This window comes from Natator depressus, chromosome 2 (genome assembly GCF_965152275.1).
Source record: "Natator depressus isolate rNatDep1 chromosome 2, rNatDep2.hap1, whole genome shotgun sequence".
Classification (NCBI taxonomy): domain Eukaryota; kingdom Metazoa; phylum Chordata; order Testudines; family Cheloniidae; genus Natator; species Natator depressus.
The window spans coordinates 174,765,570-174,887,465 of NC_134235.1; the positions used below are offsets into that span (position 1 = coordinate 174,765,570).

The following is a 121,896-nucleotide window of genomic DNA, read 5'->3' on the forward strand; positions in this document are numbered from 1 at the left end:
AACCGGTCTCCTTGCAATACATTTAAGACAGTGTATATGTCCATGGACTTTCAATGTAAGGAGCTCATTAGAGCCAGTTTTCACTGGGCCTATTGTTCTACTCGACACTGGGGACTGGGGGAGGCAATTGCTTATGCCTGTCAGCATCAAGGCTGCCATGTGTGGGCACGGCCTGTCTCCAGGCTAGCTTGGGCCGCTCTCAGCTCATCTGGATTGCCCTTTGAGCATCACATTCTAAGACGCCTAACTCCCCCCATGCATTGTGTAGGGAACCTAGGTGCCTAATTCAGGCATCGTGCATCACAGCCACAGTTCAAGCCACAGTGACAACCAGAATCTTTCCTGCCGCCATTTTTTAGCACCATGGCTCCGTCAGCCTCATTCTTCCCTTTACTGTAGAGCAAGCCTACTCTGCACCATGCCAAGTCCATCTACCAAGGAGGACACTAAGATGTCCATTACTTGCTTCCTGGGTACTGCCTTTCACCCAAGCCCAGAGTAACAAATGGAAGAGATCCAGGAGAGACCAACAGCTGATTACAGACAGAGAAAATGAAGAGATACAGTCTTAATCTTGTCTCCTCTAAACTAAATCTACATCAAATGAATGGTAGAGAAAGCAAGTCAGATCCCCATCTACTTTCTCAGAATACAAAAGAGCCCAGAGACATCCAATAACACAGAAAAGATATAAAATAACCTAAATGGGTCCCATGATTCCACAGCTCTGTTATAGCAAAAGAAATTCTTCATTATCTCAGGTTTATGCCTAACTTTCAGATACAGCTGCCCAGTCACTGAGGTAAACCGGTTTAATTGTGTCTTTTGTTCACTCTGTGTGAACAGGACACATTGCAAGTTTTTGACTGATTAACTGTGTTCCATGCCTGCTTTGCACTATCCTAAACTCTGGCCAAACCCTTGTTCGGCATGTGACAAGTGAGAGACCTGGGAAATGTAAGGTGTTCAAACGGCTACACTGAAATGTACCAGACAACATGGACTTTTGTGACAGTAAGTGGGTTCCCTGGGGAATCCCTGGAGGGTGGCTAATGCAAATTCCACAACACCAGTTATGCAAACGCAACCTTTTGCAGCTTCGCCCTGAGGAGAAGGTAATTGACTGGTGATCTCCTGTTACAGGAGGTCAGAGATTAACGGCTCAAACTGTATAAAGGAACAGCTGAACTGTCCCAAGGTTATTCTCATTCTTGATCTGAAACCTAACACAAACTGGTAATCAGAAGAGCAAACCCAGTTGAGGGGTTTGACAGACTGACACCTATCAAAGCCTTGCCTGGGAGTTGAGGGAGGTTGACCTCTGGTAAGCTTTCAGCATGCATGTAGGTCTCTTTTTGTTTTCTCTGTAATACTTTTGCCCCAAGAATAACTGTACCTTGCTGTGTGAAGGCTGGTAACTGGTGTACACTGCTGTAGTGCCTGGCGAAAGGTTAACCACAGATGCTGGACACAGATCAGACCTGCTGGGGAAAATTACAGTGAGGTGCAGAGAGACTGCAAGACTAATCCCCTGATCTGGAGGGAGAGTGACACAGGTCTCCTCCTGAGAGAGATGACAGCTAGGAAACCTAAAACCTTAAGTGAGTGTCTTCTAGAAAGAGCGGGATTGGAAGGTGTTGAAGAGGCAGTTACTCCAACTGTGAGAGCACATACAGCTACTGCCACCAGCTGTGGGACTGGAGCAGAATTCAGCCAGAATTCAGCTGGAGGGAACAATCTACCAAAGCAGAACATGGTTCCCCTCAAGAACCATATTTATGAGTGAACTTAAGCATGTGGCTATGAACTGGGACATGGAAGCCACCAGAGCCAATCAGCCAATGTTACTGAAAGATGAAAACCATCAAAAAATTACAAGTTAGTATTTGCCTTTAGAGCCACAGGAAATTTGTGGTGTAGCATGAACAGAAAAGCCAGCACAGATGTGTCCGATTTTGACAAGCTCAGAAAAATGTAGTTTTTAAACCAACTCTAATATTCAGGATGTGGTGCTCTAAAGCAGAGGATAGTGAAAGCCTAGTGATAAAATTAAGCAATAAGGGTGGGGGACCCATACGTAGTCTTGAAGCCAAATTGTTAACTTTCAGGCCATGCTCCAAAATACACCAGGATTTCTAAGGAAGAGTAGATTGAGACATCTAGGCTGATGGATTCATTGAGGCTTTTGGTGTCTTTCCTGTTAGACAGGCTATCTGATATTAGATTGTGCTATATTGTGAAGTATTCTGGGTAGTAGAGTTCTTGTTTGTGTTAATATTCATACCTGTTTTCTTTCACAATCCTAGGAGGTGGGTGCTTTTAATAAAACATCAGAGGCTGAGGGTATATTGCCTATTGCTTCCTCAGAAACTAAAACATCCTGAAAGGTCTAATTGCTTTGAAAAATTTGAGAAAGGGAGTCCCAAAATAGAAGGGAAAACAGACAGATTTCCTCTCTACTGTGTGCCTGTGGGGTACTGCCCCTAAAAAGAGCTGGTCTGGCAAGCCTCTCCCAATCCATTTTGATACCATAATTCAGGAATCAAACTGGTCTACTTAGCAGATCATCAGATTTAGATGAGTGGGCTTCTCTATTATCTTGTCTGGTCGGCCCCTTACATTTTCCTTGCAGGTAGGCTGACTTGCTTGTCTTACTCTACAAGGACAGTCCTCAGGGACTGCTCTTGTTATCACCTCCTTACCTGAAGGGATGAATTTTTAGGCTGATTCTTGAGTTGTTTTGTTTTGCTTGATACTACAGGAGTGAGGTAACCCATTGTTACTGTGACCAGACACCCTAGGGACTATCCTGAATGGCAGCCACACCAGGGAGGATTTGTTTTCCTTAGCATGCCTGCAAGAGCCCGGAAGGCAGGCTCAAATCCACCAGTTTACAACTGGCTAAAAGCTACAAGCTTCTTCTACTAGTTCAAAATATATACGTGACCAAGATACAAAATTTGGGGCCCTCCGCCCTACTTTACTGACTGTTCACTTGCCCTTCACAGAGTTGCAACATCCACTGTTTCCTACAGTGGGAGGAGCAAGAGAGATACGAGTAGTGAACCAAGGAGAATAGTTACAGGAGAGATTAAATACCTAAATTAAAGGTTCCTTGGTCAGCTGAGGGCAGATCTCACTCCAGAGTTAGTTTTTGTTCATGTCAAATACTGGACAGAGGCATTTTTGTTAGTATGAAATTAATGGGGAGGATGGTCAATTCATGAAGTTTGCCAGAAAATTGATTATTTTCAGCTACTTTCTAGAAAGCATGGGTCCATGTAAATACATAGCCTTATGTATGTCAGCTGAAGGTTCATGTAACTTGTTTACCTTTTTCAGTCATAAGTGCTGTAGACATCACCTGTGCCGTGATCCTGACAGCTTGCAATCAGGGCAGAGTTGGCCAGATCATTAGTTGGATAGGAGACCTTCCAGGAGGACCTACATGCTGCAGGAAGTGAAACTCTTCCTTCTTAGTTAGTACTTGATCATCAAAGAGAATGTGATCCTCATTTCTCATCTCACCTGAAAGCATGGGCTGTACAGGGAGGTAAATTTTTAAAGGTATTTAGTTGCTGCCCTGCTCAAACTCAAGCCAGCTGCTGCCTAGCAGAGTTTTCAGAACCAGAATGGGAGGCAAGTAGTTGCCTATCTCCCCATGCAAGGGGCCAAGTAAGCACCTCTGTATGGAAGTTTCAGAATGCCAGGATGTGAGCCCTGCCCCACCTGTGTAGACATAAATTCCCGAGCAAAGCAACCTTGAAGTGTGAAGATACTCATTAGCCCCTATTACTGGTCTAGCCCCTAGTACTGGTGTGTGCTTGAAACAATTGCTCTACAGTCCCTCACCATCTTTGACTGCTGCAGCTCCTACATTTATAAAGCCATTTCCACTATCTAGCACAATGCTACATAACGGGGGGAAAAGTTTTACTCACCTTCCTCTGGAGTTCCCTTAACACTCTCAGGGCCCCACACCACTAGATTCACTCCACTCCCTTTCTTCTGGATGCTGGAGAAACAGGTGGACATAGAAGTGAGTCAAATTTCTCACGTTGTGTCATCCGTACATCAATTTGGGAGTTCTGAGGGATGAGCAAGGGGAGGGTCCCTCCACACCCAGCAGACCCTAATCCTAGCCCCTCCGTTCCCAGGCTCAAAGCCTTCCCAGCCCAGCAAAGGCAACCTCTGGAGTCAGTCAGTCTCAACAATCTCCTCGAGCACAAAGAACAGCTTATGCCATCTAGTGCACCTAGTGGAGCCCAGGCTGCTACAGGAATGGAAAGACACAGTAGCCTGTGAACGTGGGGGAGGAACAGGCAAATCCTCCCACATGGTTTAGTCCTCTCAAATGAGGAAGAGGTGGAAAAAAAATACAGGAGAGTCCTTCCAGTAGACTGGAGGAAAATGAGAACCACAATCAACAAGTTTCTCCCCACTTCGCCCCCTCACTGCCAGCGCACAGTCAGCTCCCGAGAGGCATGCCATGCAGCGGGCACTGCCATATGCTCACCCTCCTTGTTAGGTTCTGGGATAGAGCTGCACATCCAAGTGTTGTACACCTGCACTGGTCTCCTGGTGCCCTGGTCATCAAGGGGCATCCCCTGGTCCGGCCAAATGATGGACTGGGGTAGTTCTCCACCACAGAGTGGTGTGCAGCAATAGATTTCTCCATGTTCACACCCTGTTCTCTGTCCCCCATTGCCTACAACCGTCTCAAACTTTAGCATTCAAGTTGGGGGTTTTCTTGCACTTTTTCTTGGTGAAAGACCAGCTGCAAATCGGGACCTGCAGCCACTTTTATTTTTGAACGGAAGCAACAGGAAAAGGCTCTCTTCTCTCACCGCTCCTGTGAGGGGAGGCAGAAGGGGGGATAAGCACCGAACTACACAATATAGGGTACGTTGAGGAACTTTGATTACTCACCCCCCATCAGCATTTTCAAAAGCTTCACATCCATAGCCACCAACCGGTGCATACCCTATTTTCAGGCAGGTACTGGGCAACAATGTCATGTGTTGATGATCATGGCAGCTCATTAAAACCGAAGTCTACGAATGCTGTTTTAAGCCTGTCATGACAGCAGTGCCCCTAGCATCCCAGCACGATGGTTTCCTCTGAGTCAGAACATGACAGGTCAGCCACGGGGCGCTGGAGAAGGCAGAGGCAAGCAAGGAAGCAGTCCAACGTTTCTAACTATATCAATGAGATCGACCAGTTTATGGGTGTGCAAGCCCCAATCCTAACTAGCATCCAATACGTCCGAAATATTTGCAGCTGGCCAGGACAGGATGAATATTGGGCAGCCACTGGAGGGGACTGAAAGACATTTTTAGAAGTGGCAGCTGTGCCAGGACCAGGCAAAGACGGCCATCCATGAGATCACTAACACGGGGGCGTAGAATGTGGAGGGGATGGGGGGGAAATTGGATCTCCTGCTTCTCCAAACACTTGCAGCTTGCAGCCTCTGCTAGTCCTTCAGCTGCTGTAATGAGAGTGCGGAGGTACAGACACCCCGCAAAGGCAGAGGAGCCCAACCTGTAAGTTTACCCAGTAGATGACCTAGAACAGAGTAAAGTGCCTGTTTTCTTTCACTACATTTATTGGTAAGGTGTCAGGCTATAGAGTCAACACAGTACAATCATACAGGGGTTTAGAAATACATATACCACAGCATCATTGTACGGTCTGCATTTTCTCAGAACCTCACAAATGCCCCAACCTCCCACCCCCCCAAACCACATACTCAACCCCCCACCTCCCTATCCCAGAAGACCAGGTTGGAAGTAGCCCCTGGTGTCTGCATGGCTACATGTCACTGCTTTCAGCACCACAGGCTCCGTACCAGTGGAATGGAGACTGCTCAGCCACATTCATGTATTCCTTCTCCACGGTGCCGGCGTGTCTTAACTGGAATCCTCCTGCATCCTCAGCCCCCACGAGGGAAAGATCCTCAACCCAGACACACATCCCTGAGGAGCCAGTAGTGATCACACCACTCTGACAGAACTCACCACAATACAGATTGCCTTTCCCACAGTCACAGGTGGGGACACTGACGCCACCCTGCAGCGTTGCCTAGAAAGACTCAGAGCCTATCCCCACACCACAGACGTAGGAAGGTGGGCATGTCCCGCACCCCCGCCTCAAGTCAGAGGGTACCATTTAATGGTGGCTGTGCTCAGCCAGAATGATGCCACAGTGCAGGACATTTTGGGGAGAAGGGAGCAGGCACAAGGGCTCAGGAGTGTGCTGGAACATCAGGATTGCTCTTGTTGTGTAAGCTGCATGAGCTGTGTGGCGTTAAGATAAGCCATTACTGCAATGACTGCCAGGCAGGACCATGGCTCTGAATACAATTGCAGACACAGTCACATAAATGGCCACCCTCTACTGGTCCTGGCATGATCTTCTCAAAGGGGTACCCATCCATGCAGAGTTTTGCAGATTTTCACATTCCCAACTGTACTCGGAGTTGTGGCTGGAACGTGTGTCAACATCCAGAAGCCCAAGCATAGATGCACATGCTTACATCAATATACATAGGATGTACGCTCTAACCACAATGGCCATCTGCAGCATCCAACATCTGTTCAAGGAAGTCATGGCCAAGTTTCCCCAATCCTGCTATGAATTGTCTGGGCAATGTCAGGCCTCTCAACGTGTTTCATCCTAGAGTTTTCAGTGGGCTGGCTACTAGATAGATTTCCCACCTCCACCCACCCCATCCTTACAACCCAAGACCCAGCATTTCTACTATCCTTTATCTGCCCCATAGGAATGCTGTAAGATTTAATTAAGTTCGTAATATAGAACACACTCAAACACATGAATTTAAGGACATATTTGACATCAGAATGTTGATTTCACTCAGCCTGAAACAGTTCACTTCTCCTTTTAATTATACTTATATAGATTGTAATATCTACAGGGCAGGGACTGTATCTTTGTATGTGTTTGTATGACAGAACAAAAATCATTTTGTGCTTCTTGGTGCTATGTAAATTTCAAATGAGAATTCACTTTCTTTATTGGCAGGAAGAAAACTAGAAATACCCAATCCATAAACAATCAAAAATACTCCAGACTTGGGGATCTGACGCACTTCAAATGTGCATATATCTTATGATTCAATAACACCTGATCCATCAAACAGACTATCACTTCTAAGCTCACCAAGTGAAAGAGGAAGACATACATAGCCAAAACAATGACTTGTTTTAAAAAAAAAAAACACTCATGAAACAAAAAACATTAAAAGTTCATCAACTAAACACCATCAACTAAACTGAGTGCAGCACAATACAAAGGGTCTTAGTAAGAGTAACAGCAACACCAGCGTCCTGTGCTACAAACTGGAGTTTCATTAAACATTTCATTGTTTGCAAAAAAGTTTTTTAATCTATTCTCTGTTTTTGCTAAATATTGAACAGCATGGGAAAGTACAGGGAATCCAAGGATGCTTAATGTAATGTTAGTTGATTCAACAAAGAGAAAGGTTCCTGGGATATTGGGCAGTTGCCGTATTTCCTAGGTGTATTTGAAGGGAGATACACTAAAGTTGTGACATAATGCACAGCAAATGGGGCAATATCCCACAAGAGCTGAAAAATCCATTACTGTGCTTAGCATAGACAGTGTTACCGATTATTTTCAAACTATGAACTTCAGACACTGGTTAAAATTAGATGATTCATGTTGATTCATGACAGGTTTAAAAAAACCCTCTGACCAAGTTCTATAGTGGGCAGGAGAGTCTTCTTTGTAAAATACCACGTTAAAAAGTTACTGTTTTCTCCTGGAAAATGTGGTTTCTCTAATTGATGGTTGTAAAAAAGAAAGCCTTTTCAAACATCCCACTTGATTCGTCATTTCAGGGTGGGTCAGCCTTATCATGTCATGTAATGTGATGCAATATAACAGATGCACCCCAAATTGTGTGATGCCGAGTGAGCTGCAAAATTCTACAAGTGAAGCCTCAGTCCAAAAGTCACACCTTTTCTTGAATTTCAGAAACATTAATTACATCCCTCCCTCCTTAATCTCTGTATTTCTCAGGACATCCCAGATCAGAAACAAAAGGCTAGGAGGCTGTTTTCACAATTTGTTCATTTGGAACCAGCATTACCAGAAGTCTTACAAAGTTTGATCAAGACTTTCAACCCAAAATGTTCTGGATAAGCATGTTAGGGAATGCAATAAAACACCTGCGGCTGACCCATGTCAGTCCACCTGGGCTCACAGGGCTTGGGCTAAAGGCTACAAAATTGAATATAAAGTACCTAGATAGGTCTTGAAGGATAAGAATACACATCCACAGTGCTTTTATTATTGGGAGATGGGAGGTTACTGGACTACTCTAGTTGTATTCTATTTTTGAATGTGTCAAAGAGGTGCCTAGAGCAAAGAAGAAGTGTTCCTTTTTATGGAATGTATATAAATCAAAAACAGAAGTAAAGGACAAGGACAAAGCAAACTGCACCATCTCTCCTACTTTCCAACTGTTGAAAAGTTGTAACTTCTGTGGTCAGGAGTCCTTTCCCCCCATTTTCTCCAAATGAGCTGACTGTATTTTGAGATAAGGCATTGGAGAAGGAAGCAGATGCTTGTGTCTCCTAACCCATCCTGCTCTGCCTCAGTCTACTTATGAATTGCCCCTCTCCTTCCTCAGACATGTCAGCAAGGATAAATTCATGGAGGTTAAATCCATTAACGGCTATTAGCCAGGATGGGTAAGGAATGGTGTCCCTAGCCTCTCTTTGTCAGAGGGTGGAGATGGATGGCAGGAGAGAGATCACTAGATAATTACCTGTTAGGTTTACTCCCTCTGGGGCACCTGGACAGGATACTGGGCTGGATGGACCTTTGGTCTGACCTAGTATGGCCATTCTTATGTAAGGAAGAAGGTCCATTGACTGGGAAGGCTAGCAAGGTGAGACAGATATAACCTAGCTGTCCCATATATCCCTCATCACTTACACCTCAAAAGGAGCATCTTAGAACCTGGCTAATTTTGATAAGATAAACTCCCTCTCAATTAGCTTCTTCAGTATTATTTTTGGGATCCAGCTCCCCAGCTGAGGCAAATTCACATAGCTCCAATGAAGAGAGGATCTGGCCTTGAATGTTTATGTTCTTTAAACAAAAGCTACTGATGTTCACCCATCAGTAATCAGGGTACAAGTAAATAAAATCATTTCAAGGAGACAACAGACAATTTCTTTTAATATTTGACATCCTGAGATGTAGAAAGTGTACTCCTCACTCCTCTTTTATGCAGAGGTGAAAGTAAGCCAGTACTGTCCAGTACGGCATACCAGCAAGAGCCAGTATGCCATGCCGGATCAGACCGGCTTCCCCAGGCTGGCACTTTAAAGGGCCCCAGGCTCCCCGCAGTGGCCGCAGCCCTGGGCCTTTTAAATCACCGCCGGAGCCCTGCCGCCGCTACCCGAGAGGCTCCGGCAGCGGGGCTCAGGTGGTGCTTTAAAGGGCCCGGGGCTCTGGCTACTGAGGGGAGCCCCGGGCCCTTTAAAGCGTCACCTGAGCCCCGCTGCTGGAGCCCTGGGGTAGCGGCGGCAGGGCTCCGGCGCTGATTTAAAGGGCCTGGAGCTCCGCTGTGGCTGGAGCCCGGGGCCCTTTAAATCGCCCCTGAGCCCTGGGGCTCCCAGCCACCTCTGCAGCTGGTAGCTCCAGGGGTGATTTAAAGGCCCCGGGGCTCCCAGCCACAGCCGGAGTCCTGGGGCCTTTAAATCTTGATTTAAAGGGCCCGGGTATTTAGAGGCCCCACCTCTTCCAGTTGAGGCCACGCTTCGTCCAGTTGAGGCCACGCCCCCCTGCTCAGGACTCCAGAGTACCGGTAAATTCTTTAAGTTACTTTCACCCCTGCTTTTATGGCTCTCAACTGGCTGTTTAAAGTTCAGAAATCTTTTTGGTGACTTACCTTAATGCAATAGGGATATACTACATTGGCTTGGCAGATTGGAGGGAAATGGTATTCGAAACACTTTGCTTGTAAGATAGAAAACCTGCTCCATACTTTGCAGACCATGTATCTCAAGAAAGGGGATTTTAAAAATGCAGAAGATAATGTTGCTGTGGATTTGTTGTCGGCAGTTTCAGAATAAAGAAAGTTTCCATCATAAATAACCCTGATGGCTTTCTTTTATAGCAGAAATACTGCCACTTTTTTGAGTAAACCCAGATTTGATAAAATCTCATCACTTATTCATAAACCCTGATTTACACAGGCAGTTGGTTTGGGATTTGTCAGTCTGATTAGTGCCTCATGTTTTTCCACACACCACCTCTCTCTTTTGCTATGTGGCAACAAAATAATGGTGTATAACATTCTTATTTGACACATTCATTTATTGAGGGATCCTTGGGGTCAGAAGAGTTTTGTGCTAGTAGCCAGGAGGTACTGTATGTCAGAGAGTATTGTTTGTTTGTTTTTTTTAAATATTTTAAAAAATATAGTAACTTAACTTTGACAGCCAAATGCATTATGGAACACCCTTTTCTTCTTCCGAGATGTGCAGATCCAGCCAGCTGACAAACATACATAATAGGAGCTAAATTAAATAGCATTTTATAGTCACCCATCTTTCCCTCACCAAATTCCTCAGTTATAGACTTCTAAGAATCACACAATATCCTGGAGGGACTGAGACCTCCGTGCACTATGGTAGCTTTGTAACACCTCATCTTTGTCATAGATTGCTGCACAGAGCTGAATATGGAGATGTCTTCCCCATCCTCTTTATCCAAGAGGTTGGAATGTCTTCTTGTGTAAGAGCAGAGAATTCAACTCCGCAAGGTTGCTATACAGTAAGGCTAAGTACTTGTGGAGCTCATGAGAAAAACTTCCACATCTTTTTCTCCTCATCCCAACATCTGGAAAGGGAGACACTGCCTTCTAGCTAGAGAGACTCCACTAGGTAGAGGGTCACCTGTACTCTGATTTACAGTATACTGGGAGTCTGACAAAAAAGTTCTCTGCCACCTCTACATTAATTTCACTTTTTTCTCTCCTAAACTGGGAAATAAACCTTTACAACAAAGGTCCTCACCTCCTCCATGATATCTATAGGAACTTTTAGGTTTAAAGATCTAGATTAAGAATATGTGGATTCTCTGTAACTTGAAGTCTTTAAATCATGATTGAGGACTTCAGTAACTCAGCCAGATGTTATGGGTCTATTATGGGAGTTGGTGGGTGAGTTATGTGGCCTGCAATGTGCAGGAGGTCAGGCTAGATGATCACGATGGTCCCTTCTACCTTAAAGTCTACGAGTCTATGTGGTGTTTAGGGATTACTGCAGTGACTTACAACCTTACCCATTACACTAAAAATATTAGGTAATGAAGTCCAGCAGACAGCACAACCACTGAAAGAAATACATTCAAAACTTGGTTAGATCCCTGCACAGCCACAAATGGAGGAATTCAAGGCCCGAAGGGGAACAGAAAAGAAATACACCTCCTCACTCTTATTGAACTCCCATAGCTCATACTGATCAATTTTCATGATGCTAGACTGTGTAATTTTATGGTCCCCTCTGCAGCAAAGCTATCAGAGGTATTGAACTGTGGGGATTTTATAGCACTTAAATGAGGAACGTGTGTGTGAAGGGGTAAATTTGCTATCCCCCTGAGAAAAGTTTGTCCAGCTTCTTTTCTGTGAAAAGTTTCAGCAGAAACCAAACACAAAAATTATTCACTTATGGTCACTGTAGTGTGTATTTAGAAAGACCAAGATGAAAATCAACCATTTAAAAAGAACTCTTGTATGAAAGTGAGCTGACAAGACTTCTGATCCTCTCCCTGGAGCTAAAATTTAGCCTGGAAAGCCTCAACAAATAAGCTCACCACATGTTCACTGCAGGGAACACTTCTCCTGATCTCTATGGCAGCTAAGTCAGAGTGAGGCAAGCCTCTTCATTCCATTGCCCCACTGGCCTGGGTTAGTTTGCGGGGTCAGAGGGCTCAGAAAGAACGGATCATGCGAGGAACAAGAGCAGGTGGGAGTTAGGTGAAAAACCCATGCAGGGCGGGGGGAGCGGGGAGAGCTGTCTGTATTGTGCTGTGAGGAAGCTGGGAATAGGCACAGGGGAGCTGCTGCTATTGCAAGCACCTGCCAGGTACTGGCTCATGAGCTGCCAGGGTATCCAGAGTGTGGGGAGAATTAAGGAGCTGGGGGGGCAGACCAGAGAGGCAGCCACATTGCTGCAGCTAAAGGGCCCACCTTACCACCATACAATCCTTAAAGGGGCAGTAGCACAAGTGGACAGCCATTGGAGCACCCCCATTCTAGGGACACTGTTTAGAGAAGGTTTGAGGCGATGGGACATTCAGTAGAACCTGAATGGGATGAAGCCACACCCAGCCTTGAGTACATAGGGCATTAAAGGGGCCAGGACCTGTTTAAAGCTGCCTGGACAAATGTCGCTCATGCAAAGCATCAGGCAAAACATCCCAGATCATGAGAAAGAGAGACTGGGACTGAAATGCATCTAATCCCCTTCCAGAGAAGTCTGGAACCAACCAAGAGTTCACTGTCAGCTGCAATTCAAAAGGTATTACTCTTTAGCCGTTAAGGTCTATATATAATTTGAGACCTGTTTGTATGGTGTTAAGAGTGTGTTCCAGAATTGAAGGTCCTTTGGCTGAGAACACACTGGTCCATAAAAGGTAAATTTAGAGACTAAGCAAGAATGCCCCACCTAACTCTATTGTTGTGGTGGAATTTGGGGACATTGTGTTTCATACGCAACCAGGATCCAAACTGCCACTGGAGCTGACTTTCAGGACATAGTGAAATTTATATTTACTGTACTCCGTACTGTGTGTGTAATAGTGGATTTGTACATGGTATCCTGAAGTTGAGAATCTGGTTACATTTGTAGTTATGCTATACGTCATCTCCATTCATATTTCTAGAGTCTATACATGTGCTACACAAATCTAAAAACAAGTTTGTGCTAGAGACCACCCTTATAATTAGTAGTGAGGTGTCTTAAGTATCCACAGCGGTATCTTTTCCTCACTTAATACAACTAACTTGGTTGTAGAGATCACAAGCACTTCTAAAAACAGATCCTTCAAATTACTTGCTGTTGGCCAAAACTGACTACTGAAAGCAGGGGAAAGACTGAAACAGAAGAATCAGCAGGTATCTCAGAATACAATTCTATGAAATGATGCAATGTTCAATACTTACAGAATTTATTTTGCAGCTGCAGACTATATACATCCTAGAAATCAACCAAACTAAACACACCTCGAAGACAGAGCTGCAAGGGTATCAAAGACTATATAGTATTGTATTGCTTTGGAGCTTAATGCATTTCAGTAATGTTAGGTTATGTATCCATTAGACAATGAGCTGAGCTTTTACAGATGACCTGTTACATGGCTGTCAGCCCCTTGAGCACTTAATGGAGTAAGCAAGCATGTGACTAGTGGGGTTTGATCTGGGGTAGCAAGAGGTGTTGAGTCTCTCCATATTGGCCAAAGTGAGGGCTTGAGAGATGGCTGGAATAGTAGGTTGGCCAGGAGAGTCCTGTGGTAGAATGGGGACTTTCTGAAGTAGTTGGGACTGGAGCAACATGGAAGTTGTTTGCTCTGGTTAAGTGGAAACTGGGAAGGAACCAAGGCAGGTTTTTGGCAGGGGACTGGTTGAGAAAGCCTGACTAGGAACAGGCATGGTAGAAGTAGCCCCTGGGTGAGGAGCCTGGGGGCTGAATCCCATCATAAGAAGTGGTACAATTTTGCTCCATCTTTACTAAAAGGCCACCTTCTCTAAAAAGTTGTTTACAGCATTTGTAAACAGTACAGCCTCTAGTATTCAAAAATCATGATATCTTAATCTCATGACTTTTAAGCCCCAAAAAACTGTGGGTTATTTATCTTTTGGAGTTTTTTTGAACCTCTAGGGGGCACTTAGGTCACATTTTGAGGCTTTTCTCCATAACCACGAGGACTAAACCTACTAATGAAGGCTGAGATTCTCACCTAATCACATGCTTCCAGGAGCTTGAAGTTTTAAGGGGAAAAAACCCCAAATAGCATAAGACTTGTGACAAAATCATGAGTTCGCAACACTGTTTGAGTGATCAGAAGACGTATTTTGTCATGTCTTTGGGAGGACAGAGGGGGAAAATGACAAAGTAGGTAATATCTTGTACACCACAGAATTTTAATTGGAAAGGGGCACAGTCTGTTTTCAAGAAACTTATACCAGTTCGCTATTCTCCTTCCAAGTGGAATTTCTTGACTAAATGGCTTTTCTAGGATGACTTGTGCATAGCGCTTCTCTGGCCAAACTGAACTTTCAGCAGCACTGAAATATCCATAATCATCAAACTAAAGCAATCCAATGGTCCATGTCTTCCTTGAATCAGGAAGCTGTTCTTGCACAGTAGCCTGTCAACAGCACACAGGTACAATTGTAGCTATATGAATTAAGACATCAGCAATGAAGTAAGTGCCAACAATTTTTTTTTTTTTGCATTGAAGCAAGAGTTAAAGTTGTTTAAACATTTAACTCCCAGAATATGGTATAGCCAGCAACCGCCTGGTCACTGTAGTCTGTAAACCTGAGCACTGTACTTCATAGCTGTGCCTTCCAAGATGGAGGGCGGCCTTTGGTGTCTGCAACCACTTCCTTCCAAAGAGGACAGCTGCTCCATACGCACTGTACTCCAATGTTATTCTATGCTCTAGGATACAAGCCAGGGCAATCAAGAGGAAACATACAAAGCACATTTGAAGCTGGAACTCATGTAACATAAGTAGCCTTTACGTCTGAGAACAGAACTACAGGACCTGAGATTCAGGTAAAGAAGTCTGAGGCAGAATGGGGAAAAAAAAAAGGCTATTCCTCTCTAAAAAGGGGAACTTTGCAGCAAGTACATAACCCTTGAATTGATGAACGTGTTATGAGGTATAAACAAACAAACAGTCTTGTAGAATCAGAAGTTAAGAGCCAAAATGAAAAATTTCTGGTTCCAGGTGAGAAGGGAGCTTATAATGAAAGGTCCCAAATTGCATGTTTCAGAGGCTTTTCCATAAATACAGAAGAAATGCAACGGTGTTTTACAGGGTTAGGGGACACTAGTTCTGAACCCTGTTTTAATATATCTCTGTGTGTGTGTGTGTGTGTGTGTGTGTGTGTGTATTTATTTCTATATATTTGTTGAGATTAAATGGTGCAGCCTTAAATATGTATGTTTCCTGTAGCATTATTGACAAAAATGTGTGGAATAACCTTTGACAGGTAAAGATCTTATTCTAGTTACTAGATACTAGTTCTAGAGACTTATTCTGGTTACTGTCTTATTCTAGATACTAACTTGAGCTTGTCATAATAGGAGAGAGAGAGAGAAAGAGAGACTGCCTGGCCACAACACTTGAGCAGTTTTATATATGTACCTTTTTACAAATGAAATACATTGCAGCTGACTAGTCAATTCTTTATGTAGACAATGGCCACTAAGTGTGCTGCATATCAAGCTTCAGCAATATGAGTTCAAGAATCTGAATGCACAAGATATAACAAAAAGGATCAATTGATATTCATTTATTCTTTAAGTACCACTCCACCAGATCAGAACAATGAAACTGAGGTCCACAACCAGACTTCTAGAATCTTAGCAGAGAAACACTCATGTTTAATTTGTTGATCTATGCAACTATCTAACGTTTTTTGATTACGTCTGCAGCATTCAAGTGCAAAAAAATTGTTTGAGTTATCTGGAGTCACTCAAATATTCCTTTCAGTACTTGGCAGCATACAACAGTAATAATGAAAGGGAAAGTTGCTTTTCCCATCTTAAATTATTCACTGGTGATGGTTTTCTATGTTGTATACATCTGTCATTTGGGTAATTAGTTGTAAAATTGAGTATTACACACTTGCATTCGATGTTCCATTTCCTAATACTATGAAGCCAGTGCCAAGCATATGGAGACTAATTCCAAAGATTCACTGATGTTGAGTCAAAGTGAAGTCAATCATTTCCCAATAAATGGCTGTCCACAAGCAACTCTGCCAAAGTCTCGGTGGGAGGCTCTGAAGGCATATTTTATTTAACAGGTACCCAGAGTGCAGAGCGAACCCCATTCTTCACAATTCTGCAGCATGGTTAAATTAAGCTTTCTAAGGTCTGGTATCTGCCTTGAAACTACTGCAAGCAGTTACAAAAATCATGCCTCTCTCTGCTTTATCTTTATTGTTAATGTTGGGTTACCTACCAATTTTCATGTCAAAATTCTCATTTAGCAGGGTTTGTCATTTGCTAATGGGTGGCAATTTCTGCATATGGGAAGTGCTAACCAGCTAGCCATGAATTAGACTACTTTTTGATGACTCCCACTGATAAACTCACGTCCAGTCAATCATGCTAGCCTGATCTCATTACTGTTTGTCAGGGGAGTGAACCAGCTTCCATATTTTTCACTACACTATTTGCAGGCAAGACTCTGGAAAAATGTATCATCTTGGACATTACATAAAACTTCCAGTCTCTGACATTATCAGCTATTGAATAAACTAGAATGATGGGGACTCCTGCTAAACAGGGTGTGTTCCTGCCAGCAATTTTCTTTTCACACTCAACACCAAGGGAAGGTTCTGGGTTCAGCCTATGAAATCTCAGCTGAATGGCTGGGTTGTGGTAGATCTCGTGCCATACTTAAAGTCTCCTATGTGCTCTAAGCCCTGGTCTACACTACAGGGTTAGGTTGAATTTAGACACGTTAGGTTGATTTTATAATGAATGCGTCTACACAAGCAACCCTGTTCCGTCGACCTAAAGGGCTCTTAAAATCAACTTCTGTACTCGTACCCAGCAAGGGGAGTAGCGCTAAAATCGACCTTGCTGGGTCGAATTTGGGGTAGTGCTGACGCAAATCAATGTTATTGGCCTCCGGGAGCTACCCCAGAGTGCGCCAATGTGACCGCTCTGGACAGCGCTTTCAACTCCGATGCACAAGCCAGGTACACAGGAAAAGCCCCAGGAACTTTTGAATTTCATTTCCTGTTTGGTCAGCGTGGCGAGCTCAGCAACACAGGTGACCCAGAATCGCAAAGAAGCTCCAGCATGGAGCGAACGGGAGACACTGGATCTGATTGCTGTATGGGGAGAAGAATCTGTGCAGGCAAAACTCTGATCAAAAAGAAGCTATAGGGGGAGGGATAGCTCAGTGGTTTGAGCATTGGCCTGCTAAAGGTTAGTTTAAGACAGCTATACATTTTTAGCAGTGCAAAACCAGTTCATAAATAGGTCATGCACTGGGGACACAGTAAAAACAGTGCCCTCACATGCATGAGGAAGACTGGTGCTGGTCGGGAAGATAATACCCAAAGCCCTGAAGGCTCAGTCAAACATTCAGCAGTGTTTGTTGACTTTAAAAGCATATCCAGAAGTCAGTCGTTTTATGGTTTTCCCCCCACTTGTGGAAAGTGGAGCACTAAGAACTGCACCCTCTTGCCTAATTAGGCATTAATTGTGAAAAGACATTTCAAGAGAACACCTGAAAAAAAAAGTTTTCTATAACCAATGCTGCCTATATTAGATACAATCAATTCTGACTGACAGATTTTATCCTTCGTCTTACCTCACTGGTTATTTCAAACTCCTCTTGATTTTTAAATTTATTATAAAGTCTTAAATTTCATTTGACCTGTTGATCATACCACAGCTGCCACTGGCATGCAGCACACACCTGCTATTTAATTTTAGCTCATGCATTTTAATGTTACGTTCCATTTCGCTACACTTGTCACCATTCCTATCACCTTTAGGCCTAGCTCCACCAGTATATGAAGCTGAACCAGTATAAAAGCTCTCCTCTTTTCAGCATGAACTGTGCGTGACTGTATGACTTGCTTTCTCCCTCAGTGTTCTCCCATGAATGACTCTCTGGCCTTCCACTGATAGAAATCAGTCTGCTTCATAATTAAAGCAAATTTGTATGAGTGGGACTTAACTCTGCTTATTGGCAGGGTAGAGGCATCTGACTTCCCATTTAAAATGCCAGTGAAAGCAGTCCTCCCACTGGTGTCCCAGAGTGCACTGCTCACCGTAGCCATGACCCCATCCATTTACTTTTCTGCATTCCAGTACTCTGGACTAGAAGTTAACTACCGGCTCCAGTAGCACTGAAACACAGAGGAGTCTAATTTGCAAGCCACTTTTATACAGTAAATGCACAACACTTCAGAGAATCCAAAGCTTCATTACTGTGCCTTATGTCTGCCTGGAGTTAAACAACAGCTTCACTTGGGAGAGTTGGGGACAAGGGGAAGCGGGGAGTGCTTTCCCAGATGGAAAGCAGTTGCAGAGTGCATCTGACCAGATGGCAGCAGTGGGTAGTTAGACTAGACCAGATAGTGGCATGCTATCTGTTTTCACTAAATGATAGAGCAGACTGGCTGCAAAGTAGCAAGGAAAAGGCACTTGCACAAAAGCAACAGGACACCTTGCCATCTAGTTAGTGTTCTGCAGGGATAGATGATTGAGGTTTTTTACTGTCCCCACTACCTGGTGAGCCAGGATGGAACCATCCCGGGGTTGAGTAGCTTTGAAGGTGTAATAACATCACAGGAATTCAAGTAAAGATATTATTGAGCAGCAGCTGGCATAAAAAAGTCTGGATATAATCGGAGTATAACAAATTTTAAATCTTTGGAATGTTCTTATTGCAGCCAGGTGGGACACAAGGCAAGGGAGTGACAACTGGGGGGAAAAAGTTAGAAAAGGAACCTGTGTTCTCCACAAGAGGAATCCAGTACCAGCCATCTAGACATTAATTTCCTTCTATTTATGCATACTTAAGAGGCCTCCTAGGAGAGCTTGAGTAGTCCTTTATCCACAGCAAGTAAATGCTATTTAACATGCTAAAGCATTTTATGCTATAAAAACCCTCTTGCATCTCAAATTAAGATAGGAAGATAGTCTCCTGTTAATCTGGGTAAGAGTTCTTGTATCAACCAGGCAGTTTTTAGATTTTATTATTGTAATTTCACATTGTTTAATAATGCTTAACATGGTAAAATGTGTAAATTTATTTTCTACATGGCTGTTTGAAGACTTAACTTTAACACCCCCTCACACAGAGCCAGGCATCTCCCACTGCACCTTATTGACATGATTCCTTGTTCTTTCCACCTTCCTTGGGAGCACTGAGCAGAGAACAGTTTCCATAGTAGTGGTTGTGTGGTCTTAGGCTAGTTTGTTAATTGTTTTTAAAAAGCATTCTCTTTGGTTTAATATATTATACAAACCTCTGATCAGTTACCGCAGTAGAGAGATCAGAAGCTTGGTCTGGTGGGTAAAGTTTTGGTTCTAAATTGGCTACTTAATTAAGGAGAAGTATCTTTTCATCTGTGACCCTGCATAGTGTTTTTCTTCTAAAGCTATGAAAGCAGATAATCTGGAGCCATTGTATAAAACCATTTCATTCCCCCACCTCCCTATCCTAGCCATTTCTTTAGGTCACAGTGTCTTTTTCACATGAATCAGTGACAAATATGAACCATCTCAAAGACAAAACACACAGTCTTAGTTTACTGAGCTATAAAATAAATAAGTGAAACCCTTAATTCAAGTCCAAATGTTAGTTAGCACCAAAGTTTGCTCTTTTGAACTGGAGCAGTCTCTAGGTTACTTCATTGATGTGAGGTGGTCAGGTATTGGCACAAGGGGGATGAACAACCTCAAAGTCTATAGCACACTGCTATAGATTAGTAAAGTTTAGAATGCATCCTATCAGCACTTGTAACTTCCAAAGCCTTGGAAATATTAAGTGACTGCCACAGTATTTAGTCTCCAAAGAGATTGTTACAAGGCAAATTGATTCCATCAAGTCTTAAATTCTGAAGTATGAAGAGTGTATGCCAGGCCTCCACAGAACACTACAAAGAATGGAAGTTCCAGAATGACAAGTGTTAGTCTGAGAAATACATTTGGCACAGGTCTATCTGAAGTCATATTTTGCACTTACCATTGTGCAATTCTTTATCCAAAGAGCATCTCATAACACTGCACAAAAGATAACCACTATTTTAGAGATAGGAAACCAAAGCAGAGATTATTTGCTTAAACTCTGTCAGTGGCAGAATTGGGAACACAACCCAACCTAGTCACTTGCTCCTTCCTTGATCTAAACTCCAGTTTTTAAGAGAGCTATAGCTAGTGTCTGCAAGTAATTCTAAAATTTAGTCTTATGCACATTTGTGTGAAAAACCCTACCGTTTAACAAGCAGTATATTATTAATTTGCTTTGCAGTAGCATTTAGGAGCTCTGGTCACAGATCAAGACCCAGAATAAAATTGGAAGAATGATTCATCAGATGTCTGCAATCGTTCCTTGTTCCTAGTTAAGTCTGACACCACTAACACCTATGAGTCAGCAGAGACTTGTTGGGAGTATGGTTTGCCTGCCCTGTTTTCAGTCTGCTACAGCAGGATCTTTACCCAGTGCTGGAAACCGGCTTTCAACACTCCTGTCACTTTTTCCTATCCATTATCAAATATCACCAGCTTTGACTATGAGGAAAGGTCTATTACTGTACTCCAAGATGTCTGCAATATGGCTATAATATTTAGGCACATATCTTTCCATGCAACTCAGTAGGAGTTTATACCCTCCAAGGAGCGACTGCCTTTTAAAGCTATGACTAAAGATTTTAAGTAAACCTTTAATTATATTCAAGTCTACAGTCACCATCTGATTGGATCGTGGTTTGTTGGCACGAGCCACGAAGGTATCTTATGTATTTCTTATCTCCAGATTTAGACTACAATACTTTTTCTACAAAAGGTTACATCCTAAATTTCAAGTTATAGACGGTGTAGAATTTGGTAACCTCTTTGTTTGTTACAGGGTATATCTTTTCCATGATACCTGACACCACTGGTTTCGGATCTGCACTGCTATTTACTTGCTACTGGGCAGAATTTAAAGGTGTTGGATTTGACCTACAAGCCCTAAATGACTTAGGACCTATTTGTGAAACCCCACCTCTTCCTGAGGGACACTGCCACAGTCATGGTCAGCAGAGCTGGACCATACCCATGTGAGGGGACAGTTGGAGGGTATTCTTTGTGACGACCCCTAAGCTTCGGAACTACCAAACTCCACTGATATGAAATAGTCCTGCTTTAATGAACCCTCAGCCCATGCTACAAGACACATTTTCCTGAACTGAGAGGACTCTGGGGATATCATAAAAATAAGTGGTTTTAGCTGCTGGTTTGTTATTTACTAAAGATTGGGCAAAAGGGAAGTGCTTGGATTAATCTATTTAGATAAATATTTTTTTAAATAAATCAAAGAGCATCTAGAGCAAAGGACGGGTGCATTTGTTAATGGAATGTGTCCATAACTTTATATGTATTTTACTCCATATAATCCACTTCAAAATTTACATCTTCTAATTCAGGGCTGTACTACTTTGCCTGAGCCTGTATTTCCCAATAGGGAGGTGGTAGGTGAACAAAAGTTCACCTGAGGGTTGACGATCACTATCTGGTTTAGAGGCCATCATAATTTGTAGTCTAAAATATTTCTCATCTCATCCATAGATTGTCTAGGCCAGAGGGATTTAAAAAGGAAAAGCTCCCTATACAGATTCAGTGGAAAGATTACGAATTTCCCCATTCTCAGGACTGAGCAGAGTATGGAAATCTCCCCAAAGAACAAAGTTGCTGTATGGGTACTTTTCTATAAAAGAATCAATGAGAGATTCAAGCTGTCCCCAGAAAGACTCATTGTAGAAGGAGGTTAAATATTCATGGCTAATAAAAACAAATGTATCTGAAAAGAAAACTGAAGGCCAGGAAATAGGGGTTATTTGTTTTAATGGAAACAAAAGGCTAGAGGGCATGTATACCCGCCTTAGCATGCTTAATACTCCCTTATAAAAGAGATTCAAAGCCTGGAAGACAAAAAGTCTCGCCCTTAGATAGCCAAATTTCTTGAAGGGAAAGTAATCAGATTGGGATAAAATGATTTCTGTGTTCCATATCCTGAGATTTGCTTTTGAGACCACCAGTATTCCAGGAGGTAATCATCATGCGATATTTTAATGTAGTCTTGCTCAGGCCCATCTCCTAGTCATTCTACCTCCTTCTCCAGAGTCTTGGTTAGAAGACTGCGTTGGTAAACAGCTCCATTGGCTTTATAATTAGGGCTGTTTCTCTCAGAATTATAGTCTTTAACCCTATGATTAACTCATGGGATTGAGCAATAGTGCCTAAATTTGGACCATTTGATTTTACCTGAGTAGTAGGGCTTTGGCAGAGTTTACTTGAATAATCTGACCATTCATTTTGTTATCTGGAGCTGAAATTCTCTTCAACTGAACACTTTTAGACTATTTCCCTTTAACCTTTTCTATCAGGTAGCCTCTGTAGCTAAGGAGTGCTCTCATACTCCAGATTTTCTTAACAGTTCAGCAGTCCTTAAAATTCCATCTCCATGCTTGTGGTTCTACATGAGAAAGAACCTTCTGACTTTGGTATCTGGGTAGAGAACACACTACTTGCTCCAAAATGTGCATACTCTGTGCTGCAGTTGGACCTCTGACTCATCCTTTCCCCCAGAAATATAAACACCAGGGACACGGCCTAATTATGCTTTTATTTCTTAATCTTGATTCTGAAATACTTTCAATTAAACAAAGATGAGAGGTTGGAATAATTCCTGGGTAAATATGAGGCTGCTCTCTAACCTCAGAAATATGAGAGGGAATAACAGGAGTGCTTTGGAGTATTGACATTGCCCTTCTGGAACATACCAAGTTATTATTAGGCTTTGAATCCCATTGTTAAGATTGAAAATGAGAGAAACTTGCATCTAATAACTTAATTTAAAAAAAAAAACTACCCAGTATGAAGAGTGCTTTACAGGTCCATATGGTATTTACTGATAGTTAAAATGACTGGATAATTTGGCTATGAACAGGGGATATTTTCATCCCACGAAAGAAAATCTTGTATGATTTGGATTATTTTGGTTATATACACACACAACAGCTTCAGATTATGGCTAGGGCTGTTAGAAATAGGGGCTGTAGCAATGTTAAAAAAACGTGCTAAGAAGTTTGATCAAAGGGCCCTGTGGAAGCAATTTGAATTTACTACCATCAAGACAAATTTATTTATATAGGTGGCAATTGTAAGGTTAACGTAAATACTAAAGCTCTTATTCTTATACATTGTAAGAGATTTTTTCCCTCCTGTTCTTTAGTAATACCCTATCCGCTAAACCTCTGGGATTGTCTGTCCTGATGGACTTTACCTATTGTGCTCTTCTGGAACAGCCACATTTTCCATTAGGGAAGTTTAAATTTAAATCAGTCATCATCACAATAAAGCTCTCAGTGAAGGTATTATTCCAGCAGAAATGTAAGGATAGTATCAATTGGAGGGCTCCTCTTTTAGCAAATTTACCAATAAAATAACAGGGACATTCCCTGCCAGTGCATCTACTGGTATTATTTTTCCTCTATTACAAAGGAAATAAAAGTTACTCTGAGAATTATTGTCCAGTAAGCCTTACAGATCTCTTCCATATACCTCCTGGGGAGGTTAGAAGACTGGTCTGAGAGCTGAAACTTTATGCAGAGGAACAAGCTGACTTTAGGAAAGTCCCCTCAACTATAGATAATGTTTGCGCTCATATTGGACCTATACAATTCTCTCCCCTTTGGAGAAGCAATGTGACCTCAGATTTGAAATCTACCTATGATGTTGTTGATACAGGCAGTCTTTGGGGGGAAAACCGAATACTTAATCCACAAGGGCTGGGATATCTTTAGAGAAAACCTTTTCTGGCCAAATGGCATCTAGAGTTAGGATAGGGAAGAAGGGTGAGCTAACATCTTATTTCCATTAGGAGGGGTAGGAGTCAGGGTTGTTTACCGGTCCCCTAGAATTCTGAACAGACCAAGGTCAGTCCTCCTGTGTGCAGGTATGGTTTTGTTGTCCCAAACTCCTTTGGTCTGAAGCATCTGTTTAAAAGATTTCAATTTTTTTTTTTTTTTTTGCGTCAAAAGGAGTGTATGATTCACTTATCAGAAAACTAAAGTAGTTACCTTCAGCCATAGACCAAAATTGCATAAGGGGATAATTGCCCACTGTACAGAACAGGTTGAGACCTTTTCTTGTCTGGGTATTTGTTTTTTTATACAGGGGTGTCCAAGACAAACATATACAGGAGTCTTAAGGGCCATGCAAGCAGCTCTTAGTTTCTTATGTGCATGGGGTAATTTAATTGCACGCACTGGCTCTCAGTGTTTAGTGCTAACATTTATGCTCAGATATTATATGGTGTGGAAATTTGGGACAGGAAAGAACTTATGTCATTAGAAATGGTGCAAAATCAGTTTTAACAGAATGCTTGGTCTCCCTACTTACACCCCTACTGCTTTACTTAGGGTAGAGGTGGAAGAGTGCTCCATTTCAACCAAAGCACAATGCCTCTCTAATTGCTTATGCATTCATCATAAGAATTTATATCTGATGACAATGTTATATTTGGAGAAACAGCTTAATATGTCTCAAACTTTAAATTTCCCTGGCTTTTGCAAGCACATCTATATCTGCATTATGTATGGTTTTCAGCAACAGGCTTGGTCAGCACTTTAAATGTAAAAAGAATTAAGCTTAGAGTTTAAAATATTTGTAAACAATTATATATAGCAGATGTTAAACAAAACAAAGGTCTTCCTTGAAGGCTATCTATACATGTGAGAAATTTAGAGTAAAATAAGCTAAGGCAGGCCTTCAGAGCACTGCTTTCAAAACAATGCAGTCAGCTTATTTAAAAAGCACTGAAAGATACCCCTGCTGACCATGCAGGCTAGCCAGGAGAAGATTTGTTACAACTTTTTTTCAAATCAGCAGCCATTTTCCCCTCACACAACAGTTTTCAGTCTTAGCCCAGAAGCCTTTTGGCTCATTGGTTTAAATTAAAATATTTGTTATGGAGAGATAGTTCAGTCATATGGTCAGTTGTTCTATTTACCTAGGTAGCAGCAAAAGCAAGAATTATGTGAAGCTTCTCTTTATGGTCTAAAATAGATCTACTTTAACTTTTGAAATGTTGTTTTATGGGCTGTTTGAAAAGTGTAATTTGAATTTAGAAGGGCTAAATCTTTATTTGTATTGTGACAATTTTAAAATTTCTTCTTATTCTGTCAAGCATTGTGACTACGAGCACTGTACTAATAAAATATTTTACTCCTTATAAGAGATTCCTAACATGACTTAGCGACACAGCTGAGAACTTTGCCTGTTTTTGCCCTTCGTTCACTGATTGGCTAAAGTAGGCTTGTTTCACTTCACTGGACAGACCTTTCATTGCCACCCAAATGGTATTTGACAATGAAGTCTGAAGGTTTGAAAGTGTTCATTAAATGACAGACTACAACTTGTCAAAGCTTAAATAAATTAAAATTGATGCGATGAACAAGAAAGTCCTCAATTCTGCCCCTTTCCAGATTTGAGAAGCTGTATTTTTACAGAAGCCATTTGCCATCTTCTCCATTTTTCTCACTAACTGCTTTTAATATTCAGCACAAAGAGACCTCTGCACTGAATCAGACTAGGACACAATGCAGGCCAAGCGAGAACTCTATCTCTGAGGGTACAGTTACTCTGAACCCCTGCATTGTGAATTAGGCTGGGGGCAGGGTAAGCTGAGGAGCAACACATTTCAAGAAGCTTAGTAACTTAAGTGCACACCGGTTAACACTAAGCCAGGTTAAAACAGGTGAGCTAGATCAGTGTGACTTGTGTAACCTTTGGGTGGGCAAGAGCAGGGGTTCTCAACCTTTTTCTTTCTGAGCCCCCCCATGCTATACAAACTCCACGGCCCACTTGCGCCACAGCAACTGGTTTTCTACATATAAAAGCCAGGGCTGGCTTTAGGGGTTAGCAAGCAGGGCAATTGCCTGGGGCCCCCCGCAAAGCTAAGTTGCTCGGGCTTTGGCTTCCACCCCAGGTGGCAGGGCTCAGGGCCCCAGGCGGTGGGGCTTCAGCTTTGTACCCTGGGCCCCAGAAAGTCTAATGCTGGCCGTGCTTGGAGGACCCCCTGAAACCTGCTTACGGCCCCCCAGAGGGCCCTAGCCCCCTGTTTGAGAACCACTGGGCTAGAGCAGTGTTTCTCAACAACCAATCCATGGACCAGTGCTAGTCCCTAAGATCTCCCGGGCACAGTTTAGGAAGGCTGCAAGCTGGTCCCTGGTATCAAAAAGGCTAAAATACCGGGCTAGAGTTTACTTCACCGTGCTTCTCCACTTCCTAAAAAAACCCAATTCCCATAGAAAAGCAGCTGGAGACCCAGAATTCAGTCACTGAGGCTTTTCAGCAAGGATCACACAGGGTCAACCTGCCCACAATCAAGTCCAAAAAGAACAAAAGGAATTAAATTTAATTCTTAAGTAACAATTTTATAGAGATAAAGAAACAACAGTAATGACTTAATTTCTACAACATAAACATAGCTACGTTATAATTCACATATATTATCTTCAGTTCTATATAAACAAAGAAAACAAATTAACTCTAAACAGGTCAGTCCCCACAGAAACACGGTGAGAAGAAACTCAGAGTTCCCAAAAGCTTAGGTTGAGTTCATCTGAGTCTCAGTTACAGATTTTGATTGCCAAAAACTATACAGTCTGCGGCATCGAAAGCACTGCAACAACAGCTTACCACCACTCGCTTGTTGAAATCTTCAGCTGGAATCCATGCAAACTCCTCCTCCTCCGCTGAAATCACGGTTAGCTAGTCAGCTAACTGATTAGCCAACCACTAGATTAAGTATATAGTTTTTTAAAAACCCTGTTATAAGAAAAATACAGAACTGAGAAGAGCAAAATAAATGACTTTCCCCATCATCACATTCAAAAAAGAGAAAAGTGAATCATACTAGTTGAGACAATTTAACTAAAACAGTGTGGCTAAAATCAAATGGCATTCCAAATATAAAATTAAACTAAATCAGTTTTCTCCTTTCTATAATTAACTCTGCCGAGGATTCCCTGTGGCAGGGTTAACAATATCACTAATCTGCTGCAAAATGCTTCAGAGTTAGGGAAAACAGGCTGGTTTCAGCTCCTGTGGCTCAACTTCTTCAAATCTACACATGGCCACTTACCCTCACGGAGTTCAAGTCCAGCTACAGGGATCCTATTGAGCATACCCAAAACTACCACACCCAATTCCAGAAACTTCTGAGTATGCAGTGTTAATTGGGTATCTGTCTAGCAACAATGAAGCAGACAACTCATTCATACCTGCCCTCCCCCATACATCTCTTAAAGAGATATCTCCCTGTTAGGCACATGGGTCACACTCACCTGCTGCTTCTGTGCACAAACTTTCTTCATGAGCAACTTGCCCCCAAGGAGAGGACTACAAATCCCAGCATCCTTTGACTATTTGTAGTTCTTAGTCCCCAAGGGGATACCAGAGTGCTTCAGATTTAGGCAGCCCAAGTCCTTACATCAACAGACCTTCATTGCTTTGTGAGGGCCACATCTTAACAGAGTACTTCACTGAGCACTTCTCTCCTTCCATTCATCATGGTCTAATATCCCTAACCACAGCGATTTCTTTCTGGAGAAGGTGATAGCTGAAAATACACTAAATATTTTGCTGTCTTAACAGCTTAGAATGAGAGCCACCCCCAAAGGCCTAGCTAGCTCTCAGTAGGCCAGTTTGACAGCCCCTATTCTGCAGTTTGTCCTCTCTTCCCTTTTGACAGGCTCTTCTTTCCTGACCTATTTCCTGTTGCCACACGAATTGCATCTATTGCTCACACCCTCTAGGGGGTCAGACTTCTACATCTTACACTGAGTTACCAAGGCCTTAAGATGACACCAATTTGAAGCCATGTTCTGTCACAAAAGCAGTTTCTCTAAATAATCCTCATCCTGGAAATATGGTAAGAATAAGTGTTCATTCTGTATTTGATTGAAAAACTGCATCACAGTCCTTTAGGATGTTAGGTTTCCCTGAAGCACTTCTGTCATGAGTGCATTTTCCCCACATGCAATAAGAAATCAGCACTTCCTGCTGCAGATGACTAAGGAGTATCAGGTTTGGCACTATTCATCTTAAAAAGAAATGTATGCTGATGAGGGTCTCATAGGGCTTAAAGCATGACAGCATTGCTAATTCATTCTTGCTCTTTGTATGGCATCTTTGGGGTTTGTTTCTGTTTAATTGCCTTACTGGAAAGTAACCAGTGATTCTCTCTTGCTTCAGGCATTTATGATGTGGAGGTTTTCTTCTAGTTTTCATTTAAATATTTGCTAGACACTCAATGTAGCTATAATAGAAGTTTTAATATGGGTGTAGTTTGCTAAAATCCTGAACAATGTGTTATTTCCCTCGCTCACACACAAACATAGCCAAATTCTCTGTATTTTTGATTTTTTACCAAAATGTACTTCATAGTGCCCTTAAATTTCCATCCATGGAAAAATAGTGGAATGTGATAGGAAGAGAGAAAGCTATGCGTAGGTTAGCTGATGCTCTTTACAGAATTTAAAATACCTTGTAAAAAAAGGTTTCTCAGTTTTTCCTTAAGTGAATTTCCCCAAATGCATTAATCATTCTGCAGTCTTCATGTCAGTATACAAGAAGAGCTGGAAAACAGTCTAGCTCACCTAAAGAACAGTATCTAATATTCTAGCACCCAGCCTGACTTGGAACTAGTACTTTCTAAACATGTTTCTGTTTTAAGTTCCTAAATGAAATATTACAATAGCTTGGTATGAACTCCTATCACCCTAAGCAACTAACCTTTGCTACCTCTAGTTATTCCTTCTTTTCTAAAAATAGATTTATGCCACTCTAAGTCTTTTATCAACATCAGCTGCGGAATTCACCCACATTATTAGCCAATCAGATATGAATTATCATCTAAATTAAAAGGTCTGCCTACAGAAGGAAACCAAGCTGAAAACAATTACTGATTATATGCCAAAAAAGCCACCTTGTAAAAGTAACAATCAGAGTAACAATATATATATTTTTCATACATACAGTTTTTAAATTCCTTAGAACCAGCAGTTAAAACCTTTTAAATGTTAAATTAAAAATTAACTTCTCAAACAAATTCAAGGAGACAGACAGTAGATTATGCAAATCACAGTTTCTATCTTCCCATTGAATGATCCAAGGCCAATTGAATGCAGTGGGAGTCTTTCCAGTAAAATAAAGATTTTATCTTTTTAAATTCCTCTCCTCAGACAGTACAAGCTAAGAGTAGAAAGAATCTGATGAGGGAAGAAAAAAGAAAAGGAGTACTTGTGGCACCTTAGAGACTAACCAGTTTATTTGAGCATGAGCTTTCGTGAGCTACAGCTCACTTCATCGGATGTGAGCTGTAGCTCACGAAAGCTCATGCTCAAATAAACTGGTTAGTCTCTAAGGTGCCACAAGTACTCCTTTTCTTTTTTCTTTTTACGAATACAGACTAACACGGCTGTTACTCTGAAACCTGTCATGATGAGGGAAGGTTGATTGGCAAACTTCTGAAGTATCTCTTTGATATGCAATATGTGGAATGTGTTAAGAATCCCATTTAAATTGTTATAATTTAAATATTTCACACATACTGATACAAACATTTTGTCTATAATCTGTATGCTTTATATGGGAGGCAATGTGGCGTAGTGGTTAGAACATGGAACTGAGAACTGATCTGTGTTCTAAACATTGGTTTGTACTATGATCTTGAGCAAGTCATTTGGGCCCAAATACTGTACTCATGAGTATTTAGGCACCTAACTAGCCTCTTTGTCCTTCAGTACCCCTATCTGTAAAATGTGGATAATACCCACTTTTGCAGAGAGCTTTGATATCTTTGCAAGCAAAGTGCTGTAGCAAATTCAAAGTATTCTTTTTATTGTTATATACATTTTCTATACAGACACTGATTTTTATTATATGAGAATATAATATAGTTTTGTAATAATTTTAATAAGTGAATTATAAACCTGCATTAATACAATGTTAATTTTGCATAGCTAAAGTCCTAAAGAAGCTAAAGAAGTTAGCAATTGCAAACAATAAATTGCAATAATAGCAACAATAACTCAGCCAACCACACTGTATATGCTGTGTTTTAAGCCATAAATATAGGTCCTCATTTTGTAAGTACTTGTGCTGTACCCCACAGGTGGCATGAACTATTGTATTCTAGTGAAAGCACAAATAGAGGCTATATTTGTGGGTGGGGAGGCATAGTTCTCTATGCAGTAGTAGTAAGTCTCAAGCCTCCTGTACATCGAGATCCTGATCCAATACTCAAGTGAAGTCAGTGGAAGGTGTCCGGGCGGATATGTCAACACTGCAGCTGCGAGTGAACCTCCCAGTCTGGGTAGATGGACGCGTGCTAGCTCTGCTTGAGCTACGATCCCCCCACTCCCCTTTATCCTTATTCCTGCTACTGGGCAGAAGTATATTGGCAGCCACATAGCAGTTTTGGCAATGCAGGACCAGCTTCTCCTGCATTTCTTCTTCTGCTCATCTCTAATTTTTTTTTTTTTTACTGTCCATACACATATGCAGCATTCCGCATCTGCACTGAACAGGATCAAGCCCAAGGTGTCTACTTCAATGCATTGAGCATCATGTAAAACTAGTTACTTGGGAATTTACAAGCTGTGCTGTCAAAGCTCTTGCATCTGGTAATCTCTGCAAATCCAAATCTGCATCCCTAGGTTGATTTAAGAAAAGGAGTACTTGTGGCACCTTAGAGACTAACCAATTTATTTGAGCATAAGCTTTCGTGAGCTACAGCTCACTTCGCTGTAGCTCACGAAAGCTCAAATAAATTGGTTAGTGTCTAAGGTGCCACAAGTACTCCTTTTCTTTTTGCGAATACAGACTAACACGGCTGTTACTCTGAAACCTAGGTTGATTTAGCTTTTCTTGGAAAATCTATATCCTATAACCCTGTCCAAAATGTATTTTTAAAACTTTGCTCCTGTTTATGTATCTCTTACTAATAATGAGTATGATAATGTTTCTAAACAGATTACTGGAGATTTAGATCAAGTTCTGAATCTTGGATGTAGATGTCCTTGTGTGGCTGAATAACTGGTATAAATATCTGCTGTGAAGAGATTAACTATGCAACAACACACAGTCACTAATCTTGTACATTTATTAGGCACAGTTTAAGTCTAAATCCTCATTGCTATATGATACTGAGCTAATTGTAGTTTGTCTTGCATGACAACCTTTTCCCCCATTCTTAATGCAAAACTGTTGACTTGGCTCATCTTCTCCTTTTGGCTCTCAAGCCTTAACCGTGGACTGAGTGCAATCAAATCAAGGTCCCCAGTGTGCCTATACGTACACACACAAAGTTACAGACTAGGTTTGATACAGAAGATCTGATCTGCATGTAAGATCTCTAAATATAACTGTAAGTCCCAGACTAGCTCATTCTGAGGTTTTGCATTCTTTACCATAAGTAAAAAGAAAAGGAGTACTTGTGGCACTTACCACCATAAGTAAGATATCCAAGGGAAGCCTAGGTCTAGTTGCTCAGTTGCAACGTGGTTGAAGTTTGTAGTAAACTTTCCTCTTTTCCCCCACCCTATCGAAAAAAGAAAAAAAATCCAGACCATTACAGATTTTTTGTCTGTGGGCAGATCAGCATGAAAAATGCGTCTGTAATTACATAATTTCACAGTGTGAAAATATCATTTTGATTAATACCAATATATTTAAAACAATATAGTTTGTTTAATGAATTACTGAAAGGGGGAATTTATTTTTTTTTTTTTTTTACAGGCTAGCTTTGCTGAGTGTCAATGTTATGGGGAAGGACAGAGATGAGTTTTGTGTGCAAAATTTTGGAGTCAAAACTTCATTAGTTTTGACCAGCTGGAAATAACCAAGACATTAAGCAGGTAGTGCTGGTGGACAAACACTCCTAAGTCTGGCTGCCCCAGCAACAGATATTACTTTGCTGTCTCTAGATCTGGTGGAAATATTTTGCACTTTTTTTTTTTAAGAAAATGGCCCCTTTTGCAACAATAAAACTTTTTGTAAAAAAAAAAATTATCAACATTATAGAATGTTTCCACTTTTCTGTGACTTTTTTTTTTGAAAATTTAAATCCTTTCTGATATTTTTTACTATAGGAAACTTGGTTTCAATAAGAAAACACTGGTTTTAGCAAATAAAATATGTCTATCAGAATATTGGTAAACTTTCTATAACAATTTTGGCAAAAACATCACTAAAAGTTTCAAAAAGGTGAAAAAACATTTTGAAATTTGCCATGCACGTTTCTTCCTGTTTTTTGACCAGCTCTGTCTCTCTGTGGAGAGGGAAAGTAGAGCTCTGCTGCAGACTTCTGTCTGCCTGAGGCCACCTTATTTGCCTCCTTCCACCCATTGCCAAGTACAAAGAGCTCGTCCTCTGGCAGCTCCTACTCTGGGGGCTGGCCAAACACACTCTATTTCTGGCCTATCCCTGCTACCCATCACAATATTATCTCTGCCACTGACTTTCCAGGAAGACTTAAAGGACTTCAAGCATCTATGACAATGTAAATTAACCATTGTTGGACATATTACTGCTATTTGGGGGAAACAAAACCCAGCAATCAGCCATTATGCCTTTGTGAAGCATTCCTCACCAGTCCCATGATAGCAGTCAAAGAAGTCTAGAGCCAAATTAGCTTATCCATGAAGTAGATGGAAAATTCCACACAGTGATAAATGCTTGAAGCTATGAACGAGTGAAAAGAATCTGGATTCACCCTCCAGAACACTTCAGACATTAGTCATGAAGGAAGGGGGGAAAAAATCTTAACCGCAGTCATGGGAAAAGGATATACAAACTCTGTGGTGCAATCAGTTGGCTTTGGAAGGAGGTTTCTGCCACTAACTTGCTTGTCTCTGTCTGCCTCTTACTTGTCTTGGGTGATCTCAGTATAGTAAGGGTGATCTAGGAGAACAAAGTGAAGCACAACACATTTAAGGGTTATGGTATCAATGCCCAAGAAGAAAAGGTGATCACAGTATCCTAAAGGGACAGGAAAGAGTGGTCCAGTGGTTGAAGAGCATTTTCATTCAGAGTTCTTAAACTTCAAACCTAAGAGAACAGGGAAAGGAGCATAAACAACAGTCGATGACAAAGCTGCTGAAATAAAATGGGTAACCAAAGAGGCACACTGGCAGACACTGTCTGTGAAAGAGTCCCACAGCAAGGGACTCTGATTGAGAAAGTCTTAGCTCCACTCTGGTCTAGTCTAAATTTAAGGACTAAGAGCAGATCTAGCCCACTTGATCATAACTGTCTTGTCTCCCCAGATCCATCACAACAGGAACTAAAGAGTCCACATACCCATAACCAGTCCCACCCTCAGCCTGCCAAATCCCCACCTCCCAACGGTGTTAACCTTCTTTCAGGACTGCTATGTATGTGGTCATAGGACAGACCTGGCTCCTAGGGCTGAGAGTGCAAACAGAGACCGTCAGAGCAGGAGGTAAAGGACATCTTACAATAAACTCCATCATCACCTCCCCCTGCCATCCCAGGCCAGGCGCCTTGGGGGAAGCAAACTTTCTTTAGGACACATTGCTTCCGTTGTAGAGAACAGGAGCAGTGGAGAGGTCTGGCCATGCTCTTAGCTCTTGGTAGAACGCTGGTGGTTGCCTTGGAGCTACCAAGTTCTCACATTGTATTTGATTATTTTTTAAGCCAACTTCATGATGTTTGGGGAGCCTGAGTCATGGTTTTGATTGCTTGGGGTTGGCAGTACAGAATTAATGATCATATTTGGCACTTAGACAGTACTTTCCATGTAAGGTGGGCAAATGAGCCTGAGACAGCTGGAGCTGGTCAACTCCTCACCCCCCTGGCACTGACACATTAGGTACAAGGGAGAAGGAGGGGGGAGCTTCGAGAAGGGGAGAGGGAGTAGTCGTAAGCCTTGACTGCCTGTTTACCTGTCCAACTGCAAAAGAAACCCTGATCACCACCTGCAGCCCTGCGTACAAGTGCATTTTAGCTCTGACGAGTGATAGAGAGATACTCTGGGCAGATGTGTGGCTGTCCTCCAGCTGGTGACAGTCAGTAAATATGCCACAGTCTCTGCTGGTCCCTGCTAGCTCCACCACTGGTAGTGAGGGTCCCCGTCACTGGCAATATTTATATGGAAGAGGACAGCAATTGCGACTGATGATTTTTGTCTTCCCCAGCTGCCTATGGTCCACAGCACAGGAAAGGGGAGCACGGGCATCTGGCGGCAGCAGTGGACAGTGGTTGATACCAATGTCCTTGTCTCCCCCTGCTGTATGTGGTGGAGGGCGCTGCTTGTGGAGGAGTTGTCTTGCAAAGGCACATCTGACAGTGTCATGCCTTCCGGAAGTGGTTGGAAGTTTCTGTCAATGTTTTTTGGCTGCTCTCGCTGTCCATTGTTCAGGGCCCCGCAGAGAATTCTTTCCTCTGACAAAAAAAAAATTTTAATTGGACCTACATTTAAAAATCAGTTTGGAAAATATGTTGCTTTAAATGAACTCAGTTTTAACAATCAGTTCAAGATGTGTCATTCCCTGAGCCAGCAGGGGCTGGGAGCACTGTACACGCAGCCCACTCAGCCCCTCAGCTTCCCTGGGGCAGAGGGAAGGTTACTGCAATGCAGGCGAGAGGTACTGCAGCTGTAAAGGAAAGGAGGGCCTACAACATCTAACAGAAAAACAAGGTGTGGATAGTAAAATACGTATTGATGCTTTAAATCTGTGTAATACGTCCTTTAATCAGGGCTATATCCTGCACTTGCATGGAGAATTGGCTGCAGTGTTTTAATAGGTCTTTTCCAGTTCTAACCTCTAAAACCCTACCTGTTCTTGTCTAATTACCGGCTGTAGCATGTACCAATAAAAGATACAGATTGCGAAGAGTTGAGCAAAGGTGGTAACAACAGAAGCAAGCAGAACCAGGCTAGTGTAGCCTGCCAACTTCCCACCCCGAAGTTACTGGGACTCAAAGCCAATCATTGCTGCAACTCCAGAGATTAAAATTCTTCAGAACACAGTCACACATTCTCTAAGGGCAAAGTAGTGTTCCAAAAGCATTCTGGACACAGCTCTGCAGTTGAGGCTCTTGTCGATGTCTAAAGGCGTGGGTGATAACTGATAAGGAATAACTGGGAATTTGGCTGAGAAAATGAAGAACACAGTGCCATGAATAAATCAAACTGTAGGACTGTCAGAAATGGATGTCGGAGGAACATTAATACGATGTAATGTGAGGGGATAATGAATCAAGACAGACTTAGGGTATGTCTACACTACGAAATTAGGTCGAATTTATAGAAGTCGGTTTTTTAGAAATCGTTTTTATATATTCGAGTGTGTATGTCCCCACAGAAAATGCTCTAAGTGCATTAAGTGCATTAACTCGGCGGAGTGCTTCCACAGTACCGAGGCAAGCTTCAACTTCCAGAGTGTTGCACTGTGAGTAGCTATCCCACAGTTCCCGCAGTCTCCGGAAATGAGATTCAAAAGTTTGCGGTTCTTTTCCTGTCTACCTGGCCAGTGCATCTGAGTTGAGAGTGCTGTCCAGAGCGGTCACAATGGAGCACTCTGGGATAGCTCCCGGAGGCCAATACCGTCGAATTGTGTCCACAGTACCCCAAATTCGACCCGGCAAGGCCGATTTAAGCGCTAATCCACTTGTCAGGGGTGGAGTAAGGAAATCGATTTTAAGAGCCCTTTAAGTCGAAAAAAGGGCTTCATCGTGTGGACGGGTGCAGGTTTACTTTGATTTAACGCTGCTAAATTCGACCTAAAGTCCTAGTGTAGACCAGGGCTTAGAAGGAATGAACTCTTCTAAGTAAGCAGTAATACATGACTGGGTATGTATTTGCCAGTCAATATTACTCTGGCAGGGCTTGCAATTTTCCTGGTATGGTGCACTCCTTTTATAAGAATCACCTCTGTCCTGGATGATTTGTTTCTTATAAACAGTTGATTCTTAAAAGTGGAGTATTTTAGTACTTTAGGAATGATTTTGTCCCAGTAGTTTTGATCACTATATGTGGTTGATTCTTATATCAGTGATTCTTATAAATGGAGTGCACTGTCCCACAGAATATATGTTCTTTGAATGTAACCATGGACATGATTTTTTAATTCAGGGCTTGATCCCATTGACTTCAGTGGTTTGGACTCTTTCCATTGACTTCAGTTGGCTTTGGATCAGGGTCTTTTTTCAGTAGATTGAGTTGGCAATATTAGGTACGTGCAGAGACGCATATGTTAGATAACAGGTTTCAGTGCAGGGGAGACATACTTTCCATTGAAGAGTTGCTATATTGCTTAATAATGATCTGGCAACATTTTGAGATCTGCCCTATAAGAAGAATTTCTCGAAATAAAGAACGTTCTGAGCGCAGGAGAAATTTAAACTAGTGACCATAATCTGTAGTCAGTCCCAGCCATCTGTTCTTTCTCTTCCATTTTTCTCTTCTCTTTCCCACCCTTTAATTCCTTCTTGCACCTTAATCTGTACCGTACATAGTGTGCAAATCATGGATTCCAATATGCTCATTTGACTTTTGTGTTTTTAATTGTGTTGCTGCTTTTGGTGTTTGTGCATGTTTGTGATCTACAGCTATCTTTTTTCCAATGTAAATTATACATATAATATAAAATATACAACGATGTGGTGTGAAATAAAGGTTTTGTTTGCATAAGCGGGTCCTCCTAAATGAGCACCAATATCACTTTTCTACGTCACCTCTCTTGCAGACAAAACCATCTTTAAAATATTTTAGGGAATTTTACAATTTTTATGACAGTTTTTCCCCCCAATTTTCCATCTGAAGATACAGACTCTCTTATTTATTTACCCTGAGTTCAACTGCTCTACTCACTGCTCAATGATGCCTCCTCCTGGCTGTTCTGGGGATTAGCTCTGCCCAGCCGACACCCCTTTCCAGGGGTTGCACTCCATCACTCTCCGTTTCTCTCTCACTCCAGGAGCTGCTGCTTTCTGTTCATGACTCAGTCCTCTGGCCAGGTCACTAAGTGGTTTCCCCTTCTGAAGTATGATATTTTCCAAGTCTCTCAGGAAAAAACAGCGTTCAACAGTCCTCACGCCCACTGCCCTGACCCTGTCACTCCTGCCGTGACTCAGACAGTCTGCTAGTTCACTGCTCCTGGCAGTACCACTCAGCAATGGTAGATTTTTTTTTTGAAATAGTGTCTAAAGTTAGGTTTCTTTAGTGTCCATATTTAGGCATTTTAAATAGTGTCCATAAATAGTGTCCATATTTAGGCATTTTAAATAATAATAATTTATAAGGTTTGCTTTTTTTCAGAAAAGCTAAGTACCCACAACTCCTACTGAAGTCACTGGCCTGTTTGAAAATCAGCCCACTTATTTCGGTGCCTAAATATGAGCTTAACTTTTGACACTCAGGGTGAAATCCTGGCCCCACTGAAGTCAATGGCAAAACTACCGTTGTCTGCAGTGGGACCAGGATTTCACCCCCCATTATTTAAATGTTTGGCCTTCATACCAAATTGTTCAGTGTCACAAGATGTAGAGCTATAAATTGATCACTGAGCAGGGTTAATATATATATATTTCCCCCTTTGCATTTTGATGTAATATATATTTACTAATATTTATAGGATAACACTTGTGTTCTCTCTCTTTATATTGATATTATAGGGCCCAGTCATGCTCCCACTGAAGTCAATGCTCAGTGGGAGCAGAAGTAATTACCTTTTCTTATTTTTAAATAAAGAACAAGTTGACTACACACTAAAAAGTAGAGATCTTTGTTCAGACGGTAAAGAGGTTATGGATGAGATTTTAACTTTTAAGTCTGTTTGCACATCATAAAACGGAAGGAAAGTAAGAGCAAGAGACTTGAATAGAAAATGAAATCTATATGAACCATAAAATATAACCACTGTGCAGTAATGTGTATCATTATCCATAGGGGAAAAAACCATGGCAACTCTTGTTGAAATATACAGCATACGGCTACAGTAATCAGATGAAATATAAGAAAGGCTTGCAATAATATTGTACACATTTTCAAACATTGGTGCCTAAGATTAAGTGCCTAGGGATTAGCATTAATGGGAATGAGGCATTCAGATCCCATATGCAGCTTTGAAGATCTCAGCCCTAAATCCTTACTTGGAACCCAAATAATTGGCCTTATTTTCAGATGTACTAAATTCGAACAACTCCCACGGACCTGCAACTTTTGGCTCAATGTTGTTATTGATTAATTGAAGCAGTCTGTACAAGTCATTGAGTTAAATGCTGATATGCTTGGATATGCACTTTTCCACAGAAATGTGTAACTATTGTGCTTTAACCACTCTTGTTGAGTGAATGCTACCACCCAAACTTTACATGTAGGCAGAACTTCAAAATCAGTTCACCTCCCTCCAAACTGAGGGCTGACCGTTTTCTATTCAGTACATGCATCTAACATGCAGTGCATTTTGTTTTTGCCAACCCAGTAAAAATGTAAATACTGTATATTCTAGGTTTCTCCTTACCCCTTAATCCAAAATATAGAGAGAGGGAAAGGATGAGAGAAGGAAGGAAAAATGCTGAAGAAGCTAGACTTTGTAAATACATTTTCTCTTTTTTTATGTTTTCCCCTACCTTGGTGGAACAGCTTTGTTGAAAAGAATAGTAATAACAAATTGAATAGGTTCACCAAACTGTATTGGGTGGCTAGCTGATTAGATAAGGATCACCCCAATATACATACATATGTGAATATACACTAACTCACAAAAACAAACAGGTTAGATTGTCAGCTGTTTGGAGGAAGGGACTGTCTTTTATTAATATATGTGTGCACAGAGCCTAGAACAATGGTGCGTGACTGGGACTTCAAGACACTACCACGATACTAATGACTAGTAATGATAATTAACAGGAAAAGCCAAGCACAACTGTCAAGGTTCCTTCCCCACTCTGAACTCTAGGGTACAGATGTGGGGACCTGCATGAAAACCCCCTAAGCTTATTTTTACCAGCTTAGGTTAAAACTTCCCCAAGGTACAAACTATTTTACCTTTTGCCCTTGGACCTTATTGCTGCCACCACCAAGAGTCTAACAGATATATAATTGGGAAAGAGCCTGCTTGGAAATGTCTTTCCCCCCAAAATCCTCCCCAAACCCTACACCCCCTTTCCTGGGGAAGGCTTGATAAAAATCCTCACCAATTTGCATAGGTGAACACAGACCCAAACCCTTGGATCTTAAGAACAATGAAAATGCAATCAGATTCTTAAAAGAAGAATTTTAATTGCAGAAAAAAAATAAAAGAATCACCTCTGTAAAATCAGGATGGTAAATACCTTACAGGGTAATCAGATTCAAAGAGAATCCCTCTAGGCAAAACCTTAAGTTACAAAAAGATGAAAAAACAGGAATATACATTCCATTCAGCACAGCTTATTTTATCAGCCATTTAAACAAAACAGAATCTAATGCATATCTAGCTAGATTGCTTATTAACCCTTTACAGGAGTTCTGACCTGCATTCCTGCTCTGGTCCCAGCAAAGGCAACACACAGACAGAGAGAGCCTTTGTTTCTCCCCCCTCCAGCTTTGAAAGTATCTTGTCTCCTCATTGGTCATTTTGGTCAGGTGCCAGCGAGGTTATCCTAGCTTCTTAACCCTTTACAGGTGAAAGGGTTTTTCCTCTGGCCAGGAGGGATTTTAAAGGTGTTTACCCTTCCCTTTATATTTATGACAACAACTAAAAGAAAGTTAAATTTTAAGCAAAATGGAAACATAGAAAATATTGTTACTCAGCCTTCTAGAATGCTGTGACTGCACTACGGAAATGTTGCTATTTGCTTGCATTTCGCATTTCACTAGAGCTGTCACTTGAAAAAGTGACACTATTCATTGGTAAAAGTAAAACATGTCACCATTAGTTGGTACTGCCTGCAAGCTTTATATAATACTGAATTCACAACATCCCCATGCTAAGAGTTAATTAATTACAAGAATAGAAGTGCTGCCTCTGTAGTACGCCAGTATGTTTGCCTCCAACTCTTCAGTGGCGTATGCTTATACAGCCTTGGAGAACTCTGATACCTGCTGTGCCCTGCAAGGTGAAAAAGAAATGACAGTAAATTCAAGAACACTCTCATCCACGAGTTATCCTAAAATGTTCAGCTTCCATGACACCAGAGAGCTGTTATTAGAAATTATGAGGTATCTTCCTGCATCTTCCTCTGTAGAGTCACTGGCACTTTGGGGGGTAGTTACACTGACAGAACAGTGAGACCTATTAGACTGTGGTATTGTCTCAAAAGGGGAGTGACTGAGGCATCATTGTGTGGGTCAGTTAAAATTAGACTGGCTGGAACACCTTAGCTTACACTGCATGGGAGGATCCTGGTTGACCTACCAGTTCTTTTAGATCTTTTGCTCCCATTAATGGTAGGGATGGATTTTTACAAACGGCAAATTATAGATGAGGGATCAGATCCTTACCCTGTGTAAATCGGTGTCGTTCTCCTGGATTTAGGGGAGCTACACCAATTCACACCATCTGGCCCAAGTTCTGTTAGGTTTCCTGATTGTTGTGATTCATCCAGACCCTTACTGAAAAAATAAACCCATTCTTGGTTACCTTAAAAATTGAAATTAGCTGAACTAATTAGTGCTTAATTTCCTACTAGCACCAAATGCAGCCAAGGCAGCTATTTATAATTTCAGAATGTCTCTGGAAGATTTATAGCTATCACAAAAATCTTCCTTTTCAACTTCCCAAAGGTTTTAGCATGACACTTACTTCTTAACATCAGTTCATCTTTAGATCCTGTGGAAACAACACCAAACCCAAACATGGAATGGGAATGAGCTCACACCATCTGCAGAGACTTCTCTTTGGGACATGAAGTGTTTAACTAAGGAAGACCCCTACGTGAGCAGCAGCAGTTCAAATAAAAAGCCTTCTATAACAAGTGCATTTTAAATGGTGTTTATGGTGATACAAAATGTTACACTAGCTGATATTCATTCCAGGATTCATTACAAGGAAACACTAAAATAGAAATTAGCTTCATGAGCAGATGTCAGACTTTCTAAAATGCTAGGTTAAAACAAAGCATCCTATTGAAATGGAAACTACAGAATGAGGCTAGGAGAGGTTTATTATAGCCAGCAAAAGTATAGTGGTTGCAACATTTTCAAATGTGGCATTACTTTCATTATATATAAGATGATCATGCTTTTTGATAACAGTCATACATATAGAAGCATAATAATTACAATGATTAATACCTTCATACTTAGCACTTATATGCATATTGAATCTTCAAAGCATTTAAATAACCTAAGCTAATGAGTTTTCACAGTATGCTTGTGAAGTAAGATGTAAGTCTTATTATCCCCATGCTAAATGGAAAAACAGAAGCAGTGAAATTAGGAGACTTGCCCAAGGCACCAAAAAGAATCAATATGAGGACTGGGATTGGAAGCAGACATGCCAAACCCATGAAAAAAACGCAGAAATTGGGCCTGTTTTTGGCTTAATTGGCTTGTGAGTTGCTTGTTCGTCAGTTTTTGGCTTGTAGGTTGTTGCTTGTTTGGCTTGTGGCTTGTTGCTTGTTGTAGATTGTTGCTTCTTTTTTTTTTGATCGGCTCCCAGCAAGCAGGGGCAAGTGGGGACAAGGGGGGAATAGAGTCAGGGGTGCACAGCAGGCCCACCACAATCCCAGACTGCACGCCAGGGGGATCTAGTCACATACAGTGTTGGGGTTCTTAGGGACTAGCGTGTTTTGGCCTTGTTTTGAAATGGGATTAGCTTGATTTTTGGTTTATTGTGAAAGTCGGGGTGCTAATTTAACGTGTGAAAGTTGGCAACTGTGATTGGAAGTCAGAAGTAGGATGTATGCAGAATGAAGAACTTTGTACAAGAGGATGATAAACTGATATGGCTGGCAGATGGACTGTGATGGCACTGAGATAACCTGGATTGTTTGAGAGCTAACAAAAAGTCCAAATTTTAAAAATTGTGAAGCCAATGGGCCCCTTACCTTCTGAGAATTCCAGTGGTCCTTGTTGTTGGAGTCTTCAAGCCCTCCAGAGATATTTGTTGAATTTTCAGGGAATAGTCATAATCTGAACTGATCAATGAGCCAGTATCAATATACCAGTCTCAGTGATCTCAGGTCTGGGTGGAGACCTGCTCTTGCTGTAATGGATCTGGCAGAATTGAAAGTATTGCTGGAGGTTCCAATTCTGAGGAAAGGAGATTTGAGAATCAAAACTGAAGTGCCCGAAAATGGAGCTATTTTACATCACCTGAACTTTGTCCTGTTGGTCCTCGTGATGACCCTAAAAGAAGCGTTGTAGGGAAGGCAAAATTCTTGACTCTGGTTCAGAAGGAAGCTATGCATTAGGGAGAACAGATCTCTGCCATATCAGGAGCAGAACTGAAGGTACCTTATATTCTCTTTCATGGTCCTATTTCATACCCTCTTTCATGCCCATATTTGGAGCAGGAAGTCCTTGAAGGCCCCTCAAGCTGGGTATTATATTTCCAGAATGAATTGTCTGCCAGCATGTCATCCTTGTTGTGAAAATGAAGAGCCAGAGAAATGATTTGAAGCTGACTACATTATTCCTGGTACCTGATATCCCCCTACAGAATGGTTGAGACTGACTTTCTCCTGTTGGTTAACATAATACAATAGATTTCACCATGGATTTGTCTGCAAAGACCTCTCTTGATATGAGGGAAGAGAGTGTTGAAAGTCAATGAAATTGTCCTCAGCCCCCAAGACATTTATGTGAAGCATTAGTTCTTTGGGTTTGTAGAGACCCTGGGTCATACAATTGCTGAGGTGCACTCCCCAGAAAGCTATGTTGGAAGTATCTATTCCTATCACAGCTGATGGTGAAGAAAAGATGAATAGTACTCCCTTGCAGGCATTCTTGAGCTTTATGCACACAACTAAGGTCCTGAATCTTCTGAGGTACGATCACAGAGACTCCATGCTGTCATGCAGAGGACTGTACACAATCCTTAATCAAGCTTGAAAAGATTTACTTTGAAGTATGGCAAACAATGCCATGTAGGTGAAGAAAGCCATGACTTCCATACCCCTGAGGAAGAACCTTATCCTCTTTTGACATTGAGATTGCACAGAGAATAACGATCTATGAATCTCTTAAATTCTGTCATTTGACCAGTAAGTAACTGCAGAGTTGGTGTCCAAAACAGCTCTTGTGAAACCCAGCTGTGCTCTACAGTTACAGACAGATTAGCCTGTAAGGATTTCTCCAACAACAGGAGATATATTTTGGTGGGTGGCCTTCACCCAAGCACTGCAGAGACTGAGCCTACCAGTCTGTAAACAGTATCTTTCCAATATATAATGTACTTTATTTCAACTACAGTTCCTTACTGCATTCTGCCATATGTAACAGCCTAAATAGGACTGGCTGGAGCCAAAAGAATGGCTGCTAGCTGAACTCAGCCTGCTTTGAACCAGATAGGGGAACCCGTTCAACCCACAGACTAGGCAATGATACCAATACATAACCAATATTAAGACGACAAATCCTAACAACCACTAAAATAGGAACAAACTAGCTAATAGCTGACCAATGCATAAAAGAAGGTTCTTCCTTGAGTTAGTCAAAAGTTTCACAAATTTGTTGTTTATTTTCCTAAAAAGAGTTTTCATTCAAGTTTAAAAAATAATTCCAAGATTTGTTCCCCTACACTGTTTTAATCAGCTCTAGCTCTTTTAGCTTTTGCTGATAAGAAGGCACCAAGGGTTCGCTGAGTGTTAACACTGCATTCTTGAACTCCGACTTGAAACCAATGGTGCATGCTCGCCAGAAGAGTAGGATCAATATGGACAATGCTCAGAAGAAAACCTGGAGATGGAGTATGCCATGTTATATTTTCAAAGCTATTATATGTGAATGTGGCAATAATACTTTTTTGTTTGAAAAAGTGTAAAATCACAGCTCATCCAACTGCTAACCTAGTACAAGATCAGAACCTTACATATGTTTGCATTATGGCATATAGAAATCCTGGATTTTACTGTGCTAAAATAGTGCAACAAGTGTCATGTAATTTCTATGTTTATTTGTGCACACACACTCCTCCCCTCAGCCCTTGGGGGATTTTCACACAGACAAACCCTGAAGAGAGGGAGCTATGCCAGAATTCTTGCTCCCCACTACCTCAAACCTAGGAGATTAAGTCATAGACTGAGGGTATGTCGACACTTACCATTTAAAGCATAAAAAGTCCCTTTTTTGCGCTAAAACTGCAGGAGCGTCTACACTTGTTAAAAAGAAAACCACCTTCATGAGAGGCGTACAGCTCTTACTGCTGTTCTTTTCGCACTGCTGTGAAAGTGAAGACACTTTGCACCAGCATAAACACTCTTTGGCCTCTGAAAGATATCCCACCGTTCCAAAAGCGACCACTCTGACCCGCATCTCTGCTGCTCTGATGCTCGGACGTCCGCCCCTCCCCCTGTAAACCCCGGGAAGTTTGATGCTCCCTTTCCCTTTGTTTGGAGATGTGGCGGGGAAAGCAGCCAGACAGCAGGAGGTTTTAAAAAAAATGCCAAGGAAGAAACCAGGAAGTAATGGGGCTGCTGAAACATGAAGCAGGGCAGCACGGGGCACTGAGCAGGGACCCAGAATGCCTTCCGCTCACCCCCCGCCCAAGATCTATCGAGAAAGCTGCACTGTGGGATAGCTGCCCTACAGCGCTGCTCTCATCAGCAATGGACGTGCTAGTAGCCTAAACACTCTCTGGCGCCTGAGGAATTGAGTGAGTACACAAACCAGCGCTTTACTTTTACCGGTTCCCTATCACCAGTGAAACTTACAGCACAAAAGCTCTAAGTGTAGACATACCCTCAGAGACTTTAAGGCCAGAAGGGCCATCATGACCATCTAATCTTATCTCCTGCACATCCCCAGCCACAGAACTTTGCCCAACCACTCCAGTAATGGACCCCTAACCTCTGGCTGAGTTACTGAAGTCTGCAAATCATGATTTAAAGATTTCAGGTTACTGTGAATCCACCATTTAATTTAAACCTGCAAGTGACCCGTGCCCCATCCTGCAGAGGAAGGCGAAAACCCCCCAGGTCTCTGCCAATCCCGGGGGTAAATTCCTTCACGACCCCAAATGTGGCGATCACTTAGACCCTGAGCATGTGGGCAAGGCCTGCCAGGCAGGTACCTGGAAAATAATTATTTGTAGTAACTCAAACTAGTAACCCAACTAGTGTCCTGTCTCCAAAAGTTTGGGTTTTTGTCCCCAAATCAAGGGGGGAAATTCCTTCCCAACCCCAAAGATACAGTTGGACCCTAAGCACATCAGCATGACCCACCAGCCAGACACCTGGGAAAGACTTCTCTGTAGTAGCTCAGAGCCCTCCCCATCTAGTGTCCTATCACCGGCCATTGATGATATTTGCTACTAGCAGTTGCAGATTGGCTACATGCCATTGTAGGCAGTTTCATCATACCGTCCCCTCTATAAACTTATCAAGCTCAATCTTGAATCCAGTTAGGTTTTTTGCCCTCACCACTGCCCTTGGAAGGCTGTTCTAGAACTTCACTACGATGGTTAGAAACAGTATTCTAATTTCAAGTGTAATATTCTTGCTGGCCAGTTCATATCCACTGTCTCTATCTTCATCTTCCTCCCTCTCTCAGATCAGGCTGAGAGACGGAGGGTTCTGCCCTACCACGTTTGAAGTTTTATGCAGAGGGGGAGCTGTCACGCTGATCTGAGCTTCCTTGGCACCTCTTTGGTCTGAGACTGCAGCAGAGACTTCAGATCAGTGTTCTTGCTCTGCGGATACACAGGCTCTGCTGAGTCGCACTTGCTGAGGACAGCACTGGGCCAGCAGGCAAGACTGTGTGGCCACACAGGCAAACACCTCAGGTAGAGCCCAGATCATGGGGGTAGAGTCAGCAAGGTCAGTAACACCTGGCTCACGGAAGCCATTCACAGAGAAATGTATAGAGCTCAGTACAGTGGGGTGCTGTTCGCTCCAGAGGACTTTAGTGTATTTGAGCAGGAATGACCAAGAGGTAGCATCTTTTTGACCTGAGATAGGAAGCTATATTCAAATGGAGTTAATGTAAGGTAATCATTAACATGGTTGCTGTACTTTGCTCATTCAGGTTGGGATGGCCAGTGCTAGCAGACTGTATGTAGAATTAGTATCTGGTTTTTTTAAAATGTGAATGGAACTGAGAGCCCTGTGGTTGAGACTCTGGCAATTTTGAAACCTCGAACAATTGAATTAATGCCCATGATTTTGGTGTGGTAAACTGCAACTGTTCCAAACTGTAAAAATAGCCCATTTCTTCTATAGGCGTTAGATCACCTTTTCCAACTGCACAAATCCTTTATTAAACAGGCATGATGCGTGTTTGTATGAGATAGAAAATGTATCCCCAACCATGTGTAACTTTCATTTGTGACTTTGCCCTTGGAGAGTTATTTCTCTACCTCACTTTGTGGGAAGAAGTTCAGAACCTATATAAACCCACAGCACATCTTTCTTTTCCGAATGATTTAGAACTTCTCGCTGCAAATAACCTAAATAGGCAACTGGAAGTGGTAGGTGAGGTACCCGTCTTGTCTCATCATTCTTGTATGCCAAAATTCATATGCATACTCACATTTTGTAAATAAATATGTTTATAACATATATGTATGTATGTGTGTGTATGTGTGTGTGTGTAGATTTTTTATGCTGTGGCTGTGTGAGAAGCAAGGAAGAGGTTTCATTTTCCTCTACCACCGTTTCCACAAAAATTCAGAGAGTAGATTGGCTCCAGATCATACATAGTCTGGTTAATTCAGATTGCCTTTGCTCAGCAAGTATCGTGAGGCCCTCCTACTGTGCAGAAATGTTGTGTTATTTTGTTAATAACATTGATTGGGTGAGGGGCAAACTATCTGCTTCTGTGTAAAAAGAGTAAGGTTATGGGATGTAAGTGAAAACTTTGTTAGAGAAGGGCTGGCCCTAGGTGGAAAATGTTTTTTGCCGAGCAAAAAACCAAACCAAAACAGCTGAGTGAGGTGATGTTTTCCCACATGCTGATTTGGCGGCCCCAGAAGTTAACATCCAGGTCAACTGCCATGATTGCCCAGCCCTGCAGCCGCCCTGTGTTAGAGCTTCAGTTGGTATCCCTCACTGAGATGCTGGAGGTGTTGAGAGAACTCCGGGTCACAACATGTGAAGGCCAGGAAGTCCATTTCTGGTGCTCACCTGGAACATCTCTCTTAGAGAGGACAGACAGCCCCTTCTTTAACTTGCGATCATATCTAAAAATGACAATTCACTGTAGTCTGGGTTAAAAAAAAAGAGATTAAAAATGCCATTCATAAACTTGAGCTGTATGTTATACTAGATGTGATCCTATGATTTACATATGAAGACTGGAATACAAGGGACTGGTAATGAGATATGGAGGCTTTCACCCATATATTACCAGTTCGCATCTAGCTCAAGTTAATAGCAGCAAACAGTTGTGAGTATCTGATGACTGTGTGATAGGCTATGTAAAATGAGTTAGTGTTGTCAGTCTAGCTACTTAAAGACATATGTCCACATCACAGAAAAATATAATCACAGCTGGTGGTAACTGGGCCTCCATTTTGGCGCTTGAGTTAAAGGGCCAAAGGACTAAATGGGCATGGATAATGAAGTAGTTGTCAGGGTTGAGACACATTGGTGGGGTAGCTTGGAGGAGTTTGCACTAATGCTGCCTGTGCTGTACTGTCCTGTGAATAAGTAATAATAGTACTAGTGAGCTCTTCTCCAGAGCTTTTCATCAGTAAATCCTGAAGCACTTGACAGAGGATGTCAGTAGAGGATTTCGGTATCCAGGGCTCTGAACATATATTACTTTTCATAAACACTTCAGTTGTTTAATGAAGAAAAGGTGGTTGATGATGATGATAACAATAAAAATACATTATCTAGCACCTTTCGTCTACACGATCTTTCGGTTGGTCTGTCTACCCCGCAGTGAAAGGCAACCAATGTTTAAAAATATATAGCAACACTAAATAATAGTCTGGTTCAAGAATTGCAGCATAAATCATAATTACCCCGTTCTTTCTTTGTCCAGTTGAAACCGCAGGGGGAATTTAGGTAGGTATGATGTAATTACCTGTGCTAGAATTTGGCCAGGATATCTGGATCAAGTGTCTTGATACTGTGACTCTTAATTTATTTCAGTTAATAAATTTGCAAATAAAACCATCTCTTACTGGATGCCTAAAAATTAAAACAATAGTTAAACAGTGATTTGGAAAATTGGTGCAATGCTAGCAGAAGACCACCAAACTCTGTCCACATAAATAAAAGAAACGCAACCCGTCCTATATCCCATCAGTTAAGAAGCCTGAGTAAACATGGGCCAAGCAATGTGCCATGAAGTCAAGAAATCTGGCTCTGATACGTCAGCCGGGTGAGTAAAGCCAGAGTCAAATTCCCTCCCTAAAAATGTCCTGCCACCAGGTTGCTGTTAGTTCAAGTACTCAAGCTAATTACAACTGTGATGGTATCACCAAGGAACAACACAGCCTTTTAGGTGGTGAGGAAATAAGCTATACAGTTTTATAGGCCAAAACTTACGTTTGAGTTATACTGGTAGCCATTGCAGATTATAGAAACCAAGTACAATTTACTCTTAGTGAAGAGCTCCACAAAGCAAATGGGCTGCTGAACTAGCACATTCTCAACTAGGTACAATTTCTAAATTGTCTTCAGACTCGTACTGTCTGTAGCGTACATCATAGTAAGCTAGTCTGGAAGGGAAAAGTGCTACATAACTGCAATGAAGTCCACATCCAAATGGAAAGGTCTTATCTAATAGCCAATGTAGATGGAAAATGTTTGGGGAACACAGGTGCTACTCGATTTTCTTCTAAATAAAAATGTCAAAAGATCATTAATGGCCAGGTCTAACCATAAAGCTAAGGGTAGCCTAGAATTCCTCCTTACCTGTAAGGGGTTAAGAAGCTCAAACAACCTGGTTGGCACCTGACCAAAAGGACCAATGAGGAAAGAAGATACTTTCAAACCTTGGGGGGGGTGGGACACGGAAGGCTTTGTTGTGTGTGTTCTCTTGGGAAGCAGAGAAGCATCAGGTCAGAAAACTCCTCCTATAAACCATCCTAAAAGTCTTCATATTACAAAAATTGTAAGTAAAAGCCAGGCAAGGCGTGTTAGATTATCTTTTGTTCTGCTTGTGAATTTTTCCTTTGCTGGGGGGAGGGTTATTCCTGTTTTTTGTAACTTTGAAACTAAGCCTAGAGGAAGTTCTGCTGTGTTTTTGAATCTTTTGTTACCCTGTAAGTTATTTGCCATCCCGATTTTACAGAGGTGATTTTTACCTTTTTTTAAAAAAAAATAAAATCCTCCTTTTAAGAACCTGACTGGTTTCTCTATTGTCCTAAGACCCAGGGGGTTGGGTCTGTGATCACTTTGTAACCAATTGGTTAGGATATTATTCTCTAGCCTCCCCAGGAAAGGGAGTGTAAGGGCTTGGGGGGATATTTTGGGGGAATAGGAACTCCAAGTGGTCCTTTCCCTGATTCTTTGTTAAATCACTTGGTGGTGGCAGCGTACCATCCAAGGGCAAAGAATTTGTGCCTTGAGGAAGTTTTAACCTAAATTGGTAGAAATAAGCTTAGGGGATCTTTCATGTGAGTTCCCACATCTGTACCCTAGAGTTCAGAGTGGGGAGGGAACCCTGACAGCTACATAACTGCAATGAAGTCCACATCCAAACGGAAGAGTCTTATCTAATAGCCAATGTAGATGGAAAACTTTTGGGGGACACAGGTGCTCCTCGATTTTCTTCTAAATAAAAATGTCAAAAGTTCATTAATGGTCTTGGGTTTACAACTTGTCCCCCAAATTTTTGTGTGAACTAATATTAGTCAATGGAACATTTTAGTGTGACATTTTTCAGTATAAAATAAGTGCTGTTTACCAATGAGCACAGGACTTCTACAAAGATATTGTGAAACAGGTGGACCTAAGTTCTTTACATGGTTTGAAACACCTGACCAAACACTTGGTACCTATTATATGCATCTCAAAGCCCTTTAAGAGCCAATGCTTCCAGCAGCTGCCATGGAAATAAAGAAGAATATTTGCAGGAAGCTTTACGAAATGTATTGTCTTTGGCCAACCTTGTGTGGTGTTTTTGGCTGGATGAGATGCAACTTGCTGTTAAGATATTATTCACATTTACTACTGCTCTTAAAGAGAACCTCCAGAGAGGGTAATTTCATTTCTGAGCAACACTTTTGATGTCATGCAAGTACTGTATAATTTATACAATATTACCAGCAATCTCTGAAGTATCATACTTCTTTGCTTTCTGTGGCTTAATTTTCTCATTTGCCTGTTTTGCAATTCCAGCTCAAGTGGTTCACGTGGTAGGAAAGGCAGCAGGTACATGCGAACGTATCATCATGCCTTGTTTCTTTTTAGACTACTCCCTGTGATTATTTCTCAGAACATTTCCCGTTAGGCCCATTTGTCCTTTTCATTCACATCTGTAAGAGTAAAATCACTGGAAAAAAAATAATCCTAAGGGCAATATAGTTTTGGCAGTGTGCTAGAAAAGAAAGAGCACAAGATGGAAATTACATGGAAAGAAGTAAAGAGCATTTAATTTCCAACTTCAGCAGCTCAGTTAAGAAAGCTTTTCTTGAAAAGAAAAAGACAGGGTCATACATGATGACTGTTAATTTCCACTAACTGGGTAGGATTTTGCTTTCCAATAATATCTACCTATCACCTACCTACCTATTTCATTGGGAGTGCAAGTAGTTGGCACGTCTCAGAATCAAGCCCAAAAGGTCAAATTCACCCTATAGCAGAGCCCACACAAAGTCCCATGCACCACTTGAACCATACTAAAGCCCTGGGTTAAAGGTTTAACACCAATCTCCACAGGCCCGGGGTCTATCAGGTTATGTCTACACTGCAATTAAAAGCCTGTGGCTGACCGTGCCAGCTGACTCAGACTAAAGAGCTCGGACTAAGGGGCTGTTTAACTGAAGTGTAGACATCTGAGTTTGGGCTGGAGCCCAGACTTTAGGACCCTGGGTCCCAGAGCCTGGGCTGCAACCAGAGCCCAAATATATACACCATAATTAAACAGCTCCTTAGCAGTGTTGACATACCCTTAGTGAGCGGCAGGAAGTGTTTTGTACGTAGAGATGAGCACACCTTGTGGTGTTTGATATTTTGTGAATCTGCAATATCCTTTGGGGGTTTGTGGTGTTCTCAAGACACTCTTACTTTAAATCCAGATGTGTGCTTTTCCAAGAAAGAGTCGATTTTTTTTTAAAGTTAAAGGGCAGCCTACGCTCTGTTTAGCAACTGCACAGGCACGGGCGAGCTGCCTGTGTACAGTGTATCGTAGACTCTGGACTAGATCGTCATTTGCACCGGAGCTCCACTTGCCACAGCTGAGGAGAGCAGGGCAAAGTTGGCTTTAAGCACCTTTGGCATCCACCAATCCCCACAGCTTTCGGGGCCAGTTTGACCCTCAGTGTCACTTAGATCAATCCCAGAAACCGCCCCTCCATCTCACAAAGCAATCAAAGAAGGGGCCAAGGAGCCAGTCCTCTGGGGTGTATTAGGTATCTCTTCCTTCATTCGAATTTTATCTCTCATATTGCTCCCTTTTTCAATCTCCTTACAGGGCACTCTCATTCTGTCCACTCTCTGCTCCACTTTTCACCCTGTTCTTTCTCGGTGCTCTGTTTCCTCTCTCTGCTCCTTTCAAAGGTCCTCTCCTAAACAGAGCATGGCCCACTTAATGTCCAAGGCTGAGATGAAAATTACAACTCAGAATGTCTGAGTAGGTTGGGAATTAGGCAAAATGAGTTTGCTCCTCCCGAATTGTGAGTGTCTCTGAAGTGAGCGTGGGATGTTACTTTATTACCCATACCCTTTAAATACAAAATTGACAAAAATTCTGGGAAGTGTTTCATTAGAAAACCAAAAACCCCCCAAACTGAATTTTTTTTGGTCAGAAAGCAAAATCTTTTTTAGGTTTTTGGCAGGTTTTGGCTGATTTTATTTAATTTATTTATTTATTCTTTGGGTGCAGATTTTGGTTTTGTTTTGTTTTTAATTGAAAAATCAAAATTTTCTGCTATTACAATGAAAACCAAAAATATTTTCATTCACATTTTCTGGGGGGAAACCCCCATTTTTCCAGCCAGCTGTACTTGTGGGATCACAGACTGAGATGCATGGCTGCAATGGTATGAACAGGCTTCTATACTGATAACATTAGTGAGCATTTTACTAGCGCACAGATGATATACAACAGAACCTTGCTTATCTCTCCTTCCATATGGTATTAGAAGAGTTTTGGGGGTTTTTTTTTAATCACTACCCTCATATTTATGGGTAGAAACCCCAAGTCGTGGCTGTTCATAAGTTGACTGTATAGTTTTAAAAGAAAAAAAACGTTTAAAAATGTTTGTCGACATAAGGTTTTTGTCAGCATATATTTCCTACCAGTCAGGAGTATATTGTCCCTTGGTTGTGTCAGCATAAATCCAATTAGCTTTCATGGGAACAGAATGGTTTATTCATCTGCCCCTGGGCAATGCATAACTCCTATTCAACCCTTCATAGCTATGCTTCTGGTCCAGCTTCTGAGTTGCCACTACTTCTGTTCCTGTTCTGCCATTCCACAGGAATCACAATGGAACTTCATGATGTGCCTGGAACAATGACGGTGTGTTTTGCCTGACAGCAGCAAAATGAGGTACATAGACATGCGTGTGGATAGAGAGCAGACGTCACTGAAAGACAATGCCCTTCTGTTGAGAGAACCATCTTTATGTGCTAAGGAACACGTGTGAAACATAAATAATCCTTTGTGAAAAGGGTTGATTTAGTTTTAAGAAATGTATGTCCTTTTGTAAAACTGTAATTTTTCCCTTTAAAGTAACCTACCGTATCTTGGTATTTATGCCATACTTGTCATCACTAATATCTGAGCACCCAGAGCCACAGTTAAATGTACTTAGTTAATTGAATGCATGTAGAAGGTGCCCACTGTGTGAATATGCACACAGTGACAGTACAGTAAATTAACAATATTACAATATTAAATAAATAAGAACCACAGGAAAAGACCACCAGCCAGCCGAAAAGGAAATGGCAAAAGAGCAAGCCCTGTATCAAGGCAAACCACCCACCAAACAAAAGACAGCAACTCTCTATTAAAATGAAAACCTGGAAAGACAAGGAGTTAAGATACCAAAAAGGAAATCAAAACAAAGGAGAGGGTCCAAAAAGAGTCAGGGGTAACCCTGATTCAATAACCAGGCCCGAGAAGCAACCCATGAAGTATCACATGTGGGAGAGAGTTCTCCAACACAGGTCCCTGGCCCAAGAAAGACAACCGAAAGCTGACTCATGATGCTGGCCAGAAGTACACAACAGGCCAAGAAATTATTATTGAGGCATCTAGGGCTTGGATGATTTATGTATTACACTATCTCTTACCACTTTCAATTTCTATTTCGATTTATGACTAGACGATGGCTCCCTGGAATGCAGCTGTGCAGGCAGGAGCCTCTCTACACTTGCATAACCCACATAAAGGTCCCCCAGAATTGGTGTCCCTGTGCTTGGAGGCGTGCAGGAGCTGCTACTCAGTTGCTCACCCGAGCAGCAAGTCACTGGAAAGGGGGAGGGAACTAGCTGTAGCAAGTTGATTGGCTCTGTGTGTTGGGATGAGCTGGGGGAAAAAATTGTCCTGTACCCTTAAAGGGGGATCACAGATTGCCTCCCAGCAATCCCTGGTTGCACAGAGGGTAGCACAATCTGCCTCTAGCTACATGCCCCCATATCGTCCAATACAAGAACAGAAACCAGCACTGAAATGAACTTGTCTGCCTACTGAGAGAACACTTCTTTCACTGAAAATAATACTGAGTTTGTAACTCTGAGTGAAGGATTGTTTTATTGGCGAGGACAAAATTCAAACTTCTCTTAGTGACGTGGATTGCAATGTAAAAAATGACAACTGAACTGGTGCCGTTTCGAGAACATCAAAACTGTTTGTTTGCTAGAGCGGTCAAGCTTGTGAAAAACCTATGGCATATGAATCCAGTGAGCTTTTCTTTTCTTTTTCCAGCTTAGCCACGTTTGCCTGGCTTGACTCGAGCCTGAGGTGAGCTCAGTTAACACTAACTGGCCTTTGGAGAGGTCATGATTCACAATCAGTGTACTCAGCTAGCACATATGGGTGTAGTAGAAATACATGTATAAAGTTGGGGCTGGCCCACAGCATTTTGGCACCTGAGGCGGGGAGCTGAAATGACGCCCCCATTCCCCCTTGCTTGGGCCAAAACTTTGAAACTCTGGGTCCTAGTGGCACCTCCCCCTGCCCCCCCCCACGGTCTGGCACCTGAGGTGGCTGCCTCAGTTCACCTCTTGGTAAGGCCAGCCCTGTATAAAGCATACATTTTTTGTGTGTGTGCATCAGGAGGAAGACCCTGACAGTCCCTACTCCATAGAGTTTATAAGCTACATAAATAAAACAGACAAAAAAGTGAGGTGAAAAGAAATGCTATTATCCCCATGTTACAAGATGGAGTAGCAAAGCACAGACAGACCTGTACTTTGCTACTCCATCTTGTAACATGGGGATAATAGCATTTCTTTTCACCCCACTTTTTTGTATGTTCACCCTTTTTACAAGACTATGATAAATTCTGTACATGTACAAAGCATGCCTTGTGAAGTATCATTTGAAAACTCATAATCTGCTGAACATTATTGTCCTGGTAAAATATGTGTATCAACATTGTATGTAAAGTTATAAATTTCTACTGTATAACATTGCCATAACATGTTCCAGAGTTAGAAAGGCAGGCCTAAACCAGTTCTTCGGAGACAAAGACATGCTCACACCCCAAAATAGGTATTAAGAAAGTCAAGTGGGCTATCACTTAGTTAAGCAGCCATTTTCTGGCAGGGGAAAGGCATGAACAAGAAATTTACATTTCATCACAAGGACAGTTCAAACCTCACGTCCACAAGAGACTGTTTGGTCACCATGACTCAGCAAAGATATTTCTAGCTCAAGAAATTGAATTAGAAAGAGAGGAGAAAAACACTTGACCTCACTCATCTCCGTCTTCATCTCTGCTCATGACATCAGTGACATGTAAAGAACTGAATGGGGGGGAGCGGGAGACTTTTCAGTTAGCACAGACTGCTCTAAGTTTATGGTGAGGAAAAACCTTTTGCTTTTAAGTTCACTTAGTTTGTTAAGTTAAGCAGTTAGTGTGTGTTTTATCTTATTTCTTTTGCAACCAATCCTAACTTTTATGCCTCATTACCTGTAGCCACTTAAAAACTTTCTTTTCTTTCTGTAGTTAATAAACCTATCTTATTGTTTTATCTTAACCAGTGTGGATTAAAGTGTATAGGAAACTCAATTTGGGATAACAAGGCTGGTGCATATCATTTTCCATTAATGAAATGACAGACTTTATATGAGCTTGCATTGTTCAGCAGTGTTGGACAGCACAAGATACACATTTCTGGGAGAAAATCTGGCACGAGAGAGCTTGCTGGTATTGCTCTGCAGTTTAATTCATGAGTGGCTAGCTAGTCCCATTTACAATGGAGTTCCAATGGGACCAATCCGGGAGGAGAATCACAACCCAATGTCAAGGTTAATTTTAGTGAAACAATCTTTTTGTAGTACTGCATTCCAGTCCACTAGTACAAATTGTCTTTTCCCCCTTTAAAGTTCAACGCATTCTGATGGCTACACCTACGCAAAACAAGGGTACAAATATTTTTCCACCAAGCGGAGAAACAAAAATGCCACACAGTGAACGCAAGTTAATCACCAAGCGCTAGAATTTTGCTGCCAGTTTTAGATCAATCTCAAGTTCGGTAGCAGTGCCAGTTTCCATCCAAACCTCGCAAGAGAAACTACAATTTCATATAAACAACAATTGTGTAAGCATTACGTCAAATGGAATTGGGGATGTTCAGGAACTCTGCAAATGAGACTAGTGAGGTGCCTAAATGTGGACTTTGGGTCAAGTTTCTCAGAAATTGGAGCCTAAATTTAGGCATCTGAGGTAAAAAATTTTAATAACACCTAAGTGACTTACGAGCCTAAGTCCCACTGACAATTAGTTTGTTACTACTTAATTTCAGTGGGTAAAATTTTCAAAAGTGCCTAACTGAATGACAATTGGACTTAGGCTTTTTAGCCACTTAGGCTCTTAATTCACTTAGGCTCTTCTACAAATTTTACCTTCACATCTATATTAAGGCACCTAAATAAATGGCCTGATTTTCACAAAAGCTCCCTACCATGAAGCCCTCATTGTTTTTAATGGGAAAAGAAAATGTTTGATTACTGTATTACACCCAGGATAGTTGTTGTGAAGAAATTACTGTCCCACAGTCTCATTTACACGAAAGCCCCTTTACATCAGTCAGGCAGTGGGAATGGACCTTAAAGTGGGCATAAATGTAATTTACTCCCACTATAAAGTACTTAACACTGCCAGAGTGGTGTAAAAGAGCCAATAAGCAATGTTAAGGGCCTCTGTTGAAGACTATGATAACAAACTAAGCAAACTTTTTGGTTAATGACACACTCGTTTAGAACAATGAGAAAACAAACCCAAGGCTCTTTGTTCTTTCTTTAACAAGTCCCTTTATTGAATCTATAGAGCAGAACTCAAAAATTCAAAAACAGCATTGTTTTAAACCGTATATATTTTGCCATTGAAAATTAACTTGGATGTCACTGCAAAATTTTTAAAAGCACTTTGTGTTACAGATTTCTGCAAATGAATATTAAAAGACCATCTAATATTATTGTTAGAACCAATATAATTATAGACATGGTATTACACCCGCACGCAGAGAGATTACATAGTTATCTGTCAAACCACAACAAAGCCTAATGATGTGGAATCACAGTTCCATGTTTGCTAGCCAAGTTTATTATATTTTCCAGCTTTCAACAAGAAGCCCTAATGAAAACAATATGCAATTAGTATTTAAGTTGTCAGAAAATTACAGAGGAATCACATAGACTAAATGCATACTAAATTGATAGGAAATCCAATTCTATTTCCACTAGCACATCTCCATAAACTTTAATGTTTGGGAAAATATCATTAATTAGTTATATTTCAGCTAGTTCACCCATGTATACTTGCAGAAAGAGCTCCACTAAAGAAAATTCCTTCATGACTCCAGCTCTGAAAGGAAAATACATAATGTGCTACAATGTCTAAGTGATAAAAGCTAGTACTGCTAAAAATGTACATTACCTGGGGCTTTTTGGTTTTTCTTTCTTTCTTTCTTTATAACTAAGCTCTCATTCCTTCCACCAGCAAATAGCTATATGTGGATGATAATGTTTTGGAATGCTGATTTAACAATGAACATGTTCAGGGATCAAAGGAATGTGTGCAAACAAAAGCAGGATTGTCATTCGTGTTTCGCTCATAGTGCATTGTAATCATATCACGCAAAAGGCCTTTAAAATACCATTTTCCCTTTTGTCACACATTTAGGTTTTTCATTTGAATTGCAATGTGAGGAGCTGTATGTGCATTAATATGGCTTTGACTAGTTAGGTGACAGGAGCAGGTGCTTTTTGCTTCTACCTGAAATTGTAAAGGCCTTTCATACTCTCTGAAAAAAAGAAAGACTTCTGAAAATAGGAGTTACAGACAATTATAGCAATTCAGCATGCAGTATCTGTTAATTTCCTTGCATAGGTTAAAAGCAAAAATGCGTTGACAAAGCATGAATTAGAAATGAATAAAACAGAAAAATGTCTAATCAGAAAGGCTTCACTGAAGGATTAGTAAATGTAAGAAAACTTTGGCTTAATTTTTTATTTTCCACCCATTAAAGTATTACATCAGTCACATCGTATTATATGAATAGTTACTCTGGTTTCTTTGCAAAAAAACCAACAACCTCAAACCCCTGTACACTTGACTGACAGCTTTTTGAAGAGCAAGGATAAAAAACCCAAGAGAATGCATTTAATCACTCTGATGTAGTCTTCTTAAGCTATGCCATTTTATGGTTACAGTTAAGCTCTTACACAGAATATATTTTACCAACTCCATAAAACCCTCCAAACAACTTTTCTTTTATGTTAATAGGAGCACAATATACTTTTGTGTTGGCATTTTAAAATATTAAATAATGAAACTTTCAAAAAATATTCACAGCTAAAATAGTGCCTATAAACATTACTTTTTCAGTAACAAACACACCAAGTGCATCGTTGAACAGAGTTTGATTTAGTGAAACACTGACATAAAGATATCCTTTCTGTTACACATCTTACCCTCCTGTTCAATTAAATATTGTGTTCTCTTTCAAATGAAAACTCACAATTCCATAAAGAGCAAAACTTAGGTTACGTGTCAGTTGCTGATTATTAATAATTATCCTCCATGTTATTGTTTGCATGTGGCAACCCGTTGTTCATAATCAGCATTCATCTTTCATCTTTATTGGCTGGGCGTCCTGGCAGGTACTGGGTGGGGTAAACACAGAGGGGTCAGTAATACCCAGCTGTAGATCAAAAAAGCGGGTGGAGGTTGTCACACTGTAGTTCTTGGTGTAGGTTTCCTGCACTGGGTAACAGTCCTTGACTGTGTAAACGCCAACCCAGGACTCAACTATAATGAAGCACAAAATGTGACTATTTTATGTGACAAGCATGAATTATTTTAAAGTTGTTATTAAAGAGACAAAAGAACATTTGTATATTTTCCTGACTTCAGTGACAACTTTCCGGGAATTTTGGACACCTAGAACTTTGAAAATCCCAGCCTTAATGGAGAAATGAAAAGAAAAATATTTGTCATGCTGTTTCAAGATAAAATGTTTAGTCATGAGCTGAATATTAATTTCTGGAGCAGTTTTTGAAAACTCTGTATACTGTATACATATCTTAAGCAAGTCATGAGCTGGACTGATATCTGCTACTCTAATGGACAGCATCAATCAATTTAGGATTGGGTTAATCCAATAGGAGTTAATCCCTAATTACCAGGAAATTGTTCTGATGAGAGAATCATGTCTGCAGACTTCCCTCTTTCGATCTAATATTGCCCTAATTCGTGCCAATACTGCCTCCCTAACCCCCCACTCTCTTCCATTTCTTTTCCTTCCTCAACTCACTCTCTCAGTTCTTTGGACCTTTCTGACATAATGCTTCCTTTGCCTTTATAGTCACCTAAAACAAGTGTTGACCTATAAGTAGGGCTGTAAGTTTGTCAGGGTGGTAAAAATGTCATGGATGCTCTGACTTTTCTGTTTGTCTGAGATTTTTCTTTGTGCCCATCATTTTAATAAAGCAGTTATATTCCAGACCCTGGGTCATGACCCATCAGTGGGTTGTGGGAAGCACCTAGGTGGTCGCCAACCTGGTAGAGAGGCGAGGCCCCAGTGGAAGGGGTTGGAGAGCAAGCCCACCCCATACTCATCCCATGGTGGCACCTCCTGTCCTGCAAGACTGGCCCTGGCTCCCTCACATCATGATGGATTGGTGGCCAGGCCAAATTTGAGTGAGTTGCACTGTGACCTGCATGCCAGGTTCCAACACCCAGTGTGGGGAGCCAGGCCCAGTCCTGTGGGACAGGAGCTGCTGCTGTGAAGTGAGTGTGGGATGGGCTTGCTCTCCAGCCCTCCCACTCCAGGGCCTTCCCTGTGTGGGATTAGGGCTGCTGTGCCGAGGCAGAGGGAACTGCTGCAAGGTCAATGCCTCCTCCCGCCCCCCATTGTGGTGAGGGCAGTGAAGAAGGAGGCATTTATGTATATTGTATTTAAAGAGGTATAGTTGAATTTTCATATCCATGACTTTACAAACCGGTTTCCCCTAAACCTGTGACTTTTACTAAATTTACAAATGAGTTTTGATCAAAAAGTGCGTTGGCAAATCTGCGGCACCACCTATAAGTATCCATTTCTCATCCACGTAATCAAGAAAGTAGGTTTCTCTCACCTCTCCATCTGACTCTCTCATAGCTCCCACATGCCCCTCACTTGGAGGGACATCACTTATTTTAATCCTAAATTTACGTACTTTCCACACAAATTTACATCGTCTCCTTTTTATTCTCAAAAATTATTTACCTCACAAATAAAGAACCATGAAATTGAAGTTCTAGAAGGAGTTATTTACACTAAAGGGAGTAACTCCACAGCATTTTGTGTTTCCTGCATGAAAAATGTTTTGGGTCCCACATTTCGAGTAAACATCAAACACTGCATCCCACATGTATTCCGAGGTAGTTGAAGAGGTCTGAGTATCCTTGATGGTCACCATAACTTGAAAACATCTCTCTTTCCCATAGTTAACACATTGCCAAATGTATTTCTTCCTTCTGCTACTGAAGGCTCTTTCTCCAGTCTCATACTACTGGGCCTCAGAGCCACTTTTGACACTATGCAATACTCAGTTTCCATAGCTATGTAGGATATCTGATTTCCTCTTACCTATGAAGTCGCTCATTCTCTGTTTTGGTGGGAATTCCTTCTCTACACCAAGACTCCTCCTCCTCCTGTGGAGACCCACAACCTTCTACCTTCATTCCTTTTAGTTATCTTAATTCCTAACTGTGAATTTTACACTGATGAACTTCAGCTGTACATATTTTGCCTTTTGTCACATCTTTAATGAAAATATACATGGCTTCTTTTCATCTTCTTCTAGTTAATTATCTCAAACACAGAAGTGTTCATCCTGGAAAAGAAGGAGCATTCCCAAACACAACTCGAACTCCTCTACCTCTTTCCTTGACTCATTCCTCCCATCTCCCTGTAAACCCTTGGCACCATCCTAATCCCCAAAATTTTACTTCTCCCACAACTCTTTGTCTGCAAATCTGCCCATCATCTTCTCCACAGCATTGCCCATATAAGCCTTCACCTTGCCTGCCCCCATTGTGGAAATCTTTACCCATACCTTCATTAGTGCAACTTCCACCTCCCTAAGCATCTCCCCTAGCTCACCATTCATTTGAAATCCTGTTCAAATCCTGCACTCTTTGGACCCTATTCTCCACTGCAAGGTACAAGTCAAGAGCACAAAATTTGTATCCTGAGACGGAGAATACGTCATGGACTTAGTCCAGCCTAAGTCTCAGACCTCCTCTCTCTCTCTGGTCCTCCACCACTAGTTTTCCCTTTGTCAATTCATATAATCTTGCCACTGTTGATGCAAGAATTTCTCTCTCTGCAGCTTCCGCCATCTGTATAGTTTTAGGGATGTGCTCAAACACCTAGCTGACCTAGAGCCTACTTTTGCACATTATTTGGGACATAGTTTGTATGAAAGAGGCGATTCAAAGCTGAATTTTATTGTATTTTATTATACAGATTTTAAAAGGTGCCATAATTAAACACTGGCAGAGCAGATATTTTTCCTTTGGTGTAATAATTAAGGGATTTCTTCTGTGGAAGGTTCTTTTGGGATTATAAAGATTGATAAAAAATTGGTTACTGTCTCACAAATAATTTGAAAAAAAATGTGTTTCTAACAGTAAGACTAAAGGTCAAGAATTTAGGGCATTTTAAAGCTGTTGATTCTATCTTGGCTTTTTAAAAAATGTTATACTTCTTGAATTTGGATGTGTATATTATTTCAGCATTGTATCCTTGCATAAGCTAGAATCTGCACTGAAATTTCAAAATTGACCAGTGCACCAATTCCCATGTGTCTCCTTGCTCAATCACAGGGAGGTTAACATACACTACAAATTAAATTATAAGACATGGAGAGGGAGAATACATCTGAACATAACCACTTGATACTTTTTAAGTTTTAAACCCTAGATGCTACCAAGTCCAGAGATCCTTCCAGTAAACCCTAGTGCATTTGATTAGTATTTCTTATTACAGAAACCCTGATTCCAGCCCCTAATGGATGGAAAATATACACCATCATGCTAGATGCAGTGACATCCGCATTTCAGTAATCCCTATTAGTGACAATTTTTTTCTTTCTTCCAGCCCTTTAGTGGCCTCTACCTTCTCTTATCCAAATGGTCATGCACATTTATTCTATCATTTTAAAATTCAGTCCACATTAACAAAACAATTTGAGTGGTGATATACACACAGAACATCTAAATAAAGGCTGATAAAATGAGCAATAATTTAACACACTTCTCAGAAAATCGTAATACATTCGTGAACATATATAAATAAATGAACAGTCTACAGGATCCTTTTCAGACCTGCTCATTCTGGTTTTTGTGAATTTCATATAAAAATGAATGCAAAATAAAATGCTATTGAAGTACAATATATTTCCATTGAAACCAGAATAACCTTACCATAATAACAACCTCCAGAATCCAAACCAAATTAGTTCTGAGGGAGGGAGGGATGTATGGATAGATAGACATGAACAGGACATTGTTTTCTTTCAATATTATCATATGAAAGACACGAAAATAACTGTTGGTGTACAATATAGCAGGGCATATTCAAATGACTTCAAGAGTGCAAATTGATACTATCTGGATATCAAGTACCATAAATCTGCCAGTGATACTGGATCTGAATAACAAGTTTCCTGGTGTGGGTGGTGACATGTCTCTAGTGGAATGTGTGAGGATGCATCCAGTCTAGTTAGAGTTCTAACAATCTTTTCCTTTGTTTTATTTTTAATTTTTTTTATTAAGGAAATATTTTCCTGTAGGATTCATAAAGGTTTATGCGCTTGGCAACATTCAGGGCACACCCGGAGTGTTGTGTAGGAGTAGTGCACACACAGCTCCTTTCAAGGGCATCAACCTTGGAATCTCGCCAAGATGATATGAACCATGGGAAGCCTCCCAGGACTGGGCTCAAGGCCCGAGAGCAAGGAATGCGGTAGATAGAAATTGGTAAATAAGAATGTTAAACAAAGCCAATGTATTCCTTTTATCTGTTGGAGAATGTAATGCGCGGGGGGAGAGAGAGAGAATAAAGGGGAAGGTGGAAAGCTGACAGGCAGAAGCCCGTTAGAGACCAGCCTGCTTGCTTGCTAAAAGCTGTGTTCTGTCTTGTCATTGAACCGCCACAACTGGCGCCCAAACGTGGGGCCCTCAGCACTCACCTCGCCCGGCAAGGGTTTCAGACGCGTCACTCATCCACTTCGTGGATCCCGGTGAGTATTTTTCATTGTGGTAAGTATGGGAAGCTCCCTCTCTGCTTTGCAAGTGCAGCACCGCAGTGAGCTACAGTATTTGCTGCATAAGGCTCATCATGACTGCCCCACTCGAGAACTCACTCTCCTGCTACAGGAGGTGAGTGCCCAATGCCCGTGGTACCCTGAAGCCGGAACCCTTAAGCTAGCGGACTGGGAGCGGTTGGGCCAGACATTGCACAAAGAGCCTCGGGCGTCCGTGCAGGCTTTACATGCCTGGCACCTCTGCCGCAACGCAATACAGTGTGTCGCCTCGGACAGGCCCTCCCTCGCGAGGCTGGTGATCTCGCCACGCCCGTCCGCTCCTGCAGCCATCCCCCCTCCTGACAATGCGAAACAGTGTGTCGCCTCAGAAAGACCCTCTCCTGCGCCAATAGAGGGACTGCCAATCCCACCACCCCCGTCCGCTCCTGCAACCATCCCTCCCCCTGCTTCGCCCCCAGTGCCTCTATTACCACCGCCTCCCTGGCCTTCCCCACCAGAGCCGGTGTGTGATCACCCTCCGCCCGTGGGGCCCCATGCTCCGGGGCCCCCCGGGGGGTCGTCTGCGTCTGCTCAGAGGCTTTCGCTGGTGCAACAAATGGTTCACGCAGCGAAGACTCGCTCAGATCTTACAGCAGAGGAGCTGGCTGATCTGGTCTCAGTTTGTCCTGTGACCTGGCAGGATGATGGCCAGGGCAACCAGGTTGCAGATTGGGTCAGTTTGCCTTACTCGGTGATCAGAGAGGTAAAGAAAGCTGTCATAAATATAAAGGGAAGGGTAAACCCCTTTAAAATCCCTCCTGGCCAGAGGAAATCTCCTCTCACCTGTAAAGGGTTAAGAAGCTAAAGGTAACCTCGCTGGCACCTGACCAAAATGACCAATGAGGAGACAAGATACTTTCAAAAGCTGGGAGGAGGGAGAGAAACAAAGGGTTTGTGGGTCTGTCTACATTTTGTCTTTGCCGGAGATAGACCAGGAATGAAGCCTTAGAACTTTTAGTAAGTAATCTAGCTAGGTATGTGTTAGATTATGATTTCTTTAAATGGCTGAGAAAAGAATTGTGCTGAATAGAATAACTATTTCTGTCTGTGTATCTTTTTTGTAACTTAAGGTTTTTGCCTAGAGGGGTTCTCTATGTTTTGAATCTAATTACCCTGTAAGGTATTTACCATCCTGATTTTACAGGGGGGATTTCTTATTTCTAATTACTTCTATTTTTATTAAAAGTCTTCTTGTAAGAAAACTGAATGCTTTTTCATTGTTCTCAGATCCAGGGGTTTGGGTCTGTGGTCACCTATGCAAATTGGTGAGGCTTTTTATACAACATTTCCCAGGAAAGGGAGGGTGCAAGTGTTGGGAGGATTGTTCATTGTTCTTACGATCCAAGGGTCTGGGTCTGTAGTCACCTAGGCAAATTGGTGAGGCTTTTTACCAAACCTTGTCCAGGAAGTGGGGTGCAAGGTTTTGGGAAGTATTTTGGGGGGAAAGACGTGTCCAAACAGCTCTTCCCCAGTAACCAGTATTTGTTTGGTGGTGGTAGCGGCCAATCCAAGGACAAAAGGGTGGAATATTTTGTACCTTGGGGAAGTTTTGACCTAAGCTGGTAAAGATAAGCTTAGGAGGTTTTTCATGCAGGTCCCCACATCTGTACCCTAGAGTTCAGAGTGGGGGAGGAACCTTGACAAAAGCGATTGGCGAGTTCGGCCTGACTAGCACGTATGTGCGTGGTCTCATTGAAGGGCTAGGTTCTGGGTACTCCCTGGTCCCTGAAGACTGGAAGGCGCTGTTGCGCATGATGCTGACACCCAGTCAGTATGTTATTTGGCTTAGTGAGTATCGGCAGATGACGGAACGCCAAGCCCAGGTATATAGAGAGCAAGGTATCATTTATGAGCAGTTGGCAGGGGAGGGCCAGTTTGCTACCGTTCAGCTGCAGTCTCAACTCCCTCAGGCCGTCTTCCCCATTATTTCCGCCTGCGCCCAGCATGCTTTCCGGAAGGTCCCGGATTCGGGCAGGCCTACTAAAAGCTTTGCCAGTATCCGTCAGGGTGCATCAGAGTCCTTTATGGATTTTACCAACAGATTGCAGGAGGCTATCCTCCGACAGGTGGATAACCCTGCGGCAGCTCAGGAGATCCTGTTAAAAATGGCGGTTGAAAATGCGAACGAGGATTGCCGCCGTGCTCTCCAGGCTGCACAAGCCTCTGGAATTCTAGAGCTGTCGGACATGCTGCGGGCGTGCCAAAACATCGGAACCCAAGCACATAAGGCTGGAGTTCTGGCTGCCGCCCTGCGAAAAACCGGGAAGGAGGGGAAGCGTTGTTACCGCTGTGGTAAGGAGGGTCACTTTCAGCGGGAGTGCTGCTCATCGACGGCGCCCGCCCGCCCCTCAAAGAAGTGCCCCAAGTGTCGGAAGGGCTATCACTGGGCTAATCAGTGTCGTAGCGGGTCGGGAAACCACACGACGGGTCCCCCCCGAACCCAGGGCCAAACGGGGGTGTTTCCCACTCAGACAACTGTTCCTCTGCCTTACAATCCATAGATTCCATGAGGGCGGCGACTGCCGGAAGTGCAGGGCTTGATTTGATTATGCAGGAGGACGCTGATTTTCAGTTGCCAGGGGAGGTTTGCGCCATACCTACACAGGTGACGGGACCTCTCCCTGTCGGATTTGTGGGTCTGGTTCTCCCTCGCTCACATGCTGGGAAACAGGGTTTTTTTGTCATCCCAGGAGTCATCGATGCTGATTACACCGGTGTTATTAAGGTTCAGGTGTGGACCCATCTTCCTCAATCGCTCCCGCGTGGATGGTCAATTGCACAATTGATTTTAGTCCCCTATCAGGTGCCAGCCGCAGAGGATCGAACCCGGGGCGGGAACGGCTTTGGATCGACGCTGTCTCAGTCGCCGTCTCACAATACGTCCTCTCCACTTGTTGCTCTGACAATGTCGGTCTGCCCCTCAAAACCTCAGTTAACACTTCTCTTAAATAATGTTCCTTTTACAGGGTTGGTGGACACTGGAGCTGACGTTACGGTGATTCGTGATCCGGAGTGGCCAGTCGGTTGGCCAACAGTTCCTTCTAAAGAGTTGTGGGGGATCGGGGGTAGCAAACCCGGGCGCCAAAGTTTGTCTTGGGTCACGGTCTCTAAACCAGGAGGCTGTGCCCTTGCTACAATCCGCCCTTTTGTACTCCCTGTCCACCTCAATATTTGGGGCCGTGATTTACTTACAAAGCTGGACACCACCCTCGATATTAATATATAATGGCCCAAAATCCTCCCTCACCCACCTTGCCATCCGCATTACCATTGGTATGGCAATCCTTAGAGCCCATATGGATTGACCAGTGGCCCCTCCCTCTAGAAAAGCTGAAAGCGCTTCATTCACTTGTACAACAATATTTGCATGCACAGCGCTTGGAGAGCTTTACTAGTCCTTGGAATTAGCTGCTGTTATTTTGGCCTTTCAATTTTTTGCTGATTGTCCCTTTAATTTGATTGTGGACACGCATTATGTTTATCAGGTAATTGATCATTTACCCCTTGCCCTCATTACCCCTCAGGTCGATGCGGACCTCCTTCGCCTGTTTTTGTCTTTACAGTATCTCCTCACCACTCGTAATTTCCCTTATTTTGTTGCTCATATTCGCAGTCATACCCCTCTGCTTGGGCTACTCATTGAAGGCAATGCGCGCGCCGATCGCGCGTTACGTGGTCAGGTAAATTCCCTTTTTTCTGACCCCACTGAAAGCCATTCCTTTTTTCATCAGTCTGCCTCTGTTTTGGCCCGACAGTTTCATATTCCTGCTGATCATGCACGTTCTATTGTTCATTCCTGCCCCCACTGTGCCGCTGCTGCACCTACCTTTTCTTATGCCGTTAACCCCAGAGGTACCGCAGCGAATCAGCTGTGGCAAATGGATGTCACTCACGTGCCACAATTCTGCCCCTATTCGTTTTTACATGTTTTCATTGATACCTATTTGGGATTCCTTTGGGCGACCCCACAGCATGGGGAAGCCACTCCCAAAGTTATTCACCATTTGCTAGCCTGTTTTGCTGTTATGGGTCACCCGAGCCAGATAAAAATGGATAATGCCCCAGCCTATTGCTCCACAGCACTTTTCATCTTTTGTGCCCAATGGGACGTCCGTCTCAAACACGGGATCCCTTATAATTCCACAGGCCAAGCCATTGTTGAACGTGCAAATCGCACGCTAAAAACCTTGCTTGACAAACAATTAAAACAAGGGGAGCTGCGTCTCCGAATTTTAGGAGACATTCAGCAACAACTGCATATCCTTTTGTTTACTTTAAATAATTTAACGCTGAACGCAGATCAGCAGACCCCCGCGGATCGGCATTTTCACAAATGGAAAGACCGCGTGTCTATTACCGTCAGCTGCCTGATCTGCAATGGTTGGGCCCAGTGCCTTTAATCACTTGGGGTCGGGGATATGCTGCTGTGTTTCTTCCTGCAGGACCGTTGTGGGTTCCAGCCCGGTGTGTGCGACCGGCACTGAAACAGCATGGCGTGGCACCAGGGGCTGTCGAACCCCATACCGGAGTTTCAGCTGACCTTGGAGGAGAACGCGGTGCCTCCCGGGTCGACAACGGCAAGACGGAGACGGAGGAGACGTAGCATCCCAAGCTAGGCCGTGACAAGCCAGCCCGTGACATGGGGAGCAGTAAAAGCATTGGTCGCCGCAGCTCAACGAAGACTGGCAGCAAACCAACAGCCAGAGACTCCTGAGACTTTGTTTGTGGCGATTCTCGCCCAAATTATTGCTAATTCTGTATTGATTGTATGCCTTTTGTGCCTGCTATTTTCTGGAGGGGTTGACTCAGGAGCGCCTCCTCCGTTATGGGCCCGAATGACATATAACCTATGGGAAAGATTGGCTTCAATAGCAAATGTTACCCACTTTTGTTTATTTGATTTTGTAGCAGCTGAAGAATTGTTAGGTACGTGCCTTATTTCAGTATGTCATCACCCTGAGGAAACTGGGAATGAGATGATGCTCGCTGCTTACTCGAACCTCTCTTCCCAGTACTCTAGCATGGCTAATCGGGGCCAGGCCAATCACACTTTACCTTCTTAAGCTTATTTTTTGTTGCTGCTGTGTACAATGTATTCCTTTTTGTTAAGGCTTTGTCGAGACCCGCCCTGGCAGGCTCCACGAGTTATGACCTTGTCTGTCTGGGAGTTAATTGGCTTGCAAATGCAAATTGATGGCTACCATGAGATGGCCGAGCACAAATAAACAAAAAAGGAGGGGATGTAGGATTCATAAAGGTTTATGCGCTTGGCAACATTCAGGGCACACCCGGAGTGTTGTGTAGGAGTAGTGCACACACAGCTCCTTTCAAGGGCATCAACCTTGGAATCTCGCCAAGATGATATGAACCATGGGAAGCCTCCCAGGACTGGGCTCAAGGCCCGAGAGCAAGGAATGCGGTAGATAGAAATTGGTAAATAAGAATGTTAAACAAAGCCAATGTATTCCTTTTATCTGTTGGAGAATGTAATGCGCGGGGGGAGAGAGAGAGAATAAAGGGGAAGGTGGAAAGCTGACAGGCAGAAGCCCGTTAGAGACCAGCCTGCTTGCTTGCTAAAAGCTGTGTTCTGTCTTGTCATTGAACCGCCACATTTTCCCTTGGCTGAGTATTAAGGTTCATAACCAGTCATATATTTTGTTGGTCATAACCATAAGTATTGCATTAACTGGATAAATCTGTAAATTCAATTTAAATTCAGGGGGGTTTAAGAACTATTTTTTATAGTTAAGGTCTGGGTGTGATGCTTCCCAGAGGTACCCAGGGTTGTGAGGTATCTTGCTACTACCTACTCTTAGCACGAAGAAGCTTTGTCTATGCCTGCCATGGGACAGCTACCCAGTTCTTTCAGTCAGAGGCAACACAAGCACCCCCCTCTAGATCTACGTAGGCCCTCCTGTCTCTCTACAGGTTAGCAAGAGGCACACTCTAACCAACGACATCTTCAAGCCTCTCCCTGGAGTGTCCAGTCCCTGATACACTGGACTCTGGTAGTATTCACAGATTTGCCGTTTCCAAAGAAACAGTACATCCCAGATTACCATTTACACCTAAGATCACGGCTCTGCTTAAAGCACAGCACTTAGATATTGTGACAGGGTCTGGCCAGATGGCTACAAGAAAGTGATCCTATTGGGATCCGGTAAGTGGGTGGGTGAAGCCCACCCACTGCTAAAGGTTCCCCCCGCCCAGCCTAAGAGGGGGATCCACAGGACCTGGGCACCAAATAAATGCGGGGGACAACTAATGAAATAACAGGGACAGGAGTGTGGTCAAAGGGTCAAACGAAGGAACCAGACGGGGACACCTTGCAGAGAACCCTGGACAGCACCCACTGCTCCTCAAAGGTGTCAAGGGAGTCAGTGGACGCCGCCCAGAGGAACTCTGCCTGGAGGCGTGAACGGACGGAGGATCAGAAATAGGCCCCCCAGTCACAGGAGACTCCATCGGCCAACCTCCTCACTCCGGTTTTATAGATGGCCATTTTAGCTAGGGCCAGGAGGAGGTTCACCAGGAGGTCCCGTGACTTAGTGGGGCCACAGACAGGGAGTGCATAGATAAGGAGGTGAGGGGAAAAGTGCAACCAAAATCTTAACAAAACATTCATGAGGAGCCAGAATAGGGGCTGCAGCTTGACGCACTCCAGGTAGACATGCACCAGGGTTTCCCTCACGCCGCAAAAAGGGCAGGTGTCCGGGATTGGGGTGAACCGCGCCAAGTACACGCCCGTGCTCACGGCCCCGTGAAGGAGCCGCCAACTGATGTCCCCGGCGGGCCTCGGGACTAAGGTGGAATAGAGGCTGGCCCACCGGGGCTCCTCACCCTCTAGAGGTGGCAGGAGATCCCGCCACTTTGTGTCAGGGCGGGACGCGAGGGTGAGGACATGAAGGGTGTGGAGCACGAGCGTGTAGAGATGTTGTTTTGGCGCGGTCTGGAACCGGACCGGCTGCAGATCGTGCAGCTGGCTCACGGTGAAGGGGCGGGGGGGTCGGTCGGGTCCACGGGGCAGGGGCCCGATGAAAAGGTCTGGAGGGCCTGGGGTGGAGGGTGGGCGGGGCGTGCCCTCTCGCAGGACCCGGTTGAGGTAAACCCGAGGAGCGGGCGGCAAAGCGGCCCTCACCTCCTGAAGTACGCGCAGGGCAGTACGAGGTCTGGAGAGCCCCATGCGCTGAACGAGCGTCAGGGGATCCAGCCAGTCTCCCCGGTCGTAGTCCAGGAGGTCTCCGACTTTGGTGACTTCTGCCAGGACCAACCTCTGGCGCACCGAGGGGGACTCCGCCGCCTGCACACGCAGGTAGGGGTTGTGTAACAGGGGCTCCGCGAGGAGGTCTTCCCCCACGGAGGCCGCCACGGACCTGGTCGCTGCAAAGAGTTTCCAGGTCCGGAGGAGGTCCTGGTAGAAGACCGGCAGCCCGGAGAGGTCTCGCGGAAGACCTCTCAGATGGAGATAAAGGAGCTGCCGGTCATATCGGAGCACCCGGAAGCGATGCAGGAAGGCGTGCGCCAGTACGCTCCACGCCGGACTACCTGCACCATAAAGGAGCCTCTGCAGGGCCTGGAGGCGGAAGACATGGACCTGAGTGCGGAGACACTTCAGGCCCTGCCCTCCCTCCTCTAGGGGTAGATGGAGAACCCCTGCAGAGACCCAGTGCAGTCCTGACCAGAAGAACTCCAGAATCAACGTCCGGAGGTTGGCCAGGAAATCCGGGGCCAGGACCAGGGTGTTGAGCCGGTGCCAGAGCATGGACAGGACTAGTTGATTAAGCACCAGTGCCCTCCCTCGAAGGGAAAGACACCGGAGTAGTTCTGTCCATTTCTGGAGCCACTCTATCACCCTGCCCTCTAAATCGTGCCAGTTCTCCGGCGGAGAGGGATGCGTGGCAGAAAGGTAAACGCCGAGATAGAGCAGCGGACCCACGCTCCACTGGATGGCCTGAAGCACGGGTGGGAGGGAGCTCGCCTGCTAGCCATCCCCGACCACCAAGCCAGAGCTCTTGACCCAGCTGACCCAGGTCTACAAGAGAGTGATAGAAGGCAGATATATTAGCCCCAGTAGGTCCCTTTTCCCTAGGTAAGGTAACAGGGAAGGTTCCAGAACAATCAGGAACTTTCTGGAAACAATTAAGGCAGACAGGCTGATTAGAACACCTGCAGCCAATCAAGAAGCTGCTAGAATCAATTAAGGCAGGCTAATCAGGGCACCTGGGTTTAAAAAGGAGCTCACTTCAGTTTGTGGTGCATGTGTCAGGAACTGGGAGCAAGAGTCATTAGGAGCTGAGAGTGAGAAGGCGTACTACTGGAAGACTGAGTAGTACAAGCATTATCGGACACCAGGAGGAAGGTCCTATGGTGAGGATAAAGAAGGTGTTGGGAGGAGACCATGGGGAAGTAGCCCAGGGAGTTGTAGCTGTCGCACAGCTGTTCCAGGAGGCACTCTAGATAGCTGCATTCCACAGGGCCCTGAGCTGGAACCCGGAGTAGAGGGCGGGCCCGGGTTCCCCCCAAACCTCCCAACTCCTGATCAGACACAGGAGGAGTTGACCTGGATTGTGGGTTCATGAAAACAGCCAAACTGAGGGCTGCTGTGAATCTCTGAGGCGAGCAAATCCGCCAATAAGCACAAGACCCACCAAGGTAGAGGAGGAACTTTGTCACAATATGTTTATAGTGAAACCAAGTATAAGTTTATTTAGTATAACAAAGCACAGTGATTCAAGTAATAGCAAGTAGAAGTATTGGAAGCAAATGGTCACGTATCAAATAAAATCATAACATGTTTTAGAACCCGGACTTAATTAACTAGATACTTTCATGTCTTGTAGAGCAATGCTCACCCAAGGTCCTTCCAGTGTTTTTCAGCCAGGTTGGCTGTGACCCAATTTTCATGAGGCAAAACATGGTGTCAATTTGCCTTCTCAGCAAAGGATCCAGGGTGTTTGCACCCATAGAAATATCAGAACAATCCACTGTCCTTATTCATAAACAGGATGCCTATATACTCCTTTCTTGTAGACTTTGCAATCTCTTAATCAACAACTGGCTCGGTATGCAAATAGGTCTACATTGTGAGGCACACAATACACAATACCCAAATGGCCATACAGGGAGATAGGCATCTGCTACCCCGTGCCCGAAAGGAACCCGCCCAAGGTATGTCACCTCCTGGTAATCTGCCTTAACACCAGGGCCTTAAGAACACAATTTCCAGTTCAGATACGTAACTCCTCAAATATTATCCATGGACACATTTTTAAATGATTAGGATTACCATTGGGCTACTGGCTCTCAGCAGAGACCTCACATGCTACCCTTCAGTGATTATTGTGCATATATCTGACCCAAGGGAGCCCTATAAAACCCTATGGAGCCCCAATGCCCTCTGTCAGTTGGCTCCAAGAAGTCCTTGGGTCACACTGGGTAATCTCCAAGCCACACAGGTCACGTGCAGTTACTCCTTAAACTGTGAAAGAGTCTCTCTATATTATAGATTTTCTTATGAATAATTCTGGGCTCAGATTACTGGACTCTAATGGGAAAATGGTGTGATTTCATCCCAAACTTTGTCTGAGATATGCAAACAACTCCATTATATGCTCCTGTAGATATTTAACCCTTCTTAGATAATGGGGACATTTTCTTTAATACAATACAATGAATATGATATACAGTATGTGCTGGATATTTATTACATGTTATTTCTTCCTGCAAATTTTGTGGTAATATGAAAGCCAATACTAACAGTCAGCTGGAAAATTATATCTTGGGTAAAGGAGATGCAGACATTTTTTAACAAAACCAAACCAAACACTTACATTTCCTGGCTGGTTTTCTATCAGACCATTCCTGTACCATAATTTCATCTCCAGGCCCCCCGATGTAGTACTGATCTTCATAAGTGGAGTTGTCAGGAATATCATAAGGATCCCATGGCTCAGTCAAAGCAATCTTTGAGCACAGCTTTGTGACTTGTTCAATCTGAAACATCACTGCATCTTTATAGAGAAATATATATTCAAAGAATCTGAAACATTTAAAAAAAGAAAACAGTTAACGTTCATGATGTTTTTACAGCTGGTAGCACTCCCTGTAGTTAACATTGCCTGAGACTTTTCTTTATAACACCCTGTTTTTAGTCGCTTATAACTTTGTCAAATTTTAACCATTTTGGCTGAAATTTTCTATACTGGGTATCTGCCTCAGTATGAGGGTTTTATTTTTTTTAAAAAAAGTTTCAGCTGAAGTCCTTCAGCCATTTCTGAGAATGAGATGAGGGGAAAATATGTTTTGCCCTGGTTACATTTTTTAAACAATATTTTAGTTTAGAAGCCCTAGCACCTGCCAGTTTTGTGGAGCAAGGGCTTGACATTTGGCAGGAGGATGGCCTTTGTGTCAGGGTTATATCATTTGCGTCCCTGTGAAAGTCTGTCCAAATTTGGGCAAGGTATAAGCCTTTGAAAAATTTCAGTTTTCATACGCTCAACTTGTTTGAGTTTAGTGATTAAATTCTCTGAAGATTCTGTCCTCAGTGAGCATGCTTAGTCCCTTCACAGGTCTTACCATGTGAGCTGAGGCACAGGGAATTGAGGCTCAGGGCAATTAAAGCCAAAATTTTCAAAACGTCCTCTAATTTTGGGTGCCCAATTTGAGACACATAGTGAACAATTTTCCAGAGTATTTAGCATGTGTACAGCATATTATATGTTCAAAGCACAGCTCCAGTCAGATTTTTCAGTCCAGTTGCAGTTGTAAGCGCTCAGCACTTCTGCAAATCTGGTGTCAAGTGTAGAAACTAAGCACAAAGTTAATGGCCATCTGTGAACGTTTTAATGTAAGTATTTGGCTTAAATGATTAAGCCAGATCACAACTCTGAAGTATAAGAAAAGACAGAATCCAATTCTTCAGGGTGGCATTCAACTTCCTTAACCAGAAAACCATTTCTTCTTTTCCTGGAATCACCTGCCTCATTCACAACCCTTGCAACGAGTGAGGCACGGCTCCTACAAACAACAGCCTTACTCACTATACAACCTTGATTCATTCTCAGAGTACCATCTATCCCCTGCACTGACGTAGGGGTCCTGTGGAATGATGTAGGGGTCCTGTGGAAAAAATAGGTGTGATTATGTAATTAAAGACTCTGTCATAATGCATATGGGGAACCTTAATTGTGGCATTTCCTAATTTTTGAGTGCTTGACTTTTCAACCCTGAACATTCTTTTAATGTAATTTTTTAATGTAATATTACATAAGACCAGGTGGAAGTCAATGCAATTCAAAATGTTATTAATTCACCATATAAAATATATATAGGTAGGAATCACTTCACCCACTGCTCAGGTGAAGTTATTTAAAGGTTAAAACATGGAAAACATTTAACAGTGGTTAAAAGCCATTTAGCAACACTCACAGCAGCTCAAGAGAGAAAGTGAAGAATAGTGTATCCAAAAACAGGGGGAAATGTAGGTAAGTGAACTGTAATTAGACAAACTGGAAGTTGATTAAGACATCCTGATTCTTGCGAAAATTGCCACAGAATCATTACTGGCCTAAAGTAAATTTACATTCTCTTTGTTGAAAGAAAAGTTCACACCATTGTGATAGGGGTCAGGAGAACTACCTGGTATCTGGTCAGTAAAATGCTGAATTTGTGAACACTTAAGCATGTGCATAACTTCTGTTTCACTGAATACAGTAGAGCTACTCATGTAAGTACAATTATGCATATGCTTTAGTGTTTTCAGGATCAGATTTTAAGGGTTTAAATCCAGCTCAGCTTCCCCTTCTGCTTGCATAAGTTCAGCAGTGGCTTCTTGAGATTCAGAGAGAAAGAGAATGCCTTTGGGAAAGTGAGCTGCACACATGCAGCTGAGTCTCATGGCATAGCAATAACTTTTGACCTTGAATTATCATCTGGAAAATTTGCAAATTAACCAAAGATAAAAATGCTGATTTATCTTTTAAAATGATGTGACATACACATTACATCCTTTCTGGTTTTAAAGGATTTCACTTCTCTTTCTTCCTTCAAATCCCTCCTCAAAACCTATTTTCTGTGGAAATTCTTCCTACTTTATTTCCCCTAACAATCATCTCTTCACACCTTCCTTTCCCTGAACTGTTATCCAGTGTCTTGCCTTCTCTGTCTTGTCTCTCATATATTATAAGGTATTTGGGGGAAAGGAATATGTTTTACCCTGTATTTTGTAAATCAAATTATATATTATTTATATTGCATAAGAGATATATTCTGCCACCCTTACTCAAGTGGAGAGTACCTTAGGCTTCAATCCTCCATATGCTTATGCATGTACTCAACCTTAAGCACGTGAGTAGTCAGTCTAATTTCAGTGGGACGACCTGCATGTTTAAAGTTAGGCGTGTGTATAGCTATGTGCAGAATTGGAGCCAAACCCTGTAGATACATTTAGTTGACTTTGCTTTCTCAAACATAAATACCTAGCAATGTGTATATTAATAAAACAAAATAAAAAACCCTAACAACACAAGATACTTCACTGTACACACTTCTCACCCTGGGGAGAGGATGAGAAAAACTCATTACAGAGGTTAGTAATGTCGCTTAATGCACAACTGGAGGGCACTCTGATACTAAAGTGATGAGCACAGAATAAGACTCTAAATAGAACAAAATAGACTACTATGCCCACAATGAAATCATTGGTGTGCAGAGGTGTGCGTGATAATCTTAGATAATAAAGCAAGTAAACAAGTTTATACCGTAAATAAATATACTCTCCCTAGGTCTTACAAAAAATTCAGACATACCTATTATCCTAATTTTTACAGTGAGGATTGCTTCTGTGTATGTCTATATGCCTCCACATGGTGAACATAAGGTACTCTGCAGTTTTGCCAGACTTGTATTTCATTACACATTATTGAAGGTGAACTGCTAAATTGTTATTTTACAAAAAGAACTGTTTACCAGTCAAAATTAATAACAAAATGTGCATAGACTTAAAAAGGACAACCTGGCATATTTTAAAACAAAAAAATTGAAAACCATTTCCTCTTTTACTTTCCTGCCAAGTCCTAAATGTACTCCCTGTAGTTGTTTTAGGTGCTTGAGATGTCACCGGCTTCCTAAGGGGAAGCATGGATTCCTGAAAGTAGGTCTTTGCAGGAGAACGGATTTTTCAAATATTTTGTTTTTTAAAAAGTAAATGTAGTTGGAATCTTTATCTACAATTACTATTATTCTGTTAATAATTTCATTTCTTAAACAGTTTCTTAAAACAACCCCCAAAATTCTTTATACCTCGCCTTCAAATATAATTTATAAGGAGCTACTTGGTCCAGTTTCTATCTTTATGGTTTAGATTATTTCCCTTCCTCTCCCCTACTTTATGCTGTGTACTTAAAGGGACTCTGTTAAAAGCCTTTACAGTCCCTTTTTATATGACTTAAAATTAATAAAATCCTGTACATTAGGGCATGTATATAGTGTTTACTTCTCCTTTTGTGAACATAATACTCCCTCTCACTTCAGTCAGGCCTTATATTATCTAATAATGTTTACAAAGCATTTGGAAGGTGAAAGGCAGAATGTTATATATTAGTATTATTATTATTGCTGATGTGTTGTTCAGATGTGAACGACGTCATTTTAAATTGTTGCAAATGAACTTCAAAGTTAATTTTTTTCACCTCCACTAAAATAACTGGAAGTGTGGATAATCTACCTCTGTCTTGATGGTATTGTTTAGATTTGTCTAGCTGCATTTTCAAAAAGATCATTGGTGCAATTGGTTTAAAAACATTGTGAAAGCCTTCTTCACAACTAGAAGTGATAGAAATTTCACTTTTTAAAAAACAAGTGTTTCTATTCTGATAAATATAACAAAACCTACAGGTAGCTCTACATCCTTAATTCTTTGGCTTTCTTATGCCCTGTTTGATAATGTATACCACAACTTTCATAGAAATATTGCTTCTTTTTACAAATCAGTTTTCTAAACAAAATATTGATCAGTGTATTTCACAAGCCTAGTTCATTAAATGATGATAGCAACAGCTAATCTCTTCATTTTAATTTTAAATAAGAACATTGTAGAGGAGACAAAAAGCTGCTGAGTAGACATTCAGACAGATGATAAATACTTTCTTCAGGTCAGGAAGACTTCATCTGCTTTTGGAAATCTCTGGCCAACTCATTTCCTAACTGTGAAGCATTCATTTTTTTTTTTTTGGTATACTTCTGGGAACTCCATTCCTCTTTCCCATGATGTTTCAGTAATTTCAGACTTGTGTTTTTCTTCTGGTGTATCTGACTTCAACAACAGTAATTACCATATTTGATCTCACATGTTTGGCAAAGATGCAGAATTATAATATATTGTACAAATACGGTATTGTACATATACATGTGGCAGTACATGTAATCAAATGTTGTGTCAATGCAGTACTTTTTAGACTGACCAAAAATGTTCTCAGATTTTACAGGATTTTCTTTTCCAAGGAGCCTGAGCCTTCAGTGTCAGGTATCTAATTAACAAGTTATAAACAGAACTTTGACAATACAAGTTTTGAACGGAAAGACATAGGCAGCTTAATCCAGTTAGTTATGAAGTTCAGGTAAAAAGAAAATTTTAAATATAAGAAAAGAATCAAAACCTGAAAAGTCAAAGCTAAATCAACTAAGAGGATTACATATTTCTGTGATTTTACTGAAAAAAACTCATTAAAAAGTTATACAACCTTTTATTCTTTTGATTTTTGTAACATAAATTAGATTAATTACTTTGCCAAAAATGACAGGAAACTACGTTTTTCAGTAAGAAAAGATTTACATCGTTTTCTTTGCTGTTTCTTGTGGGCCAACTGATGTTCCATAATATAGAGCCTAATCTAGCAAGCTTTAATAATCCATTCTAATTTAAGATGTGATTCAGGAAAACACTTGAAACATGTTTAAATTCATTCCTATTTAGCATAGCACTTAAAGCACATGCTTAACTTTAAACACAAGGTTAGAGCCCACTGTCTTGTGTTTCAGTGGGATTTAAGCATGTGCTTATGTTCTGTCCTAAATGGGGATGCATCTGAGCAAATCTTTAAGTACTTCCCTGAATTGGGGCCTTTAGTAGTCCCCTTAAAGACAACGGGGTTACTCATAAGAAATGAGATGGAAAATAGTAACAAAAATATTATAATACCTTCATATAAATCAATAGTGTGGCCTCATCTGCAACACTGTGTGTAGTACTGGCCACCCAATCTTTGAGTTTGTACAGCACCTCGCACAACTGGGGCTCCTAGGGCATATAGTGTACAAATAGAAATAATAAAAGGATATTGCAGAACTAGAGAGGGTTCAAAAAGTTGGGGAAAAGTCTTCTGTTGAGAGGCTGAAAAGACTGGGTGTGAAGGAGCAGAGACCTCAGCCGGGCACAGCAGGGTTAAAGAACACCTGTGGGTTCAGCTAGCCCCACCCCGTTATACCTGCAGCCAATGCCAAGCCTGGAGCGGGGAGAAAAGAAGGGAGCCTGGCTCAGCCAGGGGCTGACTGGCAAAGAAGCAGGAGCTCTCTGTATGCCTGCCTGAAGGCACAGACCAGCAACCTGCCTGCCAACGCAGCCACTGGAGGCAAATAAGTCTTCCCCGGCCAAGGGGAACCTGCAGACAAGCCCCAATTGTGGGAAAACTGGACTAGAGGGGCCACGCCCCAAACTAAAAGGACTTAAATAGGGAGCAGCCCAGGAAAACAGGCCATGAAGCCCTCCTCACGGCTGGGAGAAAGGTCCATCTCCCCTGCTTAGGGGTGAGCGACACGGGACCCTGGGTCAGGACCTGAGGGAGGAGAGCTCAGGTGCCCCTTCAGCCCTCCCTAACCAACGATCTAGCCAGTAGGCTTCATGGCCACTGAAGCCCCTATCACAAACGGTGGAGAGTGTGGGCATCACCCTAGTCCCTGCTGAAGGAAATTTAAAAAAAAAGAGAGAGAGAGACAGTCCCGGGGACAAACACTTGAATGGAGATGGAGCAGCTGCTGAAATGGATGGCAGAGGAAAACACCCAGCATCAACAGCAACAACAACTACTGCAGCAGATGGCCACATAGCAGCAGCAGCAGCTAAATCGCAAATTGGCAGCCCAACACAGCAGCAGCAACAGCTGGTCCAACAGGTGTTATCCATTTTGCAATCTGCTGCTCCAGCAGAGCTGCCTAACCCCGCCCCTATCAGGCTTGCCAAAATGGGGCCTGATGATGATCCTGAGGCTTTCTTCGAGACTTTTGAGCAAGTGGCCACAGTAGCCCGGTGGCCCAGAGACCAATGGGCTGCCGTGCTGGCCCCGTACTTAACCAGGGTAGCACAGACTGCATCACGTGCTTTAGATCCTACCGCCGTCCAGGACTCTGCCCAAGTTAAAGCAGCGATCCTTGACGCCCTAGATATCTCGGAGGAAACCTTTTGGCAATGCTTCCAGGGGGATTGGTACCCACTGGGGGCCCGACCCCGCCTAGTCACCCAGAAGCTGCACGACTCATACTGGAGATGGCTCAAACCAGAAGCCAAGACAGGGACACAGGTTGCTGAGTGGGTCCTGCTCGAGCTGTTTGTCCAAATCCTGCCCCCTGGGGGAAGAGAGTGGGTGTTGCGGCATCACCCTGACACCACAACGGATGCCATCCAACTCATGGAGAACTACCTAGCTGGCCAGTCTCCCATAACGGCACCCCCTTTGCATTCGGCTGCAAATAAGAGCCCCATGTCCCTAAAAGACGGACCCACTCATGGACCCCAGGATCGTGAAGAACGCCAGCATCCTTCCTCCCTCTCAGAGCTCTGGAGGGCTCAAGGATCTAGAGGTGCCAGAGCTCTCCAATCCAGAGGTCCAGAGTCATTTACCCGCACCCCAGCTTGGGAGACCACAGGTCCACCAGTGGCCTTGCCAGGGCCCTTGCTTGGCCCAGAACTCGGGGAGACCCATCATGACCCGACCACCTAGGTACCCAAGTAGGAAACCCCATGTGCCACCCAAGTGTTTCACATGTGGCTGTTCTGGGCACTGGTCCAAAGAATGTCCGTACATGAAATGTAGCTTTGGGAAGATCTGGACTCCGTGAGCACGAGCACATGCTGGGGACCCAGCAAAACTGACCATCACACTGTGGGTAAATGGGAGAGAAGTGATGGGACTAGTAGATTCAGGGTGTGCCCAGACCCTGGTACAAAGTACAGAGGTGCCTAATCCCAGCCCAACTCAGGGCACATTATGCTACAGTGCGTGCATGGGGATGTGAGGGCCTACCACTGCACAGAAGTGACTTTAACAATGGGGAGACGCGAAGAGCTCCTGATGGTCGGGCTGGCCCCAACACTGGCCTACCCAATTATTTTGGGCAGGGACTCGAACTATTTTGGGGAATTGTTAGTGGAACTGCTGGGACCCCGTTCAACGGTCAAGGGCCCCTACCTCAGGCCACTGGCCGGCCTGAAGCTGCGACCCTTGCAGGGTAGGGGAGATTGCTGACCCTGCTGAAGGGATGTCCCAGTCCTCAGCGTCAACCCAGGCCAACCAGGCCCCCTCCCAGCCAGGAGGGGAGCTCTCCCTATTATCCAAATCAGAGATCCTGACTTGCCTCTCTGACTTTGTGGAGGAGCAACGGGCTGACGATACCCTGAGTTGGGCATACACCCAGGTGGCGGCAGTGAACAGGGAGACTGTCGAACCCCACCAAGTGGGATGGTTCCCACGCTTTGAGTTTCAAGGTGACCGTCTGTACCACATACATAAATATCAACCAACTGAAGAGATTCAACATAGCTCTTGGTGCCCCGACCTTACTGTAAGGAAATTATGCAACTCTCCCATGCCCTACCCGTGGCTGGGCATCTTGGAAGGGAAAAAAAGTTAGCCCAGATTTTAGCCCAGTTCCTTTGGCCAGGGGTCTACAGAGACGTGGCAGATTTCTGTGCCTCATGCCCACAGCACCAGCTCCCTGCACCTCGGCCAGCTGAGAGAGCCCCTTTCATCCTCCTTCCACTTATAAGTGTACCCTTTGAGCAAATTGGAGTCGATATAGTCAGCCCGCTGGAGAAGAGCGCTGCCAGATACCAGTTCATTCTTGTTGTGGTGGACTATGTGAGCTGGTACACCGAAGCAGTGCTGCTACGCTCCATGAATGTCAAGGGGATGGCTATGGAACTTATGAACATCTTCGCCCAAGTCAGGGTGCCCCGGGAAATCCTGACAGATCAAAGGACAAACTTTATGTCTCAGACGATCAAGTAGCTTTGCCGGTTACTTAAAACCAAGACCCTACGAAATGGATGGCCTGGTGGAGTGCTTTAACCAAACCCTAAAAACAATGCTCTGAAGGTTCATCCTGACGGATGTCCAACATTGGAACCAGCTGCTCCTGCCTCTCTTGTTCGCGGTCTGGGAAATGCCTCAGTCTTCCACTGGCTTCTCACCGTTCGAGCTTTTGTATGGGATGCAACACCGGGGATTTTAGACCTTGTTTGAGAAATGTGGGAGGAGCAACAGTCATGGTGCAGTATGTTTTAAACCTGCGGGAGAGACTTCAGGCTCTAGGCTCGTCTGCCAGGCAGAACCTCCTACATGCCGAAGATACCCAAGAGGCAGCCTACAATAAACAGGCGCGTCTCCGAGAGTTTCAGCCCGGTGACTGGGTGCTGCTATTGTTGCCCAGTTCGGAGTCGAAGCTCCTGGCCCACTGGCAAGGACCGTATGAGGTGATCCGGCGTGTGGGGCAGGTGAACCAGACAAACATAAGGTACGACAAATCTACCATGTGAACCTGTTAAAACCATGGAAAGCCCCAGAAAGCTTGCTAATAACACTGTACCCACCAGAACCTGAACTAGGCCCCACAGGCAATGAAGGCTTCAACTCCAGGGATCGTTAACATTGGGGACAATCCTACCCCAGAGCAGAAGGGTCAGGCGCAGAAACTGATCACCGCTTTCTCTTCCATTTTCTCCCTCAGGAACCCGTCTTGTACAGCCCTGACTTCGCCAAGGAGTTCTTGTTACAAACAGATGCCTCAGACATGGGCCTAGGAGCAGTTCTATCGCAGGTGGTAGGGGGTGTCCAACACCCCATTCTATATATTAGCAGGAAGCTATTCCCGCAAGAGAAGACCTATTCGGTAATCCAGAAAGAAGTCCTCGCGGTAAGGTAGGCCATGGACTCGCTCCGTTATTATCTTCCAGGTGCGCACTTCACCCTCATTTCCAACCTTGCCCCCCATGTCCATGCCATGAAGGACACAAATCCCCGAATCATGAAGTGGTACCTTTCCCGCCAGCCCTTCTCCTTCCGCATCCAGCACCAGGCCGGGAGAGACAGAGCCCATCTGAATTCAAACTTCTTTCCACTGGATGGTGGAGAGCAGTTGGAGGGGGGGCAGATCCCAGAGGAGGTCATGGGTGGGGGGGATGTGTGAAGGTTCATGGAGAGTGCAGCTGGGCACAGCAGGGGTTAAAGAACACCTGTGGGTTAATCTAGCTCCACCCCGTTATACCTGCAGCCAATGCCAAGCCTGGAGGGGGGAGAAAAGAAGGGAGCCTGTCTTAGTCAGGGGCTGACTGGCAAAGACGCAGGAGCTCTCTGTATGCCTGCCTGAAGGCACAGACCAGCAACCTTCCTGCCAACGCAAGTAACTGGAGGCAAGAGTGATTTTATTAAACATAAAAAGTAGGATTTAAGTGGTTCCAAGTAATAACAGACAGAACGAAGTAAGTTATCAAGCAAAATAAAATAAAACATGCAAGTCTAAGCCTAATACAGTAGGAAACTAAATGCAGGTAAATCTCACCCTCAGAGATGTTCCAATAAGCTTCTTTGATAGACTAGACTCCTTCCTAGTTTGGGTCCAGCAATCACTCACACCCCTGTAGTTACTGTCTTTTGTTCCAGTTTATTTCAGGCATCTCTTTGGGGTGTAGAGGCTATCTTTTAAGCCAGCTGAAGAAGAAATGGTGGGGTTTACAGGGCCTTATATAGTCTCCTTTGTGGGTGGAAACCCTTTTGTTCTCCTTTGTAAAATCCCCTTAACAAGATGGAGTTTGCAGTCACCTGGGCAAGTCACATATCTATGAATGATTCAGCTTTTGACAGGCTGATGCTATTGTTTACATGTTAGTTTGAATGTTCCCAGGAAAGCTCAGATGTGGATTGGTGTCTCCCGAAGTCCATGTCAGTTAAGTGTTTCTTGATTGGGCACTTACTGAGAATAGTCCTTTCTCAAGAAGCTGACCAAATGCTTCACTGAGGATACGTAGAATCAAACAAATACATAGCCAATATTCAGAACTTCAAATACAAAAATGATACACACATACAGACAGTATAATCATAACCAGCAAACTACGATCTTCCCATAGAAACCCCACTTGGCCTCCTCTGTATAAGAATTGGTGCAACCATAGGACCCTGTTTGCAACAATGATCTATACGGTCACAGTTTATGTCAATAACGTCACAATTAGATGTGCAAAACAAAGAGTATCATGGGAGATAAGAGGCGGCATGTGAGAGAGAGACAGGCAGCAACACAGGGAGAAAGAATTAAGCATTCATAGTTATGTTCATAAGGGAAATGGCACTTCGGACAACCACTGCAGTAAGCAAGTGTGGTACAATATATAACAAGTGTTTAAAAAAACATAGGTTCGTAATTATGGATCAGTTTGTGACACTTAAATTGAGCAATTCCAAATCCATCGCAACCCTATACTACTTTAAAGGTAGTGAAGAGACAATAGGTTCATCAGATCACCCAAGTGGTGTCAGTCTCACTCAAGAAACCATTTTTAGACACAACTAACCCTGCCAGTTGTTGTACTGTCTCAATTCTCCTAATTTTAAGGAAGGCTATTGAGAAAGTAGTTTTGGGCCAACTCCAGCTGCCCCTGGATTCCGTCAGTGTCTTAGATCCCTCTCAAGTCTTGGTTCAAATGGTACGAAAATGAGACTGCGTTGATATCAGTGGTTAATAATCTCCTTCTGGAAATGGACAAGGTTTAGATGTCAGTGTTATTGTTATCAGCTCTATCTGCAGCTTTTGATACCAAGGTACTGCCATCTGCAGAATCTTGCCAGAGTGGACCAAATGGCTTTTCTGAGAGCTCCCAGAGAGTAGCGCGGGGCAACTGCTCATTCTCTTTGAGGGTCCTCACATGGCAGTTCAATAAGAGCCATTTTGTTACTCTTATTCCATGGACATATGAAGCCACTGAGGGAGATTGTGAAATATGGGGGATTGCAGTGTCTCCTGTACACTGAGGATACTCAGCTGTATGTGTCTTTTTCAATTAACCCAAATTACACCATCTCATTATTCCCCAGTGCCTGAACAAGTTAAAGGCCTGGACAAAAGCAGCCTGGCTAGAGCTCTGTACAGATAAAATGGAGGTGATGCTTCTTGGCACTGGGAGACATGTGGCTGCTTTTCACCAAAATGGTTCCAAGTCCTTGGTTTCTATTGAATCCATTGTACCTTTCATTAACTACAACTGGTCAGAAACCTGCAACTATTCCTCTGATTGGGAGGTCTTTCCACTGTCACCGACACATTTGTCACCTCCATCACTGTTACTTTATGCACTGGCTCTATCCTTGCTGCTGTACTGGAGATAAATATAAGGACAGATCCTGATCCCTAATCTTACCATTTAAAAGATACACACAGATAAAATAAGATGCACTGGGAGAGCCAAATTAGAGTGCAGGATTAGAGAGCTTATTTTATTTTGTTTCCTTGATCTCACTCTCATCTCCTATAATGTAATATTGTGTGGAAGAGGCATTCAACAGAGGCTAGTGTTACAGGGCGCTACAGAAGCGAGGCTTAGCGAGGCTTTGGAAGGGAGTCCTTTGAGGTATACTGCCTGGAACCTCCCTCAGCTTGTGGAGAATACAGCTGGCGACCTCTGGAATGGGCCACTGTGAATACATAACTCTGTACTCAAGTCTTCCCATTGGCTTTGTGATCATTTCTGAGGTCAGTTTAAGGTGTGCATCCTAACCTTTAAAGCCCTGAATAGTCTGTAGCCCAGCCATCTTAGAGGAGGCTTCCTCTCACTCTTTCCCTCTGTGACATTTAGATCAGCTGGAAGGCTCTTTCCTGTTTATTCTTGAGGTTAAACACTGCACAATCAGCTGCAGGGCCTTCTCCGCAAAGGGCTCTTGCCTAGAGAATTTGCTTTCTTTGCAGGTCTGCCAAAACATGAGTCTAGTGAGTGCACAATGTAAGGTAACAACATTTGGTTAGGTATCTTTCAGAGCATTTGTGCTTTTTTATTTCTGTTTGATTTTATTTCCATCAAAAGCAGTTTTTAAATTTCACCTTTATTACATTAAGATTTGTAATGACAATAGGTATCTAGCTGCTACTGTGATAATTGTTAATAAATTAATGAATAATAATCTTTGTTGTTGAAACAAATTTTGACTGTAAAGATGTAAATATTTAAGTAAATAAGAATTTTTAAATATGTTTTTAAAACTTTTTAAAATGTCTAGTGTTTGCTCTAAGGTAAATTGGTAAAAGTATATTTGCTACAGAATTATTTCATACATTACCTGTTAATATACTGCAGAAATTGACCATCATTGTTAAACAACTGTTCCTAAAGACATGACTTTCAGCTAAACCAGATTGCCTAAAGACATTTCTATTTTTAAGTTATATCCATTTTAAATGTATTAAAAAACAGGTGTGACTAAACGCCTGACTGACACATTTATTTTTTATTCAAGGACAGTTCTAAGAAATAGTAGCAAGGAAGACAAGACCTGTAAATAACAGTGGTATAAAAATACAGCACGGGCACTGCTGAAAGTTTTCCATTACTCAGGAAAAGGTCACTAGACCTACTTAATATGTTTAGACTACCCCATGCTGATTAAAACATGACAGAAATAGGTTTACCATTTGGCATCTGACATGAATACAAAACCAAAGTCTCTGGCAAACAGGTAAGACTGTCTAACTTTCCTGACATGAAAGTGTCTGTGGCAGGTATCAGCTGGAAAAAAGAGCTGCTGTTCACTTTGAACATTTTTCATCAACAAGAACTGAGAACTTTTCTTATATGTGCAATAGTGATTTACTTTTTTCCTGCTAAGAAACATTTTCTCCACCATCACAACAAATATTCTTACCAAAGTAACTTATCTTTTGAGGTGGACAAATTATTATATTATTATTATTATTGATAATTATTGTGCATATTGTAATTTTCTTGTATTTCCAATTTCAGGCACGTTTAATAAGAAGTAATGGCCAAGATTTTCATAAGTGACTAGTGATTTTGACTACCTCATTTTTGGGGTGTCTGATTTTCAGAGAATGAGTATTCAGCATTTTCTGAAAATGAGCATGGATGCGCAGCATTTTCTGAGAATCAAGCCTGTTTAAGTTGTCTCAAGTTGAACACCCAAAAATTAAGATGAAAATCATCCAAAATCATTACTTAAATTTGAAAATCTTGATCAATGGGCTGCTTGCTTGTCTCTATTGTTTGCTTAAATCAGGGGCCTCAAACACGCAGCCTGCAGGCCGCATGCGGCCTGTGGAGTTATTTCCTGAGGCCCGACATAGCTCCCTTCACCCCCCGCCTCTGCCCCCCCCGCCCCCAGCAGGCCACATCCCTGCTCCTCCGCCTACCCCCCAGCGCTTCCTGCCACCAAACAGCTGTTTGGCAGCGCTTAGGACTTTCCAGGAGGGAGGGGGAGGAGCGGGGACACGGCATGCTCAGGGGAGGAGGTGGAGAAGAGGCAGGGCCGGGCCGGGGAGTTGGGGAAGGGGTTAGAATAGGGGAGGGAGGGGGCAGAGTTGGGGCAGGAACTTTGGGGAAGGGGTTGGAACAGGAGGAGCAGGGGTGGGGCGTCATGGAAGGGGCGGAGTGGGGGCGGGGCTGGGGGTAGAGGCGGGTGGCTTTTGTATCTTTGTATGTAAAGGTGCAAATGATGCAGCCCTCGGGCCAATGTACTAGTCCTCATGTGGCCCTCATGGTGATTTGAGTTTGAGATCCCTGGCTTAAATTATTATCCTAATATACCAGAAGATCAGCCTTCCTACTGAGGGGGTCTCATGCCTCCGGCTTACATTTTCAGGACTTCCAAAGCTTAGGCATTTCTGGCACATCCCTACCTCTTTACACACACACATTCTTCAGGCTGTATATCCAACCCTTTGGGGTTCTTTTCTCAAAGGCTACCTTCTTGCATCTGTGACTGGGTAGGTGACTCTTCAGAAAGAGATACATCAGCATTAACCACTTATTCACCAATACAGTTGAGACCTGTCCCTCCAACCTCCCACATGGCTATCAAGAGCCTTTTCACACTTCATCATCTACATTAGGTTCCCAAACACCTGCTACTATTTACAGATCCCATTCCAGCACCCTCTCTATGAAAAATATGTACACCAATATACTTCTCATTTTCCATCACAATGTGAGCATGAGACCCAGCCATCGCAGTACAACCAGATAATCGCTATCACTCCAGCTACTGTACAAATACCAGGATAGACTACAATGAACTGTAACATATTTTCCAAAACAAATTTAGGGCCTGATCTAAAGCCCAATGAAGTCAGTGGAATGAAGTCAGTTGAATTAAATAGACTCTTAAATCAGGTCCTTATTACCTGTTACATATGGAGTACAAAGAGTAGTTGAAAAAAAATCTAAAAAAGGCATTTGAAATACTTAGCACAGATGCCAATATCCCTCAAGTGGATAATGCAGATTATATGGGTGCGTGCTGGAGTATGGAATGACGGCAGAGAGAACGTTGTTTGTAAAATCTTAATTTCCAAGTTTATTTTTCACAAATTTACGGTAACTGAATTTTCTGGTTTTAATGTTCTAGAATTTATTTTAGGCAAAATAACTAATAGAATATATCTTTACATCCTTGATTATAACCATCTGAATTATCTGGTGCATATTCCCTGTCATAAAAGAACTGTGCTGGTTTTGAGGACCTCCCTTTTTATCCTCACCAATCTTCAAAGTTAATTGGATAACTTCTTAGGGCAGTGGTTTTCAACCTGTATTTAAGACTTCCAAAGGGGTCCACACCTCCATTCAAAACTTTTTAGGAGTCCTCAAATGAAAAAAGGTTGAAAACTACTGTCTTAGAGATCTGAGATGTAGGAAAGTGAGAGACTTTTTGCTCCATGTAGCATTTTATTGTAATTCCATATCTCAAAGATGCCATGGTCTAGAGAAACTCCATATTTTTTGTACGAGGTTGACCCTGAAGAGGAGTGAGGTAGTAGAAGTTCTTCAGGGAGTGACGGGGCTACTGAGAGTTTCTCAGAGATGGGCTTATAAGGCGTTAGTGAATCAAATAGTAAGGATCTGAGGGGAATTCATTGCATATGAGGGGTGAAGATCCTGCTGCGGCTCATCTCTTCTGGCAGGAAGTGTTTGTGGGTAAATATGGCAGAGGCCAGGAGCAGGATCTTAAAACAGAAGGCCAGACTGTCCTCTACACTACATGACTGCACCATCTGGAGATTTTCCCTATGCTGGGAAAATTCCTGGGTAGCTAGTTAAGCCCTTCTTTGTGCTGCTGGAGTGGCACATATGGGAAACTGTTGCCCTAAACTCCAAGAGCTTCTTATGGCTGTCATACTTCAGGTGAGAGTTACACCTGCAATTCATTATGCATGGGTGCACTGCTTCACCTGTGTAGGTCTGTGTGCATGGAGAACCCCACTAAAGTCAATGGGACTCCATGTGGGAACAGCAGTGCACCTATGCAAAGTAAACTCCAGGATTCTATGTTGTAAGACACTACTGGCTGCTTCATCAGAGTTTTAGATTCAGCAAACTATAGTTATTAACCTGATAAACAGAAACAGATGGACATCTATGTGTAAACTTGACCAAATTTTGTTTTTAGTTACATTGATGTTTGGCCTATCCCCCGCTCATTATACTGGAATGAATTATAATAACATAAAAATTACAATTATACTGATGTGCATATATTGATATTTTAAAGATAATTATGGCTAATGTAGCTAAATATGTATGTTTGTTGTTTGCTCTGCTATGTTTGCAGTTTCAGTAGATAGAGTCCTGGCTGACATAGATTTATGCATATGTTCTTTATATTCTGTGTTTACGAATACTCGATTCTAATAGGCATCATAAATATGGTAATGATGATCTGCTATTTTTTAAACAAAAATTCTAGTAACATTTCTGAACATAAAAACAGAGAGAACTCTGTTTATATTGCACTTCCCATGGAAAGCCAAAATTACACTTGAATAAGTTTTTGGGGGGAATTAATATGAAGACCAGGTTGATGTTAACAGTAGGTCGTATTTAAAACCAATGGGTAATTAAGCATGGAAGAGCTGGCCTAATCTGACCCCTGAGCAAAAGACTACAAATTTAACTCAGGTCACCTGTTTTTAAAAAAAATCCCAAAAACATTTTTTACATTTATAGTCCCTATTGCTATGGCATATAGGCATCTCAGTTACAACATATATTCTGCAATGTCATAATCCAAACTTTATGTAGTTTTGAAGGATTTTTTTTATTTCATCCAAAACACAAATAGGCACTTAAAGTAAATTCAAACAAACAGTGCTTTAAATCCATAACAGTATTCATAGAAATAGAGAAGGAGGTCACTGCTTCTAACAACAGTCAGATATATATAAGTACTGTATAATATAATTTTATCTCCTAATGCATGGTTTGTATCTAAGTGGTGCTTCCAAGTATGCTGTTTTGTTTCATTTCAGAAACCTATATGCTGTCACACTTTGTGCTTGCAGTCATAAGGTTTCACATCCATGAGTGTTATATATTACAAATCATCACAGCTTAAATATAGTGTAACAAACAAAAACAAATCTATAGATAAACAAATAAAGAGTAAAGAAATAAATATAGAAGTAAACATTAATTAATAAAATACATATTGAAAAATTAGTCTTTATAGAGAGAGTCAAGAGCCAAACCGTGTTTGTGCATAGTCACAAACAGCTCAAGCACCGGGTGAAGAAAAACGAAGCATCTCATCTGCACAGCCCTGATGATAAGATGGTAGCCTCATACAACATCAACAACTGGATGAATGAACCTAGTCACCTGATGCACTGGGGGACTCTATTGGCCAACATTAGTCCCATCTTCCCTTCATTTCTTTTATGTCTCTGTAGCAGGGTGGTAACCCCGCTCCTGCCAGAAGGGGATAAAGCAACCCCAGAGAGGGCTGCAGTGAGGAAAGCTGGGCTAATTGGGAAAGCAGCCACAGCTGTAGCCAGTGCAATCAGGGCCCAGCTGACCCTTATAAGAGGGTGGTGGGTCAGAAAGACTCAGACTCTCTCTCTGGCTCTAGACAGGGAAGGACCTGGTTGCCTGGGAACCTGAGAAGGGTACCTAGGATGGAGCAGTGCTGGGGAAGGGCAGAGGGAGCTGGAAGCTCCAGCCTAGCAAAACCCCAGGCTGCAGGCTGAGTTAAGGGCCCACAAAGGGTACTGGGGCTGCAGAGAGGCAGCCCCGAAATAGGCAGAGGCAGCAAGTCCAACCCCCCCCCCCCTTGCCCATGATGAGTGGCCTTTAAAGACTGCAGTCAGCCCCAGTGAGTGGGGGCTAGATGGTGACTGGCAGTAGCCACTGAGGTGAGGTGGGGTTGGGAGTTCCCCAGATTGTGGGTTGCTGCGGTGGGCAGAACCCCTGGTAAAAGGCACCAGGGTCTGGGAGGGACACGAGGGCCAGGGGCAGGTGAGATATCGGCCAGCAGAGGGCGCTCCGGGGCTGGAAAGAGCTAATTCCCTGGACAACCAGCAGGCGGCACCATGCCGGTGAGTCGCCACCCCGCCACAGTCTCCCATCCTAATTTTCCTCCTCATTGCTACAAAAAAGTGTAAGAGACACCAGAAACATCCTGACTCTTCTACCACCTAGTCAGTTATATAGTCAAGGTTCCTTTTCCCTCTTTTGTAAGGCATGTAGAATAACATAACAGACTGATTGTGTGTGTGGGCTGGGGGAGGGTGGGTTATGTGTATGTGCCACAGTGTAAGAAACAATGAATGTGTATCTACAGCAGTAGGTATAGGATAATGAATCTGGATTAAGTTAAATTATAACAACAATGCCTGATCCTTTATGGAAACAGGTTTTCCAAATATACAATCCCTTGAGAAAGAGTCATATCCATGCAGAATGAGTAAACTTTCCAGTGCTGTCTGCCTAAAAGTGTGACAGAAACACAAGTTTCCTGGCAAGAAAAGCATTCAAATATCATAGAAACCACAGATGCTAATGATATAAGGAAGTAATGAAACTGAGTACAACAAAATGTCTTTCCTCGCACTTCTAAACAAATGGAACTGTTCTCCACCTGAGCATTCAAAAGTTTTAGCACAATCATGTAAATCATTACACTTTTACACTCTTCAGGTGAAATCTAGCTTCTCACCCTCAAAAACATAAGTTTTATATGACACAGGTAGGTATATATTTCCTAGTGAGAGAGGGTGAAATCTACCACTTTGCAGAAGCCTGGCACAAAGTCTATGCACCACCTTGCCCCTTATTTTGAGGACTAATGTGGGACTGAAGAGATGGACAGAATTCATGCTAGCTGTCTGCACAGGAGTGAATTCCATTCAAAATGTTTTAAAGAACTGAGAAAAGCAAAGGGTGCTACATTTTTGTGCATTCGTATATGCAGATCTCCCTGATTCTAGATGAAGTATCAACCTCATCTTGAACTGCAAGGAGATGACAGAAGGAAGCTGATAGATTTTGCTATGCTAAATATGAAAGTTCAAGAACTGACAGAGAAACAGATGGACAAGATTAATGCTTGAAACCTGAGTGGACAGTCTTGTAACCGGTGGTTTTCATAGCTATCTTATATTGTTTTCTTTCTGTAATTAGTCACAGGTTTAGAACAAGAACGCAGCAAAAAAAATAAGCATAATTATTTTGTTCTGTTCCTGTTGGGAACTGGTGCCATTTAATGATGTGGCATTTTATGATGAAAACCTCAAGGATAATTACATTAGTTCTCTGAACAACTTCCATAAGAAAATATCATTTAAATTATAGTAACCACTTTTGGATATTAGCTGCAGACTTTTAAAAACATTTCATCTTGAATAAACCCCACAACAGCGTGCTTTTAACAGATATGCAAGGATTTGTGATAACACTAAATTAGTTACATAGGACCAGATTATGATACCCTTACTTATTCTGAATCATTAGTGCCCGAACCTGTATGCATGGTACCCACAGTGTATACCATAGGCCAGGGGACCAACTAGGGGCGGGGGCAGGATTGCCCAGGGTGAGGATCAGTTTTCTCTAGGCCCCCCCATTTGAGAAGGCCACTAAAGCAAGTGAGGTTGTAATGTGGCGTATGAGTTCACCGCACCACTCAGGTTTGGCCCATTGGCCCAGCACCCATCTGTCAAGGAGCCAAAGCTGAGTGGTGCGGTGACCCTGTGGAATGGGTTGCAACACCACTCCGTGAAATTTGGCCCAGCAGCTCCTCCCTCATGACATTTTAAGTTAAAGTGAGAGTGGTTCAGTTGTACATACGATGTGATAAATTTCTGGAAATGCCTCTGTTCTGAATACCCCCTTTAAATTGACTTCAGAGGGACTATTTATGGAGTAATTTATTATTCCACTTGAGTAAGTACAGAAGAATTTGGTCCACTGTAAGGTAAATAAGTCAATGGAGAGTGGAACCTTTTTACAGAGCAGTAATTTTTCTAACAGATCAACTTTACTATAAGAAAAAGTTCACTGTAACCATTATTAAAATGTTTACATTACACTTCACTGAAGTAATTTTGGACTTTATATTATTTCACCATAAGTTTCACAGTATCAGAGTTTAGTAAAAGTGGCTTTCACTGTATATAATACATAGAGAAAATATAATACCCAGTTTAAGATGCAAAGCTACATTTTCTCTCAAGGAGAAAATAACTTCATTTTAAAGAACAATACTGCACTTCCACTGATACAGTATTTTATTTTTAAAGAAAATTTTAAAGGTAGTTCTGACATATAGTATTTGGCCCTTTGAAGATAAATGTAATGTTGCCATCTTAATTACATCAAACCTCAAGTTGAACTAGAAACTAATATAAGATCATGAATATAAAGATTTCTTTCACAGTGTTTGTATAACTGCTCATCACCACTGCCTATATCCTGTCTGCAAACACAGAACAAATTAAGAATATATATACACACACACACATACACACATATATGTCTTAACTCCTTTAGTCAGGATGCCAAAAAGTCCCCTAATGCAAATAATAACAATTTCTCTTGTGAAAACAAGTCTGAGAAACAAATCTGCAGTCATTCAGTGATGTGAGCTCAATGACTCAGCCTGTTAAGTCAACATAATGGCCACAGAAACAAAAAGAATTACATTATTTTAATAGGTCAGATTCCACTGTTTTTCTCTTTACAACTGCACAGCCTTAAACAATTAAAAATTGGCTCAAGATAAATCAGAGACACCTGCCCACACTCTTGTTTATTTTGAAAAGTGATCATCTCATCTCTGGACAGATGCTGTTATATTTTCACCTGACCATATGGTTCTTCTTATCAGTCTGGGAGAAGGATTGACACAAGTATGCAGACAGGCTACAGGAGTGCAAGATGCACTTGCCTAATCATAGCACTGTGCCTCCTGTACAGCATCAGCAGCTTTTGTTCTCAAGTCAAAGAGTTAAGCAGATTCATAATTTGTGTCTGTCCTTTGCAAATAGCACAGAGATTAGAGAAATAATCAATAATCACTTTTGTTATTAAATAAATATTATCATCTTTTTAATAGTTCAGATTCTTTACTCTCCATTATTATTGCCATTATAAGTGCCAAAAGGAATTGACCATATTAGGGTCCCATTATGCTAGGCACTATACAAACATACCGTAATTGCAGTTCCTGTCCCAAAGAGTTTATTGTTCATGATATACTTATAAAAGGTTGAAAATGAAATTTCTTCCTCTCTTGATGGTGCTGACCATTCGGTGAATTTAATATTTTTCTTGTATTTCTTATAGAGTACAAGCTAACACCAATGTGGATTCCTTTTTGTGTATATCTCTGTATGTGCATGTAAAAGCTGTGAGGGACCAGGAGTGAAATTTTATGAGTCCTGCAGCTATTGTTCTTCTTTCAATTGAATCCAAAAGGTATCAAAAAGACCTACGCACTCATGCTAAATTGAAGCTTGCAAAATATAGCATGAAGGTAAAATAGCACCTGAGCTTCTCTTCCAATGTCTCACTGACTCGCCCTATTACCTTTGAAAGAGATCACATTCAAATGAAACAAACGCCTCAGATCCCAATGTGTAAAATAGGGATAATGATACTTACCACATTTATATGGTGCTTTTCATCCATGGATCTCAAAGCACTTTACAAGAACTAGGTATTACTGTTACTATATACTATTGGCACACTTAAGTTCCTTCCAGCATTAGACAGTAAAGCTATTTTTAAAAAGGGGAATACCACAATAAATGGTAATATCTCTAGAACCAGGATGAACTTTTTAAGCATGCTCAGTGAACATGATATGATAGCACTACTGGAGTGAACTATGGAATAATATAATAAAACATGGGATGGCACAATCTAGTGGATGAAAATTATTGTTTTCTTTATTATTTGTATTATGGTAGCACCCAGAGGTTCCAGCCAGAATCGGGGCTCCATTGTGCTGGGCGATGCACAAATGTAAAATAAGACAGTCCCTACCCCAAGAATTTTATAATTTACAATAATCTGAAGAACACAATGCAGTGGAGAATGGCAGAAGACATGAGTGAGTGAAACAGGAATACCGGGCTGCCTTTATTAGCTAAAACTGGGATTTTCAAAGAAGTTAGGCACCGAGCTCCCATTTGAATTAAATATCCTTTGTCAATCTCAGCCTAAGTGCACAATTTGCAGAGTTCAGTGTTTGTTTGTTCTTAAATAAGGTAAGTGAAGAAAAGAGATTAATGAAACACTAAGAATGTCTACACTGCAATTAGACACGTGTGACTGGCCCGTGCCAGCTGACTTGGGCTCACGGGGCTCAGGCTGCAGTGGCTGATTAACGGCAGTGTGCACTTACAGGCTTGGGCGGAAGCCCAGGCAGTAGGACCAGAGGTGGTGCTAGCCCATTGGGGGCCCTAAGCAGGAATATTTTTGCTCCCCCCCAACACACAACACATACTAATAATAGGGGGCCCCCATAAGTTGCTCGAGGCCCTAAGCAATTACTTAGTCTGCTTATGTCTAGTGCCAGCTCTGTCTAGGACCCTGCAAGGTGGGAAAGTTCCAGAGCTCAGGCTGCAGCCCAAGCCCGGAAGTCTACACTGCAATTAAACAGCTCCCCAGCCCGAGCCCCGCAAGCCTGAGTCAGGTTCAGCTGACACGAGCCAGCTGTGGGTTTTTAATTGCAGTGTACACATACCCTAAGAGGCCACCTACCTCACTATTATCTTTAAGCAGTTCACTGTGGGCATCATGGCTGAAGTGGGTATGAAAATACCACGATTTGTTAGTTTCATTTTTAAACGTATACCTTAGTGGTGGGCAACCTGCAGCCCATCAGGGTAATCTGCTGGAGGGCCGCGAGATAGTTTGTTTACATTGACCGTCCACAGGCACAGCCGCCCGCAGCTCCCAGTGGCCGTGGTTTGCCATTCCTGGCCAATAGGAGCTGCGGGAAGCAGCAACCAGCACGGCCCCTTCCCGCAGCTCCCATTGGCCAGGAACAGCGAACCGCGGCCACTGGGAGCTGCGGGCAGCCATGCCTACGGATGGTCAATGTAAACAAACTGTCTCGCGGCTCGCCCACGTATTACCCTGACGGGACGCAGGTTGCACACCACTGATATACCTACATGGAAAGCCCTAATAAGTATAGTCCTTACTATGGTTACCATCCTGCAAGCAGGCAGATCCTTGCACTCCTTTGGGTCCCATTGAAATCATCCAACTTCAGTGGGGCTGGGCATTGGCACAAGAGTCCCACAGCATGGAACAGTTTGCAGGATTAAGGCCCATATTTGTAGGATTTAGAAAACATTTTGTTATTTACAATTTAATTAAATCTTTGGTCAGCACTGATTACTGTATCTTAGTTACATTTGATATGAGTAAAGTTTGTATATTGCTGCTCATGAGAAGTGTTACTAACAGTTCTCTAGAGGGTTGCATAGCAGTTTTGTTTGTTTTTGTAGTCAGTGCCTTGGCCTAATTATCTTTCTCTTGCCAATAACAAAACAGAGGTTAGGAGACAGAACTATTTTTTTCAAAAATCTGGAAAATTCCTTTTGATTTTAACTTCTGATGCCTTCAGGATATGACTCACTATGTCCAAAGTAAAATCAAGTTATGATCACACCTTGAGGCCTGATCCAACACCTATTGAAATCCATGGAAATCTTTCCATTGACTTCAGTGGGAATTGGATCAGGCCCTTAGTGGACACTATTGGCACACGTGATAAAATCTCCCTACAATTTTGTATGACAGGAAATCTGCCCACCAGGGATAGTGAAGGTCAGAGGATTGTCTGCAATAAATGAATGGTACTCCTGGGGGAATTCTGCATTACTACACGTGTACAGAATTCATGTCCCCTGCAGATTTCTTTGCTTCCCCACAGAAAAATTACTTCTGACGGGGAAGCAAAGGGAAGCCACAAGAGCGGTCACATGCCCCTCCCTGGCAGCACAGGCATGTCAGTTTGGGTGCCTGGAGCAGCTGGTAGAAATGTAAATCACCGCCAGGGGGAGATGGGCGGTTGTGCATGTGAGAGAGAGGGACACTGTCCCGCTTGCTCATTATTGCGGCTCGTTTGGCATGGAGGGGCTGGGCTTCGGGGTGTTTCTGAGGAGATAGAAGTGGGACAGGCTCTGTCCCCAAATGCAGATCATAATGTATACTCCTGGGGGAATTCTGAATGCAGAATTTATTTTCCCCCACAAAAACGGGGTGCAGGGCCTGTGGCTGGGCTCCGGGAAAGAGGAGGTGTGGGTATCTTGGCCGGGGGTCCCTGTGGCTGGGTTCTGAAAGGGAAGGGATTCAGGTGTATTGGCTGGGGGGCCATGGCTGGGCCCTAGGGAGGGCTTGCGGGTGTCTGGCTCCCCAGCTGGGCTCGGGAGGTAGGGAGGGGGCAGAGAAACAGGAACTGGATTGTCACCGGGGTTTCTTTAACTCTCTACTCCTGGGGGAATTTGTGTGCGTGTTTGTATTGTTAAAGACATACTTGCTGACAGGTATTTTTTAAATAAATTACCAAAATAATTGAAACTGGCGTGATTATGTAGTGTTATTTTGACAAATAAAATTTGCAGAATTTGCAGAATTTAAAATTATTGTGAGCAGAATTTTTAATTTTTTGGTGAAGAATTTTTAATTTTTTGGTGCAGAATGCCCACAGGAATAGAATGGGTAGCACTAATGAAGGGAGGCTTCGACTGCACCTGTCTGCCCTGTGCCCAGCTCTATCAGCCCAGACATAGTTGAATCCAGTCCAAATATGTAAAATATTCAAAAAATATTTTAAAAAAACAGAATCTTCAAATAATACAGCAATATGTTTGTGCAAACATGGGAATATGTGTTGTACAGTTTGCATATCAGAACACAATACAACATCAGATTTTCTAATGCACTTTTCTACACTTGTTTCTATTTTGAAAATCAACCTAGAACTGATATATGATGAAGAAACTTGTACCTCATAGATCTCCTGAGATCAATTTAAGACATGTATGACAAGGAACAGATCCCAGGAATGAATTACCACCTTTCACGTTTGACCTATCTTATACTTAATACTGTTAAAACTATTCCTTTTCAAAATATCACTAAAAGAAAACCCCACAATTTAGAAAGGGGAAAGAAAATTTAGATTTAAAACAGGATACAGAATAAGAATGTTGAGACAACCATTCTGACACAGAAAAAGAATTCAGGAGCATGCAGTTTAGAAAAAAATTTTAAATGATTATATGATGCTGGAAAGAATGGAAATTATTAACAAAAAGAGCAAAAATATTATTTTTGTTACCTTTTTTTGCACTAAGAACTGTATTAATTGTTAAAGTATCTGTCAATGCGTGCAAACAAACAGTACAGTTTGTAAATGCCAAAAATTTTGAAATCACTGGTCTGAAGTTTGGGAGGCCACAGGATGGGGATCAGGTCTCCTGAGGGAAAATCCTAAACCCGGTGAAGTCAATGGGAGTTTTGCTATTGACTTCAATGGAGGCAGGATTTCACCCATATTTCTAGCTCTGCCATTGGTTTTCTGTGTGATCTAGTGTAAGTCACTTAACCTCTGTGATTCATTTTACCCGTCTGTAAAATAAGGTATGGTGAGAATTAATAAGTATTTGAGATATTTGGATGAAGAATGTGACAGAGTACTGGGCAACAGCGGCTGAGCCAGCACACTTATCCAGGATATTAGCTGGTGGCCTGGACAGTGGAGGATGGTGATGCAATGCTGCAATGACTGGTAAAACAATAGGCAGAGATGCCGAAGATGCTGCAAAGCTTCCAGCAGTTCCACCATCTGGAGAGGTAAGCTTTACGTGCTGAGCAACAGATGAGCCTGCAGGATCTTATAAGAGAACAAGCCAACAAACAGCAGCAGCTTTTACTGCAGATGGTGAGTTTTGTAGCAGTGAGCAGCAACTGGGCACCAGCCCTGGGGCTCTGTAAGATGGGCCCTGTGGACAACCCTGATGCATTCCTGGGTACCTTCAAGAGAGTGGCCATGTGTGCAGGCTGGTACAGGGAAACCTGGGCCCTACAGCTAGCCCCTTATTTGACTGGGTAAGCTCAAGTGGCCTCTATGGCCCTGAATGATGAGCAGGCCAGGGATTATGAGGGGGTCAAGGTAGCCATCATAGATCAAGTCAGCTTCTTCACTGAGAAATAATGCCAAAAAATCAGAGGCGTGAGGTGAAGTGTGTGTGTGTGTGTGTGCGCGCGCGCGCGCGCAGCCCCAGGCATTCATTCAAAACTCGATGGATTTGGCTACCCGTTGGCTCAGGCCAGACACCCAAATGATGGGAGAGATAATGGATGCTCTGGTGCTGGCACAAGTCCTTCAGGGCCTCTCCAAGAATATACTGGAATGGGTTAGATGGCTTCAACTGATCTCTTTTGATGCAGCTGTAAAACTGATGGAGAAGTTTGAGGAGGTGGACCTATGAAGGAAAGAGGGTCAACCCTATAAAGGACTGGAACTAGGGAGGAAATTCAGGGAACCCACAGCTACCAAGGGTGTGGAGATGAAGAAGCAAGAGCCCAGAACTAAGAGCTTCAGCTGGGGTTTGACATGACATGTTTCCAGTGCAGGCACCAGGGACACATAAAAAGGCGCTGCCCTGTCGCAGAGGTAAACCTGGAAGACCAGGGGAGGTTTAATTGGAAGTGAGTTGGGGGAGTGGACAGACTGCCCCACCCTGTTGTGTTGGGCACCAACTGGAACCCGTTCCCATTAGGAAAAGAAGGTGGTGTTAGGGGGCCACAGGCCGGGAAACAGAAAACCCGAGAGGGAAGAAACAGAGCCCAAATGGAAGGGAAAAAACCCTAGATAACAGAGCCTAACTCAGGTGAAAGGGGAGAAAAGGAGAGTCCTCACAAAAATTGATGGGGAGGGGATAGGAATTAAGGAAGCAGAAATAGTGGAGAAAGACAACCCAAGCTCCAACAGCCCATCACACCACAGCACCAAGGAAAAGCTGCCCAGGTGCAGTTCAGAGGTCTGGGAGAGTCCGAGGCCCTGAATAATTAGGGGGATGAGGGAAGTGCTCTCAATCCACCGCCAGACACAGAGGGAGAAGGCACTCCCCTAGGGTGCCCATGATGTGGCGAATTGTGGGCTGAAATGGAAGTGTGGGGGTGTCCTCCCAACACCAAGTGTGATTTCAATGGGTGGGAAATGAGTGGGTACCACAAAGATGACCTAGATGATCAGCCTAAGGACCAAGAGAGACCCGCACAGGGTGGCACCTCCAGTAAGTGCAGAAGACAACAGGAAAAGAAAAATCTGACTGTCAGGTAAGGCAGGGAGGTGTGTAATGGAGTGCTGGGCAACAACAGCTGAGCCAGCACTCTGATCGCTGCAACTCCAGTGGGTTGCCCCGGAGCACACGTGACTATGGGAACAGTGCCCAATTGATAGACTGGAATGGACTGGGGAGAGTTAAAAGGCTAATTAACTCATTAGCCCAGAGGGTACAAGAGGGACAGGAAGGAAGTGTGAAGAGAGTGAGTGGGAGAGAGAGAGATTGCCTTGTAGAGTCAGAACCATGAACAATCTCTCCCCTCCTCGCCTCGGGAGCTGAGGACTCCATGGTACTGTTGGTATGTAGCTGCATCATCCATAAAGGTGGTGGAATAGAACACTGTAAATATATTGCATGATATGTTTTACTTGAACAAATGTCTCTGGGCCGTTTGAAGGCTAGGAAGTAGGTAGGAGCGAGTCTGCTCTGCCACAAAGGGCAATACAGAACCCTCTCTCTTCCTTCCCAGTGTTTGATGCAGGATGAGAGCAAAAGTGATTACACTTAGTTTGGAAGAGTAAATTGTAAGTTCATTGGGGCAAAGATTTCATCTTCCTTTATACATGTTCAGCACCTCGTACATTCCAGGCACTACCACAATAGAAATAAGAAAGAACAAAAACAAATGCCAGTTGGAAGTACCAAGGGGAATGAACAGACTTGGTACCTTCATTTTTCCTCATGTGTCTTGACGTAGTGACTGAAATCTTGTTTCGATACCTAGAATTATGTTCCACTGAATCAGTGAAAAGGCATTCTCAATTGAAGGCCTCACCTCAGGAATGAGTTTTCCCTAGAGGTCTTCCTGAGTCTGAGTTGGCAAATTGGAAAATAATGAAAGGCCTATCGCCACTCATTGAAAAGCACCTAACTCCAGAGCAAGCTGGATTCCATCCAGGCCAGTCACACACCAGTCAAGTGCTGAACATCACCCAATACACTAAAGATGGTTTTGAAAATGGAGTGGTAGAGGGCACCATGTTTGTTGACCTATCAGCATCACTTAAAGCGTCTTACTAAAACATACGTGATGAAATATCACCACCTCCTATGACTGATACAATTTCTATTAGAGAATTAATGTTTTTACGTCAAACTATGTGGAAGCAGAGCCAATGATGGCAACAGAAAAAAAGCCTATAACAGGGGAGTGTATTCTCATCATACATCTATACCAATGATCAACTAATCCATCTTGACACAAGAAGTTTTAATCTCTGCCAACAACCTATGTGTCGCTGCCCAAGCCAAAGGTCTTGGCCAGACAGAAACTGCATTAACACTGCACTGTCTGGTCTCTCAGTCTATTACAAGAACCAATTGCGTGCCCAATCCAGCCAAAATGCTAGTGCGGTGGTTCTCTAACTGGGGTCTGTGGACCCCTAGGAGTCCACGAGAGTCCTCCAGGGGGTCCGCGAGTCATGTCCAGCTCCAGAGGGTCCACAAGTCCAGTAAGATTCACAAGCTGCCACTGATAAATATAGTAAAGTATATTTATTGAGCATGGACATCAGTCAAGTCCCTGATGGCTCTTTTCCTGTTGCTTGTTGCATAAGTATCTGTCACCATGATATGACAGCTCAGTTCACTTAAAAGGCTCTTTCTGGTTTTGCCTTTAACCTCCATATCACCTCCCTCTCCTAAGAAAAAAAATGTAATGGGGGAAGCCCACTGTCACCATCCACCAGAAATCACCTCATCTCACTGTGCTTACCACCCATCACTGATCAGATCAGTTAAAAACATGATGCCAAATCCTGCTCTCCACTAGGCCAGTGTAAAATCAGAGAAATTTCACTGACTTAAACTAAGTTACTTTTGATTTACACTGGGGTAAGTGATCTGAATCTGATGAAAATGAAAAGGGCAGAATCTGCTCTAGGGTGTCCACCAACCTGTGGGAGTCCAGTTTTGGGGAATGGGTCTAAAGTGAGCGACACAATCTGCCAAATTACTGTGGCTGAAATAAATGATTTATCTGTGACATTCTTTGGGCAGGCTCACAGCACAATGCTAAAGCTGTGGCCTGGGATGCATAAATGATATAATAAGCATGCGGCAGCAGATTGATGAACAAACCCTGGGGAAAATAGGAGGAGGAAGAAATGCCTCCTCTGGTTGCAAACTGAGTAAGGTACTGATGGTGGGATGGATGGAATGGAAGCTCTCTCTCTCTCTCTCTCTGGGCGTTTATACCACCTTGTAGGTGTGTGGAGGGGGGAGCAAGGGGAAGGGGGCTACAGCCCTTGAACAGGGGACTCTCTGGGACTGTGCTCCCCAGTAATATTTGTGTAGCCATTTGGGGCGTGTTCCAGTGCCCACTGAAGTCAGTGGAAATACTCCCATTGACTTCAACGTGCCCTGACTCGGACCCTGGGTGCACCTGAAAGCTTTACCGAACCACACCCTGCTCCAGCACCCTCCGGAGAGGTCCTCCCTGTCCCGCCAACGCCAGCACTGCCCGGCCGCAGGGGGGCGGCGGCGGGGGGGGGGGCTTGTTTAGACCAGGTTTGCAGAGGCAGCAGGTCCCTGACGGCCGAGAGGGAGGGTGGGGGATTTCCCGCCCCAAGCCGCCCCTTCCCCAGAAGTGACTGGCTGACAGGCTGCTCTCCCCTCCCCCGTAGGGAGGGGCCACCCCCGTGGAGCTCGCAGCACCTACTTCTTGCAGGGGATGAGCCCCTTTCTCTCCTCCAGGAGCCGGAGGCGCTGGCCGGGGCCGTCGTAAGACACCGCCGCCCTGGTGTTCCTGCCGCTGCTGTGGTCGTACGCCACCGTGCGCCCTTCCCACTGCAGCGGCGCCTGGCACGGGGTGGGCGGCTGCCCCCGGAGGCCCCCCGCCCCCGGAGGCCAGCCAGGCAGGCACAGGAGGCCGCCCAGCAGCAGCAGCAGCCGCCGCCGCAGCCGGGGTTGCCCCAGGCAACCGCCGCCTCGCGCCATCCTCGGTGCCTCCTCTGGTCCGCGCGAGCCCGGTGGGGTGAAGGGGGGAGGGGAGAAAGCCCGGGGCTGCTGAGGTGCTGGAGCGGCCGCCGCTCGCTCGCTCGCTGGCCCCTTCTGCGTGGCTATGTCCGGGGAAGGCGAAGGCGGGTCTGGCTGACTGCGGCAGCGGCAGGCGCGGAGCCAGGGCCCAGCAAATTCTGCAGCTGGGAGAGAGACAGGAGCGGGTGCGATGCTGAGCAAGGGCGGCTGCTGTTTGATATCTCTCTCTCTCTCTCCGGCCAGCAGGGGACTGCGGAGACAGAGTGCCGCCTGCAGCTCGCCGGGCATCAATTATTTAAACAAGGGCCATGGTGGGAAAAGCTACACACGCCTCCTTCCCCCAGCTCCCTCGTTCATTTCACCTCTTCCCTTAGACGTTTCCTGCCACGGGCGTTGCGCATGAGAGAGAGAGCCCCAATTCTGTAGCTGGATTTTAATACCCGTGCTATAGGAAGGGAGACATCATCTGATGCCAGTGTCAGAGCTGGGGGGCAGCACATGATACCAATGCCACAGCCGGGAGCTCTGCACCTGATGTAATACTCTGGCTAGGAATACTGGATATTAAGCCTGTATTTGATATCTGTTCCATATACCTCTTTATGTTCAGCCCTGGACGTTTTCTCCTTGAAGGCTTAATTAAGATAAAAAGGAAGCAAACTATATATGTTAATGTCATTGCTCAGTTTACTTATAATGATCACATATTTCTTATTCAGCAAAAAAAGAGAAAAAAAAGGACATATGTGCTTTAAAATACATTCATGCTCGTGCTCCATGTATAAACCAGAATAGGAAAGTAGACACTTTTCAGCAAGGAGCAAAATGGCCACTTGTTTGGGAAGCTGATGGTTTGCTTGCTTTCCATTTGGACCCTATATTTTTGCTCTGTGTTTGGCAGGAGCATCTGTGATGTGGAATTTGACTGTGAGCAAATCTGATCACTTTTTCCTCTGTGTTCTGTGCATGTGTACGGTCAAGGGTTCCTATGCCGCGGTGAAAGCACATATTTGAGCATACAATTTTGCTGCTCCCCAAATTCCTACTAGTCTCAAAGCAGAGCTACTAACCGAAGGACTGGAAGCTGCAGCCAGTTTTATCATATCGACATATATTCGTGTCCATTTGTTGTGTGTTTGGGGCTCATGGAGGAAGGGAGTTGAAGAATGATCTGCTTAGAGAGACCTGTCTAAAATGTTGCTTTTGAGGGAAAACATTTCACTTTCCCTGGCATCTGCTCTCCAATGGCTAATAGGATCACCCCCTTTCCCCCCAAACATACCCGTTCTTCCCCCATTTGCCTTGGAGAGCCCTTGGCCTAGGTTTGCTGTCTCATCCTGAGCAGTTTCCTAGAAAAGAGGGGGAGAGACTAACATAGGCAACATAGGTTATAAAGCACACACAGAGAACTAGAAGGGAGGGCCCTGCTGCTGCTACAAACAGGAAAGCACATCAACCTGAGTTTACTGCAAATGCATCCTACAAAAGAATCTTAATGAGAGGGGATGGGAAATTGCTACCCTAGGAGGGCCACAGTCTGCCTTCAGTTACATCCCCGCTATGCCAAGGACTGCAATATGCCATTGTTCTCATTGGAGTTGCACAGTTGAACTGAGGGCAGAATTTTGCATTTCATCCTTGATTACCAGGGACCACTCTTTTAATAAATTGTAAATCCGGAGCAATTCCAGTGGACACTCTGGGGTTACTCCTGAATTACACCGATGTAAAAGTAGAATTTAGTCAAATGAAAGCCTCGGCGTTCAGACTAATGAAAGGGACAAAACGACTCGAATGTGAACGGTCTGCACTGTTTTCTAAAACTCTGGCGGCTGCTGGTTTGTGACACAAAGTGCTTTTGAAAAACTTTAAATAATAGATCTTCCCCTCGCACCGATTCCTTTGCTGATCCGATTTATGGGGAGATTGTACGAGGGCGAAGTGGGTAGCTAATGGGATTTCTCACAGCAGCAACAGCAGGTGCAACACGACTATTGGAGCTGTGCACTGAGGTTCACTCGAGGCTCGGATTGGCTGCAGCTGCTGCCCCATCCAAGATCGTTTCCAGAAAAAGTAATTGACCAGTTTGTATATTTCTTTTTTTGTTTGTTTGTTTGTTTGTTTGTTTTGTTGTTGTTCTAAAGTCTAAGTTTCACATGCTGTATCTACCTCTGGAGCCATTGCAGTAACTGCGTAACCACCTACAGGCGACAGAAATAATAACAGCGTTTTTTAAAAAGCTGCAAAAGTTTCCGTGCTTTGTCACTGAAAATGTAGGAAAAGGGCATAAAGTTCAGAACTGCTTAAAAGAGTACCGTCCTTGCTCCTATTGAACTTCCCCTCCTTGTCTCTTAATTCTGCCAGTGAATTTGCAGACCCGAGGTAGATGAGGGAGGCGTTTTTTTCTCTCTCTCTCGTCTTGAGAGAATTTATTGCACAGATCAACACTGAATGGCTTGCTGAAATTTATCTTGAGGCGCAATGAGAAATTTAGTGATGTCGCCCTGGGATTAAACCGAGTGGAGGTGATGTCACCCTGTCTGAAAAGAAAAACAAACACACACACCCCAAATGAATGATGCTGCCAAGAAGAAAGACCAACCCCCACGTCACTTGTGGCACTGGTATAAATATGGCCCTACAATTTCCATGGCTGTCTGTAAAGCTCAGATCGCTTGAACTTTGGAACAAGAGAGAAGCTCTGTGTCTTTTTAGCACTGAGGCACAAGGAGCTATAGAAGTTCATCTTTGCCTGTGGTTTTTATGTGCCAAAGTGATAGGGAAGAACGGGGATAGACCAGCATCTCTTTAGCCCTTTCCACTGAAAGCTGAATGAGCGACAGGATCAGCCTGTGAGACTGATTACCCAAGACTTCGGGAGAGGAAGCCGAGAGTCTCCGGAGCGCCAGACTTTAGTCCCGCAGCTAAAGGCTGGGAAAATGCTAGCAACCTTGGCAGCGCTCTTTCTGTGGCTCCGGGTCAGCACAGGGGTGCATGGTGCTCCCTGCGAGGCTGTGCGCATCCCCATGTGCAAGACCATGCCCTGGAACATCACCAGGATGCCCAATCACCTGCACCACAGTACCCAGGAGAATGCCATCCTGGCCATCGAGCAGTATCAGGAGCTGGTGGACATCAGCTGCAGCCAGGTGCTCAGCTTCTTCCTGTGCGCCATGTATGCCCCTATCTGCACCCTGGAGTTCCTCCATGACCCCATCAAGCCCTGCAAATCTGTGTGCCAAAGAGCCCGCGATGGATGCGAGCCCATCATGAAGAGGTACAACCACAGCTGGCCCGAAAGCCTGGCTTGCGATGACCTGCCTGTGTACGACCGAGGGGTCTGCATATCTCCTGAAGCCATAGTCACCGATGTCCCTGAAGGTGAGGAGGGACCCCCCCCCAGGGGGCGTGTGTGTGTGCGTGGGGGGAGGGGAACGGATACACAAAGGCAGGGCTCATGGAGTAAAGAACCTTGATTATAAGGTGGCAATTTTGAATTCAGATTTGTGCCCTTCTTCACCAAGTCTCTGGAAAGCAGAAAGCTTTAGTTAAGTGGGTCCCAAAAGCACAGAGCTCCAGAAGCTCCAGCACTGTGTAGGCAATCTATCTCTCAAATATAACACAGAGACGGGTTTTGGCGAGGATTGCAACTAGTCTCTCGGGTAATTAAAATATTTGTCTTTTTTAAAAAAAAGGCTTCTCGGCAACAAACAAACAAACCCAAACAAGAAGAGATTGAAATTTCCTATGGGCAGGCAGCTTTTCTGAGAACACTGAAAAGCCAATCAGGGCAGAAGGACTCCAATATCCTCTCCAAATCTCACTGGTGTTACTAGTCAAAACGAGAGAGGATTTAGAGTTAGGCATAAGTAAACATTTAATAGTGATGTTTAAGCATGCCTTTCAACTGTGAGTGTCAAATTGGCAGTGCACTACACAAAATCAGACTTTTGGCCATGAAGCGAACTAGCAACCGTACAATTATATATTGCAGATCTTATTCCCTTCTTTAAAACCATTTACAGTGCTGTTAAAAAAAACAAGTGTAAGACCTGATGCAGACATATTTTCAAAAATATAGTGAATCGGTTGGTTTTAGGACAGATTAACTATTTTAAATGCTCCTCAAGATGTGTGTGCTGGGGAAGTGATTCCGGAGATATCAGAGATGATTTTTTTTTTCCCCCGTATCTTCTTGTGTTCATTTCTTTTCGGTAGCAGAAACCACGTTCTTCGCAAATCTTATTTTGTATGTTTTTTAAATAGATGTGAAGTGGATGGATTTTACTCAAGATGTAATGGTCCAAGAAAAACCTCATGAGTCTAACTGCAAGAATCTAAACCAGGGTGCGTCTTCGTAAGGGTCGCCCTTTATTTCTCTCGAAAATAATTCTGTAATTGACATTAATTTGTAATTTTTCCTTATGATCTTGGGTTTTTTTCTTTGAAGCTCGATGCAAGTGCCGGAAGATAAAGCCTACCCTGACAACGTACCTGACCAAAAACTACAGCTACAGTAAGTCAACCAGTGAAATAATCTCATTTTCAACTCCTGGCAAAATTTCTCTATAATCGCACTATCTTCCAGTTCCCTTCCCCTGCTTCTTTTGATATTATCAAATTATTATAGCTCCTCTACTTGTAATCCATGACAAGCCACAGCGTAGGTTTTAAGGTTAAATCAATACATGAATCATAAAGAAGCAGTTTTATCTGGCACTTTAAACGATGTTGCTCCCGAAACCTTGTTTTCCCGAAAAACAAGAAGAAACAAATATCTAAAGTTAACGTGGTCATTAAAATCACTAGCTTCTTGTAGTGTTTTTAGAATACAGACCGATCTAACACAACTTAGTGGCACAGATTGTTTAGCAAAAATGGAGAGGGTCATGTGAGCCGTTTCTTAATTTTCCTGACGTTGTTTAACGCGACTCAGTCTAGTGACAAGTCACAAAATAGCTGGAGATCCTATGACTTGCCATTTTTATTTTGCTATTTCAGCTGGAATAAATTGGAATCTTGATTGATCAAGTAAGCACTACTGTGCAGTTCTCACTCGATGAAATGAGTTCATGTGAAAACAATGAAATTGGAGAGACATGAAAAGGTTGAAAAGCAACTTTTTTGTTTTATTTAATCACAAGTTAAGTCATAGAATACTTACTATATTTTGCATACTAGCCATTAGAGTCCAATGGCCAGATCCTTAACTTATGTAAATTTTCATAGCTCTATTGAGGTCTATGGAGCTGTGACAACATATGCCAGCTGAGATCTAGCCCGTGGGTTTTATTATACGTTGTATGGCATTTTGACACGTGCCCAGCCACAAAAAGGATTTCTGACCAGAGGAACTCAAAATATTTATTTATAATTTAGTTCTTCTTTCAATAACAAGTCTGTAAGATTAAGAGTGAATGCAAAGTGAGCTGTGACTGTTTCTGGGAGGATATTATTTTAATTCTCTCATTTTAAGCAATGGATAGGCAGTTTTAAAAAAACTTATATTCAATATCAAATTAAAACAAAAATGTTTGGGTATGTGCTTAAGTCTTTGTTGTTAAATAATCGTTTAATTCAAATTCAGTTTGCTATTAGCAAGACAGTTGTGATATTAACCTTACAAAGCAAACTGCAAACACATTTGTTTTAAATTGTTGCATTCTGATGCACTTATATGAAACATTAATATTTTCTAATATCTAATTTCCTAATCTCTCTCTCTACAACACACACTACCATTTGGTGGAACACTGAGATTCCGCATTGTGTAATATATACCTACATCTGTACTCTGTGTGTGCATATAAATATATATGTTAACTTAAAATGTCTGTATTCTGAAATAGAATTTTTTAAATCATGTTTGGTCCAATCCTGTTTCCATTGACTTCAACAGGAGTGTTGCTGAAGAAAGACTGCCGTTACTGGTCCTACATTTAAAAGAGCTGAAAACACTGCATTCCATTGACTACATTTGTATTCAAGATTTTAGCTTTGAGATGCAGGGCCTTGTTCTGCCCTCAGTGAAATCAATAGGAGAGTTACCATTTGAAGTGGGATGGGGAGATAATGTGGGAAAAAAGTTGAAGTACAAATCCAGTTTTGCTATAAATCCCCTTTAATTAGTATATACAGTTAACCAGTAATTTGTAATGAAAGAGGTGCTGGGGATCAAGCAATTTTTTTTTATATTCATAATTGATGCAGCAAGCCCAGAGGTGCCAGGGCTGTGAACTGCCAAGCCTAGAGGTGCCGGGACTGAGGGCTGGCAAGTCCTGGCACAAATTAAGCACTGCAACTAACTCATTCTTCCAGTTGATTGGGGGGTACTGTTTAGTTGTAAATACAAAAGAATCACTGATGGTTATCTGGGTTTAGCTATGATATTATAGCTTATTTTGTAAACAGTTCCCAACAACAATCATATTTTATAGTACGTCTATATGAAGTCTTCAGCTTTTTAATTGTAAAGCAAATTTCCAACTAAAAATTCATGTAAAGATTATGGGTAGACATTTTCAAAAGCATTTAAGTTACATAGGACCCCAAATCCCATAATGTTTCAGTAACTTTTGAAAATGGGACATAGACTGTTAACTCACTTAAATGCTTTTGAAAATGTCACCAATATCCCTAAAACACTATGTGGATGCTACAGATTTTGATATAGTTACTGTTAACGCAGATAGCACAGATTGTTATAGCTACTGTTCTCAATAGACATTATTCCTCCTTTATGTGAAACCTTGCTGTATTTCTAGAATTTGCAAGTTACTAATGTTATTTATTGAAGATGGAATAAAAAATGTTTAAAAAGAAAGTGGAGACACTGCTCAGGTACAGGATGTGCCGCTGATCAGGTGTGTCCTTTGAGACTAATGAGTGGCCCTTTCTTAAGTCCACGTAGGTGTATAGTTTTCTTCAGGATGTTTAGCATTCCAGAGTCCAAATACAATCTTAATTTCTCCTTTATATAGTCAGGTAACAAGAGTCAATGGATATCGTATTTGGGTCTCTATTCTGGGTAAAATCCACAGTTGAGATACCACTTTTAAAACAGTTTCTCAAAGACTTTTATTTGAAGGAAGACTATAAACTATATACATTGTGAAAACCTTAGCCTATTAATTTTTCAGCTTTTCATTTAAAATCAATGTTTTTTTTTACAGTATGTTTGATGTAATTAATTTACACCTGGAAAATGTATCCAGTTTTTAGAGGTAATCTAGACATCAGTAGTTTAAATGGTTTATTATTTAAAACAGTGTGGATTTCATGGTAAATCTTTATGACAAATATTTTTAGCTAATCATAAATAACAACACGTAAGGAGTGAAAAAACAACTTTTACTCATATTAATAGTTCTTATTAATTTACATTATAATTTTCTTTGCCTATATATTTTCCTACTTGCAGTTATTCATGCTAAAGTAAAGGGTGTAGAGAGAGGTAGCTGCAATGAAATAACTACAGTGGTTGAAGTGAAAGAGATACTTAAATCTTCAGTGCCCATTCCTCGGTCTCAAGTGCCTCTTCTTACTAATTCATCCTGCCAGTGTCCACATCTTCTCCCAAATCAAGATGTTCTCATTATGTGTTATGAATGGCATTCAAGGTAAGCAATTACAATGCAGTGCAGAAATGTACTGTAGTCAAGTTTAATAGAAAGCAGGCAAGCAAGCAAGCAAGAAAAGGCCATTTTCTCTGTTCAGAAGCACATGTGAACCTCTGTTCAGAAGCACCTGTGAACCTAGTGCTGAGTTTAATTCCCCTGATTAGTATCCCATATACAGTTCAGGGGAAAATATATAAATATTCTATTACTTTTACAAGACCATGGCTTCAGGTAACAACATTAACATTTCAAAATTCACTTACACATTTCATAAGCAACCTGAACTCTGACCTACAACACATACTTACAAACTTTGATGTGTACATGGAAACGAGACTCAGATGTGTAGCATGGTAAAATGTGGCCACCGCAACTTTATTTGAAATTATTACCCCACTGGGCTAACCACCCCAAACTACCCAGCAGGAATCAGTTAGAGAAAACCAGTGAAAGATCACCATCTGCTTTTTTATTACTGTGGAAAACGAAACTAATCACCAAATATGTTGTGAATGATTTGGAAAGGTTATTGAGGTTTTTATTTTCATATGCTCTGCTAAAATGGATTTGAAAAAACTGTTATATGTTTCCTGTTGAACTCAGTTGTATATAAACAGAAGGTTTTGAGTTACAGTTGCTTTTTACAATGTCAGAAGTCACAACTGATAAAATCCTGTCTCCGTTGAAGTTGATGGCAAACACCTATTGATTTCAATGGGAACAGGATTTCACCCAATAACTAGTTTTGAGCTGAAGTGACATCAGCACTGAAGGAAATATCACATTGTGGTTTCATTCATAATGATTTCCGCTTCAGTTTAATGCTACTATTTTTTTCTATAATCAATACTAGAGGAGGGAAGGAGTGGTCTATAATATTGGCCAGATTCTCCACTGCGTTGTTATCTGTTTAGTCATTTACATCTGTGCAAACTGGATGTAAAATGCTACCAACTCTGCATGGTACCATTTTATACTCACTTTGCACTGTGTACATGACTACCTGGGGTGCAAGACAGTAGAGAATCAGGCCCTATATTAGGTAGTGCAGATGCCCGATTAGCAGTTAAATGTCATATGGAATCAGGCATATTTATATCAACGTTTTGCTTTCTTCAGCTGATTAATGCGTGCATCTTAATTGATATCTGCAAAGTCTGGAAAATTATTGCAGGATTGCATTGCCTCGACAAGTCAATAGGTTTAAGGTCTGGTATCTCATGATCAATGAGGGTCTGAAATGTGTGCTTTATAGCATGGAGGTTTGGAAATCCCAGTCTCCCAGTGAGAAAACAACACATGATTCTAGATTGTGAGATATCAGACCTTAAAACTGTGATATTATGATTTTTAGATTAAATTATTTTAAGCTTTTGTTAGAGGCTTCCGACATTCTGTAGTTACAATTTTATTTTTCTCATTCTGCGGCCTGTACTATAGCACTCTTGTACTATGGCCAGCTAACTTTACAGGGGAAAAAAATGCAAATACTAGTAGCTGAAAGCCTGTGCTGTCACATGGGTGTGGCATTTGGGTCAAGTAGTCCACCATCTGTGTGCAGTCTCCCTCATACACCCAATGAAATTGTTGCATGCAAATTAGCGGCTGGTGATTGGTTGAGTTACGTCTGCTATCACAATACTCTAGGACTCTTGGCATGGCATAAATACATGCCTTACTATGGCTGTACACTGCATGGCTGTAATTCATAAAGTCAGTGTGGCTGAGAGCTTAAACACTGATGGGTAACAGACAGCAAATCCCAGTGATGATTGAACCTGGAGATCAGGGCTTAAATTCAGCTGGAGCTGTCCAGAGTGGAACTCCGGTTAATGTTTTCAACCCCCCCTGGAGTGTTTATTGCCTGTTAGGCTGGGGTGTGTGGGGGCTCCTGGAAATACTTTATAAGAATTTAAGCCCTGCTGGAGATATTCTGAAAAAGAGCTGTCAACCATGCTTATAGCTGTTTCCATTACTTCACATGGACTCAACAGACATTCTAGGCTTCAGAGTGACATGCAGTTATGCAAGACAAACAAAATGTAAGATTGGACAGTGTGGTATAAAGTTTTTACACCTGCATAACTCATTTGTGGTTAGGGACATGGGAGTATTAATATTGTTCTACTGGATCAGACCAGAGGCCCATCTAGTCTATTATTCTATGTCTGCTAGTGGCCTCTACCAGCTGCTTCAGAGGATTATGTTTCTCATGAGTAATACAATTGTCACAAATAAGTGCCAATGAAATCTTTATACCACACTGTATAATCATGTGTACTCTTTCTCCTGTGACATTTCCCAGCTGGAGTTACAGCAGAAGCCCCTCTATGTCACTGTGCGATAGGGCCACTGGAGCCACATAAGTTCAGATCTGACTGCCTTTCCTCTACCCCGACCACCCTGGCCCTTGGCTGTAGCCTGTGTTGGACCAGCATAGAGACCCTCTCTGTCTGACAGTGGGGGGTATGGAGGCATTCAGTTTCTGCCCAGCAATTGTTCCAGTGAGAGACTGAAACGATTGGGCCTTGTGCTGTCCGTCACAATACAGATATAGTTAGACAGACAGAGAGATTAATTAAATGGAGTGTCATGGGACATGCTACCCAACCCATCAAGCTGGGGTATCTTTCACCTACAGCACTATGGCAGGTAAGGACACAGATTCTGAAGTGTTTCATAGGCACCAGCACAATGCCTGTGTTGTATGGGCTGCAAACATGTCAGGGAAATGTTGATATTTTTTAAAACAATGTTTTCATTAGAATTTAAAAATTAATAATGGAAACATTTCTGTTGGCCTTAGGTTTGTAAAAGTTTATTTGTGGAAAACTTAAATTTGGGATCATTTTGACCTGACTGGTTCCCTTTGGAAAATATTTTTTGTCTATGGTAAATCAACTGGAATGATGACTAAGCATATAAAATCAGGGATCATATCTTTTAGATACCTTGTATATAGGAAACTAGCTATAGCTCACATTTTTATCTTTTAAAAATTTTAGGTTGATGCTTCTTGATGGATGTTTAGTTGAAAAATGGAAGGATCAGCTAGATAAAAGATATAAGGTAAATATAACCAATGAAAGTAATTCTTACATTCTTAATAAAAAGTCAGCCATCAAAATCTATGTGAGCACCTAAATAAATGACCTGAATTTCAGAGATATTGAGCAGTGGCAGCTGTTACTGTCTTCAGTGATGGTGTTTGGCACCACTGTAAGTCGGACTTCTATTTAGATGACTAAATGTACATTTAAGTGTGTAAGTTTGAATATTTTGGCCTTAAATTTTGGAGATGGTTTCTCATGATGAGACATTTATATGTTTATAATTTTCTTAGAAGAAAACAATTTTTACAACAAACATCTATGAACATTTAATCTATAAACATTTAACAAAAATCTAAAATATTTTGAATATGTAAATATTTTATGTTAGTGTTCTTTTCTTAAACACTGATTTGTTACAACAATGAACTTGTGAATTATTTTCATAGAGTTGCTAATGCATTAACCTATGAATGATAACCTATCGTTGTTAACGTTTCAGAGTAGCAGCCATGTTAGTCTGTATTCGCAAAAAGAAAAGGAGTACTTGTGGCACCTTAGAGACTAACAAATTTATTTGAGCACAAGCTTTCGTGAGCTACAGCTCACTTCATCGGATGCATGTAGCTCACGAAAGCTTATGCTCAAATAAATTGGTTAGTCTCTAAGGTGCCACAAGTACTCCTTTTTTTTTTCTATCATTGTTAAGTATACAGTGCTCATTACAAAGTGAATATGAGAGTAAGGCCAAATCCTATTGCATGGAATAAAGCCAATGTAAACAGGCTTTGATCCAGTTAGAAACATTGCAGGACTGAGGCATGGAATCCTATGCACTAAGGTCCCACCCAAAGTCTACTGAACTTATTGGGAGTCACCCCATTGATTTCAATGGGCTGCAGACTGGACCTTAACTGGCCTGGATGCCTGTGCAGCTACATTGTACCTCCTTCTGCATGGGGAGGAGGAGTAGACATAGCGCACTTCTCCCTGACTTTACAAGGTCACTGACCACCACCACCACCAACCCCCGGCCTGCTCACAAATCTTCCTGTAAGTCCCAGTGCAGAGATCCACCATGGACAGGGTGTTATGGAGTCCTGATTCAGCTGTGCTCAGCATGGAGCCTGAGCACATTAGGAATTGGAGGCAGAGTTTGTTTTCCTCTTAGTTCTGAAAAAAGTTTGCAAAGAATTAAATAATGGGCTGAGATCATACTTTATTTATTTATTTATTTATTTGCTTTTAATTATTGGCTGGCTGGAGAATGCCAGGGAGGAGAGAAAGAAGGCTCATTTTTCCCTAAAGAGGCTTTTAAGCTACAAATCAACTCTTTGCTGCAGCTGTGTGTCTGCTACATTTTATTATTCTTTTTATCCAGTCCTTTGACTATAAACTACCTACGAAATGGGGAAACACACTTTTAAAAAGAGTTAAAAAAAAAAGAAATGGGGGAAAAAGTAAAACTAGATTATAATAGCAATAAGGCAGCACAGGCTGTGATTTATGGAACCATTACCATGTGACTTGGGCATTTGAAAACACTCAGCCTTTAACCTCATGCCTCCTCTCTGGCTCATGGTGTGATTTAATGGCCTTCAGATAGCACCTTTGTCATGTCTGACTACATAATTAGACATCTCAAAACCTGCTTAAACAATAATTTATAGACCGCTACAGGTTTTATGGATATCTTACAAGTTGTGGTGCTTATTCACTGTATTTTGTTCAGTGATTAGTATGTTTTTGTCCACAGTACAGGAAATAATCACCTTTTAAACCTGTTGCTTTTAAATATAAGCCTAAGTACTAACTGGTATTTTTGATTTTGGGCTTTTAATGGGCTGTGTGCGGTTGTTGTTGAATCACACAAGACTCTCTGCCACTCTGCAACACTTCACAGGGCTGATGCTTTATATTTTGTCACCCTAGGCAAAACCGCACAAACTCTGTCCTTCACAGGTGTCACATTGTACCCCTAAAAATTCAGTGGCTTAGGTGGCCATCTAGCTGTCCTATTCCTAACATCAGCCCTGTTATTTCTAGTCTAGTGAAAAGATTAATCCATAAATTAAATATAGCTTTCCTATATGGGGATATGTTTACATATATATATATATATATATATATACACACACACACACACACACACTTTTAAAGGATAGACTGCTCTCTACTTAGGCGAAACAATAGGCCAAGTAGGTGTGTTCTGTAAGTCATTTAGTAGTGGTCCTGCAAAGGTTGTGCACATACAGACCCTTATGCCCACTGACTTCACTGAAGTCCCAAGAAGTTGTTAGGTTTTGCATGTGTAGATCCCTTTGCAGGATAAGGACCATAGTATGCAGCTATCTATTGCACCAGTTTCATTGACAATATCACTGAATCAATGGGAATGTTGACTGCACCAGGAATACAGGTCCAGGCTGTTACTGTAGACATCGGTGACATACTGACAGTAAGTAGAGTAAAATATTAAGCTACTGAGAGCTACACTAGAGTTCACAGTTTACGTTAGCTTTTATGAATTAACTCAGAATGCGGTAACATTTCTTTCTAAGTGTTTTGTTTTGAAATTATTTCCCTAGAGGTGGGAACAGAGACTGCAAGAACAAAAGGTGCGAACAGCCCATGATAAAAATCAAAACGTTGGACGCACTGGTCGGAGTGGTGCACCAAAACTGAACACTAAGAACACCAGCCCAGTGCTGGGGACCCCCAAAAAGACCACTAAAATAAGAAATGACCAGAAAGAAGCAACCCCCCAAAAAGCATGAGTTATGAATTTCCCTAAGGGAAGACTTTCTTGCATGATGAGGGTCACAAGCTGGCTTGAGTGGCATGTGTATTACTCCAGAACTCATCAACTGCGGTATTCTGCATAGACATTTTTTGTAGCACTTTACTTTTAAATGTTTGCTTTTTATTTTAAGCCATTGCAAACCATAGATTGTAGGTTTGCACTGATGTGTGGTAGGCATATTAAAGCTGATTGATGGCGCTTATCATATTCAGAGCAGTCGAACGCATAGTTTACTAATAAGCATTGGGATATGCATTATCCAATTTTTTTATGTGTGTGCCATATATACGCTTTCACTATTAGTGTTTGAACTGTGTGTGTTTGTGTAGCAAAAACACATCAAACGGAAACATTTAATTTTTTATTGTACTTCAGGCTGGCTTCTGTTGTTATAACTTTAAATATATTTAAACATTTAGATTAAAAAATCAATGTTTTTAAAAGGAACAAATTAAAGTGAAACAAAACGATAGAGTGCTTAACAGTAACATTTACATGTTTGCCATTTGCTGAAATATGGCTTTGTTATGAAAAGTGATTTAAAACAACTGGAAGGAAAATATTATTCTGTTACTGTAAACATGCCCTTCAGTTACTCTGTAGTGCAGATGTTAAAATATTCAAGAGAGGGACTGGAGTATCTCAGGAGTAAAGTGGGCAATTAGCCATTTTACTACTGGGGACCTGATTTTAAATTTTGCTTAGATCACACAAGCAAATGAGATTGCTATTCCCTGTTCATAAACTCCTCTACACTACCACACAGTTTGGCACAACTGGAAGGCACTCGTATTGAACAAGGTCCAGGACAACGTTGATGCAGTTACTCATGTGCTCAAGGATAAGCATGTGCTTAAATGCTTTGCTGGGTCAGGGCTTAAAATTGCAAAGGTGTGAGGTAACTTAAATATGAGGTACATTGGCACAACTCTGTGGTGCAGTTTACACTGCTCCTGACTGCACCTTACCTGGCTCAAGCCATTGCTACTGTTTTTTGCTGACACCTATTTAATGCCATTGCCTAATGAACATTTGGCTGTGAAAGTTTCAATACCCCTGAGCTTTAATTAAGCAGTTAGAGCTCACAACAAATGTCACAGAGAACCCGCAGAAATCTTGCAGCAAAACCAAAAAATACTAGACTTAAAACCCCTGATATTTTCTAGTTTTTAAGGGGCAAAATACCATTCTTAAAAACAAGCAAGCACCCAACTTTCCTGCCTTCTTTACCCATCTTAAATAAGAAGAAAAAAAGACACAACCCCAAGTTTTAAAAAATCCTTTGCATGTCTGCCGATTTCTTGTGTCAACACATTAGCATGCTGATCTAAGTTACTGTAGGAATCCTAGGTTTCAGAGTAGCAGCCGTGTTAGTCTGTATTTGCAAAAAGAAAAGGAGTACTTGTGGCACCTTAGAGACTAACAAATTTATTTGAGCATAAGCTTTCGTGAGCTACAGCTCAAATACATTTGTTAGTCTCTAAGGTGCCACAAGTACTCCTTTTCTTTTTGTAGGAATCCTAATGAAGGTTGCATGTATTTTATATGAGGGCATAATTTGTCACCCTGACTCGGTAACAAAATGTTCTAGCACACGCAACAAAAGATGCTCAAATAAATCCAAATAGCACCCAGCAAAAATATTACTTTCCTTAGCCATGCTCATACCTGTGCAGCATAATCACCTTGCTCGCTGGCGTGCAAGCTAATGCAATTTTCACGTGTGCAATTTCTAGCTGTGAGCCCCCTAAGTGGCAATGGATGTGTGCTTTGAGTACTTACACAACTAGAAGAACAAAGTGACGAAAAGCTCCGGCCAAAATGTCCAAATGTGGGCATCCTAAGCTAGGCACCTCCAGCCATTGTCTTTGTGCAGATGCAGAAATTCAACCTTGCAGATATGGGTCTGAGATCTATGTTTAGGTACCTACGTGGCCTAATTTTCAGAAGTGCTGAGCACCCATAGTTCCCATTGATTACAATTGGAATTGGGGATGATCACCTTTTCTGAAACTCAGGCCATATAATTAGGTGGCTAAATAAAAATTATGGATGAAACCCTGTTTCCATTGAACTCAATAGTAAAACTCCCATTGGCTTCTTGGAGCCAGGATATCACTTGAGATGCCTCAGTTAGACACCCAAGTTTGAAAATATTGACCTAAACAACCATAAGCAAAAAAATCAGTATTTTTAAAAAGCTTCTAAAATAGCATGCTTTTAGAGCAGGGATTGGCAACCTTTGGCATTCGGCCCATCAGGGTAAGCCCCCTGGCGGGCCAGGCCGGTTTATTTACTTTCTGCGTCCGCAGGTTTGGCCGATTGCAGCTCCCACTGGCCACGGTTTGCCGCTCCAGGCCAATGGGGGCTACGGGAAGCAGCAGCCAGCACATCCCTTGGCCCTTCCCACAGCCCCCAGTGGCCTGGGACAGCGAACCGCAGCCAGTGGGAGCCGCGATCAGCTGAACCTGCAAACACAGCAAGTAAAGAAACTGGCTTGGCCCGCCAGGGGACTTACCCTGGCAGGCCGCGTGCCAAAGATTGCCAATTCCTGTTTTAGAGCATTGTGAAAGTTCTAATGCTTTGTTTTCATATCAATCTCAAGTTAACCCCTAAAAGAAAGCTGAGGAATACATGTAAGTGTAATTACTAAAAAAGGATCAACATTCCTAACGTTGCATTGTTAAACCAGCAAATACTGTAGCCGTGATACTTCACTTTAACGAGCTTTGTTGTGAGCATACAATATTGTGAGCAGAAGTGTGTTTGTTGAATGAAACACCGCAATTATAGAAATTATAGCAGCATTACATATGATTTTACATCTGTTAAAATCAAACTTTTATCAATAGCTTTTTTGATATTAAAGAAAAAGTGTAAAAATTATTTGCTACATAGAATTTGCGCCATTCCTTCATATAATGAGATCATTCAACATTCCACTGTATGGGAATAAACGTTGATGCACCAATACTAGTGGTTTTGTATGTTTGCTTTTACATGTTCCCTAGTGTATGTTATATGCACGTTTGATGCTGACTGCACTTTCACTTTCCTAGTCCTTACAATTGGAAATACCTACGGTTAAAAATGCTTGGGAATGAAGGCCAGTACTGCAGATAGCATGGGGCAATACTGTATAAGGAACAATCCTATCCACACAAGGGAGATGGACAGGATGAGCTAACATTCTATTTTCCATCTCTAATTTTTATGATACCATTATATAATAATAATACTATATACATATGTAGTACTAATATAAGTCTTTACCTTTACAAATTACCTTACAAATATTGGCTCACAAATCCACACTATGCCTGTGTGAGGCTTCTAAGTGAATATTTTAACATTTGAGTGCTATTTTGTTGCTAAAATATGGATTTAGGCACTTAACTTTAGCTACTCAGGTTTGAAAATTTGGTTAGAAGTCACATATCGGAGGCCACAGCAACTCATTGTCACAGCCAGGGTTAGAACTAAGGGGTTCCTGACTCCCAGTCACTAAGATATATCTACAGTTATTGGAACAGCAAGGCAGAGTGGCACAATGAGAATGTGCTGGACTCAATCTATATGTTGATGGACAGAAGTCATCCTCTCTGTCTTTTTTTAGTGTTGGGCCCAATAGGAGTTGTGGAGGCAAACAATTTAATTAGGTTTAAGAGAGAACCGGACAAATTTATGAGTGTGATTATATTTCGGATTTGTTTGTGATGGTAGGGGGCAGGGGTACCCTGGGGCTCACTTCCAATGTATGTCTTACGCTCCTAAAAGCTTATGTTTAAGGTTTCAGCTGGCCAACTACAGGGGTCAGGAAAGGATTTTCCCCCCTCCTAATGTATTCTGGATGTGGTTTTTTTAGGGCGTCTTCACTACCCGGGTAAGTTGACCTAAGTAACTCTACTCCAGCTACGTGAATAATGTAGCTGGAGTCAACATAACTTAGGTCGACTTACCATGGTATCTTCATTGTGCTGTGTCGACAGGAGATGCTCTCCGGTCGCCTACCTTACTCTTCTCAGAGTGCGGGCTCGACCGGAGTGCGCTCTACAATCAATTTAGCAGGTCTTCACTAGACCCGCTAAATCACCCCCTGCTGCATTGATTGCAGCAGACTTGATCTCCCTGTAGTGAAGACAAACCCTTAATCTCCTTCCTCTAAAGCACTGGGAATGGCCATGGCTGGAGATGGGACATTGGATGGGGTGGGCCAGGGTTCTAAGGGGTACCGAGCATTCTCCCTCTTAGGTGCTTGGCTGGCTGGTTCTTGCTCACATACTCAAGGTCTAACTGATCACCATATGTGCAGTCAGGAAAGACTTTTTTTTTTTTTTTGCTGGTCAGATTGGCAGTGACCTTGTGGGGGTTTCATCTTCCTCTGCAATGCATTGGTGGGGTCACATGCCAGGATTATCTGGGTATATCTCACTTAATCATTTATCTGCCATTGTGGGGGCCTCGGCCACTGGTGTACCTTTACTCCTCCTATTTGCTGTCTGTGGCACATAATAACCTAGTCTCCTGTTGACTGTAATACTTGGGTGTAATTTTGGCTATTGGATTTAGTATGCAGGTACTGGGTGGTTTTGGTGGCCTGTGATCTACAGAAGGTCAGACTAGATGACCAGGTGGTCCTATCTGGCCCTAAACTCTGACTCTAAGAAGGTAGCAGGCCCAACTAAAGGGCCCCAGCTATCTTTTGTGGTTATACGGTCGCCTGCCTACTATAGGGTCTGTTTTTGAGGGGGTGGAGGTAGTAAATTGGGAGTTGAGGACAGGGAAACTTACAATTCTCAGAGTCAAAGCTAGGGAGTTTTAAATGTAATTGAGATAGAAGCTTTTTAAAATTATTTCTAGTTTCACAAGGAAGACCTGACCAGACTATTTGGTGTGCATTGCTAGTCCCATCTCCTTGTGTAGCTTTTCTTCCAGTAAAGTTATAGCACCACCTTGCCCATACCAC

At 42.6% G+C, this 121,896-nt stretch overlaps 2 protein-coding genes across 3 annotated transcripts; one reads left to right on the plus strand and one right to left on the minus strand.

The window, feature by feature from the left end:
- Nucleotides 1-56,838: 56,838 nt before the first annotated feature.
- Nucleotides 56,839-103,419, minus strand: EPDR1 (ependymin related 1). Its single transcript, XM_074945334.1, has 3 exons — nt 103,142-103,419; nt 73,179-73,387; nt 56,839-58,804 (listed from the first exon to the last, which is right to left on the minus strand). The coding sequence occupies exons 1-3, from the start codon at nt 103,417-103,419 to the stop codon at nt 58,614-58,616; spliced, it is 678 nt and encodes a 225-aa protein (XP_074801435.1). The 3' UTR covers nt 56,839-58,613.
- On the plus strand, nt 102,567-119,103 carry SFRP4 (secreted frizzled related protein 4). Of its 2 annotated transcripts, XM_074945330.1 has the most exons (7): nt 102,567-102,616; nt 105,603-106,839; nt 107,725-107,805; nt 107,909-107,974; nt 110,879-111,077; nt 114,083-114,146; nt 116,716-119,103. In XM_074945330.1, the coding sequence occupies exons 2-7, from the start codon at nt 106,398-106,400 to the stop codon at nt 116,902-116,904; spliced, it is 1,041 nt and encodes a 346-aa protein (XP_074801431.1). In that variant the 5' UTR covers nt 102,567-102,616; nt 105,603-106,397; the 3' UTR covers nt 116,905-119,103. The 2 variants fall into 2 exon arrangements, with proteins under 2 accessions (XP_074801431.1, XP_074801430.1); XM_074945329.1 differs by lacking the exon at nt 102,567-102,616 and having other exon boundaries at nt 103,468-106,839.
- The last annotated feature ends 2,793 nt before the right edge of the window (nt 119,104-121,896 follow it).

Coding starts and splice junctions, on each gene's coding strand:
- EPDR1 (XM_074945334.1), bottom strand. CDS start 103,419: ATGGCGCGAGGCGGCGGTTGCCTGGGGCAACCCCGGCTGCGGCGGCGG. Junction 73,388..103,141: donor GGGCTCATCCCCTGCAAGAA/GTAGGTGCTGCG, acceptor TAAATGTTTCAG/ATTCTTTGAATATATATTTC. Junction 58,805..73,178: donor TAGAAAACCAGCCAGGAAAT/GTAAGTGTTTGG, acceptor GCTTCATTATAG/TTGAGTCCTGGGTTGGCGTT.
- SFRP4 (XM_074945330.1), top strand. CDS start 106,398: ATGCTAGCAACCTTGGCAGCGCTCTTTCTGTGGCTCCGGGTCAGCACA. Junction 107,806..107,908: donor CTGCAAGAATCTAAACCAGG/GTGCGTCTTCGT, acceptor TTTTCTTTGAAG/CTCGATGCAAGTGCCGGAAG. Junction 114,147..116,715: donor AGCTAGATAAAAGATATAAG/GTAAATATAACC, acceptor TTATTTCCCTAG/AGGTGGGAACAGAGACTGCA.